The sequence below is a fragment of the Grampus griseus genome, assembly GCF_964374135.1.
Source record: "Grampus griseus genome assembly, chromosome: 6".
NCBI lineage: Eukaryota > Metazoa > Chordata > Mammalia > Artiodactyla > Delphinidae > Grampus > Grampus griseus.
This window is the reverse complement of record NC_139000.1, coordinates 44,887,118-45,031,296: the sequence shown is the minus strand read 5'-3', so window position 1 is coordinate 45,031,296 and position 144,179 is coordinate 44,887,118. Positions and strand designations below refer to the sequence as shown.

At 38.8% G+C, this 144,179-nt stretch overlaps 1 protein-coding gene across 1 annotated transcript; it reads left to right on the top strand.

Annotated features, from left to right (window-relative positions):
* Window positions 1–76,952: 76,952 nt before the first annotated feature.
* Window positions 76,953–138,984, top strand: RORB (RAR related orphan receptor B; the record flags this gene model as incomplete). Its single annotated transcript, XM_082657056.1, has 10 exons — window positions 76,953–76,992; window positions 89,347–89,432; window positions 93,654–93,795; window positions 102,067–102,468; window positions 118,918–119,039; window positions 120,652–120,784; window positions 123,501–123,608; window positions 125,126–125,236; window positions 128,219–128,331; window positions 138,829–138,984. 10 exons carry the CDS (start codon window positions 76,953–76,955, stop codon window positions 138,982–138,984), a joined length of 1,413 nt encoding a protein of 470 aa, XP_082513182.1.
* Between the last annotated feature and the right edge of the window lie 5,195 nt (window positions 138,985–144,179).

The window sequence follows — 144,179 nt, the reverse complement described above, 5'->3', positions numbered from 1 at the left end:
CTTTCTCCTACCTCTGCCGCATCTGCTCCCACTGTGCCCCATCCTGCCTCCTCCAGCTCATCATCTGCGGCTATTGTGTATCCTTCTATTTCCTAGCTGTGTGACATTGGGCATGTTATTTAACCTCTCTATGTTTCAATTTCTTCATCTGCAAAAGTGGGGTTAGTAGTATCTGCCTAAAGGGTCTTAAATGAGGATGAATTGGTTTGATATTCTTAAAAATACCTAGAAGAGTTCCTGACAAATGAAAGTGTTAGGTGCATGTTTGTTAAGTAAATAAGTCAATACATACAGCAAATAAGAAAATATATTAGTAATTTCCTCCTTTACTGTACAAAAGGTAGAATGTAATATACACTATTTTGTAACTTAGCTTTTTTTCACTTAATATATCTTAAAGTATTTTGTGATTAGTACAGAGAACTTTCTCTATACTACCAGATCGCTTATCTGTTCATTTTTACAGCTGCATAGTATTCCATCGAATAGATGTACCATACTTGGTTCAGTTATTCCTTCATTGATCATTTGAGATGCTTCCAGTCTTTTGCTTTTACAAACAATGCTCAATGAACAACCTCACAAATATATCATTTTGGAGGTATTCTAGGAAAGGGGTTGTTATCATTTTGGAGTGTGTTTAAATTGTCAGAGAGATTTTCGAAGTTTAAATATAAAGTTTTGTGTGGAAAAATATGCTTTCCCTTCAATAAACTTACAAACATACCTAATCAAGAACAAGAGAGGGAAGGAAGCATGTAAGTTGTCTTTCATCCCCAAGCCATCTGCCACCCTTCATAGGCTTCCATTTTGATGCCTATAAGGGGGTAGGTGGGGAGTTCAAAAGACAGTATCATGATCTTAGGACCTTCCCCAAATGGGGAGTCTAATGAGACCCCCACATAAAATTAGGAAGAGCCAGGAATGCCTCAACCTTGACATTAGAGGCAAAAATATCTTTCTTGAGAATTAATAACCATAAAATAGTCCTCGTGTAGATTTGCAGCCCAAATTTATACTGCTTACATGGGGGTTGAAGGGAAGCCCAATCTAATCCAAAAATGTATTTTAAATAATTAGTAGTACCCTCAGGTACCTAATAGAAGCAAATGAAATCCTCTCTGGAAAATGAAACTTCAGTCCAGACCTCAAAGAATTCACACAAAGTTCTAAGGAATGTAAGTTAAAAATCAAAAATAACCAGAACGCTGAAGGAAATAAGATACTCTGACAGAAACACTAGACAGAAAAACTATATTCACGGAGACTTCAGATATCAGAATTATAAGACCCAAAATATAAACTCAGTGTGTTAACTATATTTCAGAAAATAAAAAGTGTTATATAATATGTGAGTAATCAATGAGAGACAATAAATAAGACTGAGCATATTTGAAAAAAAAACTTGTAGAGATAAAAAATATATTGATTCAGAAGTCCAAGGAATTTTAATTAAAAAATAAAAACCTTACATTGATGGAAGAGCAAGCCAAAGGAGTTGGAACTGTTGAAATAATGTATATATGTTCAAATAAAAACAAATCGAGTCTGTAGATAGTATCTCCCTAATCGCTTGTAAAGCAATTATACTTCAATAAAGATGTTAAAAAAAATTAATTAATTAATTTAAAAAAGCTAATATAATCCTCTATCAATGATCTTTAAAAGAGAGTTGGGAGATGTTTTCCTTTGTAGTAATGCAAAGAAAATTAATATCACTTCATCAGAGCATGAAAGGAAATTACTGAGAAACACAGTCTCAGCTAAATGCATATAATATGAAGCCTAGTTTCATCTATATGTATAAACTAGGATGTGATGTGAGCTTGCAATTGAATAGAGCACCTTGAAGCTAGACTCAAACTGCTAGAGGATTTTGTTGCCAATCCCTTGACCTAGGGCTTAAAGTGGATGGAATCTTTCAGGATATTGTGCTAGTGTCTCTCTTTGGTGGAGAAGAGCCAGTGAAATGTACTGTCAGCGGACACAATACCTTTTCACTTTTCTTATTTTGTCTTCATTACTAGGCCTCTGCCCCCACCTCCTCCAAACACTCTCAGGCTTGCCATTTACCTTGGTGCCTCTATTTGCTCCATTCTCTATCATTATCCTTCTGATTTGAGGACACAGCTATTGATGTTGATTGCTATCTGGTCACGTGAGGGAGGCTGAAAAGGCCCACACCTGTACAGCAAGCCCTTTTTTCTTCACACATACACACACAGACACACATAAAGACTGTTCTTCAGTTTCAGTCCTGTAAATTGTTAAAGCGAAAGATGGGGGAAGAGATGTGCTCCCTTGATTGCATTATAATTTTCCAATTTGCATCCTGTGGGTCTAAATAAGTAAATAAATACAGACACTGTGGGAGTGGTCCTGACTTTGAGGCCTAGTTCTGGGGTAAATTACCACTCATCTTCAGGGCCCGAGCCTATTCTCCCACCTCCCTCCATGCTTACTCTGCTCCCTCCAGCCTCTGCCTCAACAAGCTCTCATGCAATACAGTAGCTCATGGAAGTCCTTGACTCGGGGCCATATCACCGTCAGCCCTCCCCTGGGTTTTTTTTTACTATGCACATCTTGGCAGGAACAGGTACAGAGATGCCTCTCTCTTCAATGTGCACAGGGGTCCCGAGGGTGGAAGGCTCCCCCGACCCAGCCAGCTCCATCAGCTGAGTCCACCCCAGTCTGCAGAAGGATGGCAGACGTCACAGCTAGTTCCCCATCATTCAGTGGAATAAATATAAACTTTGAAAACAGATCTTTAGAAGTTGCATTCAGCATGGCCACTGACTAGTTGTATGCAATGGGGAGAGTGGAGGGTGGGCAGCATTTCACCCCTCAGAAACTTATTCACTTCATCTTGAAACTGGGATTAGCTGTACAGGAGATTGTGACACTTAAATGTGGAAATGTACTAAAAATTCTTTGGAAATTATGATGTACTCCACAAAATGTGAATTCTCCTCTTCTCCTTCTACTAGGAGTAATACTGTAGTGACTTTTGCACCCGTCCAATCTCTCCATTATTTTATACAAAAAGGAAATCTAGCCCAGTGGACTCTTTGAAACAACCCAAGTCAGTGTTCACAGTCAATATATCTAACACGATCATGACTAAGTCATTCTCTGTTCCAGTAGATAGACAAATCCAATTCTCCAATTTAGGTGATCAGGAGAGGTTTTGTAAAATGATAATGTCTGAGAAAACCCTTTGAAAATCAGAGAAAGAGGTAAAGTACCCTTAAGAAGAGGAACAAGCTAGGGTAAAGGCAGAGAGATGAGAAGGTGGATGAGAAGTTGTAGAAAAATAGTCTGGTTAAGCTGGGCAGTTCCTCTAAAGAGAAGAAAGTTCCCAGCTCAAGTGTTTTGAAACACTTCATACATCCTTTTTGGAGATTTACAATGAACATGAGAATAAACAACCTGCAATATGGAAATTAGAGTTTAGTTACTTGTATTTTACCTGAAAATCATTTTTTTTCAGGGGTTATATGTGTATTATCATTAGCATGAACCAATGATAAATAGATTATCGGTAGAGCTTTAAATCAGATTCAAATATTGAATGGCAGATTCAATATTTTGTTTCAGACACATTCATCTAAGAGAACATAAAGACATTAAAAAAAAGAGAGAGGAACTAGGAACAGAAAGATATTTACAGGTTGTTGTATTAATCCAGGAGAATGGTAGTAATGAGAATTTTCCTACTTACAGGAAAAAAAAAGACAGACACAAAGACATGGCAGAAGGAGAAAATGTGGCCTTTGGCCTCTGATTATTGGAGACGACCTGGATAGAGTAGTTTAAAAATGACTTATAAGTTTCAAACTGGGACTATGGAGAACAACAATGGGTTTGATTTTAGATATGGTAGATTTGATGTTACAGTGAGAAAATGGTAGAAAGTTGGGTTTACGCCTAGAAGGCGAGATATGCGAGTCTGAGGAATCATATTCAGGGCAGTCATTGTTGAAATTGCTGAAGCAGCTGCTATTTCTGATAAAGGATATAGTGAGATAGGAGATGAAGGCCGAGGTAGGAACCGTGCAGGATTGTCTTCATTTAGGAGGCAGGAGGAAGAGGTGCTAACAAAGGATGCAGCAAGAAAGAAAAGAAATAGTGTAGTAGTCTGTCACAGAAGCAAGTGAAAAAAAAGTGGGGGAGTGGTTAGAAAGAGGGCATAATCAGTGGCATCATAAATTGATGCAAGTTTCAGGGAAGAAGAGAGCTGAGAAAAAACTACTGCCTTTAGTGATTAGAAGGTTAATCACTGACAAGCCTGGAGGGAAAGTATTCTGAGACACAACAGACAAACCGCTAGGAGCTGAGACAGTGGTTCTCAGCCCAGCTGTGCATTTGAATCACCTGTGGATTTGTTGATGGTGGTTGTTGTTTTTGTTTAATGCATGTAATCAGAACCCACACCTAGAGATTCAGATTCAGATTCAGATGGTTTAGGATTGGACCTAAATCTCTTGTGAGTGAATTAGTGGTGATAAAAATAGAGGAAAAGGCTATGTTCTGAGAATTTTGACAATGAGAGTAAGGAAAGAAGAATATCAGGATTAAAATTTGTTGGATAGTCTTGGTTTATTTTAAGAGGAGAGATCTATGTATGTGTGTAGGTTGGTAGAAAGGATGAAAACCATAAGAAAATACGTATGAGAGGAGATCCCTGTGAGACATGGCCCAGAGGAAGGGAGGAAGAGATGGAATTTGAGCATGGGCACAGAGCATGGCTTTAAATAAGAAGTTTTTATCTTCCTTGGAAGAAAGAAGAATAGAAAGAAGAAGGGTAGGTGAGGCATATTAAGATTTAGAGGTAACAGAGGCAAGAAGATAGGTTAGCTAAGCTTTAAAAATTACAAATGTTGAAATAAATTTCTAGACCCAAGATGGAGCCGCTCATGCCAGGGGTACCAGGTCAGCAATCCAAAACCCTGATAACTTTCATGACCCTGTAAATGTTCCCCTTAACCAGAAACTCAGTATATCCAGTCAGCTAATCCCAAACACTCTGGGCTCTATACTTAGTTCCTTGTTCCTTCTCACCCCAAACGAGGTTGACTCTGAGGCCTCAGCCAATCAGATATTTTCTATTTTTCTCTTCCTTGTTCTTTATTCTTTATCCTATAAAAGCCTCCTGCCTTCTGGCCCATCTTGCAAATGGAGACCAAATGGAGACCATCCGCTTCATGAAGTATTAACTAAAGTTTGTTTGTATCACCTAACTTGTCTTCTTTAATCATTTTTTAAACACAAACCTGTCAGTTAACAAAGGACAAAAGATCCTCTGCTGACAGTGAAGGAGATAAGATTAGGAGGGAAGAACCAAGATTAGAAAAGGTTTGTCACAGCTGATGTGGGAAACTCTCATAGTAGACCCTAGAGGCTTGTGATTTTAAATAGGATGGTCAGGGAGGCCTCACTGAAATGGTGAAATTTGTGCCAAGATCTCCAGTTGGTGAGGGAGCGAGGGATGTGGATATCTGCTGAAAAACATCCCAGCAGAAAGGATAGCAAAAGCCCTGAGGTGAGAGAACACCTGATGTGTTAAATGAACAGCAGTGAGCAAGGAGATAAGGTCGAAGAATTAATAGGGGGAGGAGAGGCAGTGATTCCTATAATCCAGGATTACATAGGACTTTGTACACCATTGTACAGGACTTAGTTTTATCTTGTGTAAAATGGGAATCCATTCCAGGGTGGTGCAGAGAGTTGATATGATCTGACCTACATTTTAAAAGCATCCCTCTGGATGCTGAGAATAGGCTGAAAGAAGGCAAGTAAGGAAGCAGGGGGACCAGCTAGCAGGCTAGTTTAATAATCCAGGTTACAAAGTAGAGTGACTTGGACCAAAAATGTATCTTTGAAAATGGCTTAATTTTTTTTTAATGTTGAGTGTCCAATATACTTTTTAAAGAAAGAACCAAGAGAATTGCTGGTGGATTGCATGTAGGCTGTGAGAGATCAGGCAAGGATGACTCCTTATTTACTTAGCGTGAACACCCAGGGCAATAGCATTACCAATAATGGGATGACCATGGTAGAGAGGGTTGGAGGAGGGGGCAATCAGCTGTTGTGTATGAGTTAACTGTTGTTATTGTGACTTTTCTTGCCGTCACCTTCTCTACTCCCAGACGTTACTTTTTGCACTAAATGGTATTACCTTTATGAAGATAACAGGTTAGTTTTGTCTTTTTATATCTAGAAAGTATTTTCACAATTTCAGCTTCACTGAAACAGCAATTTCTGTTGGCTGAGAAGTGTAAAAAATATGTAATTCCAGGATAACACAGGGAAACCATATACTGGAAATGAGCTTTCTGGTTAGAAAAGATTTTCTTTATCCCACGGAATTCAGTATTTTTTGTCCAGATTAATTCTTTTTAGTGTTTCCTATTTTGCACTTTATTTTTTTTAGAATAAGTGGATTTACAACATAATCTGAGCTGCTGCTTACAGCTATACAAACGGTGCACTGCACCACTCTGGGGCTGCCATTGACACTGTGGCCCCCTGCTCCCTGGAGCGGCACATGGCAGCTACCCTGAAAGTAATGTCAACTTTAAAAGTAATAACTAGTCATTGCAGAGAATGTGGACAATGCAGAAACATTCGAAGAAAAAATTAACAAAAATGAATGAACACCTTGGTGAATTTTATATTGGTGCAATTTCTTCCAGCCTTCTTTTCTATGCATATGTTATATAGTTTGTTTTTTTAAACTTGAGATTATACTGTAAACAAATTTAGTATCCTATTCACTATCCTACTTTTCCATTTAAAATATTCTAAGGATTTTTTCCATGATCTTAGTTATTTTTCGTAAACTTGCATCATAGCCCATACTATGGATAATAGAGACATCATATTTGTTTAATAATTGCACCATTATTAAATATTCATGTTCTTTCAAATAACATCTGTTGTTTATAGTGCTACATCAGTCCTTTATTTAAATCTCAAATTCTTTAAGTCTTTGACTACACCAAAATGGGAATACTGGACTAAATGGCTTCAGTATTTAAAGACTTTTGAAGTTGTGCATGTTCACATTCTCATCCACATCCTTTAAGACTGTTTGTCTGATCCTCCACTGTAAGAGCATGTGCTGTTTCTAATTCCCTTCCCTTCTGGCCACACTAAGTAATTTCACCAATTTGTTATATAACCACCAATTCAAAACACACAGTTATCAATATTTTCTTAAGTATTTTGAAATATTTTGTATCTTCCCACTGTTAATTCCTTTGATGTTTTAAAGGTAGAATTTGTTTTTGATCTTGAGTATTTTTTCCAAGTAGAAAAAAAATATATGCTTTTAAAACATGATAAAAAGAAAAGTACTTAGAATGACCCATCTAGATGGCAGTAAAGAACAGAACTCACTTTTGAGAAATATACCCTTTTCCAGCCCTAACCACTCCAGATCAGGGGTAGGGCTTGGGTAACTGTAAATTTTGAAAGCTCCACCAGTGGTCTTTTTGCCTAGCCAGGGTTGAAAACTACTTTTCTACTAGTTTCTAATGGAAGAGAAGTAGTTTTTATTTCTAGCTCTCTGCAATTTCCTCTTAATTGGGCAATGCTAACTTTGGTCCCTTCCACCTTTCAATTACCACTTGATAGTGCATTTGACAGAAAAGGCTGTCACTTCAAATTGTTTTCTCTTCTCTTCTTATATAACTACTCTGGAAGAAAGCAATTGTCGGGGCAATCCCATATGCTGGTCATAAACAGCAAAATCTAAAGGGCAGCCTAAAGAATAAATACCTGTTAGACGTTATCTCTTCTATGAACACTTAGAGCTGCACTGTCCAACATGGCAGCCACTCCCACATGTGGCTGTTGAGCACTTAAATGTGGCCGGTACAAATTGACATGTTCTACACGTCTAAGATGCACATGGATTTTGAAGACTACCCCAAAAATGTAAATTATCTCATAAATAAATTCATTAATAAATTTCACGTTGCTTGCATGTTAAAATGATGCTATTTTGGCTATGTTGGGAAAAATTAAATATATTATTCAAATTTCACCTGTTTCCTTCTCCTTGTTGTTAAATGTGACTACTAGAAAATTTTGAATTACATGCGTGGCTTGTATACAATTCTGTTGTACAATGCTGATCTAGAGATAAAGCATGCGCACTGAGGCAAATTAAATTTATTTTCACATTGTTGAAACTTTCCACATCTAAAAGTATACAATGTAATTAGAGACTTAGAGTAGATAATTTAGTTTGGTTTACTCTTAGGAGTATCCATCGTGTATATAAATATCTCTCAGAGGAATTGCAACACAAAAAGTTTGTCCTGAAAAAAAGTGTTAGTGGTTACCTGTTGTTTGATTTTCAAAAGTTTACTGTGGAGTGCTTTTCACAACATGCATATTTTTAATTGATTTGATAGATCTACCGAAGAGTTTTTTGTGCGCAGAACTTGGCTGTTATTCAAAATACATTTAAAATTAAACTTTTTCTCTTTTTCTGTTTCTTGAAGTACATACTGGCCACGGGGTGGCCCAGTTGTAGCCTAGGAAGATAGAATACTGTTAAAGGCATATTAAAGTACTGTTTCCAGAATGGAATCTCTGGGAAGCCAGAGCAGGCAAACAAGCCAGCCTGGATGCAGTAAACCTGACAGGGTTGTTACAAAACAAACTTTGGATGAAGCACAAGCCTGACAATTGGAGTTAGCAGCAGACTCTGCAAGCAGCGACAGCATGGCAGTGTGGGCAGGCTGTCTGTTGGACGCTCCAGGGCACACAGCAACAATCACCATCAGTTGGATGTCCCCAAGCCCTGATTACTGTCTCAATCCACAGGATAATCCATGGTGCAACTCTGGAAGAAAGCAATTGTCTCTTTGAGGTATAAATCTCACAACCAAGTTCAGGGCTATGCAGTTTGTTTTCTTCACAGGTATCTTTCTCCAATGAAAGCAATGCCTTTCCTGTATAAGAACATTAACTTTTCAGTATCACATAAGGTTAGGCAACAGAATTATGTAGAACATTAGAACCGGAAGGGGCTTTACTAGATAACCCAAGGACATTGATTAGTGTCATGGAAAAAAAAAAAAAAGTCCTGAGAAAAAAACAGGTTTAAATATTAAAAGAATAGGATTCTGTTCTTTGTGGATCTTCTTAAATGCTAATATGCATTATGAATCTTCAAGTTGAGGGAATGGTGTATGGCATTTTCCAAACCTTTATACTACACCCAGTGGAGCCATTGTTCTGAGCATCACAATTTGGAAAACTTGAGCTAGTTCCACCCACTTATTTTCCAGATGAGGTAACTAATGTGCAACAATTTGTCCACAATTACAAAGCAAGTGAACAGCAGAGTCCAGGGCTCATTCCTGCAAGATAAGCATGTGTAAGAACTATGCTCAGTAAGAGATTTTAGCATATTGGTAAATAATGTTGCTACATATCTAGAGCTGCCTTTTTAAACTTTTTTGACCAGGACCAACTGTTAAAAAATTTTTCTTCATGACCCAGTATACACACACACACACACACACACACACACACACACACACACAACTATGCAAACAGATGAAACTGAAGTGTCATAAAATAGTGCTTACCTTTACTATGTGTGCTGTACTCTGATATTTTATTTTCAATTTTTTAAATGTTGGTTGTACAGAGAATATATTTGTGAGAACGTTGGAAATTTGAATAATGACTGTGATGACACTGAGGAATTTATTTTTAGATTTGATAATAATTTTGTACTTGTATAAATAAAGAGTGCTTATATTTTCTTATTTTTAGATGAAATTATATGATGCATGGAATTTGTTTCACAGTAATTCAGTTGGAGAGAGATTAGGTGAGGTATAAAATGAGATGAGATTGGCCATAAAATGATCATTGTTGAAGCTGGGGGGTATGCACATGTTGGTTCATTATGTTATTTTTGTCCACTATTCTATATTTTTGACATTCCTCATAATAAGTTTTTAACTTGAGACAAAACATATGACCCACTGAGAAGATTTTACAACCCACTGATAGATAGTGACCCATAGTTGGAGGCAACACTATTTTAGAAGAGGAAATCTTGTCATGTGAGCCACTTTTCAATGACTAACATGCTTGAGAAATTAATTTTACTTAAAAACTAAAGTATAGTCTTAACACAAAGTTACACAATAAAGAAAAGAGAATTTGCCACATTACAAAATAGAAATTTCAAGTGAATTAAATTTTTCAAATGAAAGTTGGAATCACTAAGTGTTTTGGCTGTCAATGAAGTTATTATTTTTTCTGTTAATCTCCATTTATAAATTCTGTTAATAACATTCATTAATGGAATTATTAATAATGATGGAGAAACTTTGTTCACACTTTTATGTTGACCGGACCATAAGGAAAATAATGTATTCAATGCTGGGACCAAATTTTTAGAGGATATAAACTAGAAGAGCAACTAGTGTAGTAAAAGGGCCAAAGTCCCACTATGCAGGAGGCCATTGGAAGAACAAGGGATGGTCAGATTAGCAAAAAAAAGGATTTGTGGAGGCAATGCTAAGTAGCTTCCAAAACTTGAAGGATTGCCATGTGGAAGAGAGATTAAACTTGTTCTATAGGCCTCAAGAAGTAGAACTGGGACCAAGGGCTGGAGGAAACATTGGGAGAAATTTGGGATCACAGAATAAGGCGGAAATCAGTGCTTTCAATATGGGCTGATTCTGAAGTAGTGCGAATCTCATCAGTGGAAGTGATTAAGCATAAATGGGTTAGTCATTTGGCATGGATTTGGGGGGGGGCGGTGAGGGAGGAACTTATCTTAAGAGCCTCATCTTACTACCCATATCATAATGGTTAAGAGCACTCATTCTGAAAACAGACAACCTGGGTCTGAACCCTGACCATGTACTTACTGGCTTTCTGACTTTAAGCAAGTCAGTTAACTTCTCTCTGCTTCAATTTCCTCATTTGTAAAATGTGAAATATGATGATGTATTAATAAATAAGGCACTTAGAAAAGTGTCTAGCATGTAGTATATTCAATACACACATGTTTAGCTAGGTTAATGTAGGCTCACGTTTCTATACAGAGCAAAAGAATTTCTCCTATATCATGATTCTAATATCATTTATCCATGAATATATTGAGCATCTGTCATGCACCATGCACCCTGCTAGGCTCTAAGGAGAGGGTGACCATTATAGAGAGAGGATTCCCACCATCACAGAACTTACATTTTCCAGAGGAGATGGTTACAGACACAGATAATGAAGATATAAATATCCAACAAGAAAAATAGCCAGTAATAAGTGCTGTACAATTGACGTGAGATGATATGATTGGGCAGTCATGGACAGTCTCTCCAAAGATCTGAATCAAAGGAAGGACTCAACCCAGAGAGCATTTCAGACAGAAGGTGCTGTAGGTACAAAGGCCCTGAGGAGGAAACCAACTTGGCAAGTTCAAGGATCAGAAAGAAGGTCACCGTAGAGTTTAGGAAGCCATGGGAACACGATGTAAAGCAGATGGAGTTGGTGAAGGGTAGGAACCTGAATATGGAATTTGGACTTTATTCTGAGAGAAGCAAGAAGCTGTTGGAGGATTTTACAGAGGGGTAGGGAGCAGAAGCAGAAGCAATTTTGGGTAGTCCTGGTGAGAGAAAATGGCTTAAACAATTATTTTTTTTATCCCTGAATCTACAGCTACCAGATGGAACTTATGTAGTTTGTCTCTTTTTTCATTTATATTTCGGTTCTGAAACAGATCTACATTTCATGTACTTACATATGTGGAAATCCAGAATCATAAACAAATGTTGTTCATTCTAGGCAAGAATGTTCTTATTTGACAGATGAGAATTTTGAGACCCAGAGTAGTGAAATGACTTCTCTATGGTCACATTTTGTCAATAAGAGATCTAGAACCAGAATTAACGTCACATGATTTACCAGCAGCTACACAGACCAGCACTTATTTACCAAGAACTACAGTCCCATTCAACAGTGATTATCAAATTTATGTACCGAACATGATTTTATTTTATTATTATTTTATTATCTTTATCTTTTCCAGCTTTATTGAGATATAATTGACACTGGGCAAGTTTGTGCACAATTGTGCAACATCATACAAATCAACATGTTGATTTGATACACTTCTATATCGTAAAATGATTACCACTATAGCACTAGCTAGCACCTGCATCACATCACTTAATCACTATTTTTCCATGGTGAGAATATTTAAGATCTACTCTCTTAGCAACTTTTAAGTATATAATGCAGTATTATTAACTATAATCACTATGTTGAAATGTCTGTAACAGACATGATTTTAAATGCAAGAAATAGATAAAAAGAGAGAGCACAGAGTCTATCAACATGAATTTATCAACTAATGAGTTTCCAGCTGTGTCTTTGCAAGTCAATTTGTACAGCTATGATGGATACATTGCCAATTTTTTTAAAACATTCATCTTGCACTTTCAAGGGGACACTTGTCATCACCTTCTGTTTTAATTATCAAGCAAATGATTTCAATGAAAACTGGAATCTTGTGATTTTCTACTAAAAGCACAGGAGGCTGAGTTATGACCACTCCTTAGTTCTCTTGACCCAGGCACAAACAACACGCAACTGCTTAGAGCTACCGTAAAATGATGTGTAGCCCTTCAGAACTTGCAGATCCTTTGGAATCATCTAGTTCAGTAGTTCTCAAGAGTGGTTCTCTGTCCCAAAACATTGGCATCACCTGGGAAATTGTTAGAAATGCAAATTCCCAGGCACACCCCCCCACACACACCCCGAGACTTGCTGAATCAGAAACCTTGGAGATAAGGCCCAGCAATTTGTGCTTAATGTAAGACCTGTAGGTTATCCATCTTGACCTGTGCTTAAGTTTGAGAACTGCTGATCTGGATCAAATTCTTTATTGCAAAAGTGAGGCAAGTGAGAACCAGAGAAGTTAAGTGATTTGCTCGAGATGACCCAGCTTGTTAGCATCTAAACCAGCACTAGAACCTGGGCCTCCTGACGCCTCGTGCAGTGCATTTGCATTTTGAACTGGACTTCCTTCCTTTCTCTACAGTTGCAACCCAAGAAGCTCAGGTTGGGCCCAATCGTCATTGCTTTTTGTGTGTGTCCTCCTATCCTACATCAGGGAAAGGTATGTTTCACTGAAGCACCTGGGCTCTTTCATTTCTTTTTGGACAGTTGCAGGCATTTGTTGTTTGGAAGCTGCATAAATAATGAGCAGGCACAGCCAGCCCTGTTTAGCCTCGGCTAAACCTTAGAAGGGAGTGTAGAGCTACCTGAAGTCCAGCCTCTTCCAGATGCAATTTGAATAACTTTAAAAAAAAAAAAAAAGAATAGTAATCCACTCTCTGTTTTCACAAGCATTTATCTGATCATAGCTTCAATACAAGCTTTCTGTTTGTTTGTTTGTTGAGGAATGAATTAATACAAAGGTCCCAGTAGAAGTGGAAAGATAGTTGAAATACTAGCCTGAAAATTCAGATGACCAGTGACTATTTGGTAGCACAAGGCCATAGCAGTGTACCCCCTGCTTTCTTTGCTAGTAAGATGGTATTACGAATTCAGTCCCCACTAAAAAGAGATCTTGTCATCCTAGAACTTTACCTGGCATCTCCTTTCTATAGTCGTTAATATAGCCAAATACGATACAGTTACCCCAGTGGTCGGGTGGTGTTTGTGGCAGGTGTGATAGCGAGTGTGTCTGTGTGCAAAAGAGGTGAGCAAAGACGGAGTTTGACAGAAAAATGGGCAAAGGAGCAAATTGACATTGGGAATTGGCTATCTGAGGAAATCAGTCATTAAAACTAGGCACATGCTAATTGTACAGCTTGGTCCCCACTCATCCTCCCTCATGGCCTCTTCCCAATCCAGTTTATTCTCCTAAGCACTGAGGCTACAGCCTCTCTGGCCTCTTATGTAAGTTTGAAATCAGATCTGGCGTGTGGTTTGTTTTAGCCTGTCACAGACGCAGGGCACTGTGTTGCCCTGACAAGGCTGTTCAGCATAGCATATGACTGTAAATCTTCTTTTTTATGCACCACAGTGGGGACCTTTGTCCTAGCAGTGATTTAGCGGCTTTTATTAGCCTGAGAAGCAGCCAGTAATCAGGAAACGTTTAAAGTGGGAGCTTGCTCATGGAGACGAATCCAGAAACCAACGGCTTTTTAAAAATTACTTTTGATCGAAGAAAAATAATACCTTAATAAATACAAGTATATTATACGTTTCCATTTTAAATCTGTTATTGCTTAAAAAGGTCCACACATGATTTAGCAAAGACTTGAACTCACAACTGTTAAAATTTCTTTAGAACTCTGTGTCTGTCAAGTCATGAAGCAGGGGGTTGTTATTTAACTTTGAGTTTCTAGAAGTATGTATTTTGAAAGAATTTGGGTCTTGGATGGCAGCTCTGTGTATGTTATTCAGGTCCTGGAGTGGACACAGCTTTCAAATTCACTGTAATTCCAATTAGAGCTTGGACTCAGGGGTTGGCAGCAACTGCAAATAAGAACTAATAATGTTTCATTCCACTACTTATGTATTCTGCAAATGTGTTCTTGACATGGTAGTTTGCATATGATGTCAGCGTGGGAAAATAAGAAGGTATTAGCATCTGTAAGCCCAGCAGAAATTTCTCAAGAGAAGTCACCACACAAGCTCTTACACCTGATTCCACAATTTAGGCATTGTGTGTTTGCATTTTTTTAATGTATTCGGTGATTTTTTTTTATTACTTGAGTCATAAAATGTCAATGGCTCTTTATTTGTGTGTATTTGCAAGTTTTTAATTCACTTTCATTGAGATCAGATTTTCCATTACAAATTGGTGGTCTTATTACTTTCTGCCCTTGTAATTTTTATACAGATAAAAACTAATTATTCTTAGAAATTTAAACATATATGTAGAGTCATCAATGTGAAGGCTTTTGTTGAAATGATTTCTGTAAGTTCCTGAAACTATTTGTGGGAAGACAGAAGCATTATATGAATTCAATTCACTTATATCTTATACTTATTTTATTGGTATATGCTATTGTAGAAACACAAGGGCCTCTGCTGTAGGTCTTAGGACCCTCTGGGTTATTAAAAGAGTGTCATATGGCACTAAAAGAGTAAAATGAGCCTTTCAAAAGGAACTCTTGCTTTTAAAATGTGGCATAAATGATCTTATCTCCACAGCAAGGAGTTTGATCCTGATTCACAAAGAGCTGGAGTTATGTAGCCTAAGAAAAGTGGAGGCCTGTCCATTTATTTGAGGATTTGGGGAACATCACGGTGACCAGGCAGGTTGTTCAGGAAACAAAGCCCACCCTTCCCTGCATTATCTGATGGCATAGATGGTCTTATATTTCCCAGATAATTGCACCACACACTGTTTTGCTTTGCTGGGTCATAGCAATTGGCTGATCTGCCATGAGATAAATGGGAAAAAAATCACCAGGAAAGTCATTCCGTTAAAAGTATTTGCCTATATGCTGTAGTGGGTGCTTTGTGTGGTGGAGAGCATGCGGCCAGGATGGGGGAAGGGAGGGAATCAGAATGAGTAACAATCTGATAATGGAGCTGAATGGGGCCGTAGAAATATTTTTGCAACAGATTGCTATTGCTACAATAGCTGAAACCCAGAAATTCTGTGACTTTCTTCCAGTCAGATGGTTTGTTAATGCCAAAACCTGGAATGGATTTTGGGGAGTTCTGACTCATATCTTGATTTTTTTTTTCTACCATGACTATACTACCATGTAGTAGATACTGTTCCTTGCCTACCCATTGCCCCCTTTTCTTCTGTCTGCTAGAACCCCGGCCTACTCTCCTTTTTTCCCCCCTAGGGACAAACTCTTACCCCATTAGTACAGAAGACTCAAGCATAGTTGATCTTATTCGCATCCAGAGTCTAAATCAATCAAACAAACCCCTCCCCTTTGCCTAAGTTTGGCCCCAGAAACTAGGCTTAAGCCAGTCATCACAGGGCGCTCTCGAACATCATTACTGGCCCAAATAAACTGTTAGGAAGGACTTTTATCCCATACATGGGGGAGAGGTTCTCTTGTCCTTCCCCAGACATGAGTAAGGAGGCAGGTGGCCCCAGTTGCTGCTGGCAGCCATCTTGAAACCATTCGGAACACCAACTTGAGAAACAAGCCTTCCACACAGAGGAGGCCAATGCCAAGAGAACAGCCTCAATCCTAATGGTATTGTGCCTTGCACTTGGCCTGCCTTTGGATGTTTTAAGTGACTTAGTTAAATTTTTAACTGTTTCAGCCAATTTAAGACAAGGTTTCTGTAACTTGCCATTGAAAACATCCCATCTAATATATACTAATGTTTTCAGATATATGAATACACCCGATATATGTGATTTGTACTAAGGAAAGGATTGTGCTTTGACAGAAGGTCCCACTATCATTGTTAAGACAGCCTTCTAGAACTTTGTCCTTAATTATGGTAATGCCAGAGAACTCTTTGTGACATCCCTCACGACTCAAGTAGCTTTAGTGTACAAATTGCAACACAGACGCATAGAGACCAGAATTCGCTCTTGCTTCTTATTTTTAGTTTTGGTGTTGATTTATCAACAAGAAGAAAACACCATGCTTGATCTCTTTCAGATTACTCATATTAGGAACATTTATTGGTCCGTGTTATACTTTCCTATAAACTTTAAGTTTCTAGAACTTAAGATGTGATAACCATTATACAAAGTTTTAAAAATATTAAAACTCAAACAAAATAAAAATGACCTATCTTCACCTAGTTTCACCCTCCAGAGCAAACTATTGTTGGCAGTTGATCAGACATGCTTCTACTCTTTTATCAAGGGGTACATATTTTCCTTAATATTTACATAATTGCTATTTTTAACTAGTTTATTTTTCATATAATGTGGACATCTTGATTAATGTTATATTCCCTTTGAATTATAACATCCCACAAAGCTACCTTTTCTTTTGTGGCCGCTCCTCAGGTAGCTGCAGCCAGTTTGTGTGCCTACATACAGATTCAAAGGATATCCAGTTGAGCCTAAGCAGGAGCAGATGACTGTGAGAGCTGGGAAGTGCTATTCAGCATTGATAAGAAGATTCACTTTTTATCATAAGCTGCCTTCATTCCCTCACTCAGTACACCCTCGTATGGAGTGAATGGATAGGCATACATGACCTCCAGGGTTCCCAGTCTGCTGAGGGAGATAGACTGTGAAAATACCATGGCAATACAATTGAAGTAGGTAAGAACGTAGTGCTGAAAAGTAATAGAAGGGGAAACAACTAGAATCTGCAAGCCACACTTCTCTTCAGGAGCTGTGCAAGTCTGAGTTGTAATGTAGTTTTACGTAAGGCTTAAGACTGGTACTTGCCAGTTATCCAGGGAGTTGAGCTCTAGAAAGATAGAGACAGACAAATACCATATGATCTCACTTATATGTGGAATCTAAAGCAAAATGAAACAAACAGACAAAAAAACAAACTCATAGGTACAGTGGACAGAGTGATGGTGGCCAGAGGTAGGGTGTGGAGGCAGGCAAAATGGGTGAAGGGGGTCAAAAGGTACAAACTTCCAGTTATGTTATGCATTGTGTTATGCACCTGAAACTAATATAATGCTATGTGTCAACTGTACTCCACTAGAAAACAAAGACTTGTTACTTGCCAGTTATTCTGAGACTTTAGCTCTAGAAAGGATCTGAGCACTTGTCTGCTGTCCCCTTGGAGGAAGTTCACTAAAAGCAGACACATGTAAGTGGTCATTATTAGTAACAATTATTAAAAGAAAATTTTGGGGAGAGTGTGACTGACCCATTTAATTTAAGACTTCAGCTTCTTGAATTGGAGCATGGTTGTCAACTTTAAAATGTAATATTTGGTAGTCATATTTTCCAAATTCAGGGCATGGGATTTGATAACCACCATGGGCTTAGTGGGTCAGAATATATGAAATTACTACTATGTTGAAAAACACAAGGCACAGGATCTCTATAAACCACATTTTCTGCATATCTGTATATTTTGAACAAACCATTTTATTTACCTTCTATACCAGAACACCAAGTAGTGGCTTCTAAAACCCTGAAAGAGACAGCATAAGTCTTCAGACATGGGTTCCCCAGATCCAAGGTGCAGAAATTAATGATAGGCTGACACTTCAGAGCTGCTTCTGCCCGAATGTGAAAATGATGCTGGTATTGTGTGGAGTCACTGGGTGCCAGCCCGCCTACCTGTGGCCCATGAAACCTGTTCCCAGTATCCTTGGCCACCATCTTTCCTTGGCTCCTTTTCTCTCTGTGAGTTATTTATTTTATCTTTAGTATAGCCACAGTTTCACCTTTGACTTTGCACATTATTGATAGAGTAGAAAGTTGTTAAAATTTAAAAACAAATCTAGATCTTTCAGATTGGACTTATATATACAAAAACAGGACCTTTGGGCTAAAGTTCGCTCAGGCTAGATGGGCTAATAATAGTAATATTCTGGTTTTCTGTGTCATTTTCCCACTAAAGAGATTAATGCACCTTGATAGCAATATTGAAATATTCATAACATTTCCATAAAGTGGTTGTAATACTATTATCTTACCTTGTTTATGAGGAAACCAAGACCTGCTTCTTTAGAGGCATTGTTCAAGATCGTACAGGAAGCGGCTAAGTTGGGACTTTCAGGGACACTAAGGAAAGATTTAAGAATTCCGTGTAAATTACATACAGCCACATTGCAAACCATTCACAAAATCCCATTTGAATGTATTAATATTGGATTGTCATATGGAGTGAATCCTGCTCGAAATTCACGTATCTCAAAGAAAATTATAGCAGAAGTATTTGAAAAATGTTGAGAATTGGAGCATTCGTGTCCTCTACAGTTCACCCATTTCTATTCACTATTCTTCACTGACATATGGGAACCTCATGGTGTGTCATTTAAGAGTAAAAATCCATCTCTAGAAGTATCCTTTGGCTATTTCCCTTACAGGCTAGTCTACCAAGTTCAAATTCTACCAACTTCAAGTGCAAGATATTGTTAATCTATTGTGTACTTGTGAGTATGGTAATGAAAGCACTCAGAATCCAAGGTACAGTGTAAAGGATTGTGACACAATCCCTTAAATTTTCTAGCAACATAAGAATGTTATCCTATACAAAGCATGTCAAAGAACACTGTGGCTCCACATATTAACAATATTAACAATTGCTATGCCTTGATCACAGTCAACTCCAAAGCAGTTTATTGGACTGAAAATATTAGGGGGGAAATTATGATTAGGATTGTTTATTCATAGATTTAAGAATATATATATATATATATATATGTATGTATATATATATATGTAAATCTTAAAGTAGATTCAAAAGATCTTGGTCATCTTTTTGAAATGTGTCTAATAATATGTGAATTTAACCTAAATATGTTTCAATATTGCTAAGATGGTATCAATGATTACCAAAACTCACCTATAATTTTTAAATTACTTGCCCCACTAAAAATCAAAAGTAAGACACATAAATGATTCCTTCCTACATGCAGTCTTCAGTTTCTCTTACATGATCCTCTCAGAGCCGCGGAAATGTGCACCGTTTGCCATGATGCTGTCTGAAAATACATCTGTTATCAGGATTAGGCCTGAAATCCAGTATGAGGCAATGGTCTTAGCTTTCAACCTGTAGAGCAGATATATGAAGCTATTATACATCAGCCCCTGAGTCAAATTAAAGACGATGTTGCCTACAATAGATGCGATTTCCTTTCCATTCTTGTATAAGAGAATAAACCATGCTCTTCTACATACTTCCGACGGATGGAACCAGAAGAAGAAACACTAGAGTCAAATTACGGAAGTGGAAATCTCCAACTCCCTGGGATGCCTTCATTGAGTCTTTTCCAGAAATGTGAGAAATAGACTATTTTTGCTCAAATTACCCCTCCCAGCATTGTATGTCTTTCTATCTCTTGTTCTAAATGGCAATCAAAAAGAGGAATGAAATATCAGGTGAAACAGTGAATAAAGTACCACATTCCCTTGAGAGGTGCTAAAAGTAAATATTTTATTTTCACATGAATACTATGAGCCTAAAGAATCATGCTTTGACTTCTGTCTGTAACAACCAACTAAGTGAGTATGAGTTTAAAATCTGAAACCTTTTATGTCTGGTATAAAATAATATTTTAGACTTAACGTGCCATGTTTGTGCACAAAATTGGAAACACTCAAGATAGAATTGTAATAGTTTTATTAGGAAGAATGAATTCCTGGTACTATTTCCTTTTCTAATTTGAAATCATTTTAGACTTACAGAAAGGTGCAAAAATAATACAGAAAATTCACATACACCCTTTACCCAACTTCCTCTAATGTTAACAATTTATATAAGTAGAGTATTGTGATCAAAACCAGGAAATTAACATTGATACAATACTATTAACTACATTACAGACCTTATTCAAATTTCACAGACTTTTCCTCTATTGTCCTTTTTCTCTTCCAGGATCCTATCCAGAATCCCACATTTCATTTTGTTGATGTGCCTCTATTCTGTGATAGTCTCTTAGTCTTTCTTGTCGTTTGTGACCTTAACACTTTTGATGATTGCTGGTCAGGTATTATGTAAAATGCCACTCAACTTGGGTTTACTGATGCTTCTTCATGAATAGATTGATGATATGCATTTTTGGCCAGAATATCACAAAAAGTGATGTTGTGTCATCGTCAGTTTATTATACCAGAGGCTGGTGCATGATGTCAGTATGTCATATTGCTGATTGTGTTCTCCTGGATCATTTGGTTAAGGCGATATCTTCCAATCACTAGTAATCTTGACTCTGCTATCCTTGAGCCAGTGAAACCTACTGTGTCCAAACAACTGCAATCCTGTTGTACACCCAATTATATGTTAGGTATGACTCCATATCTTATCTATAAGGATCTGCTAAAATATTACTCTTGGTATCTCAAAGTTAGATCCAGTGGAGTAGGAACTTAAGCAAAAGACTTCATTATGTGCCGTGACCCCTGCAATCTTTTATGTGTGTGTGTGAATAAATTTTTACGTACATAATACATGACATCACATGATACACTTTACGCCATGAATATCAAGAAATTTGTAGATTTCCATTTGTTTGTGAATCCTATCTGAGAGCAGAGATAGGGCTCTGAATGCTTTGGGAAGTACCTCGACCACTCTCCTGCTGGTTTACCCCCTCTTAGACCTGATGAGCTAGGTGGCCATCTTTTCTTCTCACCACCCCTTCACCATGATGCTCATGTGGCTCTGAAGCAATGAAAGGTTGAATGGTGGGATCATCATTTCTTAGTAGACAGCAGTTAACATGGAGATTAGAATCCTTATCAGTGAGGGTCCTGGAAGGAATGAGAATGTACACTCAGCTAGAATTCTTGAAATGAAACCTGATTTTAAAAGTTATTTTTTATTTTGAAAAAAATTCTGATTTACTGAAAAGTTGCAAGAATAGTACAAAATACTCCTAATGTACACTTCATCCAGATTTCCCAATGAACACTTCATCACATTTGCTTTTCTATCCTCCCTCTCTCTCTCTCTCTCTCTGTGTGTATATATATATATATGTGTGTGTATATATATACATATGCATTACTGATTTTCCCTATTCCATTTGAAAGTCAGGTGAAAACATAATGTTCCTCTACTTCCCTAAATATTTCAATGTGCATTTACTAACAATAAGTACATTATCTCATATAACCACAGTAAACTCATCAAAATCAAGAAATTAACAATGATAGGTTACCATTACCTAATGCACAGACCTTATTTATATTTCACCTATTTTCCCAGTAATGTTCTTATGGCAAAAAAAATAAAAATCTCCTCTGGAGTCCCATCCAGGATCCCACAGTGCATTTAGTTGTCATGTCTCTTTAGTCTCCTTTAATCGTGAATATTTCCCCCAATCTGCTTTTTTTTTCTTTCGCGGCATTGACATTTTGAAGTGTAAAGGCCAGTTATTTCGTAGAAGGTCCCTCAATTTGGTTTTGTCAGATGTTTCCTCATGATTAGATTGAAGTCGTGCATTTTTGACAGTGATGTGTCTTGAAGTAATGAAGAGACAATGTACACAGGTAAGGGCAGGGTTAACGAAACCAGCAAGGGATGCAGAGGCATTTACAACTAGCAAGAGAGGAAGTGGTTATGCCCCTGGGGGAGTCTGTTATGAGCTACAGCTAGAACCTTGTGGGGATTGGAGTGGAGTGGGAGGCACTTGAGAAAAGCAGTCGTCGTAGGGGAAGAGAGACACTGCCAAAGCCGTGCCAGAGCAAGGTGCCTCCCAATGGCTGAATACAAGGAGAAGACAGAAGATGAGGAAGACTGCTGTGTCCCAAACAAGGCAAAGACAAGCAGAGAAATGGATCTGATAGGCAAATAGAGAATAGCCACTCCAGAATTTAAAACTCCTATTTCTCATTCTTCCTCATAATCAACACAGACCATAAAGCTACAATGCATCATGTTCTGTGCAATAAAATACAAAGAATTCTAATCTATGAATCAGAAAACCTGTACTCAATTGCTAGCATAACCTCTTTCTGGCCGTGTCATCTCAGGCCAAATGCTTAGCCCCTCTGAGTCTCTGTAAAGTCAGCATCCTAGCATCTGTCCCTCTCCTTCACGGTGTAGTTGCAAAGGTGATTATCATGCTATATGATAGGTGTAGGGCTATGAACTTAGCCGCAATTAGTTAACTTAGAGCAAAATAAATGAAGCATAATAATCTGTGTTTATGCCTCGTGTTCAGTGACATTGCCTGTGCCTCTTTATTAGAATTGTTTTCCAAAGAAACCATTTTCTCATGTAGTGTGTTTTTCTTGCATCTACCATATTACTACTTCTGAGTTGCACAAATCATAAATAGCTAAATTTTCTCTCATTTAGGGATACTACTGAAAAGAACTGAACTCTTTTAGATTGGTCTGTCTCTTGTTTTCTCTGTTTTCCTTGCCATTTTGCATTTCTGTTGTCATTACTTTGTATAGTTGACTACAGTTCTTTTAACAGTCAGTAGATATTTGGTTGGTGAAAGGCAGATAGAATGAATGTAAACATGTTTTTTATGTATCATTTCTCTTTAAAAAATAGCATCCATCAGGATTCAATAGGAGAACTTAGAAATGGAAAGATTTTTAAAAATTGGATGAGACAAAGCACTGATATGTGGCGATTAAAAGGACCTCAATCTCAGTTCTAGTGCCTTTTTTTTTTTTTTTTTGCGGTACCCGGGCCTCTCACTGTTGTGGCCTCTCCCGTTGCGGAGCACAGGCTCCGGACGCGCAGGCTCAGCGGCCATGGCTTACGGGCCCAGCCGCTCTGCGGCACGTGGGATCTTCCCGGACCAGGGCACGACCCCGTGTCCCTTGCATCGGCAGGCGGACTCACAACCACTTCACCACCAGGGAAGCCCACCTTTTTTTTTTTTTAAGAGTGTAAAGATACCAGGAGCTTAGGCTTGGATTGGTGGCTTTCTGGTTGGCAGCAAACATTCAGGACATCTTTCTACTTACATATTCTCAGTGTGTTAACATTGGTTCACTAGCATCTTCAAGCAGTGGTGATTCTCATAAAGCATGTATCTTTAACGTAATGGGCACTTACCAGATACAGGGCAAGAAAATAAGACAGCTCTTTAAAATTTCCTATGTTACTGATAAATCTCTTTCCATAGTGGTTCCTATTTTGTGTTACTTGAATCAGGTATCCAGGACCTAATGACATAAATACCAGATATCAGCATAACTCTCAGCTGCAAACACCCACCATTTGCAAAGACACCACAATATATTCACTCAGAAGAGAGCTTCCCCTGCAAAATCCATTTTTTCAAGAAGTTGTATAGGGCTTCCCTGGTGGCGCAGTGGTTGGGAGTCCGCCTGCCGATGCAGGGGACACGGGTTCGTGCCCCGGTCCTGGAAGATGCCACGTGCCGCGGAGCGGCTGGGCCCGTGAGCCATGGCCGCTGGGCCTGCGCGTCCAGAACCTGTGCTCCACAATGGGAGAAGCCACAACAGTGAGAGGCCCGCGTACCGAAAAAAAAAAAAAAAAAAAAAAAAAAAAGTTGTACAAATAAAATTACTGCTTGAGAAGTACTAGAGAAAACCAACAGGTTTCCCTTAACTGTTCCTTCTTTGGTTTAACATTTAACAACCTTGGGTGGGAGAAGAATGAACTGTTGAGACATATCCACAACAAAATCAAAATATTGATTAAAATCACATAAATGATGAATTTGGTCACTGTTCATTGCCCAGTTTTCACTTTAGCAGGCTAATATCAGCATCAGACTTCATCATAAGCAATCTGTATCTCCGAGATCAGTGTGATTTTGTTTATTTTAAGACACTCCACTTTGTGGGCATTCACATGACTTCTAAACAGTTAAATTTAGAGAATGTGAAGTCAAGTAAGATGAAGATTACATTTCTTCAATAAGTGGCATGTGAAAACTTGTCTTAATATCTTTAAACATGACTTTCCTTAAAAAGCGTCATCTTTTTCATCTTTTTAAAATTTATTCTCATTGTTGAAAACTCAAATATTTTGTTGCAGTGTTTTTTTAATGTAAATTTATTTTATTTATTTTATTTTTGGCTGCGTTGGGTCTTCATAGCTGCACACAGGCTTTCTCTAGTTGCGGTGCACGGGCTTCTCGTTGCGGTGCGTTCTCTTGTTGCAGAGCACAGGCTCTAGGTGCAGACTTCGGTAGTTGTGGCTCACAGGTTCTAGAGCGCAGGCTCAGTAGTTGTGGCGCACAGGCTTAGTTGCTTGGCGGCATGTGGGATCTTCCAGGACCAGGGCTCGAACCCGTGTCCCCTGCATTGGCAGGCTGATTCTTAACCACTGCGCCACCAGGGAAGCCCTTTCATAATTTGCATTTGAGCTTTTCTGCTTGCATGTTGGCCAAATAAGTCTTTTGGGTTATATATGATTGACCTACAGACATTCTATCTGGGAGATCACCTAGTTTTATCCTTTATACTTAGACATAAGTCACAGTCCCCTACATGACGTTCTCTTACTCGAATATCAGAATTGCTTAATTTGAATGAAACTTCCCTGATTACTAACAAGTGCTCTTTGAATAAAATGTTCTGATGATCTCCAATCCTAAAATTCCCTGTTAAAAAAGTTCTGTAAAAATACTTCATGTGTCGTAATCTTGCTCTCAAGCACTGATAAGCATTAATGAAAAAGACCGTAGCCATCTGTGTATTTATCTGTTGAGGAAGGTGGAGTAGTATCCTACCCAGGGGTAAATCTGCATCCCTTCTTTTCTGTCCTTTACCAACCCCTATCACTTCAAACATTGAAGAGTGAGGAAATGGTAAAATTCAAGACCAGGGAAATGCATTAGCCAAAATATTCTCTTCATTAATGTCTTTCATCAAAAGCTTTTATGGCTCTTCAACTTTTCCCACCTTTATGAAATCTAAACTTTCTAAGTTAGAATCTCAAAATAATCCTACTTCATACAGCTGTTGCTAGGCATGTGCATTTCTTGTCATGTTTTAAGAACATTTTATGTCATTTTCCATTATTTTATTAGTAGTATTAGTTTTGTTATCTTCTCTATACTATCAACAGTTTTATATCTCTACCATCGTTCCTTGTAACCCCCCCTCAAATCTTCATCTTCTATAAGTCTTTAAGGCTTCCTAAGTTAACTGGAGGAAGTGGGGAAGATATAAGGTTAACAACCCCAATGAAATCAGAGAAGTCATTAGTATTTCAGTAATTCATCCATATTGATGTTGTCACTTGATATGAATTATCTTTCTATGTGGAACCCAAAATAATCCAGAAGTTTCTGCGTGAAGGGGTGAGTCTGTGGGTTACTTTCGGTTTTCCAAAAGCTGTTACTTACCTGCCTCATTTGGGACAAGGGATTTCCTTTATTTGAGGAGACCCTCAAGTCCCAGGAAAGCTGGGTAGATTCCAAAGCAGAGATTAGTCCGAAACAAAATTGAATTGGACCCTAACATTTTCTTAGTAACTGAGCTGTCATAACCAAGAGGTTAAAAGGGGAAGAAGTCAGAGCAGGTAATAGCAAGGAATGAAAAGTAGATTTCCCCAATATGTTGGCTCTCAGGAACAGGAACATGAGAAATGTGCGGGGGAAATGGTGATGAAGGTCTCCACAGAAAATAGTTTTGATGTGTACCATCTTTTCCAAAGCAGTGACACATATCCAATTTAATTCAGTACCATAACTCCCCCTCTTTCTGAAAGTTTGCTGCCAGTCTTAAAGAAAACAACACCTCTCATAAAATATAAAGACTCAGCAGTCCTATTTTCAATACTCTGAAACAGCATATCCCTATCCTTGAGTGAATGGGTGCTTTTATTCAAACGTATTGCAAGTATCTGTGCTTCCTTTGGAATGGAGTGTCATGAAAGAAAACACATTTTGGCCAATCACAGAACAAATATCAAGAACTGTCAGATGACTTGTCATAAAGCTTTTAAGCTTAGTGTCATTTTATTTTTACAACCCAGGATCTTAACAACGCAGAAGCTTTCCATGCGTTCATTAATCATAAATCTATACTTTAAAGGTACAAATTCTCCTGTTTAATAATCTAACACATAATTTCCATTAAGTATTTTCCATTTCTTCCTGCTCTCAATACTCCAAATAGAGTCCAGCTATTCCAAACTCATATGACACTTTTCACATATTAACAGTCTGCAGTTTTGCTGAATAAAACAAAATAAAATAAAATTCAGCACTGGACAGCACTGCCCAAAGCTGCTTGATTCAGGCGAAAAGTATTCTGTTTCCATATTGGCCTGTAGCATGTATTTATGTAAATTTTCTGCAAATAGGAACCCAACAAAATTATTGTGATTTTGTTTTTAGGTCATTACATTGGGGCTAGAGGGACATCACTTAATAATGGTAAAAATTAGCAAAATAAATATGACTATGAGTAGCAATCACTTATTAAAAAAAAAAAAACTGGAAAGTTGTGTTTAAAATGTTAGAGTGATTTGAGTTAGCATTTTCACCTAGAGTGCATGAACACCTAAAATCTATATCTAAAATCATAGTTCTAAATCTAAACATATATGTAAATAATTTGCAGTTTCCTCTGGATATTTATAGTATTGCAGTTCTCCAGCTATGAAAACCTCTCATCTTTTACCAAATAGTGAAAAAAAGAAATACTCTTCTAAGAACACATCAGAGATATACCCCGAGCTAGAGACATTCTATTGGATGTATCAATGTTAAAGATTTTTGTTAGCTGAAGACATTCTTGGAATGAATATAAACTATTGAGATGTTATTGCATGAATAAAGCACACATAAATCTACTTCAATCACAACACACAAGTGGAAAAAAATTTAATGGACCACAATAAAGTGAAATTATTATTATTGTCCCATTTTTCTTGGTTTTATTAATGAATACAATGACATATTTGCCATTATTTCAAGCATTGGCTTATAAAGTTCATATTTATTTTTCTTCGTTTTTATAAGTATATGAAATTAATTTTTTTATTTTGTTGTTAAAAGGACTGTATTCGAAGGTGTTAGGAATGTGTATATGGAGTAGTCATAGTTAAGGTTTATTAGAAATTTTGCTGCTGATTTTGCTAAAGTTTATTATGATAGTTTTAAAAATAGGGCCAATTGGAGAGTGTTTATTGCACAGAAAAAAAAAGGTAATAACTATAGTTTATGGTGTCTGGGGATAAGATTATTTATAAATTTGATGTGTTGCATTGAAATAGCATGGAGAGACCAGTCACCACAGATACTTTACCTCAATGGTAAAACGTGTGCTGTTTTTGTGAGCCTCCACTCATCCTGGAAACAACTTGCAGGCCTCAAAAATGATGTACAAAATTAAGAAATGTTGACATTTTTGTTTATAAATAATTTTTAAATACCTCAGGGAACAGATAAAAAAGAAAACTATATACTACATTTTGCACAAATATAGCTCTTTGACAACGATAATGCAAATTTCTTTTTTTTGGATGGATATAAATAAAGCCAAACCTCCAGCATATTCGATCAAAACTTCAGCTATATGTCTTCTCTGCCAAATATTTGGAAACATTTGAAATTTTTACTCCTTTCTCAGATCTCATTAAAGTATTTGATTAAGAGTATCTTTTTTTATTCTCACTCCCTCTCCCCCACACCTTAAAAGGCAGCAGCATATACATTCCAATAATATAAAACTTCAGTTGATAATTTTTAGCTAATAATAAATACTATGTCAATCTTGTATACTAAAATCCTTTCTTCCCTGGAATATTTTTTGGTAATGACATAGCGAATAATCAACAAAATAAATATAATTCCTTAGAAATTAGAGTTATTTCTAATAAAAAGAATTTCTACATGAGCTTCTGTCAAATAGCTTTGCTCCACACTTTCTCACTTCTTAATGTGTCATTACATGCCATTATTTGTTAAATTAATAGAATTCTGTATACAGGCCTATATGTGCTGAATGTGGAAATGAATATGTATTTGTCATCATTAATGTATTTGAATTTGGCTGATATGCCCATAAAAAAGCCTCCAGCATATTTGCATAATTAATCATAATATTATGATAAACTATTTCAAGGAAAAAGTTGGTCTTACCAGCACAATATGTTTATTTTTTTAACCTTGTATATTCAGAATATATTTGTGAAAAGAACTGGAGGTAGAAAAGACTGACTTTGTCTTCATGAACAGAGGTGAAATGTTATTTTATGTTGTTTTAAATGTTGTTTTAACATTTAAAACACTTTAACTTGGTGTTTTGCCAAAAATGAGTATTTATGTAATAAACATTAAATATGACTGGTACAATTTTGAGGGGCAAGAGTATCCTATCCTTTCTAACTTTCACATAACAGATTTCTAGAAGGCAGTATTAATTGGGTCTACAGTGTACTATACATAGCCCATGTATTGTGTGTGTGTGTCGTAAATGTGCCTATTTCTGTAACTCACCAAAGTGTTAATAAATAGTGTTCAATATATATTCTTTGCTTAACTCTTATTCTCCCTTCGAATTACATCACCATAACATATGTGAAGGTTAATAAGTAAATGGATCTTTGGAAAGAATATTTTAAATTTTTTACTAATATTTTAAAAATAACCTTAGAAATGTGTACATGCTGGGAATCATACTATAGGTATAAATGAATAATAAATAATAATATAATAATAAAGTAATAATAAATGTTTTTTAGATTGATGGATAGAAAGAAAATTCATGAACAAAATAGAAAATAATTTAACCTATAGGGAAATGCATGCATTAAAGTTCTTCCCCAAGGCAAGTCAGTACAGTACTGTAGTTACTGGTGACATCGTGTGGTTGATCTTGGTATCGACAGCAAAATTAGAGTTTCCTAAAAACAGTTAAATTACTTAGCAAATTTCATGTTGTACACTTTAAATAATCTTACAGTTTTATTCATCAGTTAAACTTCAGTAGAGCTGGAAAAAACTACTTTTCAGCAAAATAAAAGACTTTAAATATATATAGCCTAAATGAAATTTGAAACAAAGTACTTCACCTATATCATGACTAATAATCTGTCTCTTAGATTATGCACTTCTTTTAGAATAACGTGGTATGCAAATAATTGTGAGAACTGATGAGTTACAGTACCACGTGCAGAGTACACTGGGGCAATATTTCTTTACTACGGCATTTGCTCCTTTCCATTAAACAAAAATGACATTTTTAATTACTAGAGTGGACGAATAGTTGTTCTCTTCAAAAAAGGGTAGAATTCTTTATTCACTGTCTCACATTTTTACTTGAAAAAAATGCCACCATTATTAAAAGCATTAGGAAACTAAATTTGTATCTTTTTTTGCTTAAATTACCTATGATATTTTAATTGAATATTATTGTTTGTGTAGAGCACCTATCATCTCCCAAAGTTTAGAAGTGTTTTGTCATAATTCCCTTTTCAGTTCATAATAGAAAAAAAGTGATTTTTGTTTAAACTTTGAACTTAAAAATTCCTTAAATGAGAGTGCTGGTCTCTACCTTTCAGTGTCATGCTCCTGTAGTTTGATGCAATGGGAGGTTGCAGACATTGTTGTAGCCCTCTGTTCTCCTGGAGGAAAGGCAAGGCTGAAGCCCAGCCCCCTGTCTCACAGGTGTAGTAAGTACTCACTGAGCCATCTTCCTCCAGCAGAGCTAGGAAGTGATGGTTCCTTTAGTTAACATTCACAGTCGTCCCCAGCTCTGTACCTCTCCCTCCCACCTGTGGCTCTTACCTGGTTCCCACCTACCAGTATGTTGCACAATACAGAGCCCTCTGGGGATCCTTCTCTCCCTACCTGGGGAAGGATCTCTAAGTTCTACCATATCTCCATCAGAGGTATCAATTTGCAACTTTTGCCAGGGTTCAATGAAAGCAGGTTCCCTGGAAGAACTCTTATTGTGCTATACGATCCTAAATGAAAAACACCCTTTCTCTCTCTCTCTCTCTTTTTAAAATTCAAGCTGCTAAATTCAACGGGATGGGGAAGCACAGATAATATTTACTTATATAGGTGATTGTCGCCGGTTTTAAAGGAAAATGGGAGTGATGAGCGCCGGTATTAAAGAAAGCGTTAATGTCAGTTGTGTCTCAAGACCAAAGTCGCGGGAAATGCAATCTTTAGTTGACTACAAAAGTGTCTTAAAGAAAGCACAGGGATGAAAAGTCTTTTTCCTGAGCCTAGATGACTGAGAAAATCTAGGATGTGCCAGGGACTGCAATGCAGGCTATTTTTGGAGAGAGCCAAGACGTGTAGTTGCTGCTCATCAAGAAAGATGCCCTACAGTGATAGCCGGTTATTGAACTAGTGGCATTGGCAATTGATGAGGCGATGGTATCATCCTTTAAGCGCAGGTCACAGGAGGAAAAAAGGGTGATCTTGAGGGCAATGAGATACAAAACCAACAGAATCACACTGCCATTGCCCAGAGCTAAATTAAAACCAGTAAGGAAAAACCCCTTGGAATATTTTTCCTTCTGCACTTGGGGCCAATCTTGGGACTAATTAGCTAAATTCAGCTGAAATCCTCTTTTTTCTCAGTAGGTTTCACTTAATTACCTCATATGTTTTCTCATCCAGGTGTGACATGACAACGTTCAGTTCAAAAAAGTTCCAGTGCCACTTTCTAAAATACATTCTCAATTTTCTCATTCATGTACGTGGCACAAAGGACAAGAACTTCTAGAATGTGAGGAAACTGCTTATCAAATGACTATTCAAAAATTAGCAAATTGTAGCTGAATTCGAAGGAGTAATTTTCACGCTTCAGAATCTTTTGATTGTAGGTTACCAAGATCTCACCTCTTTGGTATTAAATTATTTTGGTAATTCAGTCAGAAGCCCCACTTTCCCAACCTGTAAAACATATAACGTGAAATAAATGTAACGAAAGTTTCACATGTATTTCGGTTGCTGAAAAGATTGGCAAGTTTTTAAATGTGCTTTTTCCACAGCTTAACTCTATTGGTCTTACTTTTTTGAAGAGTATGTAGTGCCATTTTGGACATTTAATTAACTGGTACATCTTGTAAAGAATTCAAGCGTGATCTGTAACTGTTTTAAAGGGGTCCCACGTCAGACACCGACGAGGGGCCAGTCAGCCACTTGTGAGTGTCATTTGTACAAGTGGATTTTCCCGTTCAATTTTGGTTCCACTCTAAATGATGACTTCCGCGCTTGAATTTATTCCACGGAAGGCCAGGAAAACACTGTATTCTCTGAGCTTCATGTGACAACCTTCAACCAAAGGCTGAGCTTTTGTTGTGAGAAAAACTGGGCCTAATGATTGCAGCAAACAGGGTTGGGATTTTATTGGTGTACTGTATGTGACTGTGACAGTGTTGACATTAAATCAAATTCAATTAGCATGGGCTTGCTAATGACTCACACCACCTCAGAAAGTAGCAAGGACAAAGCACTTGGCAAAAAATGTCCAGGTTACAGTCGAGTTTCCAACTCCTTTTGGTGGCTTTTCAGCACCACAGCTAACTGTCAGCTTGTCTCCATAGATGAATGTTAGAGAACTTCACTAATGAACCCCCTGACACTATCTGTGTGTGATGAGAGGGAAGGGTTAGGGAGGGCAGGGGGACATCTGTCCTCAGGTGCTCTCAAAGCAATTTCGAAAACCACTGTGGCGCGAATCGAAAGAAACAGCGACTGCGTCCCTAGAGGATAAGTTGGCTGGACAGGGTATCAAAGCTGCAAGGGGAAATAAGGTCTGTGGTCAGGATAGGGTTTCAGTAAAGCTAGAGGCACCCTCTCGGAATGCGTGGGAGGCCAGGCCATTATCTGAGCAGCATTTTAAAGGAACAGAGGAGCCATTATGATACCTGCACCACCCCAGCAAGACGAAGACGATGTCCATTCTAGATAGCCATGGCTTTGATTGACTACCTCCCCATTGTTTCTTCCCTGATCGTCTGGCAAGCTCATTTCATACGTACCCCCTCCCCCAGAAGGGGGCAGGCGGTATACACCTCCTGCTTTGCTATCAGCAAACGGTCCTAGCACTGAACCAGGTTTAGGAGTCCTCTGTAAACACAATGTTGAATAAATAAAGCATGATCTTAATGTAGAGAATGAGTTTATGAGAGAAGAAGCCAACATCCTGCCGTATTGTTATCTCATTTTAATACTTCGAAGTGGTTTCCTTGAATGTTTAACCTCAAATTATCTTCTCCCTTTTATCTCATAGATATTTTCTGCTAATATCGTTTTTTCTATTCATTTAAATATACTGTTAATAACAACTGCATAAAGTAGCATTAAAGAGCCCCAAAAAGGAAATACAATAAAGCATGGTCTCTGGTGAGAACATCCATGTTTGTTTAGTCTTTAGGCATATAGCATGGTCCACGTGATAGTGCAACCAGATTATTGTAAAAGAACAAAGCCTTACAAAGTCAGAATTGGGCAAAAGCTTAAGCCTTCCTGGATCGTCTACACTGATAGATAAACTTATCATGTAAAACTGGAACTTGGAAACACCACAAAAAAGCCCCAAAGTAGCCATACAGTTGAGAATCCAAGCCTACAGTGAGATGATTCTGACATTATCAAGAAAAGAAGAAATCTTCCAATTCTAGTGACTTTTGAGATTATAAACAAAGAAAAAGATAGGGAGCAGTGCTCTAGAAAGGAGTTTTCATGTTAGGGAGAATTCCCCTCATATACTGGTGCCAATCACGCTTAGTATTAAGCTCATCCAGGACTGAAGCCTGGCACGAGTTGGGGGGCAAAGGAGTATTTGTTCAGAAGGAATACCAAGTAAAGAACTGAAACAAATTCATATTACTCTAAGTGTGTCCTGATCCTTGTAGAAGTTGACTGAACCCTATGGAAAATGGTGTGGACACCTCAAATATCTGGACTGGTGCAGAAGTGCCTCTCTCTTAATAACAACTGCAAGATCACCTTCTTTATGCCTCTACTCTAAAACAATCACCATGTTCGCTCTTTAAAATTACCCTGTAAAATAGGTATTATTCCCCTCATTTTACTAACGATCCCGAGGCTCAGTGGCAGTTCTAGAATTTCTCAGCGGACACGTCCTCCTGGAAGAGGCAGTTGGAGGACTTGTCGGGCTGTTTTCTTAGCAGGCACACTCCTTTACCTTGAAACAGATTGTATATTCACGCGGCACTTGCTTAGCACTGCTACTCCCTTAACCAGAGAAGGTGAGAAACTTTTTCAAAGTCCACAGGGTAGTGTCATAAGTAGTAGAGCCAGGATGATTTGAATCCATCTGCCTGACACCAAAGTCTGTGCTCTTACAGATGGCTTGCAAAATGTGCCATCAATGGTAACTTTATTCACTGTTCCAGGCTTCCAAAGCCGTTGTACATGTCTGGACATTCACCCAGGAATAGGCTAACTGTTCCAAAAGGCCCAGTTTTTAAAGATCTGACTGCCCCAGCTCACAAGGCAGTTGACACAGAAAAAAAGTTACACAGTTTCCTCTCTTAAAATTTGGGATGTGCAGCCTGAAGTTTTGCACACGTTAAAAGTCAGAAGGGGGAGGCATAAAGAGCAGTCTCCCTTCAGAATGGTATAGGGAATATTATATTCCACAGAGTAGGAGGGACAAATTGGACACAGACTTTTGTGAGAATCAAATGAGATAATGTATGTGACAGCACTTTGTAAATGAAAAGGCACTGTGAAATGTAAGCTTGTGTTATTAATAATAATACGATTTCTCTGCCTCCATTCTTAATGAAATAATGGTCTACTTCAAGGTCCCTAAAAGCGAAACCAAAGGAGTGTGTTTCCAGAGAAACAAGATGTAAAGGTAATTGTGGATGTTTGATAAATATTAAACAGCCTCACGATTTGTGGGAAGCTTCAAGTATGTGATTAAGTTGCAGGTGATAGTAAAGGAAACCAGCATGATCTTTAATTATAAAATACTTGTTAAGTTTGATTCCAGTAAAATGCAATTACCTTGAGACTTCTGGTTATATCTCACAAGAGGTTATGTTCTCAAGATGAAAGCTCTTGTGGATGCATGTTAGACTCCATTGTTTGGGACCATCTACACCGGTCTCGGCTCCTGTCTGTAACAGCTAATCACCATTAACTTGGCGAGCCTCGCAGGAATTCCCAGTTGTATGCCAGCCAGTCTGTGGCCCGCCCTGAAGTATGGAAACATCATAGAAGTGGGGATAAGGGCAACAGTGGCAGACCAGAGCATTAGCCAAGCTTAAGGAGAAAGGGACTTACAGGGAATTCAAGATTTCATAGTGGACAAAAGAAAGCTCAGTAGGAGGGAGAAAATGGAATTGTCCTTGTATGTGTCACCATATTATAATACAAACATATTTTTTTAAGTCTAGCAAGGAAACCTCTGGATTTCGTTTTGGAAAACTGCCCGTCTGTCTGTGTAGCTTCATTTTAAATTGAAAATTTTAATCAGTGTCTATTTTTTTGAACCTGCCAGTGGAAGCAATTGACAGGCTGAGAAAATGTTTTTTTGAAAGCCTGTTTTTAGTTTCATACTGGTAGGGTTCCAAAAGCCTTTTAATAAGAACATTCGTATATAATAATAATAGCTAACATTTAACTAGTGCTTACTACATGCCTTGTACTAGCAAGTGCTTTATATGTCTTAATACTCATAACCAACCCGGGGGGAAACTGAGGCACACTAAAGCTATGTGATTAGTCTCACTAATGTGATCGTCTCTGGTCACATAACCTATAATGCGAGAAGTCAGTTTCTATGTCCAGGTGGTCTAGATGCAGAATCTATGCTCTTATCAACCACATCTTACCACCTCCCAGGCTAGTGCCACAGACGTTTCTGGTGCATACATGTTACAAGAAAGGCTACATGTATGTGTGTCTCTGTGGTCTGTGTATATTATGTACTGAAATAATTGAATTTTGCTGGTTTGTTTCTATGTTCTTCAGTTTTTTCCTGTACAATTGACTCCATCAACTGGATTTAGTTTCTTCACTAATGTCACAATGGTTCTGTAGAAGAGTCCCACCTCCTTTTTAAATGGATTTGTGTCTTTTCCCTTGCCTTCAAAATTATTACTGCCTTAAATTAGAATCGGGAGCTTAGATGCAGGGTGACCATCAGCCTGCTTTTAGGAAACCTCCTGGGTTTTTTTTTTTCTCCTCATGCTACATTTGCTTTAGAGAGTAATAGCAGGCTTCACAGGGCGTGAGTCTTCAGGTGAACATGCAAGTCAATAGGCAGAGTAGTTTGTTTATTTCTGTTGTAGAGAACCAAGAGCAAACACTTCCTCAGGGGAAGTTATTAGAGGGTGATACCCGTTCTGGATACGAAGTGAAATTGAGCAGACTCATTAACCAGACAACCTGGTTTAAGTTCCAGCTCTCCTACTTTCCAGTTATTTAGCCTTGCTTGTCGCCAGTTTCCAACTCTGTAAAATGAGAGTCATAACACTGTAGGTTTGCTGTGAGAACTGACTGAGAACCTGCATCAGGTGCCTGTCACTTGGTAGCTGATTCATTAATTTATAGTGACAAGCAATAATTTATTTCTCTTCAATTTGGTCCCTGGACTAAAGGGAACCTAGTAACCCTCCTTGGGGATGGCTCCACAGCTCCCCAGACTCCAAAGAATCTTAGAAATCCCGAAATATTATCTGGCCTGGCCAGAGAAGGTATTAATCCATACCCACTCTCCCATCAAACAGATAAGGAAATTCAGGACCTGGGAGGGTATATGGCTTGTTCAAGATCAATACATCTACAAGTGATGAAGATAAAATTGGAACCAAGTACTCTGCCTTCCTTCCGGGGGCATTTTTTAAAAATACACTTGTTGTTTTTCTGTACTGAAAATCTAGGCCAGTAGGGGTCAGCCAAGAGCAATTCTCTTTCTAAATGTTTAGCTTTGATTCCCGTGACCACCAAGATCATAAAATAAAAATAGGGGTTCTAGGAAAAACAGGAAAAGTGTAGGTTATAAATAGGCCATCAGATGCTCACATGAGAAAGAGAACAGTAACAGTTTACGGAGAACACAATTAAGACCCAAACTGAACGTATTCTTTGGGGATGATCCTTTCACCACATTATGTGGTTCAGTGAAGTATGTTCAGGTCCAGGGCATGAAAGACTCCGGGAAGTAAGCCAGTTATGAGAACCAGGTGATACAGGTGTCTTGCGAATGGATTCTTAAAATTGTTTGTGCCATAAAGTGCAGTAAAAAGATTTAATTTTGAATATTAAAAGTTTACTTAAAGTAGTAGATTCTCTTAAAGATACCATATTAATGCCATATACCATTGACTTAGCTGAAATGGGACAAGCCCTTAGTCCTTCTACACTGTTTCCATGTGAACACTATTATGGTTAAAATCACGACTGGGGTTCTCTCTTTCCTATAAGGCCAGCTAACTCATTTGCACAAGTTCTGATCGCCAGTCAGGTCCCGGGCCAGTTGATGTTGTGTTTGAGCGTGTCCTCCTCCCTTTCCTTCTGCCGGCCCTGCCCAGCTTCAGCTCAGCCGTCAGCGATTATCTGCATGTGAAAAGAGAGCAATCCCTGACCTTGATTTTATATAAATGAGAAGATGAATACCTCTTCCCAACAAGCCAGTTTATACACTGTGTTCATTTTCTATATATAAATATATACATGTTATATAGAATATGAATATTTTTAGCTGATCAAGTTATCTTTTTGTGATTTTTCTAATGCTTATTCCACTATTTCCTCACTAGATTAAGAAACAACAATTTACATTTAGTACATAATACTTTAGTTTTATAAGGAATTTTCAATTTTGACTTTTAGCAAATCAAGCATGGAACTTAAAACTAAATAGCTGTAAAATGTCGAGCACTAGCAAAACTACTGTTTATTTATTTAAACATTAAAATAATGATTTACACATGGCAGAGTATACTTTACCTTTTTTCTTCTCTAGTTTCTTTCTTCCTTTGGTTTGTCTGTTTTAGGCTACTGCCAGCATCTTTTAGCATTGTTAAAGGTTGAATTCCCAAGGGCTTTCCTCCCTAAATCACAGCACAGCTAACTGAACTCTGAGGGGTGGGCCACTTCTTTTCTTATTAAAAGCTATAATGTGGCCATGTACAAGAGTTGAATTAAGGCACTAGATTAGAATGTTGGTGGTAAATGGGAGATAGAAAAGTAGATTCGTTTGCCTGAGAATGTAAATTGCAATCCTGAACTTGAGAAGCACTTTTCCTAACATGTCACATTCACTGAAGTGGAAAAGAGTATTTTATAAGACACCACCTGTAAGAATTTGAAAGTGCTAGATTTTGATTTCAACTTGTGTCAGTCAGCCCTGGCTCGCTTCTGTCCGTGGGCAGTCCCTTTGGGTAGACTCATTTGCCCGAGGAACATTGGAAGGCATTTCAGAATAACCTTAAAAGGCTTTTATTTAGGAAGTGAAATTTGGAAATGGCACAGATGTAGTAAGCCTCAACAAGAGTGTAACCGAAGGGATAAGGAAATCATCAATTTAAGATAAACTTCCCTGTGACACAAAAGAGTCTCCAAAAAATGCATGAAATACACGTGAATTTTTTCTATGCTAATATGCTAAGCCAGTGTCACGTGTTGCCAAGATTTGCATGAATATTCAAAAAAGTGAAATTATTCTGGTGATCTTGCTCCTTTTTCCTCCCAGTTTTGAGATATAAGTGACGCATATCATTGTGCAGGTTTAAGGTGTACAGTGTGGTGATTTCATACACATATAAATTGTAAAATTATTACAATACGGTTAGTTAACACATCCTTTACCTCACATAATTACTATTTTGTTGTTGTTATGGTGAGACTGTTTAAGATCTATTCTGTTAGCAACTTTTGAGTGTACAATACAGTATTATTAATTATAGCCATCACGCTGTGCATTACATCCCCAGAACTTATCCATCTTAGAACTAGAAGTTTGTACCCTTTGAGCAACATCTCCTGCATGTCTCCAACTCCCCAGCCACTGACAACCACCATTCTACTCTGCTCCTATGAGCTCGGCTTTTTTAGATTCCATATGTAAGTGAGATCATACAGTATTTGTCTTTTTCTGACTTATTTCACTGATCTTGCCCCTTGGTTGGGATCCAGAATCATCTTTCCAAGAATTATTGCCTAGAAAACAGTGTAAAACCAGCACTGAAGTCTAATGCATGGTGGCTGTGGGGAGATTAGAAAGGGAATGTCACTTGTCTTACCTGTTACTGCTGCTCCTCCAAAAGAATTCTATAATAATTTTTAAGGAATATACTATTTTTCCAAGAAAGGAATTAAAGCCACCAAAATGTATCCATCAAGGATGGTAAATCAAGGATGGTTATATCCTCTGGGGACCCAAGGAAACTGCTGGTCCCAGACGGTTCCCAGAATCAGCTCAGGAAGGTGGCAAGAACACTCTAGGTACCAGTGATTTATAAGGATATCACATTACCTTGGGGAAGTCACTGAAATAAATCATGCCTCAGTTACTTTGACTGCATAATGGGAATTTCTATGACAGCAAAAGTAGTAGAGAGGAAAATTCCTTTAGTAAGTCCACAGATAAGTAGGGAAAGTCATGGCTCTTTCAGAATCAAATACTCCATTGAATCTCCAGATGTGAATGAAGTTTTGCTCCATCAGGCTGTGGAAAGGAGCCAGATGTTCAGGTAGCTGAACATCTCACTCCTTCCCTCTAGCCTAAAGGCTCAAGTCCCTGACCTTGGTAGCACAGAACCCCAGAGAACCTACATAACTCCTCTGGGTCCCTAAGTGGAAGTAAGGATGTATTACTAGCTTCTGTCTTCCCTCATGAAAATTCACCAGCATCTTAAGAACTTCAGCTCATTCCTTCTTAAAGATCCAGAGTAAAGGCTTATGCAGTCTCAGGCATTTAAAATGTTACCATGCCATATAAATCAACTATACTTCAATCAAAAGAAAAATGGATCATGGCCAAAGGCGGGGACAATGCAATAGGATCCAGGAGGTCTACTCTTTCTTGAGCTGTAAACAAACATTTTCTATGTGCTCCACTCCATCAGCTGATTAATAAAACTAAGACTAGTTTCAAGATAGAGCTGAGAAGAGGTGATTTACTGGGGAAACCAGATTTGTTTTGTTTTCTTATCTTTTATCCCAGGAACTTAAGATCAAAGGAAGGTTCCCGTTAGCAAGTGAGGTTTGCCGGCAATAAATTGATTGCCTTTACAACGTCACCAGAATGACAAGAAATATCTACTTGAAAGGGAAAAGTTTGCAGGCCTCAAGCCAAAGTGCAAAGGAGCAAGAGGCATTAACAATACAATGTGAGCTCACATACTACTCTTCAAATATTCCACTCTCCCTTTTTTTTTTTTTTTTTGCGGTACGTGGGCCTCTCACTGTTGCGGCCTCTCCCGTTGCAGAGCACAGGCTCCGGACGCACAGACTCAGCGGCCATGGCTCACGGGCCCAGCCGCTCCGCGGCATGTGGGATCTTTCCGGACCGGGGCACGAACCCGTGTCCCCTGCATCGGCAGGCGGGCTCTCAACCACTGCGCCACCAGGGAAGCCCCCACTCTCCCTTAAAGTGCATCTCTATTCATCTATTCAGAGGCCCCAGTCTGTGTAACTCGCAGCGAAATTCTCTGAATGAAGGGATGCCCCTGAGAGACAAACATCATTTGATACTAAATTCATGGCTACTGGTACGCATTAGAACATGGGACATTCCTCTGATGGACCATTTGATTATATATTTTATGGCAGTATTTCTCTAAAGCTTTAAAGACTCAAAGACGCCTGCTATACACTTTACACATGTGTAGATTGTTATTTTACATTTTAAAAAATAGCATTGTTATTTTAGTTCTTAAAGTCTGTACTCATGAAGTGAAACAAAGAATTCTCACCCATAGCAATCAGTTCAAAGAAAAAAATCGGATTCCTTGGATTCGTGGTGACAATATAAATATTCTATCATCTATTCAGTGTCTATTTATATCTCCCCTTGAACTTCCCAGCACGGATGAAATATTGCATTCCGTCCGAAGAAATAACACCCAAAATAGCATTACATTTTAAGTAGAATGGGAAAAGTTTATGACTGGTTTGCTTAGGTTGTTAGGCCATGCCATTAATACGACCAGGATTTAGGGTTAAAATTATGAGCCTGTTAGCCATCTGGGTTAATTTACTCCCTACTTGTTTTCTAAAATCAGTTTCCAGCTGGCTTTTGTTATGTGTACAAAAAAGAACTTAGCCAAAAGGGTAAATGGACCAGTGGAAGTTGTCACTGATATTAGAAAAATGGCTCAGAGCCCATGCCCTAATAATGACAGGTAAGGAATGCCAGTGCCGCTTGAAAATGTGAGCAAATTATTAAATTGAAGAGAACCCTACAAAGGTTACAAATTGGCAGCCTGCTTGACAGATACCCCCAACAATATTGTTTTGTTTCACCCCTATAGTGGTTTTAAAACAACTGAATCAGTTACCAACATTCAAAAATTAGAAGGTATCACACAGAATCCTGGGTTGCCTCTTGTGTCTATAGTCCTACCTAGCAACAGTCAGCAGCAGCTGCTCCTTTGGACAGAGCATGTGCTTACTAGTTCACCACAGTCCCCACCACGCCCTACTGTCTTGTGCTCATCTCCCTTTAACCATGTATGTTACCTACCCAAGCCTCAGACGGTACTTGAGCTTGTAATCTCCTGAGGTCCTTATATACATAATACAGTATAAACAGTTGTAGGACCTGAGTAGTTTATCTTTGGGGGAAAAAAAGAAAGACCCACTCATTTAGTAGGTGTCAACATTTGCTTTGAAATTATAGAAAAATGAGAGCTGCTATATCTTCAAGAGAAGACTTAAGACCTTGTACTACTATGGCTCTCTTGCTTATATCTCTGCCTGGGTTTGTATGTCCGAAGGGCTCTATTCATGCATAAGCAGCTGTGTGACACATGGCTGGGCCCTAATGTGCACAAATGAGGGGTAGAGAATGCATCTCTAGCTCCCTCTACCCATCCTCTTTCCCCCAAAGTCTGCAAGGCTTACCACTTCAAGAACAGACACAAACCTACTTTCCAATCCATAGATGTGCATCTAGGGCTCGTGCCAATGTTTCTCTTTAGAAATTTACTGTTGCCTCAGTAGATGGCTAATAAAGCAGCTTATGGACTAAAGAACTAGCTTGCACCCATGCAGGCAATTCCCAAAGCTGCACATGCCCCAACTGTCTTCCCCGAACATCCTGACAGTCTCTGTGGATCTATTCATGTTTTCCGTACAGAGTCCTGGAATTGCTTACATTTCCAAATATTTATTATCTATTTTATTCGATTTACTAATTCTACAGATAATCACTTATCTGCCAAATAATTGTTTTGTCTAGTCAAATAGAATTCCAAAATTTACCCCCAGGTTAATGATCTGTCAGTTACAGAAGACAAGCAATTCAAACCACAAACCAGCTTCACCCTTCCTGAATGTGAGGACATTGGCCTCTGGCTGAGGTGTAACATCTAAGGAGCAAATACTCTTTAGCTCTAAACCTCTCTGCTTTTTGCGACTCTGATGGCCGAATCGAAATATGCTCTATGTTAGTTCTCTTGAGCAGTCTACAAGTTAAAGATGTCACTTCCTTCGGTGAGGCAGAATTTAGGGTTTGCCCAGCCAGAAAATAAACTCACTAGGAAACGGGTTGAGAACTTTGATGGCACTGCTCAAGTTTGACGGCATTGCAAATGTTGTCTTTGTGGAGAGCTGATTCCAATTGAAACTTACCTGTGAGGACTCTTATGATGGTGACGAGGCGTTTTGGAGGACTTAGCTTGTGCTGTCCCTCTTTGTGCCAGTCTCGATGGCCATAAACACTCTCTCCAACCTTGAGACTCTGGCTGGGCAGATGAAGAGTTATAAACCAATAATAGCATTAAATGAGCTATTACTGGTAGGCTCAGTGTAGTGAATCATACAGAAGTTTATTCCCATCTTCTCTGCAATCTTACTATTTATATAAGTTTTGTCTTACTTTTAAAAAAATACTGCTGTGTCATTTCAGCAGCCCTATAGACAGTATGACGGAGTGGTGGAGAGTTTCTCTGGAGTCAGTCTGCCTGGGGTTGTACTGGCTATGTGATCTTAGGCAAGATATTTCTCTTCTCTATGTCTCAGTGTCCTCACGCAAAATAGGTTTAGGGAAATATAACCACTTAAAGGGTTATTGTGAGGATTAAATGAGATAATAAATTAAACAATGACTTACTTGGTACAATGATTGGCATATAGTAAGCACTCACTTAAATGTTGATTTCTTATTATTTCTCTGGGAAGCATAGTGTGCTAGGCTCTAAAGAGAGCAGGCTGGGACTTTCACGGTGCCATTCATTGCATTGGAAAGGTTGTCTATTGATTCAAGAGTCTACTGTTCTTCATGTCAGCTCAGTATCACAGAGGACAGAAGCCATTAAGGACACACTCAGCTAGACATTAGTTTATTCCGTTTAAAGTCATTGTTCCTTGGTAATGGAGACACGTGCTCTGCAACAGTTCTAATTCTCTCTTCAGTGACTGTTGTCACAGACCTTCAAAATAATGGAGCTTTAAGCAAAAGGAAAGCAGAAGCAGAATTAGTCTGGGGGCTGTCTTCAAAGTGAGATCGCCAGAAAGCTGCTTTCACTGGGACTGGCTACCAATGGATGTGAAGCTAGGTTGTTGCATATGAAACAGCCATACATAAAGTGTTTCATGTTGAAAATGATGATACACCCAGGTCTCTGGTGGACTAGATTCCTATTCCCCTTTCAATCTCAGTGCTAATGCAATGGCCCAATCAGAGACCCTCAGGGTAAGAATGGCAGTCATCCAACCTGTATATGCACAAAGTGTTACCTGAAGGCTGAACAAATATTATCTTGTACAGATAAATGTAGACGCTTTATTCAGTGCCTTGTAGCTGTGAATCCTCCCTATCAACAGATTCCCAAAGTACAACTTAGGATGGATCTGAAAACCTGCCTACCCTAAGCATGTCTTTTTATTCCAGATTTTGGAAACCACTCTTCTTAGCCTAATTTCAAAAAATACCAGGAACCAAAAGAGTAATATATGACAATACAAAAGTGAATGGCATTCTCCAAAGGTTGAATAACCATATTCTATACAGAGCTTTTATAAAGACTATAAGCAAGTGTCTGCTCTAGGATTTTTTCAACCAGATCGTAAAGCATTTGGGGTTTATCACACTGAAGATCTCTTGCCTTTCAGTAATGTTGGTAAGCCTCTTTGCTCTCTCTGAATTCTAAGTGTTAGAGGGAATGCCGCTGACAGCTATAGACTACCCTTTGCTTGTCCTAACCATGAGACTGTGAAGAATCGCCTCATGAGTTCTATACCGTCAGTTAGTGCTTTCTTCTTCCAGCCCCACCCCCTTAAGAAGCTATTCACGGTCAGCTTTCAACTAATACTTTTAGGTTTGTGTATATTATCACTCTATGGAAGTTTGTGAGCACTCGACTTTCAAAAAAAAAATCTACACAATACTCTTTATTTTAAAAAAAACTATTTTTAGAACACTTTTAGGTTTATAATAAAATTGAAAGGAAGGTACAGAGATTTCCCAAACACCCTCTTCCCACACACATGCCTAGCCTCCCCCATTACCAGCATCACTCCCCAGAATGTTACATGTTTTACCAAGGAAGAACCTACATTGACACATCATAATCACCCAAAGTCCATAGATTACCTGAGGGTTCACTCTTGGTGTTGTACACTCTATGAGTTTGGACAAATGTATAATGACATGTATTCATCACTATAATGCCATACAGAGTATTTTCACTGCCCTAAAAATCCTCATTCCCTCCCCGCCCTACAGACACAGCACGCTTTTTCACAGAGGATATTACCACCGAAGAGGTCCGTAATTTACCAAAGTGTCAATGATACACAGATGCCAATGGCATATGAAATTCTAGAACTAACAAAATAATTTATATTGTAGAGAAATATATTTCACTTATTTTTATTTGTATTAGTGATTCAGGGAAAATAAAATTGCATGTGTATGAGTGTGTGTGTTTGTGTGATACGTTTGCATTTTCCTAATATTTTATTTTAGAAATAATTATTCCTGCTCCTGTGTTATACCACTCCACATGGACAAATTTGGAATCTTTTATCTGCATCTGGCAAATGTTTTTATTTATGTTTTGCGACGTACTCAAATTTAGAGCAGAGATTGTGAGAGAAACTCTAATAATATGTACTAACGTCACTCAAGAGATTGGTCAGAGTAAACAAAATTTTTAACTTTGGATTAATCATGGAATTAACAGCATAGCCCTCTCCTACCTACGTCAGTGAAGATGCATTATTCTGTTTCTTTATCTATTGCTCTGTATTAAAAGTCTTATCTAGCATCCAGTGGGCTTCTAACCAATGTGTCCATTTTCTTGGTACCAACATTAGCTGCTAATACCTTGAGGAGCAGATTGTTTAACTTTGGGTTTCGCATTCCCCATCAATAAACTTATCAACAACTTCATCTAAGCTGACAGTGGTGTGATAAATGATAGGAATACTTTTAAATTAATAAAGATCAAATCGTTGAAGGAGTTTAGCCTCGGTTGATTCATGGTGCTCTGAATGGGTGGTTTCAGGATTTGGGTTTGCACTGGTCAGAGCTTTAATGCCCAAATCAGATAAAACTCATATCAGCTCTCTCCTGACCACTTCCCAGTGGGATAGACCAAATTCTATATTAAAAGTTACTGTTACATGAGAACTTCTATCACCTGTGAAAATGAGAGAATTTGAATGGTTTTCATTTTTGGAATGATTCAAGAATTGCCAGACTACATGGATGAACTTGGAATGAGCCACTTGCCTACTTTATGTGTTATTGTTGCTTTCTGTGCTTTTCAGTCATATATGCTTTAACTCCATCATAATAGATAACTGAGTATGTCAGTTAGCCTTACTGCCCATTCCGTGGGTCAGCTGGGTGGTTGTTTTTGTCTGAGCCAGTTTAGCTGATCTCTAAAGTCAGCTGACAATTCAACTGGGAATGACTGGTCCTGGAGAGCCTTACATGTCTGGCATTTGGGAAGATGGGTGGTCAAAGGGGCCTCAGCTGTCATGACTCATCCTCCAGTATAGGCTAGCCTGGGCTCCTTCACCTGTGGTCTTAGGGTTCCAAAATTCAGCAATAGAGAGCAAGTCCCAACACATGTCAAGCCTCTACTTCTGTCAGGTTTGCTCTTGTCCCATTGGCCAAAGCAAGTGACATGGGCAAGGCTAGAGTCATTGTGGGAGACACTCCCCAAATGTGTGGATAGAGAGAGATGTGAAACTTTGGGTGCCATTGCTGCTAACATTAGAATTCTGTTCAATCACTGGGCCTTTTCTTTTGAAAAATTATTCTAGTATAATTCTGCATAAGTTGTCACTAGTTCTTATCATTTCTCCCCTTTCACGCAGGGCTCGTAGGTTACAGGATTCTATGTTGCTCGTAGAAATTTTATTGAAAATAAGGCTTCTTTGGATTTAGAAGACAACTTTCAAAATATTCAAGGAAAGCAGGAGGATACAGTGGCAAAAATATGGGACTAGATCTAAGTAGGCATGCTTTTTCACCAGCATGATGTGGGGTGAGTGAGGTAATTAGGACAAATCCCTCCCTTTCAGTAAGAATCAATTTCTTCACCTGGAACATGAGGGATTTGGGCTAAGCTTCCTCCTGACTCTGATATTCTACAACTATAAGGCATCCAGATATGTATAACAGTACAAAAATTGATGCCGTGCTTCAATAAACATATAGATATATTGCTCTATAAGGAAAATATTGACCTTGGCAAACTCATGTTAATAAATTTTGATATTTACCTCAAAAGAAATCAATACCCACTTTTTATCTACACATAAAATAATGCTTTTAAGATCGAAGGCTAGTGGTGGAAATGAGTTCACCTCTAATCCTAATGAATGCATTATAAACTATGTAATATTATTATAGATCATCATTCATTATGGTTGGACATTCTTTGATTTAGAACAAGGGTATTATACTCTTAATTCATCATTCAGTTAACTTTTCTTCTGAAGGAAAGATAAAAAACATTTCTCATTCTTTTTGGGCCATTAGTACATGAAATAGTATATTCATTACATAAGAACACTCAGAGCTTTTAAGCTATCAATGGAATCTTGTTTAGTCAGCTAAAGTACATGTATTACCTTGTTGTATGGGTACAGAGTGATTCAAAGCAAGATATCTTTTAATCCTCTGAGGAAAACAGTTGTATATTTCTCTGGCCTGCTTTCACTGTTAACGTTTCTTATTTCTTCTTGTTTTCCTTTGGATTTGGCACTGACCATTAGATGAGATTTTTTTTTTTCTAAACGAGGAACCCAGAATGAAATGAAGGCATTATGTGCCTGCTTGGCAAATGAATTATTCTACATATAATTTTTCTTTAAAATGAGATAGTGTTAACATTCACAGAGTAGTTCAGGCAGGACTCATTGGACATCTCATTATAGAGCATCTTAAAAAAACATCCCTTTAAAAATTATCCATGTTTGAGGTCAGAATATTCCTTGGAATCATTTGTCCACAGTTAGATTCAATATAAGGATTTAGTAATTTTGCAAATAGGAAGGGCAGAAATTGAAATTAAGGAAGTGGAGGATTTTAGTAGTCGGATGAATTTGTGATCCTAATTTTAACTGGGTTTTTGTGTCTCTCTACTGTTTTTTCCATTACTGGAACATAACTACACAGGTCCCCTCTTACCCCATGACTTATAATTTTCTCTTCAAAACAGGGTCCCACACTCAGTAATAAAGCCCAGATGAGGACTGGATTCAAAACCTAATTTGGGGCTTCCCTGGTGGTGCAGCGGTTGAGAGTCCACCTGCCGATGCAGGGGACACGGGTTCGTGCCCCGGTCCGGGATGACCCCACGTGCCGCAGAGCGGCTGGGCCCGTGAGCCATGGCCGCTGAGCCTGCGCGTCCGGAGCCTGTGCTCCGCAACGGGAGAAGCCACAACAGTGAGAGGCCCGCGTACCGCAAAAAAAAACAACAAACAAACAAAACCTAATTTTGTCACTTACTAGCTATGGGACTTTGGACCAATCACTTTGTGAGCCTCAATTTCTTTATTCTTAAAATGGTGTCAAGACCTATCACACAGGACATTTGTGAGAATTAAAAATCATTTGTTGTATGGACTGCATCTAGCAAAGTGCCTAGTACTCAGTAAATATTAGTTTTCTTTCCCATGCTTTCCTTCTATATCTCCATGTCCATGAAACCAAATTTTAAAGGAAAAGAAGAAACCATAGGACAAGGGCATCAGAGGGGCTTCTCACACGCCCTCCTATATATCCCACTCTCTCCTCTCTCAGGGACCTGCTGAGCAGGCACTCTCTGCAAGTATTTTCTAGCCCACAGACCAGAGTGGGTCTCCAGGTATGCACTCCCTGTTCTTCTTGGCTGTATTTTGCACACTTGCTATTCATTCATTATAACGATTGGGTTTCTATGGTGGCTAAGAACATGGACTTTGGTGTCAGACTGCCTAGATTCAAATTCCACCTCCTCCACTTACTACCTGTGTGATCTTGGGCAAGTTACCTAATATTTCTGTACCTCGGCTTCCTCATCTGTAACTTGAAGCTGACAGTATTACCTGCCTCAACGAGGCAATAAAGTGAGAGCACTTAAGATCCTGCCTGGGACACGGTAAGCTCCAAGTAGTAGTAGCAGTGATAGTAGTAGAAGTAGTAGTACTAGCACTAGTACTAGTTCTAAGAGTACTAAGGAGTCCTAGTACTAGGAGTCCCTGCTGGACTGGAACAAACATCTCTTTTATTCACCACTCTATCCTCAGCGCCTAGGTTTCTCTCTGGCACATAGTAGGCACTCAACTATGTTTGTTGACGACTGATTACTTTTGGATCAATTACGAGTCCTTCTAAAATGTAATATTAATTATTTTATCAGTTACGTATAACAGTATTTGCTACTAGTCTAGGAGTTGTAATGCTTGAACCTTAGCTAGATCTTAGTTCAAGTCCTGATTCTACCACTTACATGTTACGTGACTCTGGGAAATTTTCTTAGCCTCCATAATCTTCTATCTCCTCACCTGTAAATGCTAATCATACTGACTTGGCACACAGTAAGCTCTGTCCGTGGTTTGCTGTCATGTTGTGTGAGACCTCTGGCCCATCCAGCTCTGTATTCTGTCCCTCACAAGACACCAAAGGGTATTTTGGAGAGTACAGTATTGCTCTTCAGGAGTTACTTGTAATTTCACTTTAGAAAGCTTCCTATTTGGAGAGATTTGGGTATTTTATTTTATTTTTTGCGGTACGCGGGCCTCTCACTGTTGTGGCCTCTCCCGTTGCAGAGCACAGGCTCCGGACGCGCAGGCTCAGGGCCACGGCTTACGGACCCAGCCGCTCCGCGGCATGTGGGACCTTCCCAGATCGGGCGCGAACCCGCGTCCCCTGCATCAGCAGACGGACTCTCAACCACTGCGCCACCAGGGAAGCCCAAGATTTGGGTATTTTAAAGGAAATTCTAAAGCCAACTGAATGGCAGTGAAACAGGGAAACAATTAAGACACCTTCCACCAAACACTAGAAAGCACTGAAATTTCTAGCTGGATCCAGTTCTGGTAAAATGGACTTTAATGTAGACTGAACTTCTGAAATTCAACTACCCTTATATTGCCTTTAAAAAATGGCCCAATCTTCACCTGGGACGATCTTATTTACAAAGCATAAATAAGAGACACAGACGTAGAGAACAAACGTATGGATACCAAAAGGGAAAGGTGGGGAGGATGAATCGGGAGATTGGGATTGACATATATACACTATTGATACTGTGTGTAAAATAGATAACTAATGAGAACCTACTGTATAGCACAGGGAACTCTACTCAATGCTCTTTGGTGAGCTAAATGAGAAGGAAATCCAAAAAGGGGGATATATGTACACGTATAGCTGATTCACCTTGCTGTACAGTGTAAACTAACACAATATTGTAAAGCAAATATACTCCAATAAAAAAAAATATCTACCATAAAAAAAATGGTCCCAATCTTCAACTGGGACCATGATATTGTAGGCATGTGAATAAATGGCTTTCCATTGTGTGTCAATGTTTATTGAACAGGCAAAACGTCATGCCCTTCTTTTTGTTTTAATATTTATTTATTTATTTTATTTTATTTGGTTGTGCCGGGTCTTAGTTGTGGCAGGCAGGCTCCTTAGTGGCAACTCGCCAGCTCCTTAGTTGCGACAGGCGGGCTTCTTTGTTGAGGCATGCATGTGGGATCTAGTTCCCTGACCAAGGATCGAACCTGGGCCCCCTGCATTGGGAGCATGGAGTCTTGACCACTGGACCACCAGGGAAGTCCCCACGCCCTTCTTACTAATTTTCTCTTTAAGATGAAGAAGTCCCTTAGCTTTAGAAATGTTTTAAGAGAACACAAAAATTATACACACTCTAGTTACAAAGAAAATGAAACTTCAGGTTTATGGCAAATAATGTAAAATCAAGCCCTAAAATTCTAATTTAATGTGGATTGCTGATACTAAATGGACTTAGATCATAAATTCTTGACGGCTAGTCTGATTATTCATTTTACTGCCCAAAAGTGTGATGGTTGAGATAATAAATAGTTGCTCTCATGGAATTTTAAAGTGTTTTTCATATAAAGCATGTTTTTTTCAAAGCTGGATTTACCAAAATTCACTGACAGCTGGAAGCCAAATATATTCACATTAAATTGTTTACATCACAGAATTCCAGTAGATAGATTAAGTACATTTCATTTATTAATGTAGAAGAGACCCTAACTCCTGTATTTAAGCAAATATGTTTCTCATCATTTCTAATGCTTAGGGTGTGTGTGTGTGTGTGTGTGTGTGTGTGTGTGTGTGTGTGTGTGTGTGTGTGTGTGTGTGTGTGATGTAAGATGATAGTTGATTTTTTTCTTTTGACAGTGTATCATTTTTTAGGTTTGTTTTCTGTTTGGTTTTAGAAAATAGGAAGTGGATTACTATCTACAATGGCCCAGATTTTGATAGTTCAGAAAGTGACCATAGCCATATATTCACTTACCCTGGGCCCTTCCATCTCCTGCTTCAGCGTTCACACGTCCCTGGAAGATAAAGAGTAGGAATGCAAAACTTGAGGAATGGTAGGGCGAGGATTCATTTTCTTGTTAGAGAGAGTATAGTACCTAGAGTAGAAGTGATTAGAAATGCAGACTCTCAAGCCCCATCCCAGACCTACTGAACCAGAATCTGCATTTTAAAACGTGATTTGTGTGAACATGAAAGCTTAGGAAGCCCTGTCCTAGGAGGTCCCCACACTGTGGCCACCTCCAACCCCCAGGATCTTTGGAGTATCCCTGTGACATTACAGTAGAATTTGTAGAATTGGAGAGTAAGAAACAACCAAGGGTGTCTAGAAAACGTTCGTCTTTCACTACTCATTGCCTGAACAAATTTCCTAGGGATAGGTGACTTAAGGGCTAGTGAAAGTGTGAAAGGGGAGGGCCCCAAGGGGGAAAGCAGATACTACCTGTTTGTAATCTGAGAAACCAGACCAAGGCTGGATAGTAATGGTCAGGAACATGTCTCAAAACCTGCAAGGGATGACAGGAGGCACTGAAAGACTATCAAGGATGTTCCAAAATACACAATTCAGGGGTGAAGAGAGAGAGGAAACTGGGGGATGCTGTAGTGACAAGTCTGTGAGGTGCTTGCTGAACCTGAGGAAGGTTTCCCTTGTGTCTGTAGGCTGTTTCTTGAACTGACGACAGTCACAGCAGTTTTCTATCTCTGGTACCTTTAAAGGTCCACCCAGCTTCTTACAGTGACCAAGTATAGCCCTTTGTCCATCCATAACTCAGCTATCTGGCAATGTCATTTCCCCTGATATACATCAGAAATTTAGCTTAATTCAATTCAATACATGTTTATTGATTGCATGTTTTAGGCACATAACTATGACTCAATTTTTTTAATTAAAAGAATAAAACCTCCAAATAATCAAAATAGGTGACCAAGTTTATTACTAAAGCTCATAATTCTTCCATGTAGAACCAGGATAAGCCTAATTCTGAGCCTATTTTTATTTATCTATTTTATTCCACTGTACACTCAATACCAGCAAGTTTGGTTATCTGATTTCCAAGTCCTCCACAGAAGGAGTGAAGGGACAAGGCAGTCAATACTGTTCCTACAGGAAAATGCACTGATCCAGCCAAAAGAGCAATAGATTGTCCGTAAAGGCAGGAACAGAGACCTATTAAATAGAAGACACAGAGCTCAGAAAGCACAGCCCTCTGGAGCCATTTTTGTGTAGATACAACATTTCCATGCACCTTGTAAGACCTGGGCCTTGAAATGTTACCCCAGTGCAATGGACCCTTAAAAGGGAGCTGAGTCTTCACAGAAAGTTACATCATGTTCAGAACACTATTTTAAAGAAAAATGAAGGAAATTCCCTGGCAGTTCAGTGGTTAGGACTCCACGCTCTCACTGCCGAGGGCCTGGGTTTAATCCCTGGTTGGGGAACTAAGATCCCACAAGATGTGTGTCACAGCAGGAAGAAAAAAGAAAGAAAGAAAAATGAAAATTATGTAATATATTTTAGAAAGTTCGCCATGCAAAGAGTCTCCAGTAGGAAAATCATGGTGCTTGAAAGAGTAACCCAGCACTTCAGGGGAATTTGCAAAGGCTCAAGCTATAAAATTCTGGATATGTGAGGCTTTAGTGTGTTTTTAAAAGGATAAAATTTACTTGGTGTAATAACAATACATTGAAGTAAGGAACATTGTGTCTGATGGACCCTAATTTCCACTCTCTACCTTTTGCATGAATGAGACTTTTACACCAGTCGTACATTTGTGAACATCACATAGCATTTGCCCGTCACATCTGAGGATCCACATCTGAGGATCCAGAGCGGTCAGCACATTCTTCTCATATTTCAACCCTTATTTCTAAGTTCTTGAGTGTTATTTCAATTAAGCCGCCAAGAATCTGCAAACAAAAGGACCATGACCCTTGTTTGTCTGCTCCTTAAGGAATATTCAAAAATAGAGATAATCTAAGGGAAAATCTACTTGAGGTGAACAAAATATGAAACTATTAATTCTCACAGAAAAAAAATAGGGATATCTGAGTGTATATATATATATATATTTTTGCGGTACGCGGGCCTCTCACTGTTGTGGCCTCTCCCGTTGCGGAGCACAGGCTCCAGACGCACAGGCTCAGCGGCCATGGCTCACGGGCCCAGCCGCTCCGCGGCATGTGGGATCTTCCCGGACCAGGGATCGAACCTGTGTCCCCTGCATCGGCAGGCGGACTCTCAACCACTGCGCCACCAAGGAAGCCCTCTGAGTGTAAAGTATCATGGAAATTATATATACAATCAACACATAGTATGTATATTGATTTGGTGTATTTAATACAAATATATATATATATATATATAAAATAACATGTTGTTATACCCACATACTAGAGAAACAGAGAACTGGGAAAATGTCAGGAAAAAGTCCATAAAAAATGCACTAAGTATTTAACAGTGTTTTTTCTCTGGGAAATAGAATTACTTGCATCTTTACTTTCTTCTTTACGTCTCTGCATTCTGTGAAGTTTTTGCAAAGAACACGAACATGCACACATACACACACATATGCACAAAATACTAGCATTTCCATTTGGAAAGAAAGGAAGAAAAGGCAAGAAACAGGGAGGGAGGAAGGAAGAAAAGAAATAAGGAAGAAAGGGAGGGAGGGATGGAGGACTTGGAGATTGAGGGAAACTGGTCCATCGATCCCCCAAGTGCCACTTAGCCTCTCAGCTTCCCTTCATCCTTCTCAATACCAGGATGTCCTGCCCTTTTATTTATGAGGCTTCCCTGTCATTGCTATTGGTTATTCTACACACCAGTCTCTGAGACTGTTCCTTTTTGGTAGCTGATAAAACCCAGGTACTAAGAATAAAAACCAGCCTAAAGCCACAAAGCCAGCCTTGGGTACAACCAGAGGCTGAGGAACCTTCACCAGCTGGGTCATTCTCCCAGCAACACAAGGTTCTCTGGGACTCTGTTCTGTTCCATATGTAGTCAGGTGGTTTTCCTATTTAGAAACACACCTGTGAACCAAAAAACACTCCCTGGCTCATACTGATGGTCACCCTGTCATGGGTTGGTGCAAATGAGGACAGACTGGAGAAAGAGAAGCCTTGGGTGCAGGCAGCCTCTCATTTGAAAAAGCTGCCCTGAAGCCCATTCATTGCTCACCAAAATAAGCAGGGCATTAGTCATCTAAAGAGGTAGTTTTATTTTTTCTCTTCTAAACATACTCTTTCTTTATATGCTGTTTAAGACTAAACAGTATAAAACGGGATTGACATTATGTAATTACTTGCCTTTTACACTGTGCTAACTTAATTTGCTTTTCATTCTCAGGTATTTAAGAGACCATTATTTTCCCAGCAGACTTTACTGTCTGTCAATTAAAGCGTTAGATGGATGAGGTAGAGAGGGAATATTGTTTGGAAAGGTTTCAGGTAGACATATTGAAAACAGCTTTATACCACTTTCCTTTCATCAAAGTCAGAATTTTTTTTGCCAGTTTACCAGTTTATGTGATACCCTCTGTGCATAATATGTTGTTTTTTGGTTCCACTTACAAATGAAAATGGCATGGTCATTATATAAGTCCTAGCAGTTACAACTACGTACAAAGTAAGTCTCCTCTCTGTGGGAAGAGTAAGCAGATGGGGATCAGGTTTAGCACCTGGGGTTGTTTTAAGGTCACACTTACGTTCTTGGTGCACCTAAATTACAAAGCATGTTCTGATGGGGACCACTGGGCTGTGCTGTCCCTCTGTTTTGCCAGGTAAATTTCATCAGGTGCCACATCCCACCTCCACAGAGCCCATTTCAATCACATGATCAAAGATGATTCATGTCCAGGGAAACATGGGTTTTGAGTTGCTTTAAGTAAGGTGTAATGACCCGAACAAAAAATGCAAGTTACTTTTCTTCTTATCCACTCTCATTTTACGTAATAGGAGTCACGACACTGAGTTTTTCCACCTCGTACCTTGAAACCCAGTCATTTTCTTCTTCTCTGTGTCATTATGGAAAACCTCTGTACTTTTAAAGTACAAGGAAATCATAGTAATTTGGTCAAGAACTGTGGAAAGAGAAAGGATCCAGGACAAAAGTAGAGACATTTGTCAGTTCCAGAAAGCATTTTTCAGAAAAGAGAACTAACAAACCAAAAAGGTCACGATAAGCACAGCCAGATAGCCTGCACATTAAAAAATTAATAGACTGTCAGTAATGATAACTCAGGGGCCAAAGCAAGAGAACAGCTTGTGCAGTTGTTAATTGCAAAATATGATTATTGTGTGTCATGGCCTGCTTGTCAGAATTCATGGTTCTACTTCTGACCTGGAAAAATAAGTCCCTGGGTCTTGAGCAGGCAGTAGGCTACAGGTTGTTTCAATTACCCTAATCCTGGGCTTAAAGCACACAGCGGTTCAGTGAATCCGTCTCCTCTCTGCTCTGAGAGAGTAGCCCTGGAGAAGACAGGACTGTCGCCTATCAGATTCTACCTCCAGGTTAACGCTGAGCTCACTCCAGATTCGGATCAACAGTCCCTGCAGTTACTGAGCCCCATGCTTGTTTGTAAGAGAGGCGTGTGAGATAACCACATGTGGCTGTGTGCATTTAAAGGTAAGGTAACTAAAGAGAATTTAAAACTTAATTCCTTATTTGCATTAATCACATTTCAAGCCCATATTGTACGGTACGGATATAGAATATTTCCATTGTCACAGAACGTTCTACTGGACAGCACTATAAAATTAGAAACTCTTTTTTTTTAACATGTTTATTGGGGTATAATTGCTTTACAATGGTGTGTTTCTGCTTTATAACAAAGTGAATCAGTTATACATATACATATGTTCCCATATCTCTTCCCTCTTGCGTCTCCCTCCCTCCCACCCTCCCTATCCCACCCCTCCAGGCAGTCACAAAGTAAAATTAGAAACTCTTGCCCTCTTAGCATCCCCCCCAACCCAAGGAAAAGCTGAGGAAAATGGGACTCCTTTAGACCCCATAGCGTTAGTTTTCAAACTTCAGCATGCGTCAGAATCACTTGGAGAGCTTGTTAAAATGCAGTTTGCTGGGCCTTACCCCCAGGGTTTCTGACTCAGTAGACCTACGAAGGGTCCCTCAGATTTGCATTTCTAACAAGTTCCAGGTGATGACAGATGCTCCAGTCATAGGTCCACACTTTTGAAAACCACTGGTCTATAAGAAGTAGGAGTAATACCAGGAGGGTAACTGGCATGCAAAATGTACTTGACTAATAAATTAGAGTACTCAAATTTGTCTCAGTTCAGTCAGCACACATTTACTGAGTACCTCCTATATGCCAGGTACCAGGTTAATTACAGAACTACAAATATCAAGCCTGATTCTATAACCTAGAACTGCGCTATCCAATACAGTAACCACTGCATGTGGCTGGTAAGCACTAGAATTATGCACCTAACAAACGGAATATTTAATTTTTATTCATTATAATTTAAGTTTAAATATTAAAGCAGTGTAAAATATTTTTCCATTAATCACAGCTATATAGTTTTGGCAGGACTATATTTTACTTGAACCATTGAAAATTTGACATCCAAATTGACACATAGGCGTTCAAAGATTTACTGTGGATAAAAAGGTTAAGTATCTCATTAGTAATTTTTATGTTGATTACATGGTAATATTGGGGACATATTAGGTTAAAACATTTATTGAAGTAGTTTTCACCTGTTTCTTGTTACTTTTTCAATGGGGCTACTAGAAAAACGTTAAATCATACATGTGGTTTGCATTATATTTTTATTGGGCTGTGCTGATCTAGAACTTAACTTCAGTCTCTTGGACTATTAATTGCCCATCAATCAATTGGGATCCTGGGTTAGAGGAGAGTGTGGTAGGTTAGTGATCTCTAAAAGCCCTGTAAGGCTCCAAAATCTGTGGTTCTTGGAAGACTAACTGCTAGGAGATAATCTTTCTTCTCTGCTTGTCCTCCAACATTGGGCAAACCTGCCAAATATCTCCCTTGGAATGCAATGACAGCCCACTCTCCATCTGCAGTTCAGAGAAAAAGATGATGATTGAATCTCCTTAAGCCACAGAGGACTACATGTCAGGCCCACATACCAATACCATATACTTTCTAACTGGGCTGCACTTCTTCAACATATCCCTGCAAAACCAAGTGAAACAGTCTTGTTTTTGTTGTATATAGCAAAGCGCTGGCCTCCCTCCCTACTCTAAACATCCTTTCTATCAGACACAAAAATGCCATGAATTGAAATGCCAACTATTTATTAAATGGCCTCCAAGGTCAAAAACATGGATTTGCTTTTGCCATGTACAAATGAAATTTTTAAAAATTAAAACAATATACCCATGTTCATTGTAGCATTATTCACAATAGCCAAAATGTGGAAACAATGCAAGTGTCCATCTGTGGATGAATGGATAAACAAAGTGTGGTATATACATACAGTGGAATATATTCAACTTTAAAAAAAGAAGGAGGGCTTCCCTGGTGGCGCAGTGATTGAGAGTCCGCCTGCCGATGCAGGGGACGCAGGTTCGTGCCCCAGTGTGGGAGGATCCCACAGGCCGCGGAGCGGCTGGGCCTGTGAGCCATGGCCGCTGAGCCTGCGCGTCCGGAGCCTGTGCTCCGCAACAGGAGAGGCCACAACAGTGAGAGGCCCGCGTACCGCAAAATAAAAATAAAAATAAAAAAAGAAGGAAATTCTGACACATGCTGCAGCATGAATGGATCTTGAAAACGTTATGCTGAGTGAAATAAGCCAGTCACAAAAGGACAAATGGTGTATGATTCTACTTGTATAAGGTTGTCAATTGTTTTAAATAGATCTTTATTGGAGTCTAATTGCTTCACAATACTGTGTTAGTTTCTGTTGTACAACAAAGCAAATCAGCCATATGCATATATATATATCCCCATATCCCCTCCCTCTTGAGCCTCCCTCCCACCCTCCCTATCCCACCCCTCTAGGTCATTGCAAAGCCCCAAGCTGCTCTCCCTGTGCTATGCTGCTGCTTCCCACTAGCAAACTATTTTACGTTCGGTAGTGTGTATATGTCAATGCTACTCTCACTTCACCCCAGCTTCCCCCTTCCCCACCGTGTCCTCAAGCCCATTCTCTATGTCTACATCTTTATTCCTGCCCTGCCACTAGGTTCATCAGTACCATTTATTTTATTTTTTTTAGATTCCTTATATATGTGTTAGCATATGGTATTTGTTTTTCTCTTTCTGACTTACTTCACTCTGTCTGACAGACTCTAGGTCCATCTACCTCACTACAAATAACTCAATTTCATTTCTTTTTATGGCTGAGTAATATTCTATTTTATATATGTGCCACATCTTCTTTATCCATTCATCTGTCGATGGACATTTAGGTTGGTTCCATGTCCTGGCTATTGTAAATAGTGTTGCAATGAACATTGTAATACATGTCTCTTTTTGAATTATGGTTTTCTCAGGGTATATGACCAGTAGTGGGATTGCTGGGTCAAATTTATGGAGATAAAGAGAATGATTTCCAGAGACTAGAGGGAGGGAGGAATGGGGAGTTAGTGTTTAATGGGTACAGGCTTCAGTGTGGGAAAAAGAAAAAGTTCTAGAGATGAATGGTGGTGATGGTTCCAGAACAAGGTAAATGTACTTAATGCCACAGAATTTTACACTTAAAAATAATATGTTATTGGGACTTCCCTGGTGGCACAGTGGTTAAGAATCCGCCTGCCAGTGCAGGGGACATGAGTTCGATCCCTGGTCCGGGAAGATCCCACATGCCACGGAGCAACTAAGCCTGTGCATCACAACTACTGAGCCTGCGCTCTAGAGCCCATGAGCCACGACTACTGAGCCCGCGTACCACAACTACTGAAGCCTGCATGCATAGAGCCCGTGCTCCACAACAAGAGAAGCCACCGCAATGCAATGAGAAGCCCGTGCACCGCAACGAAGAGTAGCCCTCACTCGCCACAACTAGAGAAAACCCATGCGCAGCAACACAGACCCAACGCAGCCAAAAATAAATTAATACATTTATTAAAAATAATAATAATATGTTATGTACATGTCACCACAATTAAAAGAATAAATAAAAACAACCCACTGTCTAACATTATGAACCTATCTTCCATCTCTTTCCCTCTGCCCCTGAAGTTTGCAAAATCTTAGCAAATTATTTATAATAATAGTGAAACTAACAATAATACTCATTCTGTAGTTCCAGAGGATTTTAGCATTTTTAATACACTTTAAAATATATGATTTCACTTAAGTAACAACTCACTGCCAATTGTTTTATAAGTACTATAACTAACTATGCTGAGGATTAAGATTCAATGACATGCCCAAGGTCATTAGGCTGAGTTGTAGCAGAGCCAGGACTCTGTCTCCATGCTCTGGCTCTGCATCATATCCGATCTTCATCTTGGGTCCTAACGACTGAGCCAGACCATGGGGTAAACTTCAAACACCCCAGAAACCCAAGCTATTTTAGAAACAGCTAGCTATAGAACTGTTTTGAACCAACTAAGGACAAGGACCAGCCCCAGACAAATTGTGGAGGGGTTGAACATTTTCTTTAGCAAATTTCTAACTTCCCTTCTTATCCTGCCATCTTCTGCCTGGTCTTATGTCATCTCCTAAGATAGCCAACACTTTGCCACTGCTTCAAAAAGACTGCTTTCCAGTAATGGCACTCAGGGCAGCTCTAGACATACCCCTCTCCCCTTCTCCATTAAAACTTACCCATCCCATGTCTCCTTCACTTACTTCAGCTTTGCTAAGCTTCTGACCTCTGAACAACTAACTCACATTCAGAAGAGCAGTGGTCCCCTAGAGGTGGTTTTATTCTTAAAAGTAATTCCTTAGAGATAGCAATGTCTTAAAGGAGTAAATGATCAAAGGGGAAATTTCTGACTCAGGGCAGATCAGAAATGAGATAGTTTCAGACTTGTTGTCTTTAGTCAAATTTTGAGAACAACTGTCTGTTCATCTATAGGTGAAGGTCATATTCAAAGTGAATAAAAGGAAACCTTAATTTCACCACTGAGACGCTTTGGCCACAGTGCTGAAACTTAGGATGTAGAAACCTTCACAAAGTCCCTTCTGAGGGCAGTGGGTATCCCTCGGATCCCTAATGGGCCACATGGCCTGTCATCTGTAGTCACCATTTCAGGTAATCCTCTGAGCCACCGCTGGTCCCAGACCTGTCATTTGGTGCAATATGAAGTGAACCAAGTTGAGGGTCTTATGCTGGCTTTGGTACAGTTTTCTTACTGAAATAGAGTCAGATATCAAGATAGTAAAAGATTTTCAAGATGAATTTCAGAACTAGAAACATTAATAAATTGAAATCATTTTTAATATAAATTTATTTATTTATTTACTTATTTATTGGCTGTGTTGGGTCTTTGTTGCTGTGCGCGGGCTTTCTCTAGTTGCTGCGAGCGGAGACTACTCTGCATTGCGGTGCGCAGGCTTCTCATTGCGGTGGCTTCTCTTGTTGCAGAGCATGGGCTCTAGGTGCGCGGGCTTCAGTAGTTGTGGCATGCAGGCTCAGCATTTGTGGCTCATGGGCTCTAGAGCGCAGGCTCGGTAGTTGTGGCACACGGGCTTAGCTGCTCTGCAGCATATGGGATCTTCCCGAACCAGGGCTTGAACCCGTGTCCCCTGCATTGGCAGGTGGATTCTTAACCACTGCACCACTAGGGAAGCCTGAAGTCTTATATTGAAGTACAAATCCTATTTTATATAAAATATCTTCTGCATTGACCGTAACTCTGTCGTCCATCCAGTACAGAATTAAAATAGTGCAGATTTTACCAAAATCATGGCAAACCCTAAAGACTGTTTCTACCTAGGGTTGAGCAGATTTCCCTTCAAAATTATAATTTTCTTAGAGTAATGCTTTTGGTAATTTTCATTCTGCAGATGCAAAACAAATAAGGGCTAAAAATTCATGTTAAGTGGCAGGTAGAAGCCAATGTGGTTTAAGTATGTTATTGTATTGTAACATAGAGGTATCAAGAGGCCATTTTTTACTTAGCTTTTGCTATTTTGAGAAAATAATAATAATCAGTGTCAGAAAGAGTATAATGAGAAAGGCATGCTCATAACATGTCAATGTTTCGAAGAACCTTTAAAATAATTACACCCTTTTTCTTAGCTATATCTTTTGTAGGAATCTAAGAGAAGTAAACAGATGTGCATTTTATAATAGAGAAAAGAATGTTAGAAACAACTTAAATATACACTTATGATGAAATTGAATATATTAAGGCAAACCACTTGAGGAAGTATTACATATCCACTAAAAGTAATGTTTCTTTGGGAAAATTTTAAGAACTTTTTTTTTTTAATTTAATTTAATTTTGCATAGAGAATATTTGAATAATACACATACAATACTTTAATGGTTCAAAAAGTATTCAATTAAATATCCCCTTCTCACCTCTAATCATCTCCTTAGAGATAAACAGTATTATATTACCAGTTTCTTGTTTATCATGCCAGAGATATTTTATACATATACAAGTTCTAACATATGTGGATAAAATGTTTGTTTTCCCTTGAGGGCACTCATATTAAATTTGTATCTTTAAAAGAAAGTAGCACTCAACTCCAAGTATCTCAGTTCTTACAATAAAGCTTCCTATGAGATTTCCAAAATTTTCATTGTAGAAGAAGGTCTTAATGCCATGTGACATTGCTAGCAATCCTGTTTGCCCACCTGTCTTCAGAAACATTCTGATTAAGAGCAAAAGAAGAAAGGAATTGTAGTTAGGCAGGCACTTTCCCTCCAAGCTCCTAATAACCTGTTACAGTTTGGTGGGTGAATGGGAATGAATTAGTTTTCTTCTCTCTCAGCCTAGACTATAGCCACTAGAAGACTATACTTCTGGTATAAATGTGCAGAACAAGCCAAGTAGCCCTCCAGTCTTGGCACAGTGACAAGGAAGAACCATATTCTCATCTTAAAAGCAAGACTAGATCATGAACTTAGCTCATGGTCAGCAGAACTGTCTGCTGGCCGCCCCAGCACCAACTATTCCCGCTCTCCATCATGCTGAGGCCAGAGGTCCAGCTAGCCCATCATAGGGCATCCAACTTCCATCCTGGCCCTCCATCAGCACCACTACCCTCCATGTGCTTAGAGGAAGCTTCACAAGCCCTGGAGAGCAACCTTCCCCCACTGTCCCCCCAGACAGACTAAGATGTCTTACACTATGGCTTTTTGGTTGAGATTTTGTACTTTTTCCTCAGATAAAAATCATAAAATGTAAAACTTGCTATATAAACTATTTATCGAGTTTCTGGATCCAGCACATATTAAGCACTCAATAATTTTTCAAAGAGCTGCCTAAATGAATGCATTTTGTATTGTTTCAAAGGCTATTTTTTAAAGATGTATGAATGATGCCTTTTGGCACTGCATATTATATTAAATAAAAACAGCGCAGGTGGAAGTTCTTGTGGTGCGAAGAGAATTTGTGGAGTGGTGCTTAAGAAAGGTTTGATGCAGCATTTGGTTCTAAAGCACTAATGATGACAGGATACAGATTATGCCAAGTGGTGGTCTATCCTTTGCGACTGACCTTACTAGCAGACTGTTATGTCTCTAAGCCATTTTTTCTGAACTGAACCAGACATGCAGGGTGGAAAAAAAATTAATGATGCTTGAATTACATAGCACCTTTTTTTTTTTCCTGAAAAACCCCAGTGTTTAGCCAGCAATTCCTTTCCTTGTATCTGATTATTTAATACCTTTCCTTCTGTTTTATTAAGAAATTCTTCACTATGTAAATTGGTTTCATTTATAAATGGTGAACATTTTCAAATTTTAAACTGTGCATGGTAATGTACATAAAAATGTGTCATATAAAGTATTATTATTTATGATTATTATTGCTGTTATAATTAGTATAAAAATGACAATGTTTATAACGATCTCCCGAAATAACAGGCAACTTGTTAGCTGGATAACTGTGAGTGTAAATGAGCAGTGGCCCGGGCAGTGAGTGTGCATTTGATAAGAATTTATTGCTGAATTAATTGGTAGGTGTAATTTTCCCTGTCACAGAATCATAGGGAATAAGTGAGAACTAGCTTGGGAGATGAGGTCCCTTGTGCAAGTAAGAATGCATGCTCTGTGGGACAGCTCTTCTTGACATATGTGCCAAGTCATAAGAGTTTCAGTACTGAGCCCCAAAACATATATGTGGGTCTCTGGGAGGACTCTCAACCTCTAGTAATGAGGACAATGCAGGTACACAGCATGCCTGGGTTTGTGGCTCTTTTCTGGCTCAGGGGCAGCAACCTCAGCTATGCGATAGGCAGTTGTCATGCTTCATAATGACCACCATTTGCTGACCACTTTTTATGTGCCAAGCATGGGCCAATTACCATACAACAGAATTTCATTTTATTCTTTCAGCAACACTATGAGGAATCATCACACTCGTTTGATATATGGGGAAACTTAGATGCAGACAGGTGTATCATCTTGACCAAGTATGCATCTCTTAAGTGGACTAGAGCATGAGTACAGGTCTAAAGCCCATGCCACAAACCAGTATTTCTCAAAGTGTGACGCTCAGTCCACTGAGAGGGCCATCAATTCCTCCAGATCAGCCTTGAAATAAACATGACATGCCCTATTTTACAGTGCTTGTAATAGGCAAATGACAATTCCACACAGTTTCATTTTTACATAAGACTAAGGACAAAGTTCGCTAGTAACTTACTTGGTGGGTTACAAGGAGTTACTAAAGTGTTGATATTCAGAAACTAAAATTAACATGTTATTATGTAGTTTACAGATGGCTCTAGTTTATTATTCTATATTTTCATAAGATTTCAGACTAAGATCAGATGAATTTGCTACTTTATGTATATTAGTCAGGGTTCTCCAGAGACACAGGACCAATTGGATATATAAAGAGGAGATTTATTATAGGAATTGGCTCACACTGTCATGGAGTCTGAGAAGTCCCACAGCGTGCCATCTGTAAGCTGGAGAACCAGGCAAGCCTGTGGTATAATTCAGTCCAAGGCCAAAGGCCGGAGAACCAGGGCAGCCAATGGCATAACTCCCACTCTGAGGCCGAAGGCCTGAGAACTGGAGGGCCAGTGGTGTAAGTCCTGGAATCCAAAGCCTAAAAACCAAGAGCTCTGCCGTGAGAGGCGGGAGAAGATGAATGTCCCAGCTCAAGAAGAGAGAGGGTATTCGCCCTTTCTTGCCTTTTGTTCTATTCAGGCTCCCAACAGATTGGATGATTCCTGCTCACATTGGTGATAGCATATCCTATTTACTTAGTCTACTAAATCAAATGCTAATCTTCCAGAAACACCCTCAAAAACACTCTCAGACACAGTGTTTTACCAGCTGTCTGCGCATCTTTTAGCCCAGGGAAGTTGACACATGAAAGCAACCATCACAATAGGTAATCACACAGATAATTGGAAATCCACTAGAAAGTGGGAACAGGTCAGGTGAGAGCACTGCGAGGTCTTTGCCTTGCTGAAGTGTGCTACAATAAAAAAACGTTGAGTACTGCTGTTTCAACCATTATGCTAAATGGAAGGGGAGAGAGGAGTGTCCTAGTCCATTTGGGCTACTATAACAAAATACCATACCCTGAGTGGTTTAAAAACAACAGAAATTTATTTCTCACAGTTCTTGAGGCTGGGACTTTGAGATCAAGGCACAAGCATTATTGGTTGAGGGCGCTCTTTTGGGCTGCGGACTGCCAGCTTCTCACTGTATCTTCACGTGGTAGAAAAAAAGAGCTAGCTAGCCCTCTGGTCTCTTCTTATAAGGGCACTAATCTCACTCAGGAGGGCTCCACTCTCAAGACCTAATTACCTCCTGAAGACCCCACCTCCTAATACTATCACATCAGGGGTTAGGATTTCAACATACGAATTTTAGGGAGACACAAACATTCATTCCACTACAAAGAGTTTATTCGTTTGCATATGAACTGCAGAGCATCCTGGTATTATTTTCCTATACGTGGAGTGGGAGCTTAAGAACAAAATGTTATTTTGTTTTTCTCATATTCCCATAATTTACATAAGATCCTTTCTTAAAAAATGCCCTATTGTTATTTTCTGAACTTATGATCTAGAATCTCCAATAAGGCAGGACACATCCAATGCAGATGATTAGCTGTGTTTTCATTTTCACATTGATTCATTTTGTGAGTAAATATTATTTGAATCCTTTCCTGTTTTAATGTATCCTAATCATTCTGTCTTTTTCATACCCTAAGCAATATAAACTTCTCAGCAAAGTCATTTAATCTCTCTTCAGAAAATCAGAATAAGCACTTTTCTGAAACCTACCCAAGGCGGCTGCTACTCCAACACATCACCCATCAACTGCCTTTAGCAAACAAAAGATAATTTTTAGATTCCAAGCATTAACTATTCTTGGACCCATTAGCTGCAAGGGCATAGACAAATTGGGTTATTCAGTCTCTAAGCATTTCTGTCACAGAGTCAAAGATATATATTATTGTCCTTTATTTATTGAAATATTCCCGCAGCATTCATACCATACTCATCTGAAAACTTCTTCAGCCCATGGGATACAGTTCTTAATTTTCAACCATATAACAATAATTCAATGTTGATTCCTTCAGATCATCCAGTTATTATCTATTAGTAAGTGTGGTGGTGCGAAGCAGCAATTATTTCTACTTGGCGATTTTATCTCAGCCCAAGAAAAAAAAATTGCTCAAATAGGGTAACAAAAGAAGTCTTTTAAGTCTTTGATATGACATTTATTACTGAAAATTCCCTGGGTTTTGTTGACCTCCATAGCAGCAATATTTTGATAATGCTTTTCAAGCAGTTTGAAAATAACTTTAATTTACCACTTAATAGTGCTTAAGACAGCGATTTGAACACCTGATAAGTATTAAGGATAAAAAACAAAATATAAATAAGATGGAAGGGCAGATGCTACTACATTCGCTAAATTGTATCCACATTCAGTATTTTACCCTTTGTTCTGACAAAATAAGGTAAACCTCCAAGTTTTATACAGTAACCCTTTAATCCTAGGAAGCAAAGGGAGAGATCATCATAAACATGCATTTCTCTTTGTTCCTTTTTTCTTTCTTCAGGGAGACTGGAGTTTAAATCTTTCATTCACTCCTGAAGTAACAGTCAGCATGAAGCACAGCAAAAGTACTAATGATACTGAGTAAAAATAGTAATGATGAAATGCCAACCCAGCCTAATGTCATGAGGAAAAGGCAGAAAGAGAAAATAAGTGACAGTTCTTTTCTCATTCAGGCACACAGATTTATTACAGGTAATCAAATGTCATGAGGATTAAGAGGATTGTAGATAGGCTTTAGAACCAAAAACTTATGGTACTACTGGTCAGTGATCTCCTGTGGACCAAGTCTCACCCCTAAAAAACATTCTAAGGAGATTTAATCCCAACAACAGTGACATGCTCTATTTTCCACAGTATAGGCAGTATGTCCACCATGGCGAGCACCGGAATGCCCCTAGCAAGGAGATAACCCAGTGTCAGTCAGCTCCTTAGAAATGAGAGGGAAAGGCTTGTGTAATATGCAGTTCATCACTGATTTGCAGTGATCATGTGTGAAACTACCAGGCCTGGAAACATAGGCCTTCAGGACTTCTTCAAATAGACAAAACAAGCAAAACTTAATATAACAGTAAAAAGTACGGCTTTCTTGAAGTGCTCCTAAATATCACTCACCATTGTGAACAAGCCTACATAATGTGTATGTCATTTAGAGGATGGGCTTAAATGCCAAAACAGATGTGGATCCACCATTATTAAACTGGGTGATCTAAGCCTTTATTCTCAGGCTTTAGCAGTCATTAGAATCAACTGGAGGGCTTCTTTTTTTTTTTTTTTTTGCGGTACGCGGGCCCCTCACTGCTGTGGCCCCTCCCGTTGCAGAGCACAGGCTCCGGACGCACAGGCTCAGCGGCCATGGCTCACGGGCCCAGCCGCTCCGTGGCATGTGGGATCCTCCCGGACCGGGGCACGAACCCGTGTCCCTTGCATCGGCAGGCGGACTCTCAACCACTGCGCCACCAGGGAATCCCTGGAGGGCTTCTTAAAACACAGATTGGTATAATGTTCACTCTCAGAGTCTCTGGACCACACCTCAGTAGATCTGAGGTGGGCCAGAGAATTTGAATATCTAACAAGGACAGGGGAGTCAGAGATGATGCCGATGCTGCTCTTGCTGAGACCACCACTGCGAGGTTCCACTCCTCCTCCCAGTTGTGCCTCAGTTTCTTAACCAGTTAACTCGAGAATATTAACACCTACCTCCCAGAGTTGTGATCAATAAATGATGTACTGAAAGTTCTTAACGTGGTGCCTAGCCCACATGAAGTTCTCAGTCCGTGCTAGCTGTCATTACTGTTTAATTCTATGGACCCTGGAGGATCCCCAAAATGAAAACAACGAATGGCTTGTTGCGTTTACTTCGGTTGCTTCTCTGGATTTTCTGCTTTCAACTTTTGATCAGAGTAAACGCCTGTTTTCAATTTTGAGTTAGAAATGAAAGATTTTTGCTCTTCAAGGATGCTAAATCCACACTTAGTTTGGCTGCATGATCTGTATATGTGGTTTTACATTCTTCATTTGTTTCTCACTCTGTGCAGTAAAATATTCATGATTTTGGTTGGCTGTACGATGCCGTAAGATGTCCCAGGGTGAGTGAGGGAAAAGAACCATGCACGGTTCTACCTTGTAAGATACGTCAGGGACAAATTTCTTTCTACTAATGCAAACTCGGGTGCACACAGAGATAATGCTACCATTTTTGGACTTTCCACATTTTTAAGTTAATTGACTGTCTCTGGTAGTTAAGTTGTCTCTTGGTAAAGATGTGCCTTAGAAGATACAAGATGAGAAACTCAACTCTGTTGCTGACTTTGGAGCAAAACTGAGTTGGATTAGCATTAATGACTATACGTGAATTCTTTCTGACAGAATTGCCTGGTTCTTATGTAAATTGGTATATGTTGTTGGTGCCTGTGTACAGAAAGAAAAAAGAAGAATAGAATCTAAGCCATAGCAATGAATGACAGAGATCTAGGGTTAAAAATCACTGATGGTTATAAAAGGAAGAAATTATTCTTTTTACTTGATGACCACAATGGAGGAAGACAAGACTTTTGAGTGGTGGGAATGGTTTTGCTAGAAGACTCTGAGCTAGCATGGGTGAAGCTCACGCGGCAGTATAGGTGATGTGGGTCTCAGGTGCAGCATCTTACAGCCTTGTGTCCTGGATTAAAGCAATCAAAGTTCATCATGTGGTGTTGCATATTCAGCACCGTGCAAAATTACTGCTGTCTCCCATGGCACCAGATAACAGTAGTCTTCATCATATACAGGCTTATGAGGGAGCTTATCGGAAGTCAACTTCCAAGTTAAGATACCTTGGGAAACATTCTTATGGTATCGATTTCTTTGCATATTTTTAAGACTGGTGCTTCCACCACTCAGGAGAAATACTTTCATACCATAAGGTAGAACAAGAGTCATTAAGGCAGAATTGAAGTTCACCACTGAATAGGGGGTATGAGGTGAAGCTTGCCACTTTAAGTAATTGCAGAAGTCTCCAGATGAATGATATATTGCAGATAACAGATGTGTTTCTTCTTTGATGATTCCTGGTGAACTGGAAAGCTTCCAGAAGATTAGAAATAAGTAAAATACCCCACATTGAAAAGCAGGCAGAGAAATATAAATTATATATAGACAAGTATTTATACTAGATAAATATACTAGATAAATATACATATGTATATAAATATATATATGCATATTTCTAACAGCAAGACCTTAGAACAAATTATAGACTAGAGTCATGGGACCAGGGAGGTAAGGTTGTGTCACTGGCAGTCATCTTGTGCACATCAGATAATAAACAGTGACAAACTAACCTCATAGCACTTTTTGATAGTGTTTAATATACTGATAACTCCAATGGAACAACACAGACATCCTATTTTTATTTCAGCAAGGCTTGTGGGCATACCACAGATATGGAGGAAATCATAATCGATTGATCAGGAGGAGAATGCAATAGTGAAATTGGCTGTCTTGCAAAGTGCTGAACCTCCCATCATTGAATGTAACCAAACAGATGCTAAATGAGAACGAGGGAAGTCTCTTACTCTTCCTGCGTAGTGAGCTTTCGTACTGGAAGTTCCATAAAGGAAGGTATTTAACTAAGTTACTAGAATAGTTTGTGCACTCAACAAACATATTTGCTGAATAAACGAACATCAAGATTCAAGAAGGAATTGGATTTCAGCCTTTCCTAATGTTCAGATCTCAACTCTTAAATAGCTTTGATTTCTATTGAATTAGATATTGTTTGCTTAATGTAAAAAATATTAAAGGCAAGATAATGGAGACAATAAAAAGATTAGTGGTTGCTGAGAGAAGTGGAAGTGTGGGAGATGAATGCACAGAGCACAGAGGATTTTAGGGCAGTGAAAATATTCTGTATGAGATTATAATGATAAGTACCTGTCATTACACATTTGTGCAAACCTATAGAACATACGACACCAAGAGTGAACCCTAACGTAAACTGTGGACTTTGGGTGATTGTGGTGTGTCAATATAGGTTCATCCTTGTTAAAAAAAAAAAAAAAAAAGTACCATTCTGGTGAGTGGTGTTGATAATGGGAGAGGCTACACATATGTGTGAGCAGGCTGTATATGGAAAATTTCTAGCTTCCTCTCAATTTTGTTGTAAACTTAAAACTAATTTAAAAATATAAAGTCTTTTGAAAAATATTCCGCATTTTTAATGAATATAATTACTTGTTCCCCAAAGTCTACCTTACATATTTTATCAATATAATAACCATGTAATGAAAGGAATCTAATTTTACTTGATACTGGGAAGTTTTGGTTGTTAATTTTCTTAACGTTTAAAACCTGATGTATTGGAAGGAAGCTTAGGAATGTATTAGTAAATGAGCAACCAGGGCTCAGGATTTCTGCCATTTGAATTTGGGGTTCTATTACTAATGTCATCCAGTAAGAGTATTGCTAGTCTCAAGGTTATATTGTCTATATAACCTTCCCTTGAATGGAAAATAAGTAAGAGCACTGAGGAGAAAATGCTTGGAAATGTAAATGGTTTTTATAATATGGGTTTGAACCAAAGTTAAAATGTTTGCTATCTCAGTTAGCAGAATAATTTAGCTACTGATTAAGGCACTAACCACTACTCTATACTGCAACAATATTAAATGGCTAAAGTTTCTTAAATGGATTATACAAGATAAGTATTCCCCAGGGAATATTTGACAATATCTGGAAACCTTTTTGGTTGTCACAATTAGGGGGTGATGGTGGCATCTAATGGGTAGAGGCCAAGGATGTTTACAATTTTGCTGTTGAGCAATAGCATAAATGATGCATTTACAAAACCATCAGTAGATTAATTCGTTCAGCCTTCTGAAGAATGTATAGTTTTGACTAAATGAAAATATATATTTAGGGACTTTCCTGGCAGTCCAGTGGTTAAGACTCCATGCTTCAACTGCAGGGGGTGCAGGTTCAATCCCTGTTTGGGGAACCAAGATCCTGCATGCCACAGCAAGGCCAAAAAAAAAAAACAAAACAAAATTAAAGATTAAAATATATATTTAATTTTACTAAGTACCCCTCAGAAACCTGAAGCAAATGCAATTTTTACAGAACAAAATGTTAACATGACTGGAGAAACCCTTTTCACTGCTCATGAATTTAGATAAAATGATGCCATTCAAAGTCCACAGCCATGAAGATAGGGATTCCACCTTGCTTCCTACTATGCTCTCACCAGCTGTGATTTTAAGGGAATTAAATGTTTATTAAGTGCCTTCTGTATACCAAGATGCTGGCTTATATGCTCTCCCATATGTTATCTAATATAATTTTTACAACAAATACATGAAATAGTAATTATTTTCCCTGCTTTATAAATGAGGAAACAGTGGTGCTGAGAGATTAAGCCACTCCCTAAAAGTGCATCACTAGAAAAGGGTGGAAATAGAACCCTGTTCTGATGATTCCGACACACCCTGCTCCTCTGCCTCTACACCCACTGTAGACCCTAAGATGTATATGAGTATTTAGTCATTCTGATTCATTACTCAGAGGATAAACTGATGAATGGATACACAAATTCTATGCAAAGACTTTAGCAGAAGTGTTTTCCGAGTGGTTTGGAATCAAGATAAGGCCATATATATATATATATATATATATATATATATATATATACACACACATGATAGCTGATACTTACTGAATATGTATTGTTTTACTCTGTTCAGGCTGCTGTAACAAAGTACCATAGACTGATTGACCAGGTGGATGATAAACAACAGAAATTTGTTTCTCTAGAAGTTCTAGAAGCTGGAAGTCTAAGATCAGATTGGGTTCCCTCTTCCATGTTCCAGACTGCCAACTTCCCATAGTATCCTCACATGGTGAAAAGAGAGTGAAAGAGCTCTCTGGGAATTTTTTTTATAACGGCACTAATCCCATTGATGAGGGCTCCATCCTCATAACTTAATCACCCCCAAAGGCCCCACCTCTTAATACCATCATATTGAGAGATAGGATCTCAACATATGAATTTGGGAAGACACGAACATTCAGTCCATAGCATTTATCATGCTTCAGATACTGTTCTTGGTGCTTTCTATGCATTTTCTCTTTTATTTTTCAAACAGCATAACAGAACTCACGAGGTGGATACTATTATTACCTCCATTTCGCAGGAGTGTAAACCGAGACTCAGAGGGGATAAATACCTTGCTCTAATCAGATAGCTGTTAAATAGTAAAGCCTAGATTTGTATCCAGACACTGAAACTCTAAAACAACTACAGTTGTCAACTGGGGGCTATTTTGTCCCCAGGAGATAGTTGGCAATATTTGGAAACCTTTCTGGTTGTCACAGCTATAGGGTGATACTGGCTTCTAGTGGATAGAGGCCAAGGATGTTTACAGTGCACAGAACAGCTCCCAGAAAAAGAAATTATCCAGCCCCAAATGTCAATAATGGCAAGGTTGGGAACCCTGCTGTAGGACCTACCTTCAGCATTTCTTTGTACTTTACTGCCATTGAATTGGGGCAGAATCATGGAAATAATGAATATGACATCTGACATTACTGATGATTAATTCTTACCTGTATTTAATCTTACACCACTTTTTCATGGCAATGTTGATTTTAATATATAACAGCATTATGTTATCTAAATTACATCAAAATTATCTTCGCATCTTCTGTAAAATAAAAATGTCTCGTCTCACATCCAAAACTTCCTACTAAATTGGTCTGCAGTAAATCTCCTGGGAATCAGATTTTTTTTTAAAGTTCCTCAAATGATTTTTAACATGCAGCCAAGTTGTTTTGAGAAACGTATAAAGAAAAATAGCAGAGATATTTAAAGTACGGAACACTTTCTAGTCTCCACTAAAGTAATACAGTAATGGCCCACAGTCACTGAATGCTTATTTTGTGCCTAGGACAGAGCTGAATACTTTACAGGAATTATCATACTTTAAATTCTTCAATACTTCTATCAGGTAGATGTTCTTATGGCCATTTTTACAAATGATGAAACTGAGGCATCAGAAGATTAAATAACTTGTCCAGAGCACACCAGCAGTATGTGACAGAGCTGCCAGTTAACTCTAGCTCCTCCTGATTGGAAAACCCACGCTGTAAACCAGTGGCTCTGAAACACGAGCGTGATCAGAGCCACCTGTAGGGCCGTGAGGACACAGATGGCTGGACCCCCTCCCACACACCCACATCAGAGGTTCTGAGTCAATACGTCTTGGGTGGGGTCTGAGAATTTGCATTTCTAACAAGTTCCCAGGTGATGCTGTTAATCCTGATGTTCTGGGGAACTATAATTTGAGAACCCCAGTGCTAAAGAGGGACAGTATTTTATAAAATCAAGCTCTTTCTCTTTTATGACACATCTTTTGTTTAAGAAGCTTCATCTCTCATTTTTCCCCTGAATCTTAGGGGATTTTTTTTTTAAAGTACTTTTCTGTCCCACTAGCTTAATGTCTTTTCATACCAGGGACAGTCTAAGTACCACACTGGCATGACAAGTGTATAATAGTTGCTGCCTACAGTGGAGTGGGGTGAAGGGAGAGCCATCCAGGGGGAGAGATCAACACCCTCTTGCCTCCAGTGATAATACTCCTAACCAGAGAAAAAGAAATCCAAACAGGACAAAGAAGGGACCTAAACCAATGGGAGAAAACTCCAAAGTGGCAATTAAATGCCTGACATAGGGGACGAAGGGAAAGGTAGCAGATTAGAGGAGAACAGGAAATCAAGAGAAGTTTTTTGGTCCAACCTCCTTGTTCCTACACTAAGAACCAATTATGATTAAATAAAGGGCAAAAAGAGGTAAGAGATTTTTTTCTTAACCTGCTCTCATCTCTGCTAAGTAGCAGCAAGCAAATAAGTCAACATGCCCCAAAGATGAGCTATCAAAGTGAAACATGAGTTAAAGGCAATGGTGGGAGTAGGCGGTGAGAATTATATCTGGTCCCCCAGTGCCACAGTCAGTCAGCAGCAATACACTCACCCACTAACCGACTCCATACATTTTATTGAATCTCTACGAGACGTTGAGAGAAACACAAAGAGAGGGTTTTATCCCTAAGGAGCTTACAGTCAAGGTGAAAGGTGAACATATAAACAGGATTAATGAAGAACACCAGGACCAAATGAGTGGCAGAGACACTAGAGATTACTTGGGTAATCACCATGATTGGAGTGGGCAGGGGATGCTTTGCAGAGGTGATGGGCGTTGAGCTGGGTCTTCAAGAATAGGTCAGATGTGGGTAGTTGGAGCACAGTGGAGAGAGGCCCTCAGCAGGGTCGAGGAGGAGAGAGGAGCGTCATGGAAAAGGCAGAGAAGTGAGGAATTTGGGGCCGACTTTCAAGGTAGATGGATGGATTTGGCCCTGGATCATAGGGTAAGTACCTGAAGACAGGGCTGACCCAGGCTGCAAAAAGCCAGACCAAAGAGGAGAATGGGTTTGTCTTGTGGACCCTGGAGGGCTGGAAAGTTTTTGATAAGGAGAGCGTTGTGATAACACTATAACTCTAGGTAAATTCCAACCATTTCTTCCTTTCCTTCCTGACCATACACCCCGTATTCAGGCTGGATTCCCCCCTCGTGCACATGCTTCTATCTCCAATCCTGCCCTTTGTTTGTGGGACATGGGCATGCTCTGTGCATCAAGGTGCCATTGAGTCTGTTTCAGCGTTCTTTGGTACCAATTTCCTGGCTCTCCAGAGCAGGAGCTGGATTTTTTTTCAAGGCTCAGGAGGCATGAGGAGGTATAAGTTTCTAACCCAGGATTTGGCTTCCAGCATCATACGAATTGTGCCTATAAATTTCGTTCCACGCAAGGTAGCGTTTACTAACCTTTAAGTAGTTCACAGAGAACAATTCAGCCTTCCCATTCAAATGGTAACACATGAAACATTTGGTATCCCCCAAGTCTGTTTACTTTCTGACTTAAAAAAAAATGGTTTTAAATAGCTTTCTTACCTATCCTCATTACCAACAGGTCTTCTAAAAGTATTATTCCTGCTATTATATAGAAAATTACAATTATAATGGAAGAATTTAAATAGGATTAAATCCAAGGTTGTTTTTTGTTGTTGTTCTTTCCTTTCTCTTTTTTTTTTTTTTTGGCCACACCATGTGGCATGTGGGATCTTAGTTTCCCACCAGGGATCAAACCCGTGCCTGCTGCACTGGGAGCGTGGAGTCTTAACCACTGGACTGCCAGGGAAGACCCTAAATTCATAGGTTTTAAATACACACTGGAGTGCAAACTCCATCTTATTTGTTTCCCAGTGTCTAGTACAAATAATATTAATTATTAATTAATATGTATTGGCTAAATGAACAAATAATAACCAGAGTCAACAGCCAAAATGCATGTCTCGGAGATAAGCAAAGACAAGAAGATTCATTTTCAAGTATATTTGCTGAATTTCCAATATGTACCAGACACGGTGCTAAGGGCTTTCACATTTCCTCCTCATACAACTCAAGTGGGCAGATGTTATGATCTTATGTTAGAGATATGTAACCTGAGGCACAGAAAAAGTTTAGTAACTTACCCAAGAATCCCAAACCAGGTGTTCTAATTCAAATCTAATTCAAACTCCAAGCTTCTGTCCTTGAGTTTTTGCCAGATTTATCTAATTATAGCAAATACCTGAGTGCTTATTACTCTCGCTTCTCACTTCAAGCTCTCCTCAGAAGATTCTGACTCAGTAGTTGGTGGGGGTCAGGAATCTATGGCTCTGGTGATTCTGAGAAACATTTCAGGGGTCTTCGGTCCCAGCTGCCCATTGGAATCATGTTGGCAACGTTTAAAAACTCCACATGCCTTGGCCCTGCTCTAAACAAATCAACGGGAAGTAAGAGAGAAATCCCTAGGTCTCGATATTTTTTAATTCTCCAGATCATTCCAGTGGGCCTCCAGAGCTGGGAACCACTGGGCTCAGCTCTACTATACTGACAATAATATTTAAGGGGTTTACCCAGCCTCCTCTAAGCACCTCTCCACCCCTTGCCTTTCTTCCCATACAGTGTGGGCCAGGAAAAAGCCAAGATACTTAAATGAAAAGAGGAACAGAAGGGAAGGAGATCAAGAAACCATTTGTGACAAGTGATTAGGGAAAAAAAATGAGAGCTGTCGAAAGTGGTAGGGGGAGGTGAGGGGTGAAGAGAAAGGTTTGAGATTCATCACTGAAACAATTTACTAACTCTAAGTGGAAGTTACATAAAGCTGACACTCATGTGAGCATATTGCTCTCAAGTAAAGATCGTGCACTTTTCTGTGGAAGTCAAAGCAATTTTTACAAACTCATATATTTATCCTTCCTTGTGACAAGGCTTGAAGATCAGAAATTCTGTCTGGGGACTTCCCTGGTGGCGCAGTCATTAAGAATCCTCCTGCCAATGCAGGGGACACGGGTTCGATCCCTGGTACGGGAAGATCCCACATGCCGTGGAGCAACTAAGCCCGTGCGCTACAACTACTGAGCCTGTGCTCTAGAGCCCGCAAGCCACAACTACTGAGCCCATGCACCACAACTATGGAAGCCCACGCACTCTAGGTCCTGCGTGCCGCAACTACTGAGCCTGCATGCTGCAGCTACTGAAGCCTGTGCACCTAGGGCCCGCTCGCCACAACTAGAGAAAGCCCATGCGCAGCCAAAAAGAAAAGTTAAAAAAATACAAAGAAATTCTGTCTGTGTCTTCATCGTTCTTATTTTACAAGTGGGAGTACTGAGGCATGCTGGGAGAATGAAGTCCCCAAACTGGTTCCCAGGCTTTGTTGCCACCTCTGCTGTAAGGGGTGCATATTTTCTCTGCCTGTAAAATACTCATGGGCATAGACAACTACAATGCAATATTTGGGAAAACAGAAATATGGAATACCTTTATGCCATCCTCCCTCCCAAACAACTGGAGGGTCCAAAACAATTGGAGCAAGTTAATATGACGGAAATTTATGTTATACTTTGATAATCAGAAATAACTTCAGTTATGTGGCATATGCCTATTGGATCTGTTTCCAAAGGGATGAAAACAAAGGAGAAGTGAAGTGCAGAAATTGTAGGTATCTATACACTTCTCGTGGGAGAAAATGACGTTTTAAAACTGCTGATTGTGATCTAGCAAGTGCTGCATTCCTTTGTATCAAAAAGAAAAACCAGGGCTTCCCTGGTGGCGCAGTGGTTGAGAGTCCGCCTGCCGATGCAGGGGACACGGGTTCGTGCCCCGGTCCGGGAAGATCCCACATGCCGCGGAGCGGCTGGACCCGTGAGCCATGGCCGCTGAGCCTGCGCGTCTGGAGCCTGTGCTCCGCAACGCGAGAGGCCACAACAGTGAGAGGCCCGCGTACCGCAAAAAAAAAAAGAAAGAAAAGAAAGAAAAACCAGTGTTCTCCCTCCTGCCTTCCTCGCCTGGGCACTCCTTCACCCTCACTTAATGAAACAGAACAGGTGATGCCTTTAACTCCTCTTTCATTTAATCTCATTAATGCAGTCTGTTGGGATTCTCATTGTAGGGTAACATAGGGACAGTCGCGTTAGACCTCTAATGAAAAGTGCAATATTTTTCGATTAGACTTTTAATTGCTACGTGAAAATGTGTGAGGATGAGCTCAAAACCAAAGCTGAGGCCACTGGTGAGTTTTGCATTTTCTTCTTTCTTCTGACACTTAGCTGTACGAACTATCCTTCAGGCAAGACAGTAAGCGTTTATAAGCTCTCGGCAAAATAAAGTGATGGCTAAGTGGGGGAACAATAAAATATTTTCTGACTTGAGCATGTATGTAATAAATAAGTCACTCAGGCTTTATTTTACACTGGAGAACATATTTATATATAAATATTATTATATCCTAGAGCAAATTATCAAACACATACGTTTTGAGACTGAATTCATGTGGTCATCTGCCCATTACACTAACATGAGGTTAACAGTGTGAACATCCATGTCACAATTTTGTCGCTTTGATTTTAGCCATTGTCATTACTATTGTTAAGATCATTTTACTTTTCTAATTTTTTTAATTTTTTTTTTAAATTGGTTTATCAATATATTATGGCAGGTACTTTCTCATATGTAAGAAATCTGTTTTCAAAAGAAATTCTATTTGGTTGAATGATTATTAACAGGTGAATTATGTTTGGGTTTTTCTTCTAAATTTTTTGTAAGTAAAGTAGTACATAGTTCCCTAAACACACATTATCTCATAGCATAGAGAGATTTTTGAGCATTCACTTTAAAAATATTTCAGGTCAAGGTGGTGCATGATTTTTTTTGTTAGTACTAGAACAACAGTTGGAAATATTAACATGTAAATTGATATAATTGTTCGTTTCAAATCATATAAGCCTAAAAATTGTTCAAAAAAAGTTACTAAGCAAATTAAAACTCCTAAAATATTATATTAACTCAGAAGTACATTTTTCCACAATGCTAGAGCTTCCTAGTGCCTGTATTTTTAGAAAAGAATAGCTATTGTTTCAAGGCAATTATTCACTGATTCCAGAATATATATATTTAAAGACTTTATTCATGAAATAAGCCATTACCAGCAGATTGCAGTTCTGACATCAATGGAATCTTTAAACAACGATTTATCCTTCCTATTGACAGACTTACTCAGGATATTGTTGTATTGTTGTTTAGAAATTAATAACACTGGACGTATTAATGTCTATGTACTTAATCCTCTTTGGGTCTGAATTACAATTAGCACAGGCTGACAGGTAAACTTAAATGTCCCTTTCTCCCTTGATTTGGTGTTAAAAAAAACAAACAAACATGAATTTGTCTTCTATTGTAAAGTTACATAGAACACTTTAATTTTAGGAGCTTATACGTGTGTGTGCGCATACACACACACACACCTCATTTTTTAAATGAACTGTATGAACAAATGTGCCTTTACATTTTAAAGACAACCAGATATTTTACTTTCCTCTTAAATTTTAGTGGAATTAAAAGGAATATTCCAGATTAAAGCTGCAGCTTTTTTTCAAGTTACTACGGTAGAAATTTTAGTGTTGTGCTTAGCAACTGGTTTTCACCAGTCTTTTTCCTCTATTATTTCCCCCAAAATAAATATTTCTGCTGCTTTGAAGTAATTCAAGCCTCTAAAGAAAATACTCAGAAAAGCTCCACTTTTTCCTACCAATTTAGACCACCTGGTAGCATCAAAATGCCTTTGGTAGAAATTAATGTATAAGAAACACAGCTAACGAATGGAGCAGCCATAAACATCTCCATGCAAATGTTGTTATAAACTATCAAGCAATGATTATGAATTTGCTGCTTGTAGAAAAACAGTTCAGACGAAACTTGTGAAAATGAATTTGAAAATCAGGGTATCTGTTCTTAGTACTTGGTCATCGTTGTTCACAGAACTCCCTCACCAGCTTACGTAAACACTGAATAAAGCTGTTAGGGATTACGTGCAGCATGATGGATCTGATGAGCTCAAAAATAAGATAGCTTGGGTCCTATAATATTTAGGATTATGCTGGTAATCTCTTTAGGGAAAGTGTGCAGTATCAGCAGAAAGGCACTTTAGTCTTCAAGGGAGCTAGGCACTCCTAATTCTATATTTGTTGAGTGGCTAAGCCTTTGCCTACCTTGATATAGGGCCTGTGTGATGTTTGGAATAGGGTGAAATTATAAGAAGGGGCTTACTGGAGTGACATCCCAAGTTATCATTTTACCCCTAAAATAATTTCTGGTGCTGCATACAGGTGAGAATACATTCGTTTAAATTCTAAGTGTCTCCTTTTTTGAAAAAGGCTGTCTATATAAGGATGAACTAAACCCAAATGTGTCTTTCTCCAACCTCTGAACTTGTTCTTGTCTCTAGAGATGAAATAAAAATTACGATTGTTTTTTCAATTCTATAATTTCTTTTCAAAATTCAATTCAGAAACAATGGAGACTGAGTTGCAAGTTTGCTAGAACATAAATGATATAGAAATGTAATTCTCAATGCAGAAACTTACAATATATTTTTCTATTGTAGCATTGTCTATGTTAAAAACAAAATCAAATTTCTTGCAGTTAATCCAAAAAATGAGTTCCTAAAATCTGAGTTCTTATAGAATGATCACTGGTATCCAGGTGTTCTCCCATAAGTGAAAGATCCCTCATGTCATGTTGGAGTGCCCATTCAAATGAATTTTTCCCTACGTCAACCCTCTGATGGCAAAGAAAGTCTTTGGGGCTAATGGTAGTGACTGTTCTTTTTCCATTTCATTCTCTCTCTCTCTCTCTCTCTCTCTCTCTGACACACACAAAACTGGTGTAAATATCTCACCTATGTTCTAAAGTTTGTTTATGTAGTTATTTGCTGCATCCATGGCTAAGGGCATGTTTAAAAAAAAAAACATAAGTGTTTGTAAATATGTAAGAGGGATAAATTATAATACTGTTCAGTTTTTGACCATCCAAGCAGACTGTAGGACATTATGAGCCAGTTAAATCAAGCTCTTATTACATTAGGAAGAAAAATGTTAATATGGTGCCAACATTCTGATCTTATATGGACGTTGTCCTCACGTGGGACAAGAATCCACCAAGTATCTCATGGAAAGATGAGATGCCACGTTTATTTCACAAGGTTTCTCTTTTCAAGAACGAAGGCATTGAAATTGGATTCTGATCACTGTATTTTAGACTATGTCCTCACCTTTGCCCCTGTAGTCTTGGTTTGTCTCTTTTTTAACACACTTCAAGAGATTTGGTCTTTCTTTACCACTAAGCAGGAAGAGACTTTTTTTTTTTTTTCTTAGTTTCAAGTTCTCTGAAAAACTTCTGAGAACTTCAGGAATGGTCTCTACCACATCTATCAATGGAAAGAGTGAGAAATAGTACTGTGTCCTTTCCACCCCACACTTCAGTTGCTTAGGGTTTTCTTGGTGTGTATGGGGGACGGGGGAGTGTTAATTAGTCTTCCTGTTTCAACCTTTGAATTGTTTACCTTCAAATATATAATTTAGTGGCTTTATTTTTATATTTCTCAGCCATGTCCCTGTTAATTGGCCTTTTCAAGTATCCTTGAAAAGAATGTAACATAGGAACCACTTCTTAGAGCACAGTGAACAGTGAAACTGGGTTGAACCACATGAAATCACCAACGTTGACTATCTCCTTGCACAAAAGAGTGGCAAATTCATATGGTTCAATATGATATATGTGACTACAGATAAAAGCATGATTGTTTGATAACTCTAAAAGAATTCTGCTATTTATTTTTCATTTAACCCCATTAACTACCCTGTTTACTTTCTACGACCCAGCTCAAAAGCCACCTCGTCCATCAAATCTTGCCAGCTTTCCCTAGTTGAAATCAATGTACTTCTTCCAGGTTTAGTTTAGCATTCATCTCAGTCTGCCCTGTGTTGACGTTGTGTAGACCTGTGTGGGGTTGTACAATCATTGTATTCACTTTGGAGACAGAAACTTGGTTTTGCATATATCTGTGGCCTAAAAGAAACAAATGCTTGCTCAATTGCCTTTGCTGGGGCTGTCTCAGAGGATTTTCACTACCTCCATCAAAAGAAGCACTTTGAGTAATTCAATTATTTCTAATAGTTAATAGAATTTTTAGTACAGTGTTAGATTTACAGAATAAGTGAGCAGAGTTCCGTATATCCACCCACCCTCTCACCTACAATTTCCTCTATTATTAATAGCTTGCATTAGTGTGATATATTAATGAACCAATACTGACACATTATTATTTACTACAGTCCATAGTTTACATTAAGGTTCACTCTTTGTGTGGTACTGCTCTGTGAATTTCTATGAGTTTCGACAAATGCATAGACATGTATCCATCATTACAGTATCATACAGCACAGTTTCACTACCCTAACAATTCTCTGTGTTTCACCTATTTATCCCCCAAACCTGGGACAACCACTGTTTTTTTTGTTTTTTTTGTTTTTACTGACTCCAGAGTTTTGCCGTTTCCAGACTGTGCTATAGTTGGAATCATACCGTGTGTAGACTGTTCAGACTGTCTTCTTTCACTTAGCAACATATATATATAAGGTTCCTCCATATCTTGTCATGGCTTGATAGCCCATTTCTTTTCAGCACTGAATAATATCCCATTGTCTGGATGTGCCATAGTGGGTTTAGCCACTCACTTATTGAAGGATGTCTTGTTTGTTTCCAGTTTGGGGTGATTATGAATAAACTTGCCATAAACATCCATTTGCAGGTTTTTGTGTAGACATAAGTTTTCAGCTCACTTGGTAAATACGTAGCAGCACAATTGCCGAGTCATATGGTAACACCATGTGGCTGTGTAAGAAACTGCTAAACTGTCTTCCAAAGGGGCTGTACTATTTTGCATTCCCACCAGCAACGAATTCCCTTTGTTCTGCATCCTCGCCAGCATTTGGTATTGTCAGTTTTTTTTAGATTTCAGTCATTCTAACAAGTGTGTTGTTTTAATTTGTAATTCCCTAATATAATATGACATTGAGCATCTTTTCATATACTTATTTTCTGTCCATATATCTTCTTTGGTGAGGTGTCAGTTTTGATCTTTTGCCCAGTTTTTGAAGTCTAAGAGCTCTTTGAATATTTTGCATAGAAGTCCTTTATCAGATATGTGTTTTACAATATTTTCTCTCAGTCTGTGACTTGTCTCTTCATTCTCTTAATGCAATTAGATTTTTAACATAGAAAAGCTGTATTTTTTCATCTTCTAAAAAGAGGCTTTTTTGCTCTTTTGATTTTTTCTCCAGAGAATTAACTCTGCCTGTTCACTCTGAATCATCTGTGTGACCTGATGTGTGGAGTTTCTCCATCCCTGCCCTCCTTCAGTGAAGGTGGTGCTGCATAAACTTGAATTTCCTATTGAAGTTTTCAGCTAAATGGAGACTAGAGAAAGGGGTTCAGAAACAAATTAAGGAACTAAAGAGAGACAAGTTTTTTCACTGCAGCACAACAACTGCTGTTTTCTTCTTTTTATAACTGGAAGAATTAGCTATCAAAGAGGATGCATGTCTTTTTTTCTTATATAAAGTTGTCTTCACAGAGAGTTGGAGCTTGAGGGCAGATACCCTGAGAGTTAAATTGTAGAAGGTCTTTCCTTTCTCTCTTCCAGAACTTCTCAAATTTTACTCTGCATCACAGAGGTTCTCTTACAGTACAGATTCTGATTATGTTGGTCTAGGGTAGGACCTAAGTGCCCACATTTCTATCAAGCACCGAAGCCATGTCAGTGTGATGGTCAGGGACCACACTTTGAGTAGCAGATCTCAAGACAGCACTATGATAGAGGAGAGGAATGTGATGAGTATCCATCATGACTATTGAACTCTATGTTAACTAATCGGCTTCCGTGAGACGGGGCAGCATTCCAAATGTTTCATTTCCAGAATTACCATGGCTAGCTGAAATGAGTTCATTTCTGTTTCAAACACTGTTTGACCTTCTTAGATTTAACAAAAGAAGAAAACTTGGTGCAATTCCATTTCTAAAATAGAAAAACTGTTTTTTAATCTTCTCAAGAGAGGCTTTTTCACACTGAGGATCCAGAGAGTGAGCTAGCATCCAGAACCCCAAGAGGGAGTCCACAGAAGAGGGGGGACACACTGCCATGCAGTGTTGTAACATGAAGAAGATGTAGGCACAGCTGACAGCCATTAAATCTGCAAAGGAAACCGGTACACTGGATGTTCATTACAGTAACGCAAGATGTTTCTGGGAATACCCTGGCTTCTCTTTCTTCTGCCTTGGCAATTAATGACCAGAGTTTTTTTTTTTAACTAACCCTTCAATTGTCTTACTGCCTTTTGAACAAAAGAGAAATGCCTAAAAGACAATAGCAGAATCTGCTTTTCCAGAATCCTGTAAAGTTTTTTATTTCCCGTAATGCCAGCGAAATTAAAAATTCCATCAATTCTCATAGTAGCTAAAACTGTAATTACCTGGACATCATAGAACATTTCTTATCAAATTTGAATACTGCCCTGGGAGCTTGTTTCAAAGCAAATTCTGATGCAGTTGGCTTGGGCAAGTCTTGATAGTCTGCATTTCTAACATGCTCACAGGTCCTGCCGATGCAACTGGTCTACAGACCACACTGTGAGTGGTCATGGGAGACATTAACTGCTTTCAACCTGAATGATGTCAGGTCCTACACACACATTATCTCATTATAATTAACACTTTGACAGGACAAGATGTACTTAATGGGAATTAATTCAAAAATTATGAGTTTAAAACCACCACGACTTACAAAAGTGATTTGCTTTGCTTCCAAGGGGGATATTTAACTTATCATCAGTAATGCTACTAATGATAATACTAATTTCTGTCCTTGTTCTCTGTTGGTCTTCGTTGGTCTCATTCTCTGTTGTTTCACTCTTCTGGGGAGTCAGAGTAAGCAAGCAACTCTTTAGGGGTAAATGCTAATATGCAAAAGATAAATCAACTCCCTTCATGATAATCCTACCAATTATGCCTTTGGAAAAAATCATTTTTTGCCATTATCTTATGATAGTAATTTTTTTTTTCTTACTGTAGTTTCCAGTGATATACAGTGTAGGGAATTATAGTGATATAAAAATAAGTGGTATCTTTAGATCATTCAGAAGCTGTCTATCAACTGAATAGAACAGAAAGTTCACACAGACCACCACCCTGAATACTACAGAGAAGAGCTTGAGAAGAAAGAGTGACCCCAAATACTGATAGATGTGAGGGCATTCCAGTAGGAATTAGAGTACACTGAATTTCATGCACTATATTTGGTATTTAAGCAGGATGCTGGGATTAAGATACTCTGTGCCCTGATGAGATAAACGAGAACACAAACCTGATCCAATATCTGGAATCTTTTCAAATTAACCGCATAACATGGTACAAGGGCAAAGGCTCAAAGACTTTTACTTTTTTCCTGAGGGTCTCATTTTTCCACACTTTCATCCCACCCCAATCTTGGAGCTATTTTCTGATAAATCAAAGTTACAGTGGAACCAGATCTCAGGAATACCTGCTTCATCTTTTGGGGCTGTTGCTATGTGATATCGTAAAGTTTTGTACCTAATAGAGGTAGATACTTAATCTGCCAATGAGAGAGGAAAAGAATACAAACAGGGATTTTAATTCAGATTTGCCACAAATGATACATGAGATACAATCTAAGTAGGAGATACAACTTGGGCTACTGAGACCATCTGCAAAGAGATTTTTAACCAAAATAGTCATCTGTATTGGAAACTTTTACATATGCAAATTGTGCTTCACTCAGACATTAAGAGTTCTTCCCGCACTGCCCACTTTTAGCATAACTGTAAAATTCTGGGAAGGAGGAACTGGCAGGCAAACCCAGTGTCCAGGAATGGGAGTTATCCTGGTTATGGGTAGATGCTTCATATTTCCCTTAAGAAAACAAAAGGTGCTGCAAGTATAGCCCCCAAACAAAAGCCAGGAAACAGAGAGAGAACTACTGGTCACTCCTTAGTATTTTCAGATTCTGGCCTTATCCCAGGATCTTATTTCCTTTGCGGGTGGCTTACGTGCTACAGAGAATTCCTTGTTAATAATCTGATTCATTTAATTCTCAATGCGAGCCTTTTATCATATCAGGATCACCAGGGGGCCTTTTTCAAAATACATATCCACTCCAGCCTTGAGATTTTGATTTCTTCTCCTCACCCCAAATATGGAAAATCAGCATTACTTAAAGCCTCTTTCATAAAAGGGAGTGTCAAATCTTTTGGTTTTACTGAAGGAAAGAAAATTAGGACTATTGCTTTAAGGAGTTATAAGAATTCTCTTTCAGGCTCCATAGAAAATATTTTAAAAGAAGTATGACCTGGACTCTGTCCTCAATGGATTTAAAATGGCCAGAATATAAAAATGGCCGGGCTGAGGTATAAGAGTTGGAATGGTAAGAAAGGAGAGCCACAGGAGCTCACACAGTCAAAAATGTTTCCACCAACCAGAAAGTACGTAAAAGGTCCATTATTACTACCATTCCTTACGGATGCTTTTAACAGTTAAGGTATTTTGATGAATCAAAGTGATTCATTTTCTAGTTAACGCATTAGCCCGGATTAGTTTATTTAACCTTGATACCTGGTGTCACAGCTGGGGCTTCTGAAGGAGTAGAACTAAAGATATGTATATTTTGAGAAGCAGGGAGAATGAAAAGCATGGTGGCTTTGTGTGATGCTGTGTTAAGGGCCCCTCAGCAAGGAAGGGCCTTCAGGAGTACTCCAGGGTGAGAACTGCCGTCTTCAAAGAGGGAGACAAATTTGGATTACTACCCTGCAATCGTTGAATAGGACCTGCCTGCCAAATCAGGGGATATTAAGTTAGTTGTGCTTCATGAATTATTCTAATATGAAGTAAAACATCAAATTATTTTAAATCTTCCCTGACACTCTTTGATGCTATAAGAATATCATTTCCAAATAAACAATATATGATTGCTTTTATAAACAAAAAAATTTAATTGGTAAATAAAAATTAACTACAGTCTCCACAAAGGCTTACCAATAGAAAAATGTAAGAGAAAGGACGATATAAGAAATTGAAAACCTGATAAATGAGCACATCTCAAGCCATCTCTCAGGGCACTGCAGCCCGTTTAAATTCGTCTCACAGAGGCTATTGTTGAATTAATCTATGAGTCCAGCAAAAGTATGGAAGTTGAACTCCCTCCTCAGCCTCTAGCACCTTCATTGTCACAGCTGGTGAGGTCCAAGCCACCAAATCCTCCCTAGACGTTCAGTTTGAAGCCACGATAAATAGCTTGTCTCTAGATCTGCAGTCACCGAAAGACAATCGCACAGGAAACAATGACTGGTGTAATGGCAAGACATTTAGAAATGGCAAACATTGGAGCAATAATGTGATGTGTTGTCGTAATTAGTGTCTGAAATACCCTGCCTTGAAGATGTGCTTTATAAAATACATAGTGTGAACTGTGAATCTGTAGCTCAGAAGCAGTTTATTTTAAACGAGAGAAAAGGAAAAGGATTCGTACTTTAAATTATTTAAATTTATATTCACCTATAATAAACCTCAGATGATCTATTCTGCCATAGTAGGTAAAAATGGTCATAGATTTTCCAAACTGATAACCCCTTCCCACACAACAGGCTTACACATACACACTTTTAAGTGACTTCTTTCTCTTTAAAGATACCGTTAAAATGTTTATGGTTCTTCAGGATTACATGTTGAGCTAGAATTATAAATATGTATAAATATGCAGATGCTCTATCGAATCATTCCTTATCCCATTTGTATTTCCGAAGTTGTGTAAGATAACCTTTGTGGCTTTCCAGAACATCTTCTCACACCCCAGGGGGCAAATTACCTCTATTTTCATTTCCTTTAGACTTAGATCATTTTATAATTAAGAACTTATTGAAGCAGATTCTCCCCATGTGTAAGTTACTCCCTGGGGAGTAATTTATGCAAAGAGCACCTCTGACTTAATATCATATAAACCTAACAACTGTACAATGGATACCTGGGATTTTTAGTCAATTTTGCAATCATTGTAAAAAATCCACAGTTGGAAAGGTTACACTGGAAAAAAAAAAAAAGACAAAACCTGGTACAAAAAGCTTATAGTGTCATTTGTTTGGGTTTTTTAATGATTAGATTTTTTAATAAAGGAATAATAATGTGGCTTGTCATATTTTTTGTCCAAAAACATCAGAAATAATGATGTTTTTGATGGTGATGATGAAGATTGACATTTTGTAGCTCTTTACTCTTTTCAGGGTACTTCCACATAAAATATCTCATTTAATCCTCACACCTCTATGAAGTTTGTCAGCTAAGCTTTACAAACCAGAAAACAAGATCAGAGATCTTTTTCTTGGTCATAGGCCCAATCATTAACAGATCAGGTACTGGAATCCAGGGTGACAGAACAGAATAGAGTGACATCAAATCTCACATTTTTTTCATATCCCACAATTTTGAAGACAAATCCTAGTTCATACATAAAATCAGAAGCAAATAGAAACACTTATTCTAATAAGTATTTTAGTTGAATTTGTCTCTTCTCCTGATATTTTTATCATTATCTCTTTAACTGGTGCTATTGGAATAATATAGGAATTCAAAATTGTATTTGTATTTTATCTTTGTGAGAAGCAGAGAAACGGTTACTGAATGAAAGCTCAGGAAAATCAGCTAATTGCCCATCATCATTTCCCGAGTCACCTCAAAGGCGTCATTAACCACCTGTATCCTCAGTTTTCTCATATGAAAAATAGGGACATAACTGAATTTTTTGCTTATAAAGATGATTTGAACTTACTGCGAAATATTTAATTTAAACAAAATTTAATGTGCTCCCCTAAAGCTAAGTATTAGTTTTTTAATGAAAACAATAAAAAGAGGGTTATGTCTTGCATTTATTTGTTTTGTATATTCAAGGGTGAGAAACTGTAGAAAAGCATCCAAGTGGCAGATTGATGTATAAAGCATTTTGAAGCATATTTTGCATAATTATTTTAAATTGGGAGAAGGAATAGCAGATCTTCCTACTGTGTATAATTTTAACAACACTGAGAATACTATCAGTGACGTAGGAATTACTACATTCTAAATAAAGTTTATATCATGGATTCATCCATAACCTCAAAGCTGATGGCTTAAAATCATCTTTCCAAGAGATTCTATACACGGGTGTCTACAAGACATGACACCAAATTGCACACGTGCAAAATGGAAATCCTGTGCCTCACCATATTCCACAAAGGAGTTAGCTTACCAACCAACCATGTATGTCAAACCTACTATTTAATCTTACACCCAAGGCTGGGAAGCTAGAAGTCACCTTTGATTCTTCATCAATTTCCACCTCTGTATCCTTTCTTTCTTTTATCTTCTCACCTCTTCCATTGAGCTGTCTTTCTGTTTGCTTCTTCCTCTCCATTTATCCTGCCACCGATGTAACTCACACCTTCAGCTCCTAACACCCAGGTTAGGAATAGTCTTTTAGTTAGTTTCCATTTGTGTCTGGTTAACCTGCCAAACTCACCTTTCTAAATTACCCAAACCATCACTTTCATCAATTCTTCATTCACTTCTTTGATTCCTTATGGCCAGTGATGTCAGGTGAAAATTCCTCTGCCTAACTCCCAAGATCTTGATAATCTGACATCATTCCCTCTATCCAACCACATGGCCCAAGTTTCCATTAGAACCAAGTTGCTTGTCTCAGCGATCACAAGCCACAATCATCCGGGGCCTCCTTCATTCCATTCTGCTTGCAGAAATGCCTTTTGCCTTGTACTTCCTACACAATATTCAAAATCAGAATGTCTTCATCTCCAATGAAGTTATTTCAGTTCCTATTGAAGTAATAGTACCCATATGCTTTATTATTTTTCCCCTGATATCGCCATGTATTCATTTAGTTTTATTAAATTATTAGTGTCATTAGTATATCTTATCTTGTGTCAACAACCTTTATTATTTTAGTGGATATATAGATGCTTAATAAATATTGAACTGATTCATCATTGCCATTTTCACAAGTAATCATCCAACCACTTAATGTATAAAGTCACCTCCACCCCTTCCAGTTTCCCTTATTTACTTATGTAAAATAATATTGAAATAAGGCAATGTGATCATTCTCAGTGACTTAATGTTTGAAGTGCAAAATAAGAAAACCAAAGCCACAGGTTCAAGGGATTTTTAAGTCACACTACATGAAGGTCAAGTTCAAAAAAAGGAGAAAACAGTGAAAGCCAAAGTTTAGAAAGCTTCTGGTCCCTGGTTATATTTTTTAGTTTGAGGAAAATAAAACAAACAATGGTAAATGGATGCCCTTTACTTAGAAGAAGCAGCTGGGGGCCGTTCAAATAGAAGTGGGTGATCTCACAGCCCCACCCCCATCCTAGTGTCTTCAAACACTGAGCCATGGCGGGGAGAGGTGGGAAGGGAGATCGGAGGGCGAAAAGAAAACAACTCCGTAAGCTCAAAAATGTCTGTTTTCCCCTTTCAGCACAAATTGAAGTGATACCATGCAAAATTTGTGGCGATAAATCCTCTGGGATCCACTACGGAGTCATCACGTGTGAAGGCTGCAAGGTATGGGACTTTAACTCAGTACTGCCAACAGCATCCACGTTTGCCTCAGGCATCTGTGTACTTCACAGTGCAAGAGGTGACACCTTTTGAAAGGCCTGCTAAAGAATTCTTGTGCCTGCTGCTGACACTGAGGAATTCTTGCTTGGTGGGTGGGTGGGTTGATTTTCTGTTCTTTGGCCTTTTACGTTTTTGTCATTGTCTAACTCATCAGCAGGTGCTTAAAAATGGATTAACATTTAAAAGCTTCAATTATTCACATTTACAGAGCTATAAATACTGATTTACTGTTTTAACAGTTTTGTGTCCAGTAAACTCCATCACATTTATATCAATATGAAAGGTTAAAATAAAGATTATAAGCTAATGGCCATGTATTTATTTATTTGCTTGAGAAAGCCGTCGAGATAGCAGTTGCAATATGCATGTGACCATCCTTTATTCTCATGTTCCAGAAAAATAAAAGAAAACTGGAAGCATGGAATGTTAAAAGTGGAGCAGATAATCTCTGATCAGTTAAAAATCATCTGCCCCAACTTCATCAATGAGATCCTGAGGTCTAAACGAGATTATGTCATATGGCCCATGTCACTAATCTAGTTAGTGAAAGAACATGGCCAAAAGCATGTTTCTTTCTCTGTTTTTCATGCTCAGTCTAGTGTTCTCCTCCACAACAAATCCAACCAATTCTTCCAAAGACAGACTAATTCCTATGAGCAAGTTGATTTTTAAAACACAAAGCTGGAGGAATAGCAGTTAACATAGACTTAATCTGAAATAAGAGAAATTTGAAACTTAAGAGTAAATGTTTAAATTTAATCCTTAGAAGGAAAGAAAGGGTGAGAGACTAAATATCAAGGGGGAAATGAAAACAGTTCTGCAATTTTAAAGGGCAGTATGTAACCAGAACAAATGAAATGCAGACATAGTCCAGGAGGGGAAAGCGATAGACTGGCAAAGTTATTGGCAAAAGCAATTATATTTTTGATCAAAGATGCAAGCAAAGTGAATCATTAATTTAAGGTCAGTAAACTGAAGGAGATGCGGCACAATCAAAAATTCTAAGAACAAACTTTAATCTTATAAGACATTCAGATATAAATGAAACAAAACGTACTATAACTCAGATAGTCATACTATGTGAAAAATTGGCAGTGTCTTCATAATAGTCTCAAAAATTATGATTCCTGGAATTGAAACTGGAGGGAAGAAAAGAAAAAGGACTAAATGAGAATAAAGTAGGGGAGGGATGCAGAGGGGGCAGAATAACATGAAATGTCCTAACCCATTAACATACTGACTGGCTTTAGAGGTGATTAGCAGTAATCCATCTTTGAACATCATGAGATGTGCCTTGTATTCTGTTCTTCTGCAGACCTATAATTAAGAATTGCATGTTATTCACCTTAATGCAAATTTTTCAACTTATCACAAGACACGTTAAAGCAAAATTACGAATCAGCAATTTTTTACCCTTCTAGAATAAGTTATTACTTCCTCTGGGCAGATAGACAAACAGTTTTCTTCATAAACACTAATAATTTTGTTTTCTTTTTCTTAACTTATTTTTTATTTTTTTGGCCATGCCACGTGGCGTGCAGGATTTATTCCCCCAACCAGGGATTGAACCCATGCCCCCTGCAGTGGAAACACAGAGTCTTAGCAACTGGACCATCAGGGAATTCCCCTAAATACTAATAATTTTGGAATCAGACACCTCTCCAGTGAAATCACTTCCACCGTGTTGGTTTATTATGCAAGTTTAAGAGCTCTGGTCTAGTTTACACAGTACCCATGAAAAAATGTTTTGTAGCTCAGTGTCAAAGTGGAAATGTTTTGTGTTTCATTGTATAAAGCCGTATTTAGAAAATGTCTGTTTTCAAAGTATGAGGCTATGGTCATGTTAAGGAACTAAACATTTTAAGCAGTGATTTCCAAAAAAGATTTAACTACTGAACAAATATATTCCAACAGGTCAATAGTCAAGAACGAGTATTTAGGCTCCTGTCATCTTTTCTATTTAAAGAAGCAATCCAGGATCAAAGAACTTATGCTGTCATTTTGAAGCATATTCTGAGGTTTTAGTCAAAATGATACTGTACACCACACAACTTCTTTTTATTTCATGGAAAAACCCACATCTGTAAATATGCTACATTTTTCTCCAAATAGCAAACTCAAGAAATTCTGCTCAGACTAAGATATCAATGTCAGCACATTTAGTATCAACCTCTGAATTTTCATAATACTGTTTTCAGATCAACATAAACCACCCATTTTAAATAACATCATTTCCGCTTGTGCACTTATTCAAGTTCCTTTTCATCCAATAAAAATTTAAAACGAAATCTCTTTTTCATGCCAGAAACCTCATTTGCAGTAATGAGCAACAGATAAGCAAGAAATGTCTCACAATTAATGTCAAATTGGCCTTAAATTAGGGCTGTAGCTGTGACTTCAAAAAAGTCTCTTCTGTCAACTCCTTTGCTAAGTGGCACTTAAGAGTATCCTTAGGTAAAAACCACACAATTCTCTTGTAAAATGTAAATTCCAAGTCATCTTCAATCAAGACCGATGAGCTGAGGTTATGCCTTCTGACAGCTTTCACAGTATATGAAGTACATCATTTCAACCTCTGGGGGCTTAGATGGGATCTCTTGTTTAAGGGCTCCATGAGTTCATACAAACTGGCCAATTGGATATCTTATTTTGCCACCACTGGTTCATTAAATAAATAAGACGCATGGATCTGTGGGGGCAAAACTAGCTCTTGTTGTTGAATGGCTTGAGGATTACAGCCACAAAACCAATTGGCACTCCTCTCTAAGGAGGTACTTGGCCACTCATCCCTTTCTGAGGCTTTTCATAAGGTTGGCCAAGCTCTCTGTTACAGTGCCTTGCCAAGCCATATGGAAGCCTGAGGCAAAAGGAAAATTGATAATTTTAATTCTGTTTTTATGTAAACTTTTGGGGAGTTTGCATTAATGTTGATTTGTAACATGTAAAATCAGTGTTAAAATGTTTATCCTGAGTACCACATCTTTTGGCAACCCTTAAATGTGTGACCAATGTGATTGCCTCACCCGTCTCACCCTAGTCCCAGCCCTGCACTATCCTCCCATTGATAGTTGAGGAAACTGTTTGACAGAAGTCAAGTGACCTCTTCCAGGCCTCTCAGCGAGATGGGCATTGCGTGACCATCCTGGACCTTTTCTAGGCTTCCTCCTTCCGAGAGATGATAGTACAGGATATCTTTTCCTAAAATTTATCTTGGTAAATCTATTTGTAGATCACTGCTTTGTTTGTAGCACTTTGCGCTTTTGCTGTATTGTAATTCAAGGACAAGGAGTGATGAGGGAAACTAATTAAATAGGGGAATGAATGGGTGAAGGATACTTTCATATCTCTGGAGAAAATGTTTATTTACCCCAGTAGGATTTTTGGTAAGAGAACTAAGGTGGGCGGTATCCAAAGAATTAAAAAAATAATCGACTCAGCTGTGGGTTTATTTATAAGGGTGATGTATGGTCCAAGGCAGTTCATTTTGTACCAGAAGGACCTAAACGTACTTGCATGAAGACCTCCTAGATCGCTACAGCCTGAGGCCAAGCAGAGAGCATTCATTCAGCTTTTACTTATTGTCTGTTTTCTACTGAGCAGTTTTTATACCATATTTCCTTTATTCAAAGATGTGGTTGACTCTAAGGTACATCACTGCTTAGAAAAACAACCTTCCAGATACATTCTGGCCAAATACAAAAATTTCCAAATGGATAAAAATGCATCTTCGAAACTAGGAAGATAGTGGCGCATATGGAACCCACACTACTCAGTACCCAGAGTTTCTCACTCCCACAGCACTTGACACACTCCTGTGTTACTGTCCCCATGAAGTTTTGTCATACGTGACACTCTCCTCTGCCACTCCCTTCCCACTGCTCTCTGGGGGCAGGAACTCTATTCTATTTTACTTTGCATAGAACATCACAGATGTCTTTAGTACACATTGATTGAATGAATGAATGAATGATACCTTCATATCTCTGCAGAGAGTCCAAATTTTCCCCAGTAGAAACATCTGTAAGCAGTCCAAGGAGAGGTAGCCAAAGAATTTTAAAAAGTGAACTCAGTTAACGACATTCACTGTAGAAAATGTAGCTATCATCTCTGTTAATGGTCGCTTCTTATAAATTTATCTCCCTCCCATTCTCTTTCTCCCTCTAGGGATTCTTTAGAAGGAGCCAGCAGAACAATGCCTCTTACTCCTGCCCGAGGCAGAGAAACTGTTTAATTGACAGAACCAACAGAAACCGTTGCCAACACTGCCGACTGCAGAAGTGTCTTGCCCTAGGAATGTCGAGAGATGGTAAGGCATCGCCTTCCTACTTCTGACTTAAAGGCTTTCAAAATAGAGAGCTAGTGGGAAGCAGCCGCATAGCATGGGGAGATGAGCTCAGTGCTTTGTGACCACCTAGAGGGGTGGGATAGGGAGGGTGGGAGGGAGATGCAAGAGGGAGGAGATATGAGGATATATGTATACGTATAGCTGATTCACTTTGTTATAAAGCAGAAACTAACACAACATTGTAAAGCAATTATACTCCAGTAAAGATGTAAAAGAAAAAAGAAGGCTTTCAAATGTATGCTTTTCTTTTTTTCATTCAAAATTATTTAATTGCAAGGCTGGATAACTGAAAAAGAATTTTCCATTAAAAACAATTGCAGAGCCAGGAAGTATAAATAATATGCTGGTTACCACGTATATGTCACTCTAGGGCAGTGACATGATTAAACAGAAATGGCTTGAATCTTATGCATGCATCAGATGGATGCTTTGCTGGAGTCTGTTTAAGCTGCTGGAAGAATTCTAGACAAAGGGATAAGAAGAAAAGAAAACCACATGCTGGCAGTGTATTAAGAGGAAAAGTAAGAGCAAATAAATATATAGTATTGCCTATAACATAGGAAGAAAGGAAAGACTTTTCTGTAGCTCATGGAGCAACCTGTGCTAACTAGGTTAGATGAAAGCCACATAGTCCTAGATCTAAAGGTGACCACTTGTCCAAGTTTGCCTGTGAATGAGGGACTTCCTGGGATGTGAGATTTTCTGAGCTAAAACTGGAAAGTCCCAGGCAGACCTGGACCCCTTGGTCACTGGGTAAGTCTGACTGGTGCACAGGTTGCTTGGTATGTGGAGATGCTAAGGAACAGACCTTGCTTCTGGAGGAAGCCCAGAAGCTTAATTAATGGATGTGGACTATTCAGAGGCATGATGAAGATCAGAAAGGCTGTAGCAGAGCTCCACGTCTTAGAAGGGTTCTGTAGATGGTGTCCCTTTCAGAATAGACTCAAGTGTGTAGTCCACCTCACGCCCAATCCAAATGGGTGACTTGGCACCCCAACTGAACTTCTTAGATTAATGAAAGAGGACAAATAAACTCACACAAAGAATTTCATCTAGCTTTGTGTCCATTTTTAAGTTTTCATCCAAACGGATTCTTTCCCCACTGATGTTGGCCATAGCACTCCTGTACTGGGTTATGAGCAGCCCTGTGTCCTGGGGCCGTTTCTGTCTTGTTCCCACTGTCCCCTCAGGGTCTGGTTAAAAGCAGGCACCTAAGTGTTTGTTGAATGAATCATGGAATTCTCTTTTACCTAGAGCCTGAGACACAGACAAAGCCCCTGATAGTCATTCTCTTTACGTGAATCACTGTGGATTCTGTGTCTCTGGTCACACTCCCTGGAATGAAGTTCAAGGCAGTGTGGATCAAAAAAGAAAAAAAAAAAAAAAAAAAGAAATACTTCTAGATTTTAAAGAAATATAGATAATTGGCATGCACTATCTCTTGGTATAAAGGGATTTTATGAGTTATTGAATTAAATGCGGGCCTTTTAGTCATTTGGATAAATTTAGCTCTGCATAGATGGTCTCTAAACATATACACTGTTTACTTCTTAGCTTGCATTCTCCAGATAGTTGCATCTTGAATTTCTGTTTACCATTTCTCTAATTTCCAACCCACATAAACTTGTCTTGCACAAAAGTATACCAATGAGATATATTTAACCCCCAAAATAAAAAGAATCTGACGTTGAGCCTTCCAGTTTATAGGTAGCTTCTAAAGCTACAAGATGTAGGTTTCCAAAACTTTTCTATTAGCTGATTTTGTTTGTTTGTTTTTCTAGATTTGCGAATCACATACATTTACTCGTAGGGTGAATTTGTAGCCCTGTGTACTTGCACATAACTAAAGTGAAGAAAGTGGAGGGTGGAGATTAAATGGTTTTCAGAATTTCTTTAGTGAAATTCTGTGGGAATTCGAGTTGATAATTTTGTACTTCATTTCTGTAATATGGAGGCAGCATAATAATTGACAGTATCTGAAAAGTTTCATTAATAATTCTACAGAGAGACTAAGCCATTGAGTATTTGCCTTTGTTGCTTCTTCCTACAATAAAAGGAAGTATCTATTTGGAAAGAGAGATCACGTGGGTCTGTGCTGGTGAACAGAATCATGAGCAAGGGATGGGCATATGGTCCAAGGCAGATTCAGTGACGTCAGCCCACAAAATCTAAGAGGTTGTCTGAATCTCGTGACATAAAAGAAATATATTGTCGGGGCGGGGGTGGGGATGTGGGGATCGTTTATGGATAGAGCCGCCGTCTATTCTCAAGGGGGAAGAAATTTACTACAGCATAAACTTCTGTGCAAGAAAAAGCAAGATAGTATCTAAGGATGCTGAGGATTAAGGATAATGATCCATCTTAATTTTAGGTCCAGAGACAATCTTGAGGCTTCCAGGGACATCTTTCAAAATGCCTCCTTAGCATGGCTTGTGTCAGATTAATGGCGAGGAGAAATGCTCAGGAGTGATAGTAGTGGCTGGGAATGAGGAGAAGAGGCTTCAGCAGAAGAAAAACATGATTCTGTCTATGGGAAAACAAATTCTTCTTTACTCTTTATATAGAGGAAGTTTGTTATAAGCCTTGAATATATAGGGTACTTTAAACTAAATAAGTCACACTAATACCTGGGAAGCTAAACAGGTTTTATCTCCTATTGATAAGTAATGCCTAGTATGTGGTATCAAAGGATTATGAAGCCCTGAGGTTATGGTTAATTAGCTATGTCTAGTAAGGGCTCAAGAATAAGAAGTAGTATGTGTCCTGCCACTAATTTATTATACCTACCTTCTACTGATGAAGCAGATATTTTCAAAGTGCTTTAGCAGTAGTACCAGTAGCCAAGGTAAGATGCCCTCACAGCTAACTTCTATATACACACCACCCAGCTTCCCTCAGACATAAAGTAGCATCTTCATTTTAATATTTGCATTTGTTTTCTGTCAGTTATGCCTGGCTCCAAGAATATTTACTTCACCATATCTGGTCACTAAAACAATATGACTGCTAGTAGATGGCTTGATATAACTGTTGACTCTGCTGGACTTTCATTCTCTCCTGAATTTCAGCTTCTATAGTGGCGTATTAGTCATGGGAGATATATGAGTAGACAACAAACTCAGCAGTAACAAATTTGTTCGAATTTAGCATTGGCAAAGAATCAAAAGTCAAATCCACTTGGAATACATACACATGTGTTTATGTGTATAAAAAGGTGAAGGTATTGCATGTATACGTGTGTGTGAAGTGACGGCATACATATGTGCACTGAATCTTCTCCACTATTGTATTTATTTCTTTTTTTAACTGGACCCTTCACAAATGTTAGTTGCCGGAATCTTCAGTGTCAGGTGTATTAGCACTACCAAAAAAAAAAAAAAACAGAAAATATTTTGGCATCAATAGGAAGATATTGCACCTCAAAGAAAAAGCATTATACTCACCTTGCAATAATGAAGTATGTGTCCTCCTAAGTGACATGCCTCTATGAAAAAATGGAAGCTGCCCTACACGGGCAGGTGTCACAGATTTAGCTTCTTGTTATCCAGAATGGCATGGTCCAGTGTGGTATCCACGTGTTGCTATTTAAATTTAAGTTTAGATTTATTACAATTAAATAAAATTTAAAATTTAGTTCTTCAGTCACACTAGCTATATTTGAAGTGCTCAAAGCCACATGTGCCTTGTGGCTACCATATTGGAAAGTGCAGGGAACATTCCATAATCACAGGAAGTTCTGTTGGAGAAGTGAAGGGGAAGAGAGAGAATGTTTTAAAATTATGAATAGGGTTGGGTAGACTGAATCCGATTTTTTTCTACAAATCTTAAAGCACTATAAAAAGGCATAGCCTTGAAATTTTAAAGTTAAATTAAGACTAGTTTCCTTGATAAGTAGTGAGATATAAACATAAAGCATTTTACAGCCAAAGATAGTAAGATAAAATAATTTCCAAAAGGACTATGGAAAGTCATAGATGATAGTTCTACAACGGGGTTCCTCTTGATACCAAAAACATGTGTCTAGTTGTCATGTGGTAGGAAGCAGAAATCTTTGAAGAAGCATCATCTTTGCTGTGTAGTTACTCCAAAAACTTCCATTCCATTTAGAATCCCACAATTCATATAGATATGAAACGATTTCCAATACTTTTGCGTAAAATGGTTCTTTGCTAGTGTGGGATCAAAATGAGGGTTAAGAGCATATCATGAGCAAATACTATCATCACTGAATATTTATAAAGCACTTGCAATGTATACAAATTGTGCTAGTTTCTTTGAGAGCTAGCAGTTTAACAAGAGGCTGTCTCCGTACTCAAGTGAATCTCATTAACAGAATAATTCAAGTTTGAGAGGGTCAAACACGTAAACTATGTGCCATTCTGATTAATTGGTAGTGGTAAGAAGAATGCAAATACTTGAAAATATAATAGTAATATAGCCTTTGTTAAAATAGGCCCATGAAGTCATTTGTAGAGACGTGGATGGACCTAGAGACTGTCATACAGAATGAAGTTAAGTCAGAAAGAGAAAAACGAATATCACATATTAACGCATATATGTGGAATCTAGAAAAATGGTACAGATGAACCGGTTTGCAAGGTAGAAATAGAGACACAGATGTAGAGAACAAACGTGTGGACACCAAGGGGGGAAAGCGGGGGTGGGGGCTGGGATGAACCGGGAGATTGGGATTGACATGTATACACCAACATGTGTAAAATAGATAAGTAATAAGAACCTGCTGTATAATAAACAAATTAAATTAAATGAAATTGAAAACATAGGCCCATGAATACAATAAATGTATTTACAAATAGTGACAAGAAATTATTTTTATATCAGGAAAGTTCAGTAGCTTTATTTTGCCAAGTACTATAATTTTTTTCCCAAATATGTCACCACTTTTATTACAGGAAGGGGCATAAAACTGAAACACTGGCTCATCAGTGTTTCTGAAATGAATGGAAAATTGATTCTAAAATAGTATTATAGCCATTGTCAGCAAAGTCCTTGATTTAGGATGAAGCCTGATAATTCCAAAATGTTGTGGAGCTTTAAGTTTTTTCTTTGAAAATATTTAAATTGCTCAGTGACTTGATAAGTCAATTTTTTTTGGAAGAGCCCTAACTATTCACCATTGAGTGGGTTTTCGGGTGTTTACAGGGCAAAGAGCTTGGCAGCATACTTATTTGACACTGTTAGCTTTGATTGTGAGGTCTTATGGTTAACAGCAGAATTCTGAACCTAAAATTGTTCAGTATAGGGTCTTGACTGGGCTCGTTTCCGTATCTGCTGTCAGCTACAGGTCAGTTCTACAGCTCTCCTGTTTGTAGTTGGCCTTGCCTGAGATGGTTCTGCTCTGTTTCACATATCTTATCCTTCAGCAAACTAGTGTAGGCATGTCCTTTTCATGGTGGGGCACTCAATCACACAAGCACTTTTTAAGCCTCTGTTTGTGCCACATATGTCAATATCCCATTGCTGCAGAGCAGATCACATGACCCTGAGTCAAGGGGATGGAGCAGGATGCCGGCACAGAATGAAAGGGCACTGCAAGTTTACATGGGGTAGAGCAGGCAAATAGGCAAGAAGCATCAGGGTTACTAACGCAGTCAACCTGCTACAATGTGTATTTCACCTAAAGTGTATAGAAATCTAAAGCAAGGTTTAGGTTTGGAAAAAGGTTTAAAAAGAGCCACTACATTTTTGTCTCCATGTCAGAAGAGTTCCTCGTTCTTAATTTTTTCTCCCTATAAATTTTAAATGAATAAATGCAAAACTATTCTACTAAAGTAAGGCAGAAAGTAGGTCTACTCCAGCCAAAACAAAAATCTTAACCTACAGCAGTAGACATAAATTTTGAATTCACCTCTCTATCTCTGTCACAAAGAGCTGTTCCGAATCTACAGGAATGCAAAGGGGGTGAGCGAATGGAGAAGCATGTGACATTTCTTGGGGGGAAAAAGTTTTTTCTGAATCAAAACTTACCATGATTTAGTTTTTTCGTATACTAAAAGGGTTTTTTTTCCCCCTAGAGAATGATATAGAGTAAATTATTTGGAATGATAAAGATAGAAAGCTTTCTCTAAAAGCAACTACAGAATTCTGTCCATGGACAAGCTGAAAATACCACTGCAGTTAGGAAGCAAATATATTTGTCTCTGAGAAACAGAATTTAATGCCCTGTCTCTACAAAGTTAAACACAATGATTCAAAACCCTATAAATTCCATACATATGTGTTAGCATAGGTATTTGTTTTTCTCTTTCTGACTTACTTCACTCTGTATGACAGACTCTAGGTCCATCCACCTCACTACAAATAACTCAATTTCATTTCTTTTTATAGCTGAGTTATATTCCATTCTATATATGTGCCACATCTTCTTTATCCATAGCCACATAGCACAGGGAGATCAGCTCGGTGCTTTGTGTCCACCTAGAGGGGTGGGATAGGGAGGGTGGGAGGGAGGGAGATGCAAGAGGGAAGAGATATGGGGATATATGTATATGTATAGCTGCTTCGCTTTATTATAAAGCAGAAACTGACACACCATTGTAAAGCAATTATACTCCAATAAAGATGTTAAAAAAATAGAAAAAAAAGAAATGAACAAAATCATTTTAAAAAATACCTATAAAAATGACAGCTGAGGTGGCATGGGGAGTTTGGTCTGGATTAACCTGATTACTTGTCTTTATTCAGAAAAATTAGTGGATAATCGCCACTTGGTTTTCCTACTTAGGCAGTGTCAGAAAACCAGAACACGGGTTTTTCAAGATTAAGGAGATAGGAAGAGTTTGGGCTGCTCTAAATCCATCCCTCACATCCACAATCCAGCAGGCAGAAAGGAGAATGGCGAGCCTCAGGACACACACCTGTATGCAGCGCTTCCATTTACTCCCTGTTATCCAGAACTTCATCACAGAGACACATCTGGCAGTGAGGGAGGTTGGGAAATGTGGTCTCCATTCTGAACAGCCTATGCTCAGATAAACTTTGGTAGCTCTATAACCACTGGAAAGAGAAAATAAATATTGGAGGAATATCGGGGGGTAAAATGGCAGCTGTTTCACAACAAGAATCTCTTCTGTGGGCCCTTGGTGCTGGAGAGTTCTTAAGCACTTCACCATTTAGTCATTCTCAGAAGTTATTCTCATCAACTCTACTGACTGAATCCAGAAATTGGACCTATTTCTACTCTCCATTCTCTTCTTCCCACATTCTCTGAGCTCCCACCACCAGCCGGTGACGGGAACAGTGTCACAAAAGAAAAGAAAGCAGAATCTCAAAAGGGAACCTGTAAGTTTACCATAGTCCCTACCATTAACATGAGCCGAACGGGCATCATGCTTGATGATTCAGATAAGGTGGCCCCTCGACTCCGGACGTTCACAGCCTTAAACGGGAGTTGACAGCATGTGAGGAAAAATGTCTCGATCCACAACAGTTCAGGAGGTTAAGCTCTATAAGAAACAATGAATTCAGATCAAAGCATCTTTGTACTACTCTATGACCACTGACAGAGCCTCTTTCTCCTTCTTCCTCAGGATGGTTAAGGATTTTTCCAGAAGAGGGGGGCAGTATAAAACTTGGGGACGGTAGAATAAGAAAGGAAGGGTTACTGTTGTCTCACTTGCTGGGTATCGTATTCACGAAATTGCTATTTTCCAAAGATTGTTTTCATTTGATCCCCAAATCCAATCGAAGGTAAATGATGAGGTTTCCTTGAAATTGTGTTTCTCACCCTGCTTCACATCCTTGGTCTTACCCAACGTGCTATTTAGAAAATAGTGAAATAATAGGGTCCTATCTGACAATCTAGAAACCGTAATGCTCAGGAGGGAAGCTAATAATGAGTGTTGGTCTACATTTGAATAGGTACTATGTGGTAGTTTTGGGTTTTTGTGAATTCTTTTTTTTTCCCTGCAAGTAAGAAAGAATGAGGAAATATGCCTTCTAACTTTGTGTCAATGAGAAATACATCTATAAGTTTGTACCTTTCTTCCTAGCTTAGATTTAGTTCTCACTATGCACATAAACCAGTACAGACACCCGTGAGTATAACCTTTTATCAAATGTGGAGTGCAAGCGAATGGACTCTTGGGCTGTGGTACTGGGACTTGGTGCATTTTATGTTGAGGGGACAGCCATCCATGAGCCCTTGGACTTAAGGTGGTTAATGCGAATGAGAACCTCAAGTGCTGTTTTCTGCTTTTGTCTCCCACCCAGCTGTGAAGTTTGGGAGGATGTCCAAGAAGCAGAGGGACAGCCTGTATGCTGAGGTGCAGAAGCACCAGCAGCGGCTGCAGGAGCAGCGGCAGCAGCAGAGTGGGGAGGCGGAAGCCCTCGCCAGGGTGTACAGCAGCAGCATCAGCAATGGCCTCAGCAACCTGAGCAACGAGGCCAGTGGCACTTACGCCAACGGACACGTCATGGACCTGCCCAAGTCCGAGGGTTATTACAACGTGGATTCCGGCCAGCCGTCCCCTGATCAGTCAGGACTTGACGTGACTGGAATCAAACAGATAAAGCAAGAACCTATCTATGACCTCACATCCGTACCCAACTTGTTTACCTATAGTTCTTTCAACAACGGGCAGTTAGCACCAGGGATAACCATGACTGAAATCGGTAAGTGGAAATCTCCTTCCGGCTCATTTTTGGAAATTCTACTTTGAAATTGCCTTGGTCCTGTTTAGTAAGATCATTTTCTTAGGTCTAAGTTGAATTACTTGCATTTATGGCTTCTAGTGAGGAAACTAATGGATTTTAAAATATAGTCTAATAACTGTCACTGTTCCCATGGCCCATACAAGTTTATTTCAAGCAAAGGAAGAAGGAAAAAAATCATGAATAGAAAGATGCGATCTGTAAGGAACAGATGCTATCTGTTGAATTTGGGTTCATCACTGAAGGAAAAATGTTATTGGTATAAACAAGAAAATTTCAGCAAGTGTTCAAAGTGATGCTATTAAAAGTGAAATAGCTAAGGGATATAGAAGCAGTATGTAGTAACTGAATGAACAGGGCTCCAACTCTCCATCTAAGATAACTGGGGACAAACCTCAGTTTCCTTCTGTGTAAAGGCAGAGGGGTAGACCAGAAGACCTCTAAGCCTCTTGTAAATCTGAATTCAAGAATTCTACGTGGGAATAGAGTCTGAATTACTGGCAGTAAAATAAGTGTAGTCTGGAATATTACAGAAGGGCAACAAATAAGCCCCTCTGAGCAGGGCAAGTCCCAGGCACGGTTGCATCGGTTGCAGACCCTCCTGCTTCTGCAACATCCTTCTTTAAGGAGTGGTCTTCAAGAGTGCACTCTGTCTTCTGACCTGTCGCCGCTTTGTTTTACCCTGTTAAGCTTAGGAGTCTGTTAACCGTCTAATCAGTTGATTTTATTAACTAATTGCCATAAAAATATGGATGTAGGTTTAACACATTACCCTCCTGGGTAACAGAGCTGTATGTTAACAGTAGCCCGGAGGAGCTAGCAGGCAGTGGCTACAGCAGGCTTCACGCAGTACTTAGTGCACAGGGAAAGCAGTGTGGAGCTCGGGAGTCTTTGAGACTGCCATCTTGCCCTGAGAGGTGGCAGAAAAGAGTGGTTACGCACCAGGCTACCTGAATTCAAATCCTGGATCCGTCGCCTGTTATTTGAGCTGAAGCAAGTCTCTCAATCCTGGTTTGCTCACCCTGTTTTTCGGTGTTCTTTTTTTCTCAAAAAACGTTAGCTCACAGATCACACCGTTGTTGTAAGAATTAAATGAGTCAATACTTGTAAAACAGAGCCATGTTTGGCACTCCGCAAGTGCTCAGTAACTCTGAGCTGTTCTCACTTGCCCACCACGTGTTCAATCACCTTCTCTGTCTAAACTGTGAGTAGGAGCCTAAAGCCTACGAGTGTTTTAAATAAAGTTGATGTGAACACATAACGAAGGACACGCCATATGTATCTTGGCTACTTCTACCATCTGGTTGAGGAAGAAGTGACGTGACACAGTTATAAAACCCGAAACGCTATTTTTCTCTCTTAGCAATTCAGCCTGTGGCAGGGAGTAAAGAAGTGGTTGACATAACACCTGTGACGACATCCACAACTGAGAGACATAGAAAACTACACATCAGCTCTAATAACAAAAATATTCATTATGTTGCTCTCCTTAACCTGTGACTGTGTCACAGGCACTTCACACACATTTAATTTTCACAAGCATCTTATATGATAAGTAAGACTATTACTCCCATTTTACAGATGTGGAAACAGAGGCTCAGAGATGTCTCATGACCTGCCCAGGGTCCTTTGGTTACTAAATGATAGAGGCAACTTCCATTCCAGGCTGTCTGATTCTGCAGTCCTTGTGCTTATCCATTATCCTGCTACTTGCTATGGGCTTAATATTCACAGACTGCATTGTCAATCAATAGGGGACAATCTGTTTAAGTGGAGTCACTAGGTCTTTCCAAAGGGACATGTTAAAAGGAAAAGGAAATAGGCACCATTTTTTGCTTTTATCCTACTTAGTATCTAAGTTCCTGAGTTTGCTATTGATTGGGAACACATGTTTAAAACATACTGAAACAAAAACAATTGTTGGATGATCTGATCCATACCCAAAAAGGAAAGACTTCTAAGAATGCAGAAATCACAATTTCTTTGTGATTTAGAATCAGTAGGAGGTATTACAGAAAAAAAAACTACAGCCAGAAACATGAAGTTCAAGTAACCCTACCCAGGTCATTCTCCTCCTGGCCTTGAGTCTATTCCTCTATGAACTAGAGAAACTCCAAATTCATCCAGATTTTCTACACAGACATTGACCCCAAAATGAACTAGCATTTATTTTTCTTACTTATTTCAAGATACTATTAGTCTTTAGAGATCTCTAGATCTGCCTTAAATTTTGGAGATTTCTTCCATCAGACTTTTAGGGATGCAATTAGGTTGTTCTCCTAGTGCTCTCAAATTTAGCAGGCTCCTAAGCCTAAGTATTGCCTTGGTTCCCATTTCGTTAAAACGGCAATGCCATCTAGTGGACACAAACTCCTTCGAGTGTCGAACGGAGCCACAACAGTGTGATGCACTATGCTTTCCTGCACGATCCAAAAAACTGCCACTCATTTCACTAAAGCACTGAATGCATAACAGTCTAATTGGGCAGGAGGGCATCAGTGGTGTAGTACAGCAGTTAAGAACTTTGGTTCTGGAGTCGGACTGCCTGAGTTCAAAACCTCATTGTTCCTTTTCCCTCAGGCAGTTTACCCAACCTGAGTCTCAGTTGTAAACCTGAGATAATAATAATCCCTACCTGTGTGTGTGGATTAAATGAGTTAATATTTGAAAATTCTTAGAACAGCTTCTGTCATGCAGAAGCCTCATCGTTATTATTATCAATATAATTGATATTATAATGGTATTAATCTCATTATTACTTAATAACATTCTTGGTCATTACCTAATTACCTGTTATTGAGCCCCTCATGGTGCCTAGCAATATTCAACTCTTATAACAACCCTATTATGCCTGTTATGTAAGTATTCGTATAACCATTTTAGAGATGAAAACATTGAGGCTCAGAAGTTACAAAACTTGTTAAAAGCAAAGTAAGCATGTGAACCCAGGTCAAAGTAACATCAAAACTATATTAGTTAAAATAGTTAAAAACTATTTTAACTATGTTTCTTCCCGCCCCTCCCAAGTTAATGGCATTCCCACAACAAGACTTGCTTGGTGTTTGCTGCCTACCTGACGTCCTACTGGGCGCTACAAAGGAGCTTACAGAGGGTGCACGCTGACATTTTGACTTGAGTTGATTAACAAGGATCTATACTAATCTGGCTGGTGACAATTTGTCATAGAAAGAAGCCTGTGCTGACAAATATAGAAAATGTGGGGAATTCCTTGGCAGTCAGTGGTTAGCACTTGGTGCTTTCTCTGCCAGAGCCCAGGTTCAATCCCTGGTCAGGGAACTAAGATCCCGCAAGCCACACTGTGTGACCAAAAAATAAAATAAAACCTTTTAAAAAAGAAAATGTGATTTTAGCCACATTCTGACTGTGTGAATTGAGGCTATATCACACGAGAGAATTTTTTAACATCACTCTTGGCTGCTAGAAGTACTGATCTGCTTCCTCTCGTTTCTGAGAGAACAATGAAATTGTACAACCAGATCATGATTCTGATTGGACCATTGTAAAAGCAGATTAAAAAAACCAAAAAAACAAAAAAACACAGTTTTTGGATTAGCCCATACAGAATACAGTCTTACAGTTTTGAAATTTTAATAAAAATGCATGTTTAAGAACCGTAAAACAATACTAGCAACAGCATGCAGATCCCCAAAAGTCAATTAGTTGAGTGTTATGAGTCAGGAATATTCCTCCTGAAAAACCATTGTCTTTCTAAAAGTGCACCAAAGGAACTACAGACTTCTAGGTTCAGGAACCCTAATAATAATACCTTATGGATAGACGGAAACAGAAAATGCCTTCATGCACATTAGCCAATTTAAGCCTCCTACCAGTGCCTTCAGGTGGGAAGTGAAGAAATCATCCCATTGCGCAGATGAAGAAATTAAGGGTCAGAAAGAGTGAGTGATTTTCCCAGGCACAGAGTTAGTTATGTGGTAAAGCTTAAGTTCTTATGTAGCTCATTCTACTACTCTACACTTCCAGGCATTCTTTCAAAAACATATTCTTTTTTTTTTTTTTAACATGTTTATTGGAGTATAATTGCTTTACAATGGTGTGTTAGTTTCTGCTTTGTAACAAAGTGAATCAGCTATACATATACATATATCCCCATATCTCCTCCCTCTTGCGTCTCCCTCCCACCATCCGTATCCCACCCCTCTAGGTGGTAACAAAGCACCGAGCTGATCTCCCTGTGCTATGCGGCTGCTTCCCACTAGCCGGCTATTTTACGTTTGGTAGTGTGTGCCAGGCACTCAAGGCAAGGAGAACACGTTTTCTGTCCTCACCGTCTAGGAGGCAGGCATGAAAATAAATAACTGCAGTTCAACGCCATGTATTCTAAATCCCGAGCATGACGATACCACAAACTCTCCTGCAGGTGAAGAAGATGGGGGGTATTGCTTACTCTGTGCCACAGCTCTTTTCAGGAATGTTTTACTCCCGTAGTCTTGGGACTTGAAAAGAAAATGTGGGTAAGCAAGGAGGAAAGCATGAAACATTTCCAGAATAATATGCTTGGGTTTCTCAAAATTCCATAGGACAAAACACCATAAAATAAGAGAAGGGCAAAAGTAAGCTGCAAATTAATATTTAGGCATCAGGTTTAACTGGGTTTAGCAGGAATTTTACTTCAAGCTGGCATGGTGGAGGTGTTATATCTTTGCAAATAAAATTTTGCAGTGGTTGGTGGCAGGGAAAGGAAGCTGGCTATAGGAAGACTGGCAAACAAGCAGAGAGAGAAAATGGAAGGTCGTGTTTTTGCTCCCCCACTATAGCCCTCAGATGGGTTGGAGGATTCTGCAGGACTAATACTCTTAATGAAAGCTTATTTAAGCTCAAAGATGATTGACAGTGTATCCATGAGGTACCAGACAACAAGACAATTCAAACAGCCAAACAACATGCTTTTAAAAACAGGGAAAAAATCCATCAAATTAGTTTCAGTGCTAAGGGGATAGATTGCCTTTTACAAACATTATCTGAGTTTGCTGTTCAGTAATTTTCTCTCCAGATAAAGACAATGAAATCAATGAATTCATTGACCCCTCCTGTGTAATCTTCAATGTAGATTTACTTTCATATTCCTTTTGTGGTCTATTTATGGAGCCTGGAATTTTAAACATCAAAAATAGAAATAAACCTCTTTTTTTTTTTAGCAAATTCATCTATTACAGAAGCTGAGTATTAATAGAGGAGATTACAAAAAGGGATTGGCCTAAAGGTGATCTAATCCCTGTAATGTACTATTTTTTTCATCAAGGCTACATGGACACATAGAAGGTATTTCTAGTGATGTTTTATTGGGGGAAATTCTGTAAAAGTTCATGGTGTTTCAGTTGTTATTTTTTAAGAACCCCAAGCAGGTGCTATGGTCATAAGACAGCAGCTTCAATGATATAGGCTTTTACAGGTAAATATTTTACAACTGCCTAAACCTATTAAGCATATTCAACTACTCATTCAGAAATGGTACAGAGAATAGAATTTAACTCCAGCTATGTATTTCCTATGTCCTCTGGTGGCACCTTTATCAAATACAGGTAGGCATTCAATTTAGGAGCAAGTACCTAGTAAGTCATTAAAATGAACGAAAGTAGACTGAACTAATGAGAAAAAGCATTCAAGCAGTAAGGGACATGAAAATCCAGTGTCTTAGTTCTTTCTTTCTTGCCTTGAGGGAAGACATCTTGTGAACTTCCATTGTCATCTGACACCCCTGTCACCTTCACCCAAACACAGGTCCTATGCAGGCAGTTTAGGGAAGGGACATTGAAATTGGGACTCCTGATGGCTAGTTCACATACTAGCCATGTGAACTTGTTCAAAATTAGTTCAGCTTTCTGGAGCTCTGTCTCTTCATCTGAAAAATAAGGCAGATGGGCTCAGTGACTTTGAAGGATTATGGTTCTCCCAACTCCTGGTGGGAGCTTTGGCCATGTGCACAAATATTCCCTTTGTTCCAGCCACTTCCCAAGGAGAAGGGTAGGGTAGTGGAGAGGAGGGGAGGGGACTTACAGGCAACTAGGCAATCCTGACCGATGCTGAAACAGCTGTCTCAAGGAGTAGGACCACACTCGGGAATTTCCATGGGGTGGAATGACCCTGTCAACTATAAAGTTAATAACCACAGTCACATCAGAAGTGTGCACCAGCCTCTTCTCTTCATCCACACTCCTAAAAAAAAAAAAATGAACATCAAGGACAGCCAGGAGCTGATCAATGAGAGGCTGGTGGCCAATCTCAAACCATCCCTAGTTCATGTACAAAGTAAAGAGTGAGCTGCTGTATGGATACTTCAGGGCAAATCGACCTGTCCTCTCTGGCCCACTTCAACCTGACCACCTCCCCAAACCCCTCTTGAAAGAAAAAGGGGGACAGAACAATAAAGATATGGTCTTGACTGAGCCCCAGGCCTACCCACATCACCTTGGTCACTTGAGAGGGATTTACCTGACTCCTCTGAAATTTTCATACTACCTTGTTCTCTGCTTTCCATAGACTACATCCCAAGAGGCTGCTTATTTCCAGAATCCTGTCTTCTATCTCAAAAAAAAAAAAAAGATCTTTACCATGGTCACAACTATAGTATTAACTAGTCCACGGCCATGAATTATTCTGGAGCATCCTGGGACAGAGGACACTATAGTTCTTCCCTAGAGTCATTCAAATCTGTATCTTTCTAGATATCCTTTAACAACCTGAAAAAGATGTCTTAACTCACCTAGTAATATGTTGTAGTCACTCTACTGTCGTGCTCAGTGCAATGATTCTCCACAACTGGAATAAATGGCATAATGTATACAAAAGTACTTTGTGACCAGCAAGGCTCTAAACATATATAAACATGATTTACACTATAAGTAATACACACATATATGCTCAGCTGAAGTACTTATAAACCTGCATATCTATTTATAGTACCTGTATGCAGATTAACCACTATATGCTTGTACCTCTGTCAGTACAGCTTTCCTTATGTGCTAGCATTCACTGGATTAGGTAAATCTTTTAAATCACCTTTTCTATTTTGAGTTGAAATTATGCAAAACTGATCTTCCTCAGTAGACTTCCCCTGGAGATACTAGTTTGGGATTAATTTTTGACTCAGAATTCAGAACTTCCTAAGAAGATTCTAAAATCCACCAACCAAAAAAAAAAAAAAAAAGCTGTTGGAAAACCAATTCCAATTTATGCACTCAGTTTCAAAAGCCATAGTAGATATGAAATATTCTGCAGTAAGGAAGAGGGAAGGAGATTTCATGAGGTTCTACCTATGACTTATTGAAGGAAGGAATGTTTATGCTTATAAGACAATCTCTGAAACAGCCCCCACTGTTGACTAGTATTTCCCGCATTGCAAGCTTGACACTTAACTCTTAGAAAGAGCTCTGAATCACTTTTCCCCTGCCTGGGGTGAATAGGTACTGCTTTAGCCACATTTTCAAGCACCTATTTTGGGAAGAGCTGGGTGAGGTTAAAATGCCACATAGGCTATGGGACACAGAAATGTCAATTGATGGCCAGGTTGATGGAACTTGATACACTTTGGTTTTCATTACCATGGTATACAACCAACTTAACAGGCTCTCTCTGCCAACCAGTACAGGATTTATTTCTGTGATATTTACAAATGTGGGGAAACCTGTTGGAAATGTTTCTAGCTGGCAAAACTTTTTGTTTATTTTATTTTAGGATGTAAGCTATAGATAAGGATATATGACGATATATCCTTACTACTGAGAAGAAATTTATTATTTAAATCTGAGCCCTATTTATGCAGACTATTGTGGAACTGCTGTTTGGTTTTCAGACAGGTTTGCTCCAGGAACATTTGGTGCTAGACTATTTAGAAAACACTTATTTTAAAGCATTAGTCAATTAAATGTATTATTTAAGCAATCATTACTTTAAAAAAATTAGATTAAATGTTTGAAAATGTAAAAATTGCCTCCAAAGATTTCTCCTGAATTAGTTCTTCCTAAAGGTCAGAATTATATTGGCTACATTTCCAAAGGGGGGTAAGGTTGGGGAGGGATTGCTTCTGTTTAAATTAACGGTCAATCCATATGTCAACAAAATCCAAATAGTAAAGGTCAGTCCTAATGATGGCCGTGAGCAATTTCCGTAATTAGGTTTTCATCATCTGTGACCCGCTAAGTGTCCTTTGGGTAATGTGTGGAGGTGTACTTTTTATTTTTATTTTATTTTATTTATTTATTTATTTTTTTTTTTTGCGGTACGCGGGCCTCTCACTGTTGTGGCCTCTCCCGTTGCGGAGCACAGGCTCCGGACGCGCAGGCTCAGCGGCCATGGCTCACGGGCCCAGCCGCTCCGCGGCATGTCGGATCTTCCCCGACCGGGGCACGAACCCGTGTACCCTGCATCGGCAGGCGGACTCTCAACCACTGCGCCACCAGGGAAGCCCAAGGAGGTGTCCTTTTTAAAAGAGAGTAGGGAAATATTTTCATGGGCTCTAGATTATCTTGTTTTTGTTTGTTCTAAGACACTTCAAGTACTTTTTAGACTGTGAGCTGTACTCCCACCTTCTGTAACTCTGCAAGACTTCTCCCTCGTGAGTCAAAAGAAAGAGAAATTCCTATTTAGCCCCTTATAAGGACTCAAGTCGCCATGCTTTTACACAGTCCTTAGAAAATATCACTGCTGCCAAATCTTTCTATGGATAGAAAATCAAACCCAAAGAAACTAAGACTTTAAAATGTTAAGTGACTTCCCAAAGGGCGTGAAATAAAAGGCTCAATGGATTCATATTGGCTTCCTCCATCCTACAAGCTGCTTTCCTTAAAACTCACCAATTCTAGGGCGTTGAAGTACGTTGATCTTTTCTGATTGTTCTGTGAAGGAGGTCTTTTACTATGAAAGTTAGCTTCAAAAGGTAATGTTTTTATACTATATTCTTAATTTTCTTAGCTAGTTTGAAGAAAGGCAACTGTAATTTCCCCAAAACTAGACATGCACTATTGCAATGAAACAAAATACTTGTGATCCAAGACAGCTTTCCATTATTAAATTATTAAGAAGGCACCCTCGTAGATAGTTAATTTGTTTTGCTGTGTATGATGTTTTTTCCTTTGGATATACTCTGCTTAAATACAAATGCCCTATGGTTTCTTTCAGTTTTTCTTTCTGCTTTAGTTTCAGTTTTCTTACTTCCTATTACAGTACTCTCACCTGAACTTCCTGAAATTTGATAAAATTTTAACCATTTTATTTATTAATCTGTTCATTCAGTCCTTTCCCAGATATTATTACTTGTAGTATTAATCTGTTTTTTTTCACTGTTTTTCTCTGTGTTCATATTTTATTGAGTTGTGTTTTATCACATTTTCATCATTTTTATAGTTAGTAACAATCTTATATTTTGTTAATATATTTTTCTGAAGCACTTTAACAACATTTTGGTTCAGATCTACATGAAGTAAAACTCAGTTATGCCATTCTCTGATGTAATAATTGGCAATAGAATTTGTTTGAAAAGGAGAGATCAGAAGCTTTCCTAATTCACTGGTAAAAGAGTAATGAGTGGTTGGACATTGAAACTGAGCCAACAAATAAGTTATGGGTTATTTATGCCCCTAAATTCTTCTTTAAAAAATTTGAAGAACTTAAATGCTGAAAATATTACCTCCCTATTGAGGCTATGGATAACTAATAGATGGCTATTTTAAGCTTAAATATTGACGTTTTTATGCTGGTAGCACAATTCTATTTATGCCCCCAAAATCATCATCTCTAAATAGAGATTAGAAAAATCAGAAAGGTCTCGAAAGTAACATTGTCCTCTCTGACAGTCATCTATTACACACTAACCAGCAGACTTGTTCTATTTAAGGACCAAAAACGTATAAAACTGATAGTGTGTTGTCAAAAAGACAAAACGCACACTTGGTTAAATGTTTCACCTTTAAACCAATTGTTCTAATATATTAGAGTTACTGCCTCAGAGTGTGGATTCTGAGGAATCTTGATATTCTGAAAACCTAATGCAGGCACTTAAAACTTGCCTTGAGCAAGTCCATAGAGATATCCTGCCATTAATTCAAAGCGAATCCCCTAAGAATTTCCCTGTCACACTAGTAGTATAAACTAAACAGAGAATTGAGCAGTTCTCTAGATCCTTAAGGCAAGTGATAAATTAAAAATTCATTAATCATTTTGATTGAGGCTGAGATATAGTATTATAAGAAGAATACTTCCAAGTTTAAAAAAAAAAATCCCTTATGGAGGAAAATGAATAGGGGGTATAGTTCACCAAGAAGAAACCGTCCTTTCTCATGAAGAAAAAAAAAAAAAGGAGGGGGAGGAGAAAGAATTAGGGACTTCAGATGCAGCCCCCTCTAGTGCTATATATAGCTTTGAGTCTCAGCTTTCTCGCCTTGATACAGTTGGGCCACGGGTGCTCTTGGTAATAACACTGAAAGCAGCAGTTTTTAAAGATATACTCAACTTTCCCCGCTCCCAGGATGTGGGATTCTAATGAAACCACCCGTGCAATCCGTGTCTGAGACACTGTAGCCTTTGGAGAGCGCCATTTGCTGAAATGTCTAGTGAGAGCTAAAATAAGCCCCTTTGGTGGAAAAAACCCGCTGAGTGGTTGAAATCAGAGCTGCAGAAGGTCACTTGCTATTTTAGTAGCTGCAAGCTGGTCCACATTTTATAACATTACAGTTATAAACAAGAAATTGTCACCTTGTCAGTTTACTTACTTTTCACCAAAATAAGCAGATGTAGCCTTTTTTCTACATAGTACTAGGCAATTTAGATGACTTCTTTCCAGACTTTGCTTTTCTATATGAATTAATACTTAACAAAATTTATTTTTCATTTATTTCTTTAATATTACTTCAAAATATTATTTTTACACAATTAATTTACACAAAATAGTATTAATATTTACACATATCATGCACATCTCAACCACCTGTGAATACCTTAAGGAGGGACTTCCTTCCTACTTCTTTGATTTATTCCACAGATCACAGTGATGATTGATGAATCACAGTGTGGGGAGGGAGCCAGAGTTGCAGAGAGAGACAGGAGACCCAACTAATTTCTGGAATTATCTAGATACAGTCCATTTGGAAATGAAGGAAGGAGGTTAGTTCCAGCCCCAGGGTTCTACAATTTTTGCACACACTATTGAGAATTACCATCAATTTTATTCTAGTTTTCCCTTCAAAAATTTAATTTCTCTCTTCTTATTGCCTGTCATAAGTGGATTTAAGACTACCCCTAAAGCTTCTAGGGAAGTGTAACAATTTTAGCAATATTTTTCAATATTTTTCATCAAAAATGATAAAGTATATTTGCCTGTATCAATTATTTTTTAAACCTCTTTATTGAGATATAATCGACATACAAAAATCTGTCTGTATTTAATGTCTACAACTTAATGGGTTTGGCGATAAGTATACACTCATGAAACCATCACCACAACCTATGCCAAAAACATATCTCTATATCAATTATTTTAAAATTTCTAGGATTATTCTTTCATTTGAATCACATGTTGTCATTTCTATCTCATAAAGTTACTTAATACATGAAGTTACAAATTCTATTAATTAGTTATAAGTCTTGGGCTCCAATAAGCCTTCCTTCAAGAATAGTATAAGGGTCAAAGTCTAAAAATAAAACAGCAATTTTTGGGGGAAAAAAAGAGATGCAAGACAAAGTGAGAGCAGGATATTTTTCATGAAATTAACAAATAGAAAATGAGGATCATGGACTTACTCTTAACCTATAATTACACACCCAGTTTTCCCTTGCCAGCATCAGTGTTTACATTTCCCCTCATCATGACTGAAAAGGAATGACTGGACTGAGCATATAAAATTGTTCTTCTCATTCCTTGTTGTTGTTTTATTAACTATCAAACAGCCCACATACTCTTAGTGAAATGGACAAAGCTCTGTCTCACTGATACATACAGACAGAATCTTAACTACTGAGAAGATAATAGCTGCATTTTCAGGTCCACTTAAGAAATCTCTAGCCTCATCCCTGGTCTCAGGAAAAGGAGAGTGTAGAGTCCATGGGCATCACCTCTGAAGGTGGTAGAATCTCCCATCATTCAGTCATTATTCAGTCATATTTCTGTTGCACCCATTATCCCAGCACAGTGCGTGCTGACTCCTTCTTCAACATGTGCTTTCTGCAGCCCAAGCTGGTTAAAGGATCCGAAACTGGGCTCTGAGAAGCAACAGCAATCCAAATCAGGGAAACGGATGAAGGGTGTGCGATTGCCCAGAAAGATTCCAGATCCCCTGCTCTTTTACCTCAGTCTTTTTGTCTGGACTTTCTCATGTGGTTGGTCCCTAGAGATGACAGCGTTTACTATTACCTTTTCTATTTTTCCAGGCAAGGACTCTTGAAAGTTCCTTTGGCTCCCAGCAGGAACTCTGCATACTGTATTCATTGTCTCTCCCTTTTGTCCCTTCTTTTTAAATCCTTCTCCCCTTTTCACAACTGCAGACTCTCAGTCCAAGCAGACCATCTCCTCTGATGTTCATGCATCTTTCTAATCGACAGAATGAGCCTTCAGGCCTCGCTCCCAAGGGACCAAGTCTAGCTTTACCGTGTGGTTTATTGACACCCCCCCTCCCCAGCCTGAGCCTTGAGAGGGTCAAGCCGGTTTTTGCACGTGGCTCACCTTTGCACTGCAGACCCGTGAAAGGAAGTGGAGAAGGATCGCTCCTGCTACTGCTGCGGCTGTGTCTTAGCTTTCATTGATATATGTCTTATGTCAAAAAGAGATTTACCTTTTACTTCTCACCACAAGGGTATGGGAAATAATTGCCCATGTTTAATGTTAAAGCCATCATGAGTGCTTAGGCTTTAAGATCATCAAACAAAGGGTCAGTCTTAGCTTTCTAAAATCCTTTGTCAACTAAAGCAGAAAACGAGGGGATGAATGGATGGATGGATATTTTCAACATTATCTTTACTAACTCAACATTGGCTGAGTACCTACTATATTTAATTCTCACACACACACACACACACACACACATACACACACACACACACACACACACACACACACACACACACACACACACACACACACACACACACACACACACACACACACACACACACACACCTACCTGCTGGTCCTATGCATCCTCCTTCAGAATTGTCCTGAATCTGGCCCCTCCACTCTGACTCTGTCATTCTCACCTGTTCTAGAAGCTCCTCATATCTTGTCTGTATTTTTCACAACAGCCTGATTAATCTCACTTACTCCTTAATGCCATCTCATCTGCTTTGCCATGGCCAGCATCACCCTTTTAAAACAAAAAACTGACCATGTCACTCTCCTGCTTCGCGGCTTCCACTAGCTCTTAATCGCCTACAAGGTAAAATCCAAACTCCATGGCCATGCTTATGCAGCTGTTCCATCTCCAGTCACAGTGTCTATCTCTAGTCTCTTTGTCCCCATCTCTTCAATGCACTCTGTATTGCAAACACTACAGACTTTTTGCTGGGAAAGACAGAGCTGATTTCAACGCCATTTGTTAGCTCTGTAAAAATGGGTCTAAAGTCACTCACTCTTTCTGAACCTCACTTTTTTCCTCAAAGGGAAATTGTTTGTAAAAGGTAAGGATTGTAAAGATGTACCATTTAATGTCAGCAGTTATCTAGCTCAGAGCTAGTTTTCTCTCTGTGCCTTTCCATCATCCCCTCTACCTGATGTCCGTCTTTCTCTTCATGTGACAAATTCCTGCTCAGACCTAGGTCAACAGGTATCTTCTCTGTGGATAGTTTTCTGCCTCCCTCTTACTGAGTTAGTTACTTTCTTCTTTGGGCTTCCACAATAACTCAGGGCATTTGTTACGTCATGATATGACATGATATTATTATAAGATCCTGTTAAAAAAAGAAAATGTCCTTTTTTAAACTCTGTACCTTAACTTGGTATATAATAGCTTCTCAAAAAGTATTTGTGAACATGTGAATGAATATATGAAGGCACTGTGCTGGGTTCTGCAGTCCATCTCTTGAAGAACTCACAATCTTGAAGGGTATAGAAACATCCATTCAAATAAGCACAGTGGGAGTCTTACTGGAATAAAGGTTCAGCTGGGGGGTGGAATTAAAGTGTAATGGCAGCTGGCCCTTCTACGTGGGACACTGGGAAGCAGGGAAACCTTCTCGAGGAATGGCCATCTGAGCTGAGTCCTAAAGCATCCATGTGGATTTAACTTTCAATTTTGCTTAATCTGCCCACATGTTTATTATGCCCACTCCTCATACCCCAAAGAACCCTAAACTTTGGTGGCAGAAGGCCAGGGAATTCTTAAACCTTGGCCAGCAATTCTCAGGAGATATTGTAAAGGAACAGGTAAAAAGTTTTTCATAGTGCAATTTTGAGTGCAATTATAATTTTGTTTATAAACCCTGAAGCCTGTAAATTACTGACAAATCGGTATATCTTTGAAAATGAAAACATACTACACCAAGAAGATAAAGGTTTGAAAACTATAGAGCCATAAAAATCTTATGTTTTCATTATATACCTACTGAGGAATAGATATGTTCTTTTAAGAGTCTAAGTAATTAGACTGCCCAAATGAAATTGAAAAATGATGAAGCATGACATACCAATCTATTTTAATATGATGTATAGAATATTTCCTGCCCTTTTTTACAACATAGGAGGACGTTCAATAAATTTTTGAATATAGGATTTTTTAAAGAAAGGATTTTTATAACATGATAAGCAATGAAAGTCTAGAAATGCTCAATGCGGAATCCAATAGAGCATAGCCATAATCATAAGTTAGCATTTTGTAGCATCTTCTACATCCATCAGTTTAATAGTTCTGATTGAACAACTTTAATAAATATCGAAATATCTTCCTTCAGTAGCACTGATTCCAAAATTAAATAGCTCCGTTTCATCTCCACTGGGTGGTCAGATTCCTTCCCTGATGAAAAACTATGTAGAATGTCCTAATAATGACAGTCGTGGCTACCATTTATTCAGTGTTTATAATGTGCCAGGCAATGGATATACGAGATTTTTTTATTTTGAAGGTGCATTAGAAGCTTAAGCTTACATTTTTTATTCTCTACGTTACTAAAACTCAATTTATTTCACTCCATATATACCAGAAGCTTAGCAAGGTACAAAAAGAAAACGGGACCTGAGTACTGCTTTGAGAGTTACCCTGGAGAAATGAAATATTGCTATTTAGAAAGAACAGAAATTGCATTTAAACTGGCACCACCTGAAACACAAGAAAAACTCCATTTCTATATGAGCCAAGAACAGTTACCAGGCAGAAAATTTGGTCATCTTCATTCTACTCATATCCCACTTACAGAATTCCTAAGTACAGAATTCCAAGATGTCACCTTCACATGTTCAAATAGCAGAGGGGGGATTATGAGGGGACCTTCTGCCAGCTCTATCCCACTTCGGGGCACTCCCTGCAGGTTGTTAAGGAGAGCTCTTATGTCTGGTTCTATTACTCAACTTCCATACCTCGAAACCCAAAATAATCGATATTTAAGATACAATACTAAATACAACGCATTTGGAATAAATGGCCCCCCCAAATTGATTGTGTTTATTTCTACTTTTTTAATGAGTAAAACCATTTCCTCTTTTTTAACTTTTTCAGGGAAAAATTTTATCTTATGAAAAATTTGAAAGAAGAATATAAGGGCCCTCATGACCCAGCTTCAAAATTATCACCTCATGAGTCCATATCATTTCATCTCCCTCTCACATTATTTATGGAAGATATCTACGTGGTTCCAAAGTAACATCTACAAAAACAATACCATCAGAGAAGTCTGGCTTCTATCCCTGTGCCCCCATTCTCTTCTCTTTCCTCTATAGAAAACTATTTTTTTAGATTATTGTTTAATCCTCCCTTTTTAAAATACAAGCAAAACATTTATATTTCAATTCCTCCTTTCTGAGATAAACACTGGGGATCTAGTGATTTTCCAAATATTTTAAAGTTTTTGGAGTTTACACTGACTGTTACACTGTGACAAGTGTTACAAGACTGTGAGTGGACTTTCAGGCCCAAAATCAAGAAACATGGTACATGGTAATTTGTATTTATTTTTAAAATAAATATCTATTTGAACATTTTAAAACTTTAAGACCCCAGTTTTGTGACCAAAAAGTGGAGGAAAAGGCAGTTAATTTTGATAAAAAGACTGAAAATTGAAAAAAAGCAGTAAAGAGTTTGTCTGGAGATTTTTAAATAGATAGTAATGTTAAAGACATGCTCATACAATTGGAGTAGCTCCAAAAGGCATTCCTACAGGAAACACATTAACAGCAGGTTTCTTTCCGCAGAGTGGGATTTTATTCACAAACCCTCAAACTGATATTCTTTCTCATAGATCGAATTGCGCAGAACATCATTAAGTCCCATCTGGAGACATGTCAGTACACCATGGAGGAGCTACACCAGCTGGCATGGCAGATCCACACATATGAAGAAATTAAAGCATATCAAAGCAAGGTACTCTGGGAAACTACAGGAAAGTTTTTCTGTGATTTCTCTGTTTCTGACTTTTTCAACCTCTGCACTGTTGACATTTCAGACTGGACAGTTCTTTGCTGTAAGGATTGTCCTGCACATGGTAGGATGTTCAGCATCATCCTTGGTCTCTACCCACTAGGTGCCAGTAGCATCCCCTCACCCATAGTTGTGACAACCCAAATGTCTCCAGATGTTGCCAAATGTTCCCTGGGGGGCAAAACGACCCCGATTGAAAACCACTGCCCTATTTGAGTGACTGGGGAGACTGTGCCCACATCAGGTGATTTTAGGACATCTCATAGTGGTTTCTTGCAGCCAGGCAAGGAATAGGAGCAATTGAAAAAGTCATAGCAGGAATAATAGCTGCAAACTTACACTACAAAGATATGCAACAAAGCATTCTGAATGTTTTTTCTTACCCTACATGTTTAAAAAGGTCCAAAGGAAAAAGGGACAACTCACCCTACATTTTTACTGTTATTATTATTATTTTGATTATTTTTGTGTCCATTAGAGAAGGTTTTAAGAGAAGAAATTTGTTGCTGTTTTTGTTGTTGTTGTTTTGATTCACATTAATTTTCTACAGGATTGAGATCCATAATCACAAAACCTACTGGTAAATGAAATTTTAATAAAATATATAAATGTGTCTATATAGAAATATATGACTACAACATACTGATTTTTCTCCAGTGGAATAATTAAATCTTACCACTTTTATATAAATAAGGAGACAAAAGCATAGGTATTGTTATGGTCAATAAAAAACAGAATTAACACATAACTTGGATTTATGTTTCCCATTCCAAAGAAAATAACCCAAGGATCAAAATACATTTCCAGAGTTCTATATTACTTAAGAGAGTGATGTGATTTGATGTCTTTTCCGTTGAATTTTTTTTTTTGCGGTACGCAGGCCTCTCACTGCTGTGGCCTCTCCCGTTGCGGAGCACAGGCTCCGGACGCGCAGGCTCCGGATGCGCAGGCTCGGCGGCCATGGCTCACGGGCCCAGCCGCTCCGCGGCATGTCGGATCTTCCTGGACCGGGGCACGAACCCGCGTCCCCTGCATCGGCAGGCGGACTCTCAACCACTGCGCCACCAGGGGAGCCCCCTTGAATTTTTTTTTGTACCAAAAAGCAGTCTCCATAAGTTCTGGGAAAAGAACACAACATAAAAATATTACAGACTTAGTGTCTGTCAGGTACACGTGGAAATAATTTTTTGGAAACCTGTGAATGAAATTGCTATTCCTCAGTGTAAGAGTTTGACTTTACAAAATAGACTAAGAGCTTGAGTTTGTTTAGGTGAGGAGGAGGCAAAATAATAAAGAAACTATAAATGCCTATCTTTTTGTACTATTGCAATATTTCCATTATTTTAGCCTCATTACTTTATAATTGTGGTGTATCAAGGTTCAAAGAGGTCAAAGCAGTATCTTAGAAAATACTGCCTCTCTTCTAAAGGTAGGTAAATTCCTACCATGGACCCCCAAGTGACAGGTAAGCGCCAGTTAGGGCAACCTTGAGTGTTTTACTGAGTCTCCGAGTTGTTCTTTGCTCTATGTACATTCTGTGTTTTCTCTCTTGAAGTCCAGGGAAGCACTGTGGCAGCAATGTGCCATCCAGATCACTCACGCCATCCAATATGTGGTAGAGTTTGCAAAGCGGATAACAGGCTTCATGGAACTCTGTCAAAATGATCAAATCCTACTTCTGAAGTCAGGTAAGCAAGAAAATTCATGGGGGGCCTATTTTAGACCCGGATGTGGTTGACCCTTAGCTTGCTGTTAGTTCTAGAAAAGCCTCCGTCCGATATGTAGCTCATTTTTACCACCCACGCTGTCAGCCAACTCCCAAAGGAAACTCTCAATAATAAAAATGCCCTGATAGTCATTCAGTTCCCCTTTGAAGTCAAATACAATTTTGCTTATTGAAAGTGGAGCTATTAATTGTGGAGGTTGAGATACCCAGCTTGACAGGCAGTGCTAGTAATTAGCGTGTCAAGGTGGCTGAATTGCTGAGCTGGCTCTAAAATGTACTACTTGCCTTCTGTTGGGGGGAAAAAAATCCAGGCTAGCTGAGCTCTGCCTCTGTGGTCATTTCCAGTCATTTTAATGAGGATAGCCTGCAGCCAGAATACACCGGGAGAAACTCACTCTGCTCTAATCCTTCCTCCCACTTCTCCCTCACACTCTCTGACACACACACACTGTCACTTAGGAAGCAACTCAGGAAACTTTGCACATGATTGACTTTGCAGCTGCCATTATCCAAACAGGAAAAAAATGTATTTGTCTTTTTTGGCCCCCTTTGAAAATAGAAAATAAGAACCACTATGGTGTTCATGTGAACCTTCATGGTCCTGGGCTATAGCAAATAATAATAACATAATTTATGTATATGCAATAACATATATATATATATATGTTTATGTTTACCTGTGACATCTCTTTTAATCTCATGTGCTCAGTAATTATTTCCATCGTAAAGAAGAGGAAGCAAAGATTCAGGGAAGTGAAGGGCTGTGTTCAGTACCACGTAGCCAGTATCTGGCAAAGCTGGCTTTTTTTTTTTAAATTAATTTTTATTGGAGTATAGTTGCTTTACACTGTTGTGTTAGTCTCTACTGTACAAAAAGAGGTGTGGAGAAAAGCTGCCTTTTGAACTTGAGCCAAATGAAAGAATTATTCTAAGTTGCTGCTGCTTCGTTACCAAATGATTAAGGTTGGTGCAAATCTTGACTCAAACATGAACTTGCTGTATTAGTTGCTGGATAAAAACAATCCCAAAACTTAGTTCACACAACGATAATCATTTATTTTGCTTCCAAAGCTACAGGTTGAGCGGGGCTTAGTGAGGGACGGCTTGTGGTGTTCACTGAGGCAGCCTGACTGCGGGCAGGAGGACCCACTTGCGCACTGGCTCGTGTTCATGGCTCGCAGTTTGTGCTGGTTGACAGCCCGGAGTTCAGTCAAGGCTTTGGGCTCAGGGAGGCCTCAGTTCCTACCCTGCACAGACTGCTTGGACGGTCTCACAGCATGGTGGCTAGGTTTCGAAAGTTAGCATTTCAAGAGAGCAAGGCAGAAGTGTGTAGCATTTTTCTGACTTAGCTTCAGAAGTCCCATGGGTTACTTCCACTGCACCTGTTAGTCAAGGCAGTCATGTAGGCCCACCTGGGTTTAAGGGTAGGAGACATGGAATGTAGAAGAATGTAAGGGGTCAAGGGACGTGCCTTCCATATTGTAGATAGTGAATAAATGGTACCTATTATTGTTTTTCTCAGAAAAGCATTATTGCAATTAATATTTGCAGATTCCTTCTTATGCGTAAGCCCCTATGCTAAGGTGACATATGAGGGAAAGCAGATACATCAGCAGAACAAAGAAATAAAACACAGACATAAATGTACATGGCAGCATTAAGAAAGGCACCAGGGGTACAGTTGGGTACAACATGGGTGTAGCCAAACCATCTATATGATGTTCTCATGCAAATTTCTGACTTCTGAGCCTGGGTGTCACCTTCCAACACACTGTGGGGCAAAAGCCCATTTCTCCAAAATGTGGAGAAACTTGGCAGTACTTGCTCAGGATGTCAGTAAATGTTCAGAGGGAAAAACAAAGGTAGTGAACTAATTCATTTAATAAATATTTATTAAGCACCTACTATGTGCCAGGGACTTTTCTAGGTGATGGAGATATAACAGTGAATACAATAACCACAACTGCCTATGGCTGCAGATGAAGGTCCTGGCACCATTGGGCTAACAGAGAACTCAGAAATGTTAGGTCCATCAGGGTTGAACAAACTCCTTCATGTTGGGACTTCAACAGCCTTTGACCTGTGAATGTTGCTTATAACTCCCTGGAGTGGATAATGTTCAGCCTTTTGCCAAAACTTATTTGACCAAGAAACCCTCATTTCAAAGATACCAGGACATAAATGGTACCCTCAAGAAACATCCTGAAGGTGTCCCTATTGAAGTCATCGTATGCAGAAATATACATGGAGTGTGTTAAAAACTGAAGCAGAGAACATGTTTCCCCAACAGCAAAACTTCTACAAAAGTTAACAGACTGAACTTGCCTGCTGCAAATCTCCTTTCTGGGCCACTTATGATCACCGGTGAATTCAAGAGTTGAAACTAACTTCATTATCAGTCAAAAATAGGGGGGAAAATGTATGCTTCTGAAGAAAATGTTTTTGCCCTTCATTTTAGTCACCTTTAAAGTGTACTTTTTTAATTCCTCACATAGACTTCAAGAGAGCTTTATTTCTAACATAGTTCTTTTTTACTTGGCAAGGAATCTTGAGGTGTTTCTGAATGTGTGTGTCTATGTGTCTATGTGTGTGTTTTAAAGTTTTTTAAAGTCTCTTGACCTACATGCAGTAGTAACCTCTTTATATATATATACACATTTGAAATTTTTTTCTCATAGGTTGCTTGGAAGTGGTTTTAGTGAGAATGTGCCGTGCCTTCAACCCATTAAACAACACTGTTCTGTTTGAAGGAAAATATGGAGGAATGCAAATGTTCAAGGCCTTAGGTGAGTTCACCTTTGATGATGACACAATTTTATTAACTACCGTCAGTTTCTCCACTAAAAGAAATGCCTTGATTCTCTAACATGACTTAGTATCTCATTATTCAACAAGGGTTGGACTAGGGGAGCCTCCAGTGTTTCATCTAACTCCTCTGATTTTACAGTTGTGCCTCCAAATGTAAAAGGAAGGAAAGAAACGTGGACCCTGTTGACACGAACATGCTTCATTCAGAAATCAACAAAAATTGATTGTAAAGAACTGGGATGCATTCTAGGCCTTCTTTGTAGGATCAGCTTTTCTTTTACCTTCTAGCTGACTGCTTCACACAGTATATTATGTAGACCACTGGTGGTCCATGGGTGACCTCTTAAGTGTCTCATGCAAATTTATAATCATTAGTTAAGATGCTTAAAAGAGGAGCTCTTTCATTTGTTTCAAACCCAGGGTAGTGACTTTCTCCCTGTTAATTCATGAAGTTCTGGGAGCACAGATAGCATGGCTGCCAACCAACCCAAAATGATCCCCAGACCATTCTTGTGGGAGGGCAGGACAGAGCCAGTCTCTGCAAGTGTGTCATTCACATCCAGTCATCAGTGCACGGCATGGATAAGAACGCTAGCAAAGATGGGCTGGTGCCAGGAAAGGTTTTAACAATTGACAGTGCCATTTGTTCCATATCCTGCCCACGGACATCAAAGAAGGCCACTGCCCTTTCACCTTTTGTGCTGTCAGTTGATATGGTAGCCAATGGCAAATCCATCGGGGCCGACAGTGTTTCCCTCCTGCAGCTGATATACATCCATGGCATCTCCAAGGCTAGACTTTCAAGAAAGGAGGGAAAACCTTGGCAAGCAACTTGGGTATATTTCCAGCTTCATAAAATAAACATTTACCAAGGATCCGTGTAGGGATGAAGCATTATTTTGCCAGAATTCACAGTGGCTAAGCAACTGACCTGCGAGTCATTCATTAGAAGGTAAACATAAATGAATGTTTGCTTCTCAATCGAATTTCCAGGAAATTACCAAATTGAAAGTCACTTCATCTCCATTCGCTTAGCTTGAGGCCCCTGGACATCCTACGTTGCCAGTGACATCCTATAAGTGCCACTAAGACTGACAGCCCATGGCCCATTATACATGTTTTAGGTTTTCTGTGAATGCTATGTCTGTGCTAAAGGATCCCCAAATCACTAATTTAAAATTTTTTAGTTGGAGCTAATTTCAAACTTACAAGATTAGATTGGGGTTATATGTTCCCAGTTGGATATTACAATGGGTGCAAACCATTTCTATCTGCCCCTCATTGGTAATGCTGACTTTCATTACCTGGTCAAGGTGTTGCCCAATTTTCTCATTCTATAATTACCACTAAATCATTTGTTATGGTCAGGAACTTAGAAATATTTTTTCTGTGTGCCTAGTATGCAAATCCTTGAATAACTTCTTGATTATGGGACTTTTCTTACTATTGTCCCATTCTGTTCAAGTATTTTCATTTTATTTGCCTTCTTTTATAGGTTCTGATGACCTAGTGAATGAAGCATTTGACTTTGCAAAGAATTTGTGTTCCTTGCAGCTGACTGAAGAAGAGATTGCTTTGTTCTCATCTGCTGTTCTGATATCTCCAGGTAGGGAGGTCTGAGGTCCTTACCTTTTAAAAAAAAAAAAAAAAACTGTTTTGCTATCTTTAACATGAATTGCATCTACCTAAGCCAAGGTGCTCTGAAGAAACTTTAAAAGAACTATGTTTTCTTTAGCAAGTTGTGATATTTTTGGACAATTCAAAGAAAAGTAGCCTCAGGTTAATTTAAATATCAGTTTTGTCCCAAATGCAAGAGTAGGATGTGTGGTAAGGGTGACTCCAGATTCAGAAAAGCATGATCATTTCTTAACAGATAAATGAAGACAAATAGTGGCCTGAGTTATAACTAAGTTCTATTTTGATTTTAAGAATAAAGGACATAGACAAAAATGTCCAGTTAGGTGAGACTTAGTAGAAATATACCTGAATGAACAAGCCAGCATAGAGCCTAAAAAAAAGTAAAACATACATTTTCTCCTCTTTAAATATCTCTTTCGTTGGCTTTTCTATCCAAATTAATGTTGGCGTTCTCACTTCAGGCAAATGCCTCTTCTTTTTTTATGCAATATTAGAAGCTTTAAAAGGAGGTAAGGACAGCAGAGGAAAAAAATGGCTCTTACTAAAGACTGGTAAAGGAAGAATCTCCGATGTGGTGGTAGACATTCTAGGACAGGCTCTGTCACCAGGTATGTGTGTGACCTTAAACACTTGACCCCTCAGAGCCTCAGTTTCCTCACCTGTAAAGTAAGAGGGTTGAGCTTCATAATAATAAACACCTCGTCTAGCTCTGAAATGCAGTAAACAGCAAACAGTTTTCAAAGAAGGTATGGTATGACATTTATAGATCAAATAGCACTATAGCCATTAAAATTCTTTTTAAAAGTATATGCTGGCTTGAAAATGTATGGAATCCTAATAAATGCATGGCTCAGCCAGAATGAAAAGTCAGAGTTGCTCATTCAGTCATCTGTTCAGTTAGATTTGGGGTCAAGGAATAGCAGTTTTATTGACAGTTCTCTATGAAAAGAAAGACACATTCCTGGTCATTTTTATGGTCAAGAGACTCATTCCTTCTATAACCCGTTTATCTCTAGAGACTTGATCTTTCTTATACCTAACATATTTTTCAGTGAGGCTGGAAGAAATTAATCTTCCCTGTGATGGGCCCTGTTGACATGTCACTCTAGCTATGTCTACCCATAATACGGCCTTTACACTTTGTATCTGTTAGGCTTTATTTACTTATTTTATGAGGATTTTTATGAGGATAAATTTTATGAGGATTTTTAAAATCTGCTTCTGTTTTTTATTTAACTACTTTATCAAGAATGGAAATTAGTTATCAATTGGCATATCATTACTAACAGTTTCTTTTGTGGCTCTGTCTAAGATCAAGCTGTTCCTCCAGGTTTTTTCCTTTTTCTTTTCTTTTTTTTTTTTTAAACCCTAGAAAGTTTCCCAGACTTGGCAGCACAAAGCTAAATGGAAGAAGTGACAAGCAATATTTATTTCTGGTAGCAACCACTTGCCAAATAATTTTCCTCCTACCGTTTTCTCATTGCATTTGATTGCTCCCATTGATTATAGTTCAGGTGACGATTAGTTCTAAGCCTTTGAGTCCACGATGAGGGAGCTGGTTTCACTCCGGTTCCTGCTTAATTAAAGGAGGCATTACAAAAGTCACTGTCCTCGTAGGTATGCGTGTGACAAGTCAGTAGATTCCCAGCAGCAAATATTTAAGACATGGCATATCAAATCTAAACAATCCATGAAGATAACTGCCCCAGTTGGAAGGCAAGCCTGCTGCTTATGAGTTAGAAATCAGCTGAACTATGAGCCTTTTTCTAGGAAGAAATGCTAAAGCCATCAAACTCCACGAAGTTTGGAAGCATGTTATTTAGCTTATTCTACCCAGTGGGGAATCTTCCAGCCCCAGTCACAGACCCACACTCAGAGGCTTCTGCAACTCCAAGATACCTTGTTTGCCACCCTGGCTTAGTGCCATATTCAAAAAGGGAGGAAAGACAGTATTCCAGCCTGTGTAGGCTCCATCGCATGCCAGACCCCACCCTTCCGCCCAAGTTCTTGCCATAATAGTTACTGTCTATTCAGCTCCAGATAGTTTAGGGAAGGGAGAGGCAGGGGAACTTAATGTATTCTGATTGACAATTGTCACTGAAGGCTTTTGTGCTCACTTACGTAAGGGTTTGCTTAACTGTTGGCTAGACTTGTCCTGGCCCTGTCTAGGATTACAGAATCGAGTTTCTCACCTGACCTGAACTGTGTTCAGAAGGATCATGTCCAAGTTCTTTTCCATGAGTATTTGTTCAGAATTTGGAGACTCTAGGTGTCTCTTCATTGAAGTTTCAACCTTAGGCGTTGACACTGGGCTGAATTTTGTCACCATGGTATAAAGCGTCTAGGAAGAAAGGAAGGACGGAAGCAGGGAACAAAGAGAGGGAGGGAGGGAGGAAAGAAAAAAGAAAGGAAAGTGGGAAAGGCTAAAGGAAAGGAGGGATTATCCTATCTATTAAATTCAATATAGAAAAAGAGGACTCAGGATTAAATTTTTTAATTGATTCATGTTGATGCTATATAAATTATAACTTAGCTTATAAAAGGGAAGGGAGATTCTGAATTCCAAAAACACTCCTTTACAATAGGTTTTCTTCACTTCTATAATTAATTTCTTCACAAATCATTAACATAAACTTTGAAAGAAAATCTAAGCATATGTCCAGAGAAAGAGTAAGAGATGTAAATTGTCACAGACAATAAGATACATGGAGTTTCTCTGAACCATTGTGTCTTTACCTCCACCCTGATTCTGTATGTCAATGTATTATACATTACTGTCATCATAGAATTTCTTATAAAATATTTGTTTTAGAAAAATAATGACATGTCTTCAGAAGCAATTTGGAACTAATTTGGAATGGGTCTGGTACCCAGCACTTACATGTATGTAGGTGAAACACAACAAAGCTTACATTCTGTCCGCTCCTTACCCATTCTTTCCCTTTGTCAGACCGAGCCTGGCTGATAGAACCAAGGAAGGTCCAGAAGCTTCAGGAAAAAATTTATTTTGCACTTCAACATGTGATTCAGAAGAATCACCTGGATGATGAGACCTTGGCAAAGGTAGGTCCTCAGACCCAATGTCACTGAAAGAGCCCAGTGAGCTGAAGAGGGCTAGTCACATAAAGCAGGGGACATTTCTGGGCTAGTCACATAAAGCAGGGGACATTTCTCAGCAGCAGCAATTTCTGAAGATTACCAAAGGTTGCATGAATTTTGAGGTGCACATGTTAAAAGGGAGACTGGGAAATTATAATAGATTGAAAGGACAATGACTTTCATAGGGAAGGACGATACTGATGGATCTGAACCACAGGTAGAGGAAGACAAATCAAAGGACAAATCAAAGACAAATCTTTTGTTTGGAAGAACAAAAGCCTGAAGCAAGGAAACAAGTCCTCAAAAATCATATATGAAGAAAGAGGAGACTTTGTGTCACTTGGGAGTCAGGTCCAGGCAAAAGAATGGGTAGATTTTTATTCAAAATGAGGAAGAACTATAAAGTGACGAGAATTGGGGAACAGAGGGTAGACCACTGTGTGAAGGAGTGAGGTCCCTGTCATTGGTCGTATTCTTATAGATACTGCCTGGTTTCCTTTCAGGTATGTTGTAAATGACAGTCCTACCCAGAATCAAAGATTAGACTGATGTCTTGTAAATTTCCCTTCAACTCTAATCTCTTCAACTCTACTCTAGGATTCTTTCAAAACGAAGTATCTCAGGGGCAAAATGCATGTACCATGCTATCCATTTCGTGATTCAACTTAATTAAAAATAGTGATCTTTAAGAAGAATACTGAGAAAAGTTGTTTACCAAAGTAAAATGATCATAAGAGGACAAAGGAATTTTCTAATGATATTCAGTGTTATTTTAGATTCTAAAGTATCTTAAATTTCTTAAGAATTGGAATTCTTTTTTAGAGGTTAAACAACTAGGAAATGGAGCCTATCCTTAGTTAAAGATGATAGGAATCCTACTCTTTATATTTTTATCATTAAAACCCTCCCACTCTGCTCTTGAAGTTCTTTATTTTAAAAAAGGGGGGAAGACTCTGTTAGAGATACTATCAGATTTTACTTTGCACATACAGAGTACTGCTATAAAAAACCTCCATGAGTTAAATATGCTGCTTCATTATGGTAACATTTTGTTAAAATTAACACATCACTAGGAAGAACATTTCTACACTGTAGAGTGATAGTTCTTTTTGGTGCAACTTTTCACTTACCATGTGGGCAAGGGCAAATCTCCTGCTCTTCACACCTCAGTTTTCTCCCAGGTAAGAGCAAAACTTCTACATACATAAGCAAAACTTCAGATACACTGGTCAGAAAAGACAGTAATGTGGATATACGCATCTGTCTCTGTAATGGCTCCACAGCATATATGCATAAATACATCTGGTTAGTTAATGTGGGCAGGGAGGATGTTTCCTGCATTTGGGATCTCCCAAAGACTTTGGTCCCCATATTTACCACCCTAAAATTAAGAACTTAATAAAATCCAGAGTTAGACAAAAGTTGTTGCTATTCTGCTTAAGGGATCATCTTCTTGTCAGAAAACTGTGGTTTCATCATCTCTAAAATGAAGATCATAATTTCTTACTGCTATAGAGATGTGTAGGTTCAAATGAAATATTTCCACTGCATAAATTCTAACACACTGACATGGTGATTATTACTTCCCAAGAGAGCAACCCTCAAGCTTATACCATTTTCTACTACCTGGTATCCTGGTGGTGGTCTGAGGTATTTGGGGTAGAAAGGAGACAGAGAAATTGAAGATGAAAGACATTTAATAGCAAGAAAAAGAATTAAAACACCAAGTGAAGTCAGCTTAACTCTCTTTTCTCCATCCTTAGTGGGAAAAGTATACAATTATTTTCTTTAAGTTTTTTTTAAGTATAATTAACATACAACATTATATTAGCCTTAGGTGTATAGCATAATGATTCAATATTTGTATATATTGTGAAGTGAACACCACAGTAAGTCTAGTTAACATCCATTCAATTCTTTTCTTATAGAAAGAGAATGTTGCAAAGCTGGGAATCAGAGAAAGCATTAGAGAGGATTATTTCTTACATAAAATTCACTGGAGCCAGATGACAAAGCATTGCTTCCACTGATCAAGTGTGGATATTGAGTTTTTGTGGGGACCCTTCGCTGTAACAGTCGTCATTTTGATAGGATGTTCTGTGAACTAATGTGGAGGGACCATGAAAAGGAATGAGAACTGGATTCTCATTTATCCCAGCTCTGGACCGTGTGGTTTTGCATAAGTCACTCCATTTGTCTAAGTCTCAGATTCAACTGTTGTGTCCTGGGGAAGGGAAGAGGGTGAGACAAGTCTCCTGAGTTCTGACTGCTTTAATACTTTAAGGACAATGGTGCCATTGACATATAGGGACACCCTCTCATCAAACCCACACTCCCCAGAAGGAATAAATAGCTTTATTTAAACGTAAGAAAAACTATTCTACCCTCCCACAGATTCTTCTCATCTTTTCAGAAATTCCTTCTTTTCCTTCATGGTCATGGAGCTCTTCTGCCTCCACAACACCTCTAAAACAGTGACCCCTCTGGGGAATCTGGCGAACATCATGAAACTTATCTCTAGAAAAATGTGCACATACCCAACTGTTGTATTCAAGTCCAGCGGTTCAGGTTACATCCCCAGTAGGTGGGGTAGATCTGCCTTCTGTGCAGTGTGCAAAGACTGTTCATGCCACCAACCAGTTTCACCCTGAACAAGTGGAGCAGACTTAGGTGAGGTGCAGGGTTCAGACATAGTCATTAGATTTCATCCTAAAAAAACTGTCTTCCATACACTTTCTGCATGCCCACTTCCTGAAATTAAAGTTCAAGTAGCAATGCCTTATACTTTAGACCAAACCTGGACCTAGGGAAGATTTGAAATTCAGGAATTCTTATCCATTAACTAGAAGGAAGGTCTCAACCCCTATATGTTAATCAGTTTGTTTGTTTGTTTGGGGTAAAAAAAAAAAAAAAAACCTATTAAAGAGTCTAGTTTCCTCTCCTCATGACCATAATAATAACATGTAGCATATTTATAATAAACCATCAGAACCACTGGCTGCTTAGTCACTTTGGACAAGGGACTTAACCTCTCTGTGCCTCAGTTTCCTCATTTGTAAAATGTGATAAAAGATAGTATCAATGTCACATGGTTATTTTAAGGACTAAATGAGATCAAATATAAACAAGCTGCATGGTTCATCACAGATAGCACGTAAGTGCTGTTGGAGTTGCTGTGGACAGAAGAAATTCTGTTTTGGCAGGGAAATGTTTATCCAAGAAATGGGTACATTTGAGCTAATCAACTGATGAATGATAACTATTTCAAAAGATGGAAGTTAGGGGTTTAGGGAGGGGGAGTATGACATTCCAAGAGATGGGGGCAATGATACAGACGTAAGAAAGTATAAGGTATACGCAGGCTATGAATAATAGTTAGATTTGGCTGGATCCTGGATTTGAGAAGTGAGGAAATGAGGTCACACTGGTCACTTTCACTAAAGCTCGTGGAAAAAAATACATATACATGTAATATGTATAGAATGTATGTGTATATGTATATGCATGTATACATATATATTTTTAAGCCATATGACTGGGGGAGGCAGCCCATCTGTTTTCTGGGCTTCAGTTTTCTTGTCTCTGAAATGAGGAGGTGGGACTGGCTGGTCGTTAAGTTCCCTTCAGTATAATATTCTTTGACTCTAAAAGAGAAAAACAAAGGTTCCTTCTGATGTCTTCTGCCTTCCATTGCTCTGTCCCGTGCGACAGTTTTAAGGACTCTTTAGATGTTCTGCCGCTACTCTAAGTGAATAAATAGATGGATTTCTACAAGTCTTGCAGATTCAATTAGTTCTATGGCAATTGAATTTAGGGTGATATTCCAATCCCAAAGCTGTGAAGCATACACTGTTTATAAAGCCTGCATCCAGGGGTCAGCATTCCCATCAGGCTTTGCGTTTCTAGCATAACGATAACAAAACTGCATCATCAACAAGGGGAATTTGTCTTTCTACTGTAACAGTACCAGGTTACTAAATAAAAGCTTAGAAGAGGGGGCTTCCCTGGTGGCGCAGTGGTTGAGAGTCCGCCTGCCGATGCAGGGCACACGGGTTCGTGCCCCAGTCTGGGAAGATCCCACATGCCGCGGAGCGGCTGGGCTCGTGAGCCATGGCCGCTGAACCTGCGCGTCCGGAGCCTGTGCTCCGCAACGGGAGGGGCCGCAGCAGTGAGGGGCCCGCGTAACGCCAAAAAAAAAAAAAAGCTTATAAGAGGGAAGGCTTACACAGCCCTATTTTACACGTTAATAATTGAAATATTACCTGAAAGAAATTACTCCTGGTCACTCTCACTTTACTAGTGCTATTAATATACAGATTTAGGAAAAAAAAAAAAAATAGCCATGTTGACTCATAGATAGGGTCTATGGAGCACAAGCACTGATTGAGAGATTAGTGAAAACTGCCAAGGGTCATTTACATTGATTTTCATTGTTTGCTCACTGAGATCTAAAGAGACTGTGTCATGATTAATGATAGGATGTTTATGCCTGAAGCCTGCTTATTCTTCGTTCAGGACACTAGGTGTCACATTAGAATTCCTAGTAGGTGGGCCTAGGGATTCATCAGTTTAATCTTAAACAACACAGTCTGTCCAGCCAGGACTTAAGGGGTCCTAGTTCAGATGATGTGGCTATGTGGGCTGAGCCTCCTTGTTCCCCTGCATATTTGGTTAGGAATTGGTTTTATATTTAAATTTTCTATACTTTCTTAAAGTATAACATACATGCTGGAAGTTCTTAAATCGTAAGTGTTTAGTTCAGTGAATCATCACAAAGTTAACATACCCATGTAACCACTGCCATGTAAAACTTGGCACTCCAGGAGCCCTGCTCAGGTTTCCTCACATGGTATATACACTGTAAAATAATGCAAGAGTCAAAATTATAAAAAACAGTTCAATAGATCATCCAAGTTTTTTAAATTCCAAATCGATACTCAAGAAACATAGCTTTCTCATGGAATAGTTTTCTACTTCAACCTACATGTATATTGAGTATATACTGTATGCCAGATGCAAAGAAGGGAAAGGCAAATAACACATGGTCTTGGCCCTTTAGCAAGCGGTTTCCTTGAGGGATTCCTGTGAGAGACCAAATTATTGCAATCCATTTTAGCCATTTATAGTTTGCTGGCATACACTACAGGTCCAACATCCAGAAATGTCAAGGGTTGTCCATCGGGCTAATGGTCTATAATAAGAAGAGAGGTTTTGATGTTTCTCCTCACTCATCAAGTTGCAAGTCAATGCATTAGTTAGGACTCTTGGGTTACACATAACAGGAACCAACCCACACCAGGTAAAGCAAAAAGAAAATAATAAACAAATGCAGAGAAATCTCATCTAAGGTAAAAAATTCAGCCCCCATTCAGGAAACACTAGAACAAGGAATTAGGAAGCCTTCAGAATTCTCCATCTCACGAGTTTATCTCTCTTTATGTATCTACTTTATTCTTCTCCCTCTCTGAACACCAGTTTTCTCTGCTTCCCTGAAATATGGGTAGCTCTTAGCTCCTTAGGTCACTCATAGTTTCTGCTACATTTAGAAAGTAACTTGCTGGCTCACCATCTGATTCCAAATTCCAACCCCAGTTAAACCGAATGTCCACTTCCACTTTAGTCAGCCATTCCCTGAGAAAACATGCCATACAGCGTGGATGCCAGCATGGAGTAAGGATGGTGAGAGAGGGCTGTGACCTGAACAGATATCTCCAATTCAGTATGAGAAATCTAGGCCAAGTGTCTAGGTTTAGCTGAACAAAAACCCAAAAAAGAAGTGAGTGGGGAATTTCCTGGCGGTCCAGTGGTTAGGACTCTGTGCTTCCACTGCAGGGGTCACGGGTTTGACCCCTGGTCGGGGAGCTAAAATCCCGCATGCCGCACAGCCAAAAACAAACAAAGAAGTGAGTGGACAAGAGAAATAGATGTATGTAACCTCATTTAATGTGTCCTGTCTTTATCAGTGCTTCTGAAGTTTCTTCCACTTTGATCGAGCCATTGTTCACTTCCTGCTTCAGGCTGGAGGGCATCTTGATGGCCTGGAAGCCCACATGAACACAATCCTTAGTTTTCACCTCTGCATGTTCCATTCTTCCAACATCAAATGTACCAGCTATAAAATTGTGGATTTTCTCATAAGACCACCCTCTGGAAAGAAGCATAGGATTATTATCTCTTCTCCAACAGCTGCTTTTTAGTCTTGTAAGACCCCTGTAGGTATAAGCTAAAGCTTCCTTCTTGCAAGAAATGTTTGTCATAAGAGAGAGATGAGTGTGAAAATGCCTTTTTATAGACCGTCTGTCTACTCCTGCTATAGAGATTATTTAAACATAAAGACATTTCATGATGATTTGAAATCGACTACCCCCTCCATCTCCAAGTGCTTCTGGATCACCACCCCAGCTGTTTAAAAAGTTGTTGAGCCATTAACTGCTGCTGAGGTGAGCTCCCTTTGACTTGGGGGTCCTCCACCTGCAGTACATAATATTAATGAGCAGTAAGTGACTACCTGATGCTTCCTCCAAGAGGCCCTTCTGGGCTCTGACAAGTGCTGCCGCTGCTTCCTCATGGCCTCCTGGCCCATGGGGCCTCCAGAGTGATGGATGCCCCTGTCAGCAATTCTGTTCCCACAGCTAACTGGATGCCTTGAAATCAGCCCCTCCTGAGAGCACAGAGGTTGGCGAAGCTCTTTTGTCTTTTTCGGTGTTCTTTGCTTAAGTGGTCCCAATGCTCTATAAGAAAAAGCATTTGTCACCATTCAACCCATTCTACAGATGAGCAACAGGGACAGGATTGAAGTCCCCTAAAAGAGGGAACTAGATCCTGAACCAGACTTTCTTAAACCTAGTTTTGGGAAGGAAAGAAGCAGGAGTCCATATTTACTTTCCCAAACCAAACCCGTGGTTAAATATTTCCAATAAATGAACTATGGAATGATTTTGGCCATCCTCATACATTTAATTTTTCAACCACCCATTCTCTAAAGGAGCAGAAAACTGCTCTAAGAATTGTAATACATAGAATTCTACTTTATGAATCACAGTTTACTAAATGAGCAACTTACTTTAATTGCTACAAGAAAATGAAAATCGATAATGATGTTGCTTTTCATTTCAATAAAAGTAAATGGCTGATTTTCCCCATGCACTAACCCACAATACACAGAGACTCAATTTTGGGTGCTTGGTTAGCGGCTAAGCTGGTTTCTTGCCCTCCATGTTATTTGGCTGAACAAGCATGACCTTGACTATTTCTCTCCTTGAGGGAAGCATTATGTGGGAATGACACATGACATCTAACACAGATATTGCCAGGATGGGCCAGGCACTCTATAGATAGTGTTGACTCATTTAACCCTTACAACAACCCTCTGAGATAGGGACTGTCATAATTGACATATGACAGATAAGGAAGCTGAGAGGTTAAGTGACTTGCCCAAGATCACACAGCTGTAAATAGCAAGTCTGGGAGTCAGACCCAGACAGTCAGGCTTGAAAGCCCATATTTTTATCACTAGACTAATTCTCTTTATATAGCATTTGTGTCTCATAGGGAACTCAGGAAATTTCATTATTTGTCTCTCACCAAACTAACAGAACCAAGCAAATGAAACCTTCCTTCTCTTGATATGATAACTTTTTTTTTTTTTTTTTTTTTTTTGCGGTACTGGGCCTCTCACTGTTGTGGCCTCTCCCGTTGCGGAGCACAGGCTCCAGACGCGCAGGCTCAGCGGCCATGGCTCACGGGCCCAGCCGCTCTGCGACATGTGGGATCTTCCCAGACTGGGGCACGAACCCGTGTCCCCTGCATCAGCAGGCGGACTCTCAACCACTGTGCCACCCGGGAAGCCTATGATAACTTTTTTATCGGCCTCCTGAAAAGAAGCTAACTTGACACCCCGTTACCGGGACTGTTTCTAATATGACAAAGAATTTACTCGTCAAAGAATTTACTTTGAAAAACAGTTGTAAATTTATGAGATTCGAACCTCTTAAACAGTGTTTCTCAAAGTCTGTTCTGTGGACCCAGTGCACCAGCATCCTCAGGATATTTGTTTCAAACATGAAATCTGAGCTCCACACCTAGATTTCGTGAAACAGAATCCCTAGGAGTGGATCCCATAATCTGCATTTTTAGGAAGCACTCCGATGGTTCTGTGCACACCAAAGACTGACAAGCATTACAGAGTTGCATCTGGATGTTTTAGGAGCTCCACACATCATCAATTCAACTGCAGATGATTATAGAAAGCTTTCAAAGTCTCTCTGCCTTCAGTAGCTATTTCAGGGAGAATTGTAATGTGCAAGAAGTGTTCCGAAATTGTTGCAGTCGCCTTCTGTGTGAACCAGCTGGTTAAGAAAGCTTGAATAATTTCCCAAGGGACTCTAGTTAAAGTGGACACTTGTACACCCTTTACCTATGAAAATATAGAAAAGACACGGCTTTCCACCCTGGACTCAAAGAGAATCTTTCAGAATGGGATTCTGAAAATTTTTCTCAAAACCCTACGAAAGACCTTAGCAGAGACTATGAGACCTAGCATAATCTGACCAAGCAGCCTCCCAGCTTTATCCTTGAACATGCTCACCCACGGCTCCAGCGACAATGAACTTCCTTCAGTTCTAATAGCACCGATGATCCTGGAACATATTATGTACCCCCAGCCCCAGCGTCTAGTTAGCTCTCCCTCTCCCTTCAGAGCCCAGCTTAAATGGTCCTTTCTCAGAAGTGCCTGCTTGAAGCAGTCAGAGCATTCTATTATCTACCACTTGTCCTCGCATCATTCCTCCATGGCACTCACCAGTTTTTCGGTCTGCTTTTGACTGTGTGGTCACTTTATTCATCTGTCTTCTCCCATAATTTATAAGCAACAACAGTACTGTTGTGTGAATTCTGGTGTCTAGTAGAAGTGTCTGCTACCAGTTTAAATACCTCATAATGTTGGAGAGAAAGTCTTGATTCTCAGTCTAAAATTTAACATCCATTCTATAAAGATTTCATGATTTTGTTTTCATTTCTATCCCTATCATTAAATAGCAGTGGAACTAGAAAGTCTGAACCCCAGACTTCTTTATGTGTTCTAGATCCCTTTAATGAATATGTCAACAAGTCTAATCCTGATGCTATTTTTAAAGTTGCTTATAGTGTGGTTATATAGTCATTAGTTGTTAAAAGGAAAGTTAATAAAAGAGTGGAAATTTCTGATTTTGAAAAGCCACAAAGTAACTATTTATCTATTTCCTCCTTTACTTCAAAGGCTGAAATGGTTTCTTATTATTGAATAGGGTAGGGAGCACAGTGGGCCTAATTGGTGATTAGATGGGTTTTACTTAATTTTATCATCACTTTCAAGTGTACCCTTGGTCAGCTGTATGAACTATCAAGCTTATCGTTTGTAAAAGTATTATCTATATGAGAACATTTCTTATTCCCACAGTAATTTGATCACAATGACATTTGGTTTTAAGCAATTTTGACACTTAATGATGGATTCTAAGTGTTCCAAAATTATGTGTGTCAAAAGCTAGAATTGTTCAGAACCTAAGACCTAATAGCATTTAACAAACTGTGGATATTTTAAATTATTAAAACACTGTCTTCCGGGTAAACTCAAAAAATTACATTCTACATGATACTTATATATCAAAACCTAACAATTATAAGTGGATATTCTCCCATGAGTTTTTGAAACACCTCCTTAAGGAAGCTGAGTGCCAGTGACTTCCCAAATTCTCCCTGGATTAAATATAGGTTTCATTTTACTCATTACGGTGGGAAAGGATTAGAGAGCTACCGGCAAGCTAGTGACCTTGACAGAAAAGCAGTCCAGATCATTGTGAATTACACCTCATATGATTTAGGTTACACCTTCCTAACACTGTCACCTTCCAAAACTAAAAATTCTGATATTCACATCATAAAAAATCTATGGGAAATGATAGATAATAATATTAGCTAACAATTGTATTTCATGCCTACAGTATTCTTAACACTTTCATACAAACTTCCTCACTCAGTTTACACAACAACGCAATGAAGTACGTGCTGTGAATAAGCCCATTTTACAAATGAGAAAACTAAGACATAGAGGATGGCACAGCCACACGGCCATTTAGCTATTTTAGAACCAGGATTCCGACTCAGTCAGCCTGCCGAGAGAGCACCCCTCCTAACGATTAAACTAAACTACCTCCCGTACCTACTTTATATAAGAACAGTGAATTAGGAAGCTTCGTCCTGCTTTCTTTCCTTCTCTTTATTTTCTCGTTAGAGAGTCAGGGAGGGAGGTGTTTTGTTTTGTTTTGTTCTAAAGGAGAAGCTGAAAGTGAGCCTTCTTTCTTTTTGAACATCTTTTTCCAAAGCCAGTTCCCTTCATCTGAGGCCAGGAAGGACACTGATTCAGGAGACAGAGCACTAATGAGCTTCCCCCTTTGTCTCCTTCCCTGTCTCTCCACTCTGCAGTTAATAGCCAAGATACCAACCATCACGGCAGTTTGCAACTTGCACGGGGAGAAACTGCAGGTATTTAAGCAATCGCATCCAGACATAGTGAATACACTCTTTCCTCCGTTATACAAGGAGCTCTTTAATCCTGACTGTGCCACCGTCTGCAAGTGAAGGTGACGAGCGAACTGTCTCATAGTCATGGAATGCAGCACCATTAAGACAAAAGCAATGTGTTCATGAAGACTTAAGGAAAATGTCACTACTGCAACATTAGGAATGTCCTGCACTTAATACAATTATTTTTCACCGCTACAGTTTGAAGAATGTAAATATGCACCTGAGTGGGGCTCTTTTATTTGTTTGTTTGTTTTTGAAATGACCATAAATATACAAATATAGGACACTGGGTGTTATCTTTTTTTTAATTTTATTCAGGTATGTTTGGGGAGACAACTGTTTATAGAATTTTATTGTAGATATATACGAGAACAGAGCAGTACTTTACATGATTACTTTTCCTGTTGATTGTTCAAATATAATTTAAGAAAATTCCACTTAATAGGCTTAACGATTTCTATGTTTTTAGATAGTTGATGCATGTATAAATTTGTAGCTGTCTTGGAAAGCACTGTGCATGTATGTAATGAGTATATAATATCTGAGAATATTATATATGACTATTACTTATACATGCACATGCACTGTGGCTTAAAATACCATACCTACTAGCAAAGGAGGTTCAGTCAGGCACTATTATGTTATTTACCTTGTGTTATATGTTACCTTTATGTTAGACAATCAGGATTTTGTTTTCCCAGCCAGAGTTTTCATCTATAGTTAATAGCAGAATGGTACCAATTCAGAAATGTCTACAAAGGAATAAATATAATGCATGACCTCTGTATAAAAACTCTGTTTCGATCAATGACATCAAAGCCTTGTCAAGATGGTACATATTGGAAAAAAAAATAAGTATTTGGAGCCATTTTCCTGTTTTAAGAATTAGGCCACAGATAACATTGTGGAGTCCAGGGCTTTTTTGACCAAACAATAGATATTTCCACCAGGACACATAAAAGTTTTTTTTTTTCCTTTGGATTTCAAGTTGTGAAAGAACCTTCATTTTGGTGCTTATTGTATCTTTAACAGAGAAATACAGTCTGTAGATTATGACCACCAGCAATTTTTGCTAATAAAATTAGAGGAAAAGAGTAGGTCAGAGCCCAGGGTCCTAATGCCATTTCATGTAAACATTTTTCTCTCTAACCATTTTTTTTTTCAAAGAAGAGGAAGAGAGAGAATATACAAAGTAAAGAAGTAGTTCTTTATGTTCATTCTCTTGAATAAGTTTGTTAGAAAATGCAGCAATAAAGGGGGAGGCAGGACTTTCTACGTCCTTCTAGTCTGTGGTCTCTAATTTTTTCAACTCCACAATGCTGTATTATAAAAATATAGCAAAACCTTGATAGATTAGAATAAAAGATCTGGGTTATTCTACAGAGCTAATACACCTCAAAGCCAAAACTATTTCCTGTGCCGTCTGGAATTGCATCATCCATCTAGCCGGGAATTATTTTTGTAGCAACTTTTAAAAGTACAGAATGCAAGAGGTGAGATCACGATTAGACAATTTGGATTTCCTAGTACTTCCTCACTTCTCCACTTGCTGACCAATCAAAGCGATCACCAGAAAAGCATAAATTCCAGGGAGTTTGTTCTGCCTATGTTCTGGAGGCCTTATGCCTTTGGTCTCATTTGATCCAAAATAAGACTTTTTAAAAGGGAGCTAGAGAAGCGCTTACTGTATAAGACAATGAAAATTATGATCTCCTATAAGTGTAGCCTGGCCATCAACTCATGAAGACCTGCCCTTTTCTCCTTGTCCAACACACACACACACAAATGCACACCTGCTTTGTGAAGTTTCCATCAGTGGAAACTTTTGATTTTTTTTTTTTTTTATCTCTTATGCTCTCCTGAAGTTAGATGGTTGAGAGCCATCTCCATGATGCCACAGAACTGCAAACTGATGATCAAACAGTAGTGTTAGTCTTTGCTTTTAGAAAACAGAGTCTTTGCCCACATCATGATTGATGAATTCCTAACCAATAGGGAAAAACAGAAAGGCTTTAAAATAATGAATCTCTTTCTCAACTACCGTTATATTCAATTAATTTAACTACATTGAACCAAATTACCTTCAGTGTCTAAGAAGACAGCTGTAGACTGCTTATTATGCTGCTACAGGGACTCAATTCTTTTTGGTGTAAATGTCACTCCTGCTAGCTCTTTGTATAAAGAATTAATTCCAAGAGTCATATTTCCTTCTAATGGAAAGATTACTTTACTGATTGCTAGGAAAACAGGGTAATGGAAGGCACTCAATTAAACCAAACCGTTTCCAAATGCAATGTATGTTTTATGATTGGCTTGTGATAGGCGATGCTTAATGTGTCTACTTGGTGTTTCCCTTTGAGCTTTGAACTTATGTCAAACTTTGTTTTCATTGTTCTGTTGGCTTAGTGTTTCCAATTGTCAGCCTGTAATTCCTGCTCAGTTGCAAAGGGAACCATTTGTTTCCTCCAGTTTACCTTAGAGGATTTAAATTGGCTCAATTGATGAAGTGGCTGAGAATTTCTCCTCCCCTGTCCCATGGGTGATATAGGAAAAAGATTGTTCCCCACATTTGCCTCAGGAGGTACTGGATTTGAATTTGTGTCGTTTCCACTAGTGCAAGCATTTCACTGGGACGGCATGAACCTTTTGAAGCTAGGGGACAGGAAACAGCTAGCAACTGAACCAGAACAAAATAGTGGAAACCAGTACACACTCAGCCCCGTTCAGTTGAGAAAAGAGATTTCCATTTTTCGCCACAGTTGCCAAATCTGTCCCTTGAAAGAGAGCCAAGTCATGTTTTCAGTGGTAACAAAGCACCTTTAAAAGCTGCCCTTTGAACATCTCCTTGCTGCATCTCGAGGTATTTTGAAATTTCAGTTAAGAACAACTTTCTTTACCACATGCAATCTTTGTCCCTGCCCCATGAAGACTCATGAGTGGTTGCAACACATTCATGATAAAATGTGCACTGGAAGAAAGGACCCAGGATCTGTACTTTTCACTTCAAACTTCGTAAATGACAATCACTGCTTGATGCAGATGTTGCACTGTATTCACTCAGGGATGTTTTGTTTTTTTAAAAAAGAAAAAAAGAAGAAAAAAAAAAAGTACACCAAGAAGGAAGGAAAAAAAAAAAAAAACAGGAAAATGACAACAAAATGTAAATGGCATAAATTAAATATGCCAGTAAGAGAACCTCTCTGACAAGGCTTTCAGACCAACGAGCAGTAACTTCATGTTGTAAGCTGAATTTACTTTCACTATTTGGACTTGCTGAAAAGTTGCTCATGAGTAGGAATAATTTAGTCTCATTTTCTAAAATCTGCTGAGAGCCAAATGATCCAGCTGCCCCATCTATAGGAATATGTATCTCCCAGAGAACCCAAGCTTCCTATACAAGTCCTGAGCAAGCCATCTCAGTAGCATTCGATGAACCTGACAACGGAGGTGACCTGTGGTCTGTAAAGAGAAAGGCAAATTTCGGAGGCAATATAGGAGAATAAGGGATTCCACATCTGGCTTAACATCTCACATCTGCCCCAACTCTCCATGACTCAGGTCCTCTTTGTATTCCTTTTTCTGCAGCTCTTTTATCCCCAAAGACTGAAAGCTGAGGGTGGAGATGTATTCGACAAACATACCCTTTCTGGATTTCCCTTGTTTTAATAGTGTCTTCAGGGCTCTGGACTAAAGGACCACTGAGTAGGTGAAAACAGAGAATATAGTGGTCTCTTGGGTAGATTTCTTTGATAGAATCTAAGAGACTCTGGATATTAACAGTAGGTGCCAGGGAGGCATCAGTTCATTTCCTATCGTAGCTGCCTGTTTAACACATAACTTCATAGCAGTCAAGCTCAACTGCTTGGAGGAAACCTCGCACATGGATAGTCAACTCAGGCTCACTTTCTACAGTCCCATGGGTACCAGACTTGACTGCAAAAGCAATTCTTGTGTCCCAAGGACGCAACTTAACAGCTTTTTTCAAAAACATCAGTCAGCTGCAAATGATGTCAGTTTTGTTCCATGTTCTTTGTTTCCATTTATTATAGAAGCAAGGAAGAATTCTACTGCTATTGGAAATTAGAAGAAATAACTTTTTCACGATTCTTTTTTCTCTGTAAACTTTAGTTTCCAGTGGGTTACGACGATTGACAGGAAATTCAGGCAAGGATGTCTGTGCCCAGACAGAACCACCGTTCAAGAGAACAGCAATAACTTTGAAGTGTGCATCTGTAGTCAAACTTTGTACAAAGTCCCTCTAAACAGAAAGAAAGGCTCACCATCTGCTTTAGGTGAAGTGGTATTTGATTTTCTGTTCCCAACTACTAGTGCAAGCAGCAACCTGATATGGGAAACCACATGGGTCTTTAGACAAGAGTTGACAACCATTTGGGGTTGGTAGTAGGGGAGTGTCTCAGGACACCAGAGGTACATGTTCATTTAAAGCAAAGGTTAAAAATTCCAAAGTCTAAAAGGGCCAGGGAGTTGATGCAAATGAGCTTGCCACTAGCAGACCGGTGGCAAGCTAGCAAGGAAATGCCCCAATGAAAAGGGGCATCCAACAGTCAGTTAAAGCTGAAGTATTGCTAAAGTTTCTAAATCTTATGCAGTCTCTTGAGTTGTAAATGTCAGTTGATTCAGAGCTTAGTGCAGACCAAACAAATATGTCTCTGGGCAGAAGGCGGTCCACGATTTGCAACCCCTGGTTTAAAGCAAAATCCAATCTAGGGGCCTGTTTGGCTGGAGCAAGTCTGTCCAGATAAAACTCTGGATGATATCAGTCGGGGGTTAGTGGTCAGGAGATCTTGCTCTTCTGATTCTCAATTTCGTTTTCATATTTGACTATCACTGCTAGAATATATAGTAAGAGGTCAGCTTTAAAAATGGCAAACAGTCTAAAAATGAAAATAATTTAATGATGGCTTATAAAAGACACTTCCATCCGTTTTGCCCAAACTCCCAGCTTCATGGAGCCAGGTGGTCAGATTTCTTGCCACTTTTCTTCAGAAAGTCCAATGCACAATTTTTATGCTTTTGAGTCTCAGTGTGTTTCTTTAGATGTGTGGCTTCATTATCTACGAGTTCTTACTTTTCCCTTGGTTGTAGCTAAAGAATTCATTCAATAATCACAATAGCATAGTCCTCCATTGTTATGAAGTGCGGGACCATGGACCCCTTTGCAGTGGATGGGGGTTGTCTGTTGGTGCACTTTTTTCCCAAGCTGCTGAAATTCCTCCAAAGTGAACCGG